This window comes from Haliotis cracherodii, unplaced genomic scaffold (genome assembly GCF_022045235.1).
Source record: "Haliotis cracherodii isolate W230 unplaced genomic scaffold, xgHalCrac1.p SCAF_3, whole genome shotgun sequence".
Taxonomy (NCBI): Eukaryota; Metazoa; Mollusca; class Gastropoda; order Lepetellida; family Haliotidae; genus Haliotis; species Haliotis cracherodii.
In genome coordinates this window covers 39,045,934-39,190,112 of record NW_027266286.1, presented here as the reverse complement: position 1 = coordinate 39,190,112, position 144,179 = coordinate 39,045,934, and the positions used below count along the sequence as shown (strand labels likewise).

Sequence of the window (144,179 nt, the reverse complement as noted above, 5' to 3'; positions counted from 1 at the left end):
GTCATGGAGACCCGGGTAAGATGACAATGTCCTGGGGTCTTATGGACCCAGACTGTGTAGCTGTGAGAGGGATATGCCGGTCCTGGGGTCCGATGACCCGGACGATCCCTAGAGGTAAGCTAGTACTGGTCGTGCTGACCGGGCGGTGCCGAAATAGCGTACGTTCTTTGGGGGCCACAAGCCTTCCATGCCCTGAGTATGGAGTGGCTTATGACGCCCAAACGAGGTTAGCAACCGAGAGCCCCCAAAGAATTAAGAATATAGGTAAATAACATGAATATGGTACTTAGTGATGTTGACACATAGCCTTGTGGGCTTGCCCTAAGGTGGAATCGGACGTTCTGATATACTTGGCGTAACAGTCCGACGTCCACCTGCCCATAGTCTTAATGAGGTGATCCTCGATGTGAACGGTGGCCGCCGTGGTAGCTGCTCCTATCCGGAATGAGTGCCCGGAGTAGTCGGCGGAGTTGTAGCCAGTCAACGTGAGGACCCTATCTAACCATGACAAAAACACAGTCCTGGATATTGGTAGATAGTCCCGATTGACGAACAGCGGATCCTGGTATGCAGCCCTGCACTGCGTTCAGATGGAAAACAGTTTGGACAAGGCTGAGTAGGGACATGTCATAGTGTGAGTAGCGAATAAGGCAATGCTAACGCCTAGTCGGAAGGGATCAGTCTTAGACACTTTTAAGGTTATAACACATGATCTTTTATGATGTACGAAACTAATGTCGCTCATAGTTATGTTCCTACTGGGATCAAAGTTGGCTGAACATGTGAGTTCACCGCATCTCCAGAATCCGAAGAACGCTGTAAGACACATACATTCCATTACCAAATCGTTGAAAGGACCGAAAACGCCATCCCTGAGCCGCTTGATGATGTTACGTAGCACATGGTAAGTGATGGGGAGTCTCTTCCTCCACTCTGGTGTATGGGCCCGTTTGTATCCTCTGAGTAGAGTTTGAATCCGATTTAGGGCACCGGTTGAGACATCGTCAAACAGTGTCCTGATGCCCGCTTGTAGGTACGTAAATCTGATTCCCGCCAGATAAGTCTTCATGGTGTCATGTGAGAGTTTGAGTAAGCCGAAGCAATGTGCAAGAAAGTACTGAAGGTAGGCGTCGTTAACTGGTGGCAGGCCGCTGCTGGCACCCAGTGTGTTGAACAAGCTGAACTTTAACATGAACTTTAGGTAGCACTGAAATCCTGTAGAATATGCTGTTCTTGTTTGTCGACTGATCGCAGCTGACCACAGGGTGTCCAGGTGACGGTTCAGGTCCACGTCACTTGTGAGCTGGGTGGGCAAGGCGTTGGATGGAGGTCTGCGTGGGGCGCCAGTGCTCGGAATTTCCATAACTGCAAACGGGAAAGTGCATCTGCAATGTTATTTTGTACACCTGGAACATGTTCAGCTAACACAATAAAGTTATTTATAGCTGCTTGCCATGTAAGGGTCCGCATCAGAGCCATAATGTCCACACATTTTGATCTGCCCTTTTTGATAATACCCACAGTAGCTATATTGTCACAATGAAACAGTACTCTCTTCCGTGTCCAATGTCGTCCCCAGAGAATGGCCAACACCACAATAGGATAAAGTTCCAACCAAGCAATTGATTGTGCTGAGTCTCGACTGTTTATAACGTCCTGAGGCCACGCCTGGGCGAACCATGCCCCATCAAAATATCCCCCGTGTCCTACACTTCCAGCTGCATCCGTATGCAGATTGAGATCCGGAGCTGATGTGATATGGTCGTAATGGAAAAACGAGATGCCATTCCACTGGTTCAGAAATTTGTTCCACATGTGCATCTCTATCCGACATTGCTTAGATAGTCTGATATGGTGGTGCAACTTGACCACAGTGGCCGACAGTCGCATCAGATAAGATAGGAAGGATCTGCCTGGTACTACCACTCGACAAGCATAGTTTAAATGCCCTAACAAAGACAGCAACTCTCTTTTCGTACACTTAGTCCGAGTAGAAAATGATGTTAACATATCTGCTATCCTTTTCAACTTGTTCTTTGGTAAGCTCGCCGTCATCGAGACTGAGTCCAAGATGATGCCAAGGTATTCTAAACAAGTTACAGGTCCATCAGTCTTGTGAACAGCGAGTGTAATTTGTAGTTTGTCGAACAAGGTTAAGATAGCATCCATCGTTGTGCTAGCTTCATAACCGGGAGGATCAATAGTCAGGAAATCATCTAACAGATGCAGAATGTTTTTAACGCCGTAGTTGTATTGCAATATCCAGTACACGGCTTGTGATAGGGTATCGAAAATCTTTGGACTGGATCTGCACCCGAACGCCAATCTAGTGTAGAAGTAGTACCTATCGACCCATCGGAAACCAAAGAACGGCCAGTACCTGGGGTGCAGCGGAATCTGTTTGAATGCGTTGGTAATGTCCACCTTACACATTTGTGCACCATGTCCCAGCTGCTTAATAACTGCAATAGCATAGTCTATGGTCACATAAGAGAGTGAAGCAGATTCTTTACTAATGAGATCATTGATACTTGCGGTATGTTCCGAGTTATGTGGGGCTGACAGATCAAGGATTAGCCTCTTCTTGGCCTAGTAACTCCTAAGGGGTTAATTCTGTAAACAGGGCATGGAGCCCCCTGGAAAGGTCCGATAACGTACCCTTTATGGACTTCTTTTTGCACTGCCTTAGTCACAACTATTGGATCCAATGTAGAACTACGATTGTTTTTACATTCCGTTGTGGACTGTGGAACATCCGACATTAAGGGGTCGAAGCCATGTTGCAAGCCGTTGACGAGATATGTAGCAAATGGAGGATGGGGATGAGAGGCGAGTTCTGCCTGTATAGCCTGAACATTGATGGGAGTGAGTTGGACTGTTAAGGTGCCTACGTCCTCTTCTCTGGTTATATCCGGGAAAGTTAGTCAAGCTTGGTTGTCCCGTCTCGATTTGGGAGCCTTTGCACAAGTCGCCTGTCCGTGGTTTGGGGCATGACAATAGAGACATACATGAAGGTATGCACAGTTCACTCTCACACAGCCCTGGAAATTATTGCAGACCTCCCTTCCGTTTGACCTAACTCTAGGTCGTCCCCTGGTGTCGTTTTATTCCATCGCCCCCATCCTGTCGGAGCTGACACTTCGGTGCGCAGAGCCCCCATACAACGTAGCCAGTTCAATGACAGTTTGCTCGTGTCCGTCCAATTGTTTCCGTTTGGCGTTATTGATGTCACAAAGAATGTCCTTGTAAATGCCAAAGGCCTGTATGAATTCTGCTAGTGTAAGAGTGCGATTTAGCCTAGCATCCTCCTTTAAATGATATACATTGCCATCATATTCGGCCATTTTAGCGTCTAGAGTGTCTTGATTAGGTATCAATAACAAGGCCAGGTTACAGTACTTGCCGTCTTTAATCTTCTTCTTGAGCGCTGGCACGACTGTGTGGATGTGGGGCAACGAATCCGACGGCACATCATGGCTGAGGTGGTCCGGTAGGCCTGTAGCTGCCTACTCGGTGGGCCTTGCGTTATGGCTGGTCATGTTCGCTATCATGTGTTTTAGCTCTGCAAGTTCGCGTTGTAGACTGGCCACACTAACAGGTGACACGGAATTGGTACCATCGTCTCTGAAGTCCGATACGACACTGTAGCGTAGCGTGGTCCCACTAACGAGGGCATCTGGGTTCCTGTGATGTATGCTGGCTTCGACCACCCCCGGAAGTGTCGCCGCCGGAGACGAAATGGCACTCGGGTCGTAACTGTCAGACGAGGTCACCGTCGCTGCTACTGGCTGTTGTTGTTGGTTTTCTTGGAACAACTGCAGCAAGCTTTTCCTAGGCCAATTATTTGGAACCCTCACGCCCTGTTCTGCCAGTTGTTTGCGTAGCTGGGCCACAGTCAGATACGGTTGACTGCTGATTTTCCCTGTAGTACGACTGGCACTGGCAGCAGTGGCGCGGGGTTCGAGGCTATCCGGGTTTTCTTCAGGCTGTGCGGAGTCGAGAACATTAACCCGATTGCGCTGACTTCTGGCTCGTCTATGTCTCCTCTCCGCCATTATTAGTCTTGGTTAGCTGAGTATCGCGAAACCCGAGATCGGATGGCTTGACTTGATTCGTGATTTAGCACCGAAGCATATGAGAGTAACGCAGTTGAGTGGCTTGCGACAATGTAGAAAGTAGCCTCGTGCGGGCTGCAGGGTTAATAAAGGTAAACACTGTGACGTCATGTCCGTCTTACTGGGCATGCGCAGACTGTTTAGAAGTGCATTGTGGGATGTAATTACTGTAACATGATCCAGACGGCATGAAAGGCACCTTCGGGTGACAGAGTTAAGAAATCGTGTTGAATATAAACGTAATGAGGTGATTGACCTGTAATAGGTATATTAAATATGAACGCGTAAGTACTGTTGTTGTTGCACAAACTAAAATATCCAATTACCATGAAGACTACATTATCATCATCATAACACAAGTTTCTATAGTTCGTTTTAGACTGAGAATAAATGTGAACTTTTTGTTTTGGTTCGAATTTCTCTCCTGTACACTTGTCGATAGGACACCTTGTGACTGAAATACTTCAAACCACAGGTAGGTCAATAGTTGAGTACAGGACCAGGGGGAGATAACTCTGGCAGTACAATGACGTCACTTCTGGTTCCGGTGGTGCGCGCGCCTCCAAGATGGCGGCACGTCCGGTTCCGGGAGGCAAGCGCACCTCCAAGATGGCGGCATGTCCGGTTCCGCTGGCGTGCGCCTCCAAGATGGCGGCACGTCAGGTTCCGGGAGGCAAGCGCACCTCCAAGAGAGCGGCGCATCCAGTTCCAGGGAGGAGGCCATAAGAAACGCACGTAAAATCCTCCTCTTTAATTTTTTTCTATTTATTAAGAAAAAGTGGTGGTGGTGGTGGTGGTGGAGGGAGGTGGAGGTGGTGGTGGTGGTGGTGGAGGGAGGAGGAGGAGGAGGAGGGAGGGAGGGAGGGAGGGAGGGAGGAGGAGGAGGTGGGTTCTTTGTTTGGGTTTGAGGGTAGTCAAAGCAATGGATGAAAGCGTTCTTTCGGGAGAGATGGGTTGCCCTGAAAAGGGCCGTTGGAAAACAAACTGGAAACTGGAAACGGCAGGAAACTGTAGGAAAACAGGAACACTGGAACACTGGAAACTGGAAACGATTGGAAACTTGAAAAACAGTGGAGCAGCATGTGCCATGCGTTAGTCACTTTGCTCAGATAATCTATCTTCTTTTTCTTCTTCCTCCTCTTCCTCGGACTGATGACGTCGCCACCGCTTTGAAGAGTGCTTTCTTGAGGGGCTTCTGTCCCGTTTTCTTTTGCCTAGACGTGGTGTGACGTCTGCATGGAGTTGTGCGATGCATTCTTTTAGGGCACGGACCTCGTAATGCATGGCTTCTATGAGATGAAGCACTTGTGTCACTTGTGTCACAGGTGTCGACATGGACGGCGCTGCTGAAGTCTACTTTCGACTTCGTTCTGGACAATCTGCAGCGAAATGACCCACGACTTGACACTTGTAAAATGGGCCCTGGGGAGTCTTCTGCTTATCTTCACTGCTTATCTTTGGACAGACATAGTGGCGGTGACCTTGAGTCTCTCTGGGGTGAGCATGGAAATTCCCATCCTAAAAAAAAGACAACACAACACTTCTTTTTTTTCAACTTTTTAATCCCCCGTTCACATGAACCAACACAACAAAACAAAAAGTCACAGGATTAGGGGCGTCCCTGTGATTGTTGTGAACACTAGGGTGACCACTAGGGTGTGAACGTCTGTACATTCCTAAAAACGTAGTGAACAGGAAACTTTGTCACTAGGAGTGAACAAGACACTCGACTCTTCTCTTCCGTGCCTATTCGGACACAGCACGTCTGTATTTTTCGTTCACTTCTCCATCAGGACAAAACACACATAAGTATTCGCAGGAGACTTTGGCGTGCTTCAGATGTTCTTTCCAGGGTTTGTCTGTGGCTTCCCATTGGCAGAGTGTCACACCGCAGCAATAACAGATAACACGGTCACCTCGTCCTTGATAGAAATAACCAGCCATGACCATGTCATAAGGGGTCAGGGACATCTGTTTAGGCCACGTTTGAAAAGACCTCAGACGTTCTTGAAATGAATCAATCATAGTTAGGATGAGTAGGATGACACAAAGTGTAAGAAGGAGAAGGTCCCTCCAGAATGTCACTGAGTCGCCATGTGTCATCCATAAAGTGTGTGTGTTTTCTCGCTTGTTCTCTCGCCTTTTCAGACGACCACTCGGTATTGGGGACATCTCGGGATGATGACATGACATTCATAGACCGTCTTTGCCCCATGATGACTGTGATTCCACTGAAGGAAGGTCAGCGGGTTTGCCTGCTTTTATGAAAGTCTCCTCTCCTCAAACGGGAGGTCATGACCTCTTCATCATCATCATCATCATCATCATCACCACGTGACGCCATCCTGTGTTTGGGCTGACTGACACACGGCAACAGTGGTGGTGGTGGTGTGAACTGGGTGACTGACACCAGGCAGCTGATCTTTCAAGCATGGCCTTTTTCTTTTATCTTTTATCTTTTGTTTTCCTTACTTTTTTTCTTAACTTTTACAACGAGCATGTGCACTGACATGACAGACAGACAGACAACTTAGACGACATCTCAACTCAGCCTCTACCCTCGGTTCGGCACCCTATTGGAGTTGAGATCAATCAAGACACAAAGAGTCAGTTCAATCAATCACTGTTTAATAATGAACAACAACAACAACAACCAGATACATAGGAAATACGAAAAGACAACTGAGGAGGGAGTGCTTTGCATGTCCCTTCAACAACGCGAAAACCTTTCATCTTCAATCTTCCATCTTCAAGCTCTTTCATCTTCAAGCTCTTCGAGTGAAGATGGGGTCACCATAAGATGTGGTCCTCCATCATACCGTCCCAAACAAAACCCAACCATGTTAGGGACCCATCAGTAAAACAGGTACAGTCTATGGCCTCCATGAAACAGACGTGACACATCACTTGACCACTGTTGCAGATTATGTATCTTAACATGTTGTTGTGTCGGCAGACACTACATTCACGTTGTAGGAGAGTGAGTTGAGCTTTTCCATAAGGATCTACTTCTTCACGGCTTCATGGAGTTCTACGGTGGCCCACCCAAGACCTCTCTTCGTCCGTGTGCTTGCAGGGTGAGTCTGATCGGATATCAGGACATGTGCTGCACAAAGGACAGAGCAGTTCACCACCCGATGTGTAGGGTAGTAGCAGATGGTAGAGTCGTTTCGGGGGTAGGAAACGACATTTGATAAGTCCTTTCAGCTCAAACAACGTGTCCACAGGTGGTTGATGGAGAAGGGTCGGGTGTCCTGTGGGAAATGCTCCGGTCTTACAAATGTAAGGATAAAGTGAACAGATACTGATATATTTGATGGTTTCACCTGCAAGAAAGCACGCGAAGCAGAGTCCTCCTATTGCATTTTTTTAAACTCGTGCTCCCACAGGGTGACGACCCTTTTCACCTCAGGTTGTTGGTTCAAGAGACTCAGGCGGTAACGTGTGTCGTTATAACGTGCTCCCATTGACGTGCCCAGGATGGGATGAGGTTCTCCATGTTCGGTCTTGTGACATTTCTGACACCCATGCCAGAAACAACCCAGGAATTCGTAGATGGTGCCTGTGGCTAAGATCGGTTGATAGAAGTCATCGATCACTACGTTTTGCATGAAGACACGTGTGACACTACGTTTGCATAGAGACACAACGTACATCACGTAGGCATTCCCACATCATGTTCATGTCTGTCCATGTCTGCCCATGATGGTCCACCTTTAGAATTCAGATGACCGTCTACCTAAAACCCTAACTACACAAAAGAACAGGATCGAAATCTGACCAATCAGAGGCTTGAGTTGTGGACCAATCAGAGGCTGCGCTCGGCCTGGGCTGGGCTCTGATTGGTCGAACCGAGGTTGTGTTTTCTCTCCCATGGTAAAATCCATTTACTATGGAAAAGAAATACAAGGGTCGGTCCGTTTTGGAAAACTGAGACTCAGGCCAGGCACCGGAACGAACCAATCGGTGGGCTGCACGGCGAACCAACCAAGAAGCAGGGTGTCAGTGCCACTCATATCAAACAAGAGCGAACCCATTAACACACTGCATTCCATGAGATCATCATCATCATGCAAACTAATGCAGAAAATTGGGACTTGGAGCTGGTTTCAGTTGCGTACCCTTTGCCACTGTGCAAAAACTGCCGCTGGGACTTCGAACACATTCCTCCATGGCAATGCAACAAGTGCAAAGGGTGCGCATGGCAAGGGCGATTATGCCACACCAGTAAGTGTCCTGTCGGGAGACAGTTGGCAGGCCATCTGTGCCTTTGCACCAAAGCACCTATGTGGGAGAAGTAATCATCTTCTTCTCCAAAACGGCCCTTTTCAGGGCCACCCATCTCTCCCGAAAGAACGCTTTCATCCATTGCTTCGACTTCCCTCAAACCAAAACAAAGAACCCACCTCCTCCTCCCTCCCTCCCTCCTCCCTCCTCCCTTTACCACCACCACCACCAACACATCCACCTCCCTCCACCACCACCACCACCACCAGTAACCAGTATATATACTGACAGGCATGAAAAACGCACACCCATTATCATGCTAAAAGTGGGCGTTATCTGTGTCTGTGTGTCTAACAACTGACACGAAGTAAAGGGGTATACAGAACAATGTCGAACATCAAATGTTTGGGTTTGAATCCCAACTGCCATGAAGGCAGTGGCATGACGACTAAAACGCAACCATGAAGGTGAAATGTGGGAAATCAGGAAGATTAGAAAAAAGTCAGGATGCATGTGCAAAGTGGGGACTTGGGCCCTATAAAAAAACACAGTGCGGGCAGGGTATCATGCATATTCATGATGCCCTGGTTAAGCAACGCACAGAGGAGCCAAGCCATAGGGATGTCTGGAGCTGGTCAGACGCCGAGAGACGTTGCTGCGCACTTCAATGTCCATCGATTAACTGTTGTCCCACGGCAGCATCGTCACAGGACAACTGGGAGTGTTGCCGACCGTCCTCGACCAGGAACGCCGCCTATGACGTCACGAAGGCAGGGCCAACTCTTTATTGTGAGTCACCTTAGGGGTCGCTTCAGAACAGCGCGACAGACTGCCATTGGCATGGGAACAAGGAGACGACCAATCAGTGATCGCACAGTCCGACGTCGCCTTGCTGCACGAAACATCCGGTGCCGTCGACCCTATCGTGGCCAGATCTTGACTCATGCACACCGTCTTGCACGTCAACATTGGGCAGCTGCAGGTGGTCATCTTGCTCCTAGGCAATGGAGAGATGTCATACATGTATCTACAGACGGAACTATGAACGTTTTGCTCGAAACTGCGTTATTGAACATGATCGGTTTGGAGGTGGAGGTGTCATGGTGTGGGTTGCAATTAATGCCAACTTTCGCTCTGACTTGGTTGTGATTCGTGAAAATCTCAACGCCCAGCGTTACATTGACACAGTGTTGCTACCAGCCCTCTTACCGTTGCTGAGAGGACGTCGACGTGGCGTTAACTAACTGATGTTTCAACATGAAAATGCCCGACCTCATACAGCTCGCGTGACCCTGAATTTCTTGCAACAAAACAATGGTCGGGTGTTAAATTGACCCTCTCGATCGCCGGATTTGAATTCAATTGAACATTTGTGGGACGAGCTTGGCCGTAGGGCTCGAAGTCAGTTGCAGCCACCACAGACTGTCGCTGAGTTAACACAGGCTCTGCATGTGCAATGGAGGGCCATTCCACAGACGTTTATTCGAAGACTGTGCTTATCAATGCCTAACAGACTTTAGACATGCATTGTCGCCCAAGGTGGGCATAAACGTTATTGAACTTTGAACTTTGATTTCATACCTCCTCTATTTGAGATGCTCTCCAGTCGTTGGTTTGCATTAAAATCTGAGAAAAACAACGTCATTTTGTCAAGATTGATCTCCATTTCACGTTTTTATGATCTTTTTATGTTATATCCTGTGTGATATTATCACTGTCACATGATTTTGACTGGTGTGCGTTTTAATGCCTCTCCAGCTTTATGACGGCGGTCTGTAAATAATCTGAACCAGAAAGTCCAGTGATTGACATCATGAGCATCGATTCACGCAATTGGGATACGATGAGATGCATCAATTATATCAGCGAGTCTGACCACCCGATCCACAAGCATGAGTTGCTGAAGACCTATAGCATGTATTGGGTAGTTCTTTTCTAATCTGGTTGATAGGAAATATATCATATTGTGAATATATTTATAGTTGTAGATGAACTCAGCTCAGTGAGTTATTGATTCTCTTGACAATTCAGTTTATCAACTAAATATTTTGTTATAACCTATGTGTACGGCAGTGGCAAGTAAATGTGAATGTATGTCCGTATGTTTGATATCGGTGATTGATGTATCTGGATAGTGCAGGTGTACCAGTGTTGTATGTTTGATATGAGTTTATCACTTTACACTTATATATAGTTTTCTGCATTGTTAGTTTCAGTTATGGCAGTTTCTGTTGAGATTCACTAGAAATTAATTGCATTGTACTTGGACAGTGATTAGTTGTCAGGAATGTATAACTATGAGGAAGTTATCATATTTAGATGCTCGACTCATCTGTAAACTTCCGGAATAGCATGGATGGATGTAAATCAATATAGAAACATGGGGGGACATTTATGTGATGTTCAAGTGACACTGGACTGGTCTGGCACTGTGTAGAAAGTGCAGAAGCTGGTTAACCTATATGTGTGGAGTCCCGGTCTCATCTTACATTTCATCTGACATTACATCAATACCCACTTTTCACTCTTGTCTTCAGACTAGGCCTACCTCGGAAGCTGGACCACTGTTGTGGCAAGATGATTATTATTCTTGTCATTTCAAATACTCTCACATTTTATCCTGCCATTGTAATGGCTGTGCAGTAATTGCAATAGTTTATAGGTAGCTATTATATCATATTTTACATTTGTTTATTATTATTATTTCAGGCTGACAGACATAAAATACCAATATTCTGAATGAACATTGACCCGCTTGTGGTTATTTTGAGAGCCACCCCACGTTCACAGATACTCCTAACCTAGTGCTGTTACACATGAGCATTAACAACGAATTCAGTGATCTGAATTGAACATATACTAAACCGCAAAAGAAACGTCACCATGGATAGATATATGAGAAAAAGAAGGTTGAAATTGAAGTGTCAAATGGTCTTAAAGTGAAACACAACACTAGTCTCTGAGCAAATGGCATCACAAGTCAGTATCTCGTCTGTCCGCCATGTGCATTGATGACTGCCCTGCAACGTGGATACATGGAATGGATGAGGCGGTTGATGAAGACCATAGGCACCTGCGCCCACACTCTGAGGAACGCCTGACGCAGTTCAGATGCAGTTGTCGGCTTTGGTCGGACGTCATTCAGTCGTCTTTGAATCTCGTCCCACAGGTGCTCAATGGGATTTAAATCGGGACTGAGGGCAGGCCACTGCATGGTTCTGATGCCATTCTGCTGGGGGACGTCTGTTGTTGCTCTCGCAGTGTGGGCACGGGCGTTATCATGCTGAAACTCGTGGTTGCAGTGACATGCCAAATGAGGTATGGCATGTGGTCTCAAGACTTGATCAATGTACCGAGCTGCTGCGAAACCATTGCCTCTCCCTGGACCGATGTTCTGGAAGACCACAGGGCCGACCCTCTATGCAAGACCAATTCCACCCCACACCATGATTCTCGGACCATCCCACGAGTCTCTCTCAGCAACACAAGCGTCCGAATAACGTTCCCCACGGCATCGCCAGACTCTGCCATCTTCTGTTGAGATACAGTAACGGCTCTCGTCTGAGAAGAGGGCTCTTCTCAACTGCTGGTGGCGCCAATGCCGGTGCTGTGTTGCCTTACTGAAGACGGTCCCTGCGATGACGTGGTGTCAGAATGAGTCTGCGGTGTGGCCCGTGACAGTGGAGGTGTCTGCTCGTCAATCGTCGACGCACGGTGTCCGCACTAATGTGTCGCTGGTGTGTCCCCATGGTCTGTCGAGCAGTTTCCGCGGCAGTAACAAAGCGATCTTGAAGATGCTGTCGCACAATCGGACGATCATGACGTCGGGTGGTGACCCTTGGTCTTGCACTACGTGGTCGGTCATCTGTAGTGTTGGTGGTCTGGTACCGTTGCTGGAGCCTGTAAATGGTCCTTACATGTGCTGGCGGTTTGTCCAGCTTACATTCCTCCAAGGACTTAGCTTCGCTGATTTCTTGTCAGTCCTGGCATGTGGTAGCAATTCAATAACGAATGAATGTTATCCGATCTGGGTGGATTTTTATAGGGCACGAAAATGGGGGAACGCATGTGTATTACTATTTGCATCGATCTCACGTGCAACGAGTTACCATGGCCGTGATGCGTTTGAGCGATCGGTTTTATAGTCATCTGCTTTGTTTTTTTATCATCAAATTTCATTTGTCCGGACAAGGTAATGTTAGATTTAAGGAACTTTGACAAAAATTACCCAGATATTTATATGACAACTTTTCATGCAATGCTACTTGGGGTGACGTTTCTTTTGCGGTTCAGTATATAAGTTAGGCCCCACTGCTGACATCACATTTACCAAATTCCAATACAATCTGATAAAAAAAATAGCAATCAACGGCCATTAATAAATGCACTGTTTCATTTCAGTATTTCTGTCGGTGCTGGGGGCACAGGTGGCCCAGTCGTCTAAGGCGCCGCAATTCGCTGTGCAGAGTTGCGTCCCTTGGGCACGCCAGAAACCTATGATTGTGGGTTCGAATCCCGGTTCGCCCCGATTATGTTTCTAGGTTTGTCAGCATCATACCAGTGCTCGTGGGTTTCACCTTAGTGGTAAACGTCTGCATCACTTTGGGCTTTCCTCCCACTTTAAGCTGACATCAAGAAATACTGTCGGGAACATAATATTGTGAATATGAATAAAATTGCCTATCCACTGATACCGTTTCAATTATCTCACCTGTTAAAAATTCAAAAAGTATCCCAACATCTCTATCAGATATTGATAATAAACCATAAGGATGGAAATCAACATTTCGCGAAATGCGAACACATATTTGGTCATGACATAGATGAAAGACAACGTGCAAAATGCAAAAAAAAAAAAAAAAAATTAAAAAAAAAAGAAAAAAAGCTGACACGCCGTGATATAACTGGAATACTGTTAAAAGCGGCGTAAAACCCAACTCACTCAATCACTGTCGGTGCTAGACATTTTAATATTTAATTTTGTATTATCTCTTTGAAGCACAGAAAAAAGACTTGCAATACTGATTTTCGTTTTGTTTCTGATTTTATCTAATATTCTGGAATAGAATGTATAAATTTAAAATGGAGAAGATGTTCTAGTTAGGTTAAACCTCAATTTAGATTACTGCAATTCCCTACTCACTGGTCTCCCGAATCATCATTTGTATAAACTACGGAACGTCCAGAATGCAGCTGCAAGATCGACCACCAGAACCATAAAGATTGAACACATCACACCTGTCATGAAAACTCTTCATTGGCTTCTCATCACGTTCAGAATCCAGTGTAAAACCCTTCTTGTTTTCAAGAGTGTGAAAGGACACGCCCCAGAATAGCTTACTCAACTTCTAGATACGTGGGCTGGCCTTAGTGGTTGGTGGCAGCGCTCTGGTACCACTCCTGGCTTCTGATTAGTCGGAATTGTCACGAAACCTCTGATGACGTCATCGGGTCACGTGACCTGCGCAGGACATTGTGGGTCATGCGTGCGCACCTCCTTGATGGCGGCACATCCGGTTCCGAGGGGTCATTTCCCCATCCAAGATAGTGGCATGGCGCCTCCAAGATGGTTTGAAGGCGAGAAGGCGAGGAGGAGGGGGGAGGAGGAAATGGAAAAGGTTTTTTTTTTTGTTTTGGTGGGTGGGTGGTGAGAGCGTAGCCAAAGCAAAGGATGAAAAGCATTCTTTCGGGAGAGATGGGTGACCCTGAAAAGGGCCGTTTGATCGTGAGAGACTAACTCCTCACCCACATAGGTGCTGTGCTGCAAAGGCACGGATGGCCTGCCACCTGTCTCCTGACAGGAGCTTACTGGTGTGGCGATTGCATGTGGAGATGTTAGATCACTGAGACGAGCTTTTATACACAGTCGATGACCAAGCAACTTTGTTGCTAGGTTGACGTCACATCGGCGAAGGATCTTGCAACAAAATTCCACAAATGACATCATTGGGTATTAAGATGTGGTATTGTAAACTTTGAGGTGCAAGGTCTCGTTCGACAAGGCGATCGTGTTGTAGCGCAATGACAGTCGTTCGTCTAAGTTACAGTATGTGAGTGGCGATCACCTTAATGCTACGAACATGTTGTGTAACGGACGTCTGAATTCTAAAGGTGAATCGACATGCAAACGTGGTGCCACGCGTGACTACAAATAGACGTTTATATTTTTTGTTGTTATTGTTTAACGCCGCACTCAGCAATATTCCAGGTATGTGACGGCGGTCTGTAAATAATCGAGTCTGGACCAGACAATCCAGTGATTGACATCATGAGCATCGATCCGCGCAATTGGGATAGATGACATGTATCAACCAAGTCAGCGAGCCTGACCACCCGATCCCGTTAGTCGCCTTTTACGACAAGCATAGTCGCCTTTTACGGCAAGCATGGGTTGCTGAAGACCTATTCTACCCCGGAATCTTCACGGGTCTAATAGACGTTTATAAATATTATTATGACGTTGTCACTCGTTCATCCACTATGAGGAGTTGGCACACGTGTATGCCTACATGCGTGCTACCATTCGTGTCATGGGTGTCTCCATGCAAAACGTGGTGTCACGCGTGACTACAAATAGACGTTACCTGAAGTATAGATCAATAGACATTCGTGACGTTGTCACTCACTCGTTCATCCACGTCGAGGAGTTGGAACACGCATGTCTCCATGCAAACGTGATGCCACTAGTGTCTCCATGCAAACGTGGTGTCATACGTGTTTCAAACAGACGTTTATAAATATTATTATTTATCATATTTATATGGATAAGGATAGATAGAGATCGATAGACATACGTGATGGCACTCGTGTAGACATACATACATAGAGGTGTGGTGTCACTCGTAGGCGTGTGCCTCCAAGAGGACTGGGGAGGGTGTGGATTGTTGTTTGTGTTTGGCAAAGCAAGTAGGGTGTGTGTCGATTAGTCTGAAAACCATGTGGACTCCATGACGTATTGCATGTCACTGACGATGTGATAAGACTCTATCCTGTGTACTGGGATGACTGACACCAGGCATGTGCACAGACATGACAGACAGACAGACAACGTAGACGACATCTCAACTCAACCTCTACCCTCGGTTTGGCACCCTTTCGGAGTTGAGATCAATCAAGACACAAAGAGTCAGTTCAATTTATGCCTGTTTAATGATGAACCCTAACAAACTTCAACTTAGATACAGGGCAAACAATGTTAAACAATGTGAAACAATGCGAAACAATGCGAACAATGCAAAAAAGTGAATGACAACCTTCATCATCATCATCACACAGGTAGCCTGCTCAATGTTGCGACGAGTGCTGCTGTTGCTGCTGCTTCTGTTGCTGAGGGTGTTGCTGCTGCTGCTACTGCCGCTCTGTATAGTGCCGAGATGAGTTCTGGTGCTGTTGCTGCTGGTGAGGTTGTTGTTGCTGCTGCGTCTGTTTCTGCTGCTACGTGGAGTGCGTCGAAGGTCTTTCATCTGAGCATCGTGATGAGCCATGGGTGTCTCCAAGACGCGGACAAGCTGAAAACAGGTCGGGCACCGAGTTCGCAGTAATGATTAGACGCATAAAAAGCTGGCATGGAAGTGATCACATCGTAGTGGTGATCATGATAAAATAAATGCAGCATGGTGGCGTTGGGTGGAGCCTCATCACGCTTGTACATCAGTCTCTGGTCCACCTCTTGAAGGTAGACTTTCAGTTGATAGTTGATTTGGGCCAAGGCGCGTCCCATGTGTGCTAGGTCGTCCAGGCCCGCCGAAACAAGTCCCGTGCTCATATGACTTGAATGTCGACTCGATCCGTTCTCATCAGTCTCACTCGCTGGTTGGTCCATTCTTGGGTCAGAGGGTTGGGCATCTGGGCATAATACTGTGCCACCACAAGGGCCCTTGCCAAACAGGATTGATCTTCATTCTTGATCCGTACAATACCCTTTTCGTTCTAAAAATGCTTCAAGTCCAACCACGTTAATCAGATGGTGCCTGATCCTAGCCTGTCGGGATCTGCTACATATACTAAGGTCACAACCATGGTGGCATCGACGTTCAGGGCTTTGTTGGACTGTTGGACTGTTGGACTTTTCGATCACCCTGTCAAATAAAGACGGTAGTTCTATGGGAACGCGGTCCGGTGGTACGGTTTCCAAGTAGTCTGGGTTGAATGTCAAATGATACTTATGGTTAGCAGTTCTTAAACAGTCTGGATTGAGTCGTGTCTTTCCTCTCCAATCGGTACGGTGTACTCTGTTTGCCTGTCATGATGGCGATGAGTGCCTGATGAACGTCTGTCCTCCTTTATATAGACAAACAAGAAGGTCTATTTATAGAAGGTCTCTGATTGGTCGAAACATCTGACGAATCAAAAGCTTGGGTTTTCGACCAATCAGAAGACAGCACCCGAGCAAGTTGTGCTTTCTCTCCCATGGAAAATGCATTTTTTTCCTATAAAAAAAAACAAACACAAGGGTCAGGTCGGTTTAAAAAACCGAGGCTCAGTCCAGGCTCCGAAACAGATCAATCGGCGTGTCGCGTTTTGGACCTATCAAAACAGGGGCCCTTTCGATCCACTCTAAAAGTTGAAAAAAAATGAATTGTGTTGTCTTTAGGATGTGGATTGACCAAGATCACCCAAGTATGCACACCCAAGAAAAACAAGATCAAAAAGGCTTCCCATCAGAAGCTTGGGTTGTCTTCCAATCAGGAAGGAGGGTTTCAGTGCCTTAAAACCATTAGACGCTCTCTTGTCATCGCTTTTCCTATGGAAAAGAAACAAGGGTCGGGCCGATTTGGAAAACCAGGGCACAGGCCAGGCGGCGGAACGGACCAATCAGCTTGCAGCGTTTTGGACCAATCAAAACAGGAAACATTTCGATCCGCTCCCTGCATTCCTACACCACGTTCATGGCTGTCCATGTCGATTCACCTTTAAAATTCAGACGTCCGTTCCAATGATCGCCACTCACATACTGTAACTTAGACGAACGACTGTCATTGCGCTACAACACGATCGCCTTGTCGAACGAGACCTTGCACCTCAAAGTTTACAATACCCAATGATGTCATTTGTGGAATTTTGTTGCAAGATCCTTCGCCGATGTGACGTCAACCTAGCAACAAAGTTGCTTGGTCATCGACTGTGTATAAAAGCTCGTCTCAGTGATCTAACATCTCCACATGCAATCGCCACACCAGTAAGCGTCCTGTCAGGAGACAGGTGGCAGGCCATCTGTGCCTTTGTAGCACAGCACCTATGTCACATCATAATACCCAATGATGTCATTTGTGGAATTTTGTTGCAAGATCCGTCGCCGATGTGACGTCAACCTTGCAACAAAGTTGCTCGTCTCAGTGATCTAACATCTCCACATGCAATCGCCCCACCAGTAAGTGTCCTGTCAGGAATAAAGGTAGCAGGCCATCCGTGCCTTTGCAGCACAGCACCTATGTGGGTGAGGAGTTAGTCTCTCACGATCCAACGGCCCTTTTCTGGGCCACCCATCTCTCCCGAAAGAATGCTTTTCATCCTTTGCTTTGACTACCCTCTCACCACCCACCCACCAAAACAAAAAAAACAACCTTCCTCCTCCTCCTCCAATCAGAAGCCAGGAGCGGTACCAGAGCTGCCACAAACTACTCCCCTTCCAGGTTTACACACTTTTGCCAGCGATGCTGCAAGGCCTCATTCACAGCGGAAATGACGTAATCATTACTAGGAAAATGGCGACCGGCTAGTTCCTTTTTCATTTTGGGAAACAGGTGGAAGTCTGACGGGGCCAAATCGGGTGAATAAGGGGGATGGTCAATGAGTTAGAAGCCACAATAATGGATTGCTGACATGGCAACCACCAATTTGTGAACAGGAGCATTGTCTTGGTGGAACAGGACTCCTTTAGTGAGCATTCTCCGTCGCTTCGCTTTGATAGCTTCACACAACTGTCTCAGCAGGTCAGCATTATATCTTCCATTGATAGTCTGACCCTTTTCAAGATAGTCAATCAGCAGAATACCCTTGGAATCCCAAAAGACAAGCCATCACCTTTCCAGCAGAAGGAACCAACTTGGCTTTTGGGGGGGGGGCTGGATGCTTCCATTGTTTAGACTGAATTTTGGTTTCTGGTTGAAAGTGATGACTCCAGGTCTCATCCATGGTTACAAATCGGGCCAAAAAATCCTCGGGATCTGCTTCAAAATGGCATAAATGGAATCTGACACGTTTCTGATCCGCTGTCAAGAGCTTTGGCACCCATCTTGCAGAATCTTTTGTCATTCCCAACTAATTGGTGATAATGTGCTCAACCGTCTCATGAGAGATGCCCACAACACTGGCAATATGTCGAGTGGTCAATCGTCGATCAGCCATCACCATGTCATGCACCTGGGTAATGTTTTCCGGAATGGTTGCTGTTGAAGGCCTTCCTGGACGCGTGTCATCGTCAAGGCTCTTTCTGCCACGCTTGAATTCTGCAGCCCTTTTCTTTACAGTGGAAAAGGAAGGGGCATCATCCCCTAAAGTGGAGACCATGTCAGCATGTATCTGTGTTGGAGTTAGCCCTTTCAGTTGCAGGTACTTGATGACTGCCCTATAGCCAGTTTTGTCCATTTCTGGTGATTTCAATGGGTAGGTTCACAAGATGGTCTGGTACAAAGACAAAATTAACACTGCAGTTGCAGTTCTTATGTCTATGATTCATTAAATGATTGTACTTGTTGGTGGCAAAAGTTTGTTTCAATCCGATTGAGATATCTCACTTAGGCTTAGAACTTTTCTCCGTTCCAGTGACCAGTCTCTTCTACAGGTTCCTCAGACTAGAACAAAATCATTTGGTGACAAATCTTTCTCTGAAATATGGACATTTCCTTTGGAGCAAACTACCACATAGCCTTCGATCTGAAGAACTCTCAGCCTTTACTAGTCAACTCTAAACTCACATTTTCACCTTAGCTTATACACGTACGTGAGAACTCTTCTGCATTTGGAACCTCATTCCTTCTTACTACATGTAACCTAGCAGCAAATCTTTCCAAAAGGATTTTCATAATTCTTTTCGTACATCGTGTAGAGTGTTTCTGTGGAAATTAAGATAGGTCCATTTTACTGTAAGGATGTATTGATTACTTGGTTGTCATAAGCCTTTTGATGACATTAACCTTTTAATCCATTTTATGTTCAGTTGTCTTTCATGGAATGCCTATGTTGGGTTGGGAAACGTAGTAAAAAGGCGAATAAAAAGAGGCATTATTTCCTTGCAGTGTAAGTGATCTGTGAATTTTTCATGATGTTGTCCCTTGTGTATTAAAGTTCATATGTAGTTCATTAAAATTTGTGGAAAATAATATTACAAATATTTTTCAATGATTTTTTGAACCAAGGAAGAGGTATGTGGGGACAGAGTTGTTGACTGGAATGTTATTTGTAACATACCAATGTAGCCATAGTTTTATCACAATTAATTTTCAGCACCGAGATAATTGCAAACTCCTTAGCGTATGAATCAATTTGAAAAGAACTTAACATAGTTGAATGCTTTTGTTTCTTCATTGAAGTAGAAAGTAACTCTGTACGTTGGATGAAAAGATATGGCGTTAAAGAAAGAAATTTGAAAAATATATACTGGATATATAAGTGCACTATAAATTTGCGTTTGGAAAAGTTGTATCCAGTATTTAAAAATTTGGACTGAAATTAAATGCCTCCAATTGTCATTCTTTTGAAGTAAACGTATTTCAAAATCTAGAGTTACTAATAGGCCAGGTATTTAATAAATTTTATGGCAATAGTAGTATAGGTAATGGGGGTTCTGCCGCAACTCCACTGGAGCCAGATTTATATACCTATACCACCACTACAGGGGGGATTTTTTATGTGTAAACGACAATGCGATTCAACAATAGTCATGAGTCATATTAAAAGAAACATCAATGTTAATTAATAATGAATAAAATTTACTATAGCCCACAAGGATATTGGAAAGGTATAGGAGCAATAAAAAAATTAGCCACCGCGGCTAAGATATCTAAAGATGTGGCCAAGGATTGGCTAAAGAAAACAAGCGATGTGGCAAATATATTTACAGGCACCGCGTTATATACCGAGGAAGAAGTTTGATATTTTTACAACGAATGAAGTTCATCAGGCTGACCTCTTGTTTCTTCCCCACGATAAGGTAAGACGCAAAACGTATAAATATGCTTTAACCGTAGTGGATGTGGCTAGTCGATACAAAGAGGCTGAGCCATTAACCTCGAAAGATTCAACAGAAGTAGCTAATGCACTGAGTGGCATATATAAACGTGGACCACTAAAATGGCCTATGTTATTTCAAGTAGATCCTGGTCGGGAATTTATGGGATCGGTAACTAAACTGTTAACCAAGCACAATGTCGAAATCAGGCATGGTGAAAAAGAGGCCCACCGTAGTCAAGCCATCGTCAAAAGATTTAAGCGGACATTAGCGTTTGTTTGGCTATCAGTATGGGATCGAAATGAAATCGGAACGATTGAGATCAACCGAATGGGTGACACGATTATCAGCTGTTGTATCAGCGCTGAATAATGAAGTAATGAGATTAATCGGGAAGAAACCATCCGATGCGATTAAAATGAAATCTGTGACCTCTGAATCTTCAGCATGGAGGAGAGGCAAAGAACAAAAACTTACGGATAGAGTAAGCGTAAGATATTTATACCAGCCCGGTGAACTCGAAGGAGGCCTACGTCGCGCAACCGATCCGATTTGGTCCCTTAAGACATATAACATTAGTCGATTGGTTATGAAAGAAGGAGAGCCTATTCTTTATTATCTTCAAGATGGACCGGGCAGGGCATTTGTACGAGAAGAGTTGCTCATAGTTCCCAACGATACAGTATTACCACCATAACCATAAGCATAGGTAGTTACACCATCCTTATCAATCCATCTCTTTGTATCTAAGGGGGATAATGATGTCTTGTTCATTCTTAATCCATACATCCTATGATTGTAACTTCTTAAAGAGTTCATCTCGTGTTTGAATGTTCTACCATTAAATAATGCTTCTTTATATTGTTCGTGTTTGATATGCATTTTTACCACATACTTCTTAACGCCTTTAGCTTTTCTTTTCTCCCCATTATCGGACTTCTTTATAGAATACATCTTAGGTCTTAATCCGACATTCACCCTTCATCTTACCTAACACCATTTTATTTACTACGCTGTGCAGTGGATTATCTTTTGGGTAATCGCTCGTGTCGTACATATCTATTTTTTCTACATATATCTTTATACACATCCTCGGTTTGTATTTCCATCAACAAAGAATCTGTGTCGGTATATAACACCTCACATCTATCGCCGTATTGCTTCTTAAGTTCGTTGTAATAAAAGTCATACATTAAGTGTTTTGACCAGTCAAGAATACTCATACCGACATACACCTGTCTGTTGAATTTTATATTACTCTTCTGCATATGCAACGCGGCTAAGTCGTTATCGAATATCTTGCTTCTGTTAAAAGCCGGACTGGCCATAAATTTCCTGAGTCTTTCTTCCTCATTAAATCTGACCAATTTAACATCAACACGCTTCCTTAGATTCTCCCTAGTTTTACCAAATACTGAGTTATTCATTAGCTTATATAGATTCTTTTCAAAATCGCTGGTAGCTATCTTTCTTAAATCTGTGTTCAGCCTTATATAGGGCTCCATCCAAGGGCTTTGATCAAACTTTAGAACTCTCTGTATTTTCTTTAGTTTCATACCTAATGATAGATATAACTGGAGATTACTGTAGTGAACTATATATTTTGTCTTATCCATCAAATTTGGTACGAGTTTTTCTATGTTAGCTAACCTAGTATTACCCATCAAGGAGTGTTGATATTCCCACATCCAATCTTTATTCACCATTAATCTTTTGGGAGCTAGCGGATAACTGTTATGGTCTTTATGTAACGAATTTGGATATTCCAAGTCAACTTCTAGTATGTACCCTTTATTCACATCATTCGCATTGATATCATTCACTTCGATATCATCGACCCACTCAAAACCACCCGTGGGTAAAGGTTGACTCATAGCCCATCCGTACAAATTGTTGGCGTCGAGATATAATATATGCGTGTCGTGTTTACTCGGATCATATCCTTCCACTAATTTATTATTAGCCTTAGAATACCTTTCAGCCGCCATTGATATACCACCTCTTAATCCTTTCTCAATTAACAAGTGCATATTGTAATCGGTGAGTAGTTTTAGTTCTACACCGGTCTTCTTCAACAATGCATCCCACGATAGTCCGGGACTGGAATAGTACCATGCCGGATCCAAAGCGTATTGTTTAAAACATGTCTTTCTAAATATCTCGAATATATCGGCGAGAACAGTACATCAGTTTTTAAGTACAGATCGTGATAATCGCCTAAATTCTTACAACCTAATTTATCCCAGACCGTCAGAGCGTTGTTCATAATCGGCATTGGTTATTTTAGATTCTGTTAAGTTACTATAGAATGATTCAAGAGGTTGTAATTTAGTTTCGTTGAATCTGGACCAATCATCCATATAATCGTAAGGATATACACCTTTTCTCAGCAACAAATGACGAGTTAACCTATCAGTATATTTATTTGTTATCGCAAAGTCATCGGGATTGTTCGCATTAGCTAAATTATCCAGGGAAGATAACAGAAACTGTACAGAGTCTATGAATCTAAGTCCATTACTTTGCTTTATTCTGGCTTTCCCATCCTTGTCCCCTTGTATAGTTTTAGTCCATGAGAATGATATGTATTTCTCCATATTATTAGGAATACACGTTAAGCCGCCGTCGGTCTTTGAGATAGCTTGCATAATGAGATGTGAATCATATCCTCTAAGGTTATGAATCACAACGGGGATGGGTATTGTTTGAGAATTCATTTTTATACCCCCGACAAAATGTCGGGGGTATATACATGTAGTTATACCAAGATTCCGTCCGTCCGAAAACTTTGTCTGTGCGACTTCTCTTAAACTATTCAGGGGATTCATCTCAAACTTAGTACATATAATCTGTGTCATATGGAGGGGTGCACTCAAAAGAAAACAATTGTTTTGATTAATTTTCCATTTTTTTAATGAATTTTTCAAACCCTAACGTCTGTCTGAAAACTTTGTCCGCGTGATTTCTCTTAAACTATTCAGGGGATTCATCTCAAACTTAGTACATATAATCTGTGTCATATGAAGGTCCAGTCAAAAGAAAAAATTTGTTTTTATTAATTTTCCATTTTTTTTATGAATTTTTCAAACCCTAAAGGCTAACCCTATCCTAGCTATTCTATTTGTAACTACTGACACTAGGCGGGTCGGGGGTATTAGTGAGCCGTGCTCACTTTTGCACTTGTTAGTTTCAAGTTACACTCGTTATGTGCGGCTCCCCGATAATTACCCGTATATATCCAAACCCACAAAGAATATGTTCTTGAGTTTTGTACGTAAAACTATCTTGATTATCTTGATTGCTTCGGTTGGTATTTTCTATAGGTTTGATAAGCGCTTCGAAGTCGGCGTAAATTACGTACGGTACTGGCATTTGATTACAATAATGTTCAAATTTTAATATAATTTTACATTTTTACTCAATGACATTTTAACCGTCAGCTGGTATTTGATACTATGTAAATCATCTAACTCCTCGTTAATTTTGCTAGATATGATAGGCTTAACATCATTAACATCCATGTTGGAATTAATATCCATCTTCCAACCTCTTAAATATTTACCAACGATGGCGGATGTGGGTACAAATTTTAACTCATTTTTTTTTTCAACATCGTCAACTGATTTACAGTATTATCTAATAAAACGATCAAGTCAGCTTTTCTCACTCGAGAATAACCTCTCAGCCCACTGTTTTATGCTTGAGCTTTGAGGTTACACACAACCAAATGTTTTCCCATAGACTTCTATAGTAACGTTATGATTTTTTTTTAAATAACTAAGCATTCAACAGCTATTACCTGTATGTGTGTGCCCAGTTTGGCCTTAGAGCAGCAATAAAAAAATTAAAAATGACTAGCTTAGTCAGCTCCTTTTCCGAGTACCGGAAGCTAAACACACCACCCCCAGTTTCGCACCAAATGTCACCTACTTGAAAATAGCTGTGGTCACATTCAGCATAAGTCATCATGTTGAAAAAGACTGTACTAAATATAGAAAAACATGGTCAGTTTTAATAACTGGATGGATGTACATTTGAAATACATAAAAATCTTACAGAATATCCTCCAATCACAGCCTGCAGATATCTCTCGATCTACACTGAAGGCTCCCTATGAAAACCGCACTGTCCAAACTGGTTCTGATTTGGTGTAGTAGAACCTTGAGTTCTCTAACAGTCTGGGGTTTGTTGGATTCCAAACCGAGTAAATCGATCAATTCAGCTTTTCTCATTCGAGAATATCCACGTGGACAACGTTGCTTTGCAAAAGCTTTCAACTCTCTTTTCTCTGACAACTTAAGTCATTGTGATATATAAATACATGTGAACTAATGTCTTATTGGTTTGAATTCTACCCAATCTATTTATCTCATTTATCTCATTTCGGTAAGCCTTTTTCCTCTCATAAATAATTTGAAACCGTTACTTGTTAGCACCGTAACCTTGACCACAATCCCACATACAGAACACAAATAATTAATGTGCCCTTTTCTAATTGCAATGGAGTGGATTCCACAAAAATCCGACATACAGCTCTTTCCACAAATTTGTGATCGACCCAAGCGTATGAATTTATATCTTGATTGGCCTCTCGCCATTGTGATAAATATACACTTCTAGTGTCATTTGTCTAAATGCATGCCCAGCCTAACATCTCCACTGGTGAGTCATAGCTGTCAGCACTATTTATAGATTAGCAGTCAGGATGACATGGCTGATAAGACTCGCCCTAACTAGGTCATGGTTTATGCGTAGTTATTGTATAACCTAAAATAGCCACACCAGTCAATCCCAACATTATGAATGCTATCTCGCGTTTTTTTTGTTCCTCTGATGGTGTATAAAACTGACTTATTATTGTTCTCGGCATTGGGTCAAGTTGTTTTCCATAAACAAGGTAGTATTCATGCATGGCAGATTCAACATCCTTAAACGTTTGAATTGAATGACCCTGCTTACGCAGTTCTTCATGAATAAAATCTAATCTTAATATCCTATTCCTGGTCAAATTGTGACTGGGCTGCTTCGAGTTGTTCTAATGCTTTATTATGTCTTTCCTGCTCCGAACCTCTCATACTAGAAAAATAAAAAATTACTCCCCGAAAAAGCTAGAGCATTAACAATAACTCCAACCATCATTGCAAATGATGCTATGTTTATATGAATATAACATATTCAAATGTTTAATTACTTCATTATGTCTTCTGGGATAAGCCCTTGTTTGATGAGCATATCTTTTGTTGCCATAGCCAATCCAATATCGAGAATCATCATACCTATATCATAACCATTAAAATCTAGCTTTGGTGGTGTGGCTTTAGTAATCATTTTAGCTATAGGAGCAAAGCCAATCGCCAAGCCGCTGACCATCGCTGAATGATTTGTTGCGTTTACCAACATTTTACCGTCTGTAACTGGAGTAGTCATGCTTTTTATAGCATTATATGGGGGCTAATCTCTAATTGAACTTGTTGTGACATTGGGGGGCGACGTTTTCTCTTCTCCAGTCTTATAAAACAACCATACCACCGCTTTAGCAACAACTCCTACTAGTGCCCAAGTTTTAATCGGACGACTTTGTTCAATATTTGAATTATGAATTAGTTTCGCTTTCCTCGTCAGCCCGCCCTTCCTACCGGCTGCGATCTTTTGGGGGTTCTTCTTCATCACTCTGGTTTGTGATATTTCCTCACTCACAATCTGTTGTGCATCCTCGTTCACTTGTTGTGATTGTGGTTCCACAATCTGTGGTGGTGTCACTTGAGTCTCCATTATTATTAAGTGGGGACATATGTTTAAATTGACAATACCTAGCTGTTACTAAAGCTGTGGTGAGTGGAGCTAAGAACATTCCATATCTATGATAAACCTCACAGCTCACTGCGCTTATAGCGTGTTCGATGAATGGGTCTTTCTCGAGAGATTCGCATAAATACATGCGATGTTCAGCTGGGATAGGGAGAAACGTACTAGCTACGACTGTGTATAGTTGTAACATAGCCGAACCTATCGTTTTAGTCATGGTAGCTCCCAGACTAGACTCGTAACGCGCATACAGTTTTTTAATTTCTTCGTTGGTCATGTTATCAATTTTTAGATGGTATAATTTTCCACCAAATATTGGGAACATTTTCCACCGGCTGCCAAAGCAGCGAGTCTTTCTCTATGTTTATCTAAAGATTTATCTACATCTTGATCTGGCTCATCTTTGAGCATTTGTTCGATGAGTTCGTCGCATTCCATAATGTAATACCTAAGGAGATATTTAAGTCTAACATAATATAACATGGCATATCCAATACAGCCCGTAATAATAAACTGTTGCGAAAGAATGAGGATTTCAAGCCACATTATTACATAATAACCGCTAATGTTCAATTTATAGTATTTTTGCTATTTTGCTATCTTTTTGCTATATTTGCTATATTTTTGCCAAGCTGTTGCTAACATTTGCTAAGCAGTTGCTATAATTTTGCTATTTTTGCTACATATTGCTAAGCAATTGCATAACAGTTTTGAAGCTAACAGTTTTCTGACTTTATCTCGTTCGAGCTTGGTATAAATAACATCTTTTTCGCGTAGACATTCCTCGAAAGAATCTCGGTCTTTGCAATGAAACAGTGCTACCCATTTGGTCTGCTCTCTAAGATCTTTCAGGACAGAGTTGTATTTTTGAGTAAGTACCCAAACACTATTCTGAGTATGCCGTCCGGAGAATGCTAAATATGAAAGCATATCTTTCTTATTGGTGAGTTCTTTACTCGCGCTACTCAAGTTGATCCTGGCGATCGTTTACAAGACTGTTTACGAGTATGTCATGAAAAATACAAAGGAAAATCACCCCTTTTCAACCCATAAACGATTGCAGCGTGAGTAAAGAACTCACCAATAAGAAAGATATGCTTTCATATTTAGTATTCTCCGGACGGCATACTCAGCATATCTTTCTTTTGTAATCTTGGGATTGTAGAACTTCTCGGTATTTCTTTTAAATGCATCGGAGGGGTCCTCAAACAACATTAAAATACCCTTCAACAATCTCGTGGGAACGTTTAGATTGATATTCCAAGTCGTATCTTTTTTGTTCCATGTGATCTTTCGATGTCGAAGCACGCGATCGTACAAAATAGCCGGTATACTGGTTACGAATTTGTCTGGCTAATTCAGGATCTGTTATCATATATCATACTCCAGCGAGATATTGTCAATGGAATAGCTAGCATCTTCAGCAGCTCTGTTTACTCTGCCATAGTCATTAAAAGTTAGTTCGTATTCTAACCTATCGCCTAGGGATGCTTGATTAACCCTTTCGCCCCGACTGCCCGATTTATCGGGCAGCATAAACCGTGTCCCAGTACCCGGCTGCCCGAAAAATCAGGCGAGAACTGTCCAAGCCCCACACGGCTGCCCGATAAATCGGGCGGCGCGAGCGTGTTTACAAAATCGCTCTTTCTACTTCCTTTCTCGTGTGTAATCTCGTTCTAAATATGGAAACGAGATCTACATGTGATTGACACGTCATTCTATGGAATTTCCCCGTCTTTTTGGCGCGAAAATCGCGGATGTCACCTGTTTTCGCGACAGGTATTTTTCTCGCTTGAATCGTAAATCAAGCGTAATGGCGGCCAACTACGATTCGGATAGCGATCAGATGATTAACAACGACTCTATCGGGAATAATAATGTGTTTGAATTGAATAATTTAAGCGAAGGGGAGAGGGAATTTCACGAATATTTTGGTGAAGATTTTGACGGTTTCGACGAGGTGTCCCCCCCGCCAACTTTCAAGAATGGGAGTGGCAGAGGGACCACAACAGTGGAGACATGAGGGATTTTGAAGAGGCGACCAGACTCAAGAATATATATATTGACACGGTGAGTGAAGAGTCATGCTATTGATTTTTTCCAACTGTTTTACAATGATTCTGTGTTTGAACAGATTATCAGTGCGACGAATGAGAATGCAGCCTACATGTGAACGAGCGATCACAACAACAACAAAGGTGAGTGGCATGACGTATTTGTTTCTTTTTTTTTTAATTTATTTTTCTGATCGCAATCCGAAATGTAGTTTGCCGGTTTGTCGTATGTCCTTATATTTCGCTCAATTTGAATAAAATTTATTTCTATAATCATGTTTGTTCTCTTGTTTTTTACATCTTAATTTAAATTTTAGTAACTATATAAATTATTTATTTATTAATTGATTTAATAAAGTACTGATTTAATTTATTATGCAGTTGTAAATAGCAGTGTATTGTAAATATGTTATCACAACTTTTATATTTGCAGAACTTGAATTTACGATCTTTCTGTCCTTTTACAATCTTTCCCTCTTCAGATCAATCTGTGATATCTTCCCTGTGATGTCATTCTTATAGTAGCTGTGGTTCAATGTTCAGGTAATGTGATAAATTACTTTTTAAAAATTTAAATACTTAATTTTTGTTTCAAATCCTGAAAAAGAACAAAATAAATCAAATATTTGTTTTTACCTGTGTTAACGAGTTTACCTGCGTTAACAAGTTTACCTGTGTTAACGAGTTTACCTAAGAGGCTGTAGGTGTATCATAAGTAATATGTGACATCAGTATAGAAAACAAAGTCAGTACCAAGAGTTGTAAACTTGTTTATTTGTTTACAGATGTGCATGAAGAGAATTTACCTGTAACACCTGCGATTACCTGTGCCGTCCAAGATGACAAGACCACTGTGTTATGTTTACCTTGTATCTGTGATTTATTTTTGTGATTTTTAATACAATTTGAGCCAAAATTCATTGTCTGTTTTCATTTTTTCAGTGTTTTCAAGTTTTATTTCATTTGTAAACACCTGTAATTAGATAATGACAAAGGTTAGAGACAATAACAACAAAGAATATTAAAGTATACTTAATCCTCTTTACAATGGTATATGATAAATGTATATTAAAAGCAAGTTTCTGGTAGAAAAAGTGCATGAAAAATGATGGTGTGATTTTCCAATAATACTGCCAGGGAGGCCAGTGTACAGGCCTTGTCAGTGTCAGGGACTGCAGGGTTTCAAGGGACATAACTCTGGGGCAGCCAGTGATGAAAGAGTTAAAGCAGCGAGATCTTTTACGACGGTATTATCACCATTCTCAGCACCCACATGAAGTCTCAATGTGTTCCGATTACAAATACCTTGGTACTGTAAGTTTTCACGCTCTTTATCCGTTCTCCAGAGATCCATGTAACAATAGTATACATCGCTATCATCAATTCTCAAAACCTCATTACCACTAATTTTAATCGCGCTTTTCTTAACGATAGCACGACCCATATTCTGAACAGGCTCCCTGTTAACGTCGGCAGAAGTCAAACTAATTGTAAATGCTAGTCGAACAGTTCCCGGAACTAAAACATCGTGTGTGCCGAGATTAGGAAAGCGAACCAGAAGCGTTTGATTCTGATCAATGGTCCTCGGGTTATTAGTTATAGTTACAGACTGGCGAATAGCTTTGACCCCTAATGGATCCCGAAGTCTACGTTGTGGGTTTAACTTGTGTCCGTATTGCGAAGACATTGTTTTATTGAAATTAAGTAACCTTATGTTTAATATAAAAATGGATGATTTAAATCTAGATGATTTTGATAACCCTAGTACAATCAAAGAGGGTACCGATGAAACCAGCTTTACGAATCTTTACGATGAACTTTTACAATCAACCGTTGATGATTATTACAATACCTTTAAAGATGTTAGCCCAATTGGTCGTGACTATTCAAAGTTTACGATAGATAGTAAAGGAATATTGCGTTCGAGTGGCTCTCCAGATAATGATCTTATGAATTCTCGTACTCGTAAGCCCCTAGCCTTGTCTACGATAGCCAGTAAACACGGCATCAACATTATTCGTAATGAATTAGGTTTTGTAGACTACTCACGAGAAAAACTTTCCGCGAAGACAACTAAGGTTCTTCAGACTGTGTGTACTGAACTCAGTAACATAGATAATTTGGAAGAAAGCTCGAAGGTAGCCTTGGACGGACTCGGAGAAATCTTGGATACCTACTACGATAATTCCGCGGTCAGTGTACCATCCTCGGAGTTCAGTATTAGGGTATTACGAGGTCTTGACAAGGCAATGCAAACAATGCGGGGAGAACTCATTAAAAATATATAGCCAAGCTATCCGAACTCGACAAGCATATAGCTTATGAGAAAACAAAACTTGAACAGGCGGGTGATGAATTCAGTAGACGTCGCGTTGCAGAAAGATTGCGTAACTTAGAAGACGAAAGATCGGCCCACCTCAAGGCTGCTTCCAGTAATTGAAAGGCACTTTGTTCACAAATCAGTCGAATTCGAGAAACTATCGATCAAGTCCTCAACAATGATACTACACTGGCTGATAAAATTAAAACATTGTTCAGAGAACAGGGAATAACCATAGCCAGTATTTTAACCGCATTGGGATTTATTATATCGACTTTGACTCTCGCGTTAACTGGTGGCAGCGGACCACCCACACCCCCTAGTGATAGGGATGGTATAAAAGAGTGGATAAAAAAGCATTTAAAAGCATTAGGTTCAGCACTGGGAAAGCTCGCTGGGAAAGCCGAGTCTGCACTTCCCGGTATAATAGGGAGTATTGTTTCCTGGCTCTTGAATTTATTAGCTAAGACCACCACTTGGCTTAGTCAAAACTTGTGGGCACTGATCTTAGCAATTGCAGGGCTGTTGTACGTATCCGCTAAAGACTATTTAACCAAATCATGAGTAAACCAGCGGCGACTCCACCTACTATAAGCACTGTTTTTTCATTGATATGTTGTTGATTTTTAACTACAATATGCGGTGGCACTTGTGGTTGTGTGTTGGTAGATGGGTGGTTTGGTGTCTGTGGCTTGACTATTCCCGTTTCGCCTGTGTTTGTTTGCGTTATTAATTCACCCAAACACTATTCTGAGTATGCCGTCCGGAGAATGCTAAATATGAAAGCATATCTTTCTTATTGGTGAGTTCTTTACTCGCGCTACTCAAGTTGATCCTGGCGATCGTTTACAAGACTGTTTACGAGTATGTCATGAAAAATACAAAGGAAAATCACCCCTTTTCAACCCATAAACGATTGCAGCGTGAGTAAAGAACTCACCAATAAGAAAGATATGCTTTCATATTTAGTATTCTCCGGACGGCATACTCAGCATATCTTTCTTTTGTAATCTTGGGATTGTAGAACTTCTCGGTATTTCTTTTAAATGCATCGGAGGGGTCCTCAAACAACATTAAAATACCCTTCAACAATCTCGTGGGAACGTTTAGATTGATATTCCAAGTCGTATCTTTTTTGTTCCATGTGATCTTTCGATGTCGAAGCACGCGATCGTACAAAATAGCCGGTATACTGGTTACGAATTTGTCTGGCTAATTCAGGATCTGTTATCATATATCATACTCCAGCGAGATATTGTCAATGGAATAGCTAGCATCTTCAGCAGCTCTGTTTACTCTGCCATAGTCATTAAAAGTTAGTTCGTATTCTAACCTATCGCCTAGGGATGCTTGATTAACCCTTTCGCCCCGACTGCCCGATTTATCGGGCAGCATAAACCGTGTCCCAGTACCCGGCTGCCCGAAAAATCAGGCGAGAACTGTCCAAGCCCCACACGGCTGCCCGATAAATCGGGCGGCGCGAGCGTGTTTACAAAATCGCTCTTTCTACTTCCTTTCTCGTGTGTAATCTCGTTCTAAATATGGAAACGAGATCTACATGTGATTGACACGTCATTCTATGGAATTTCCCCGTCTTTTTGGCGCGAAAATCGCGGATGTCACCTGTTTTCGCGACAGGTATTTTTCTCGCTTGAATCGTAAATCAAGCGTAATGGCGGCCAACTACGATTCGGATAGCGATCAGATGATTAACAACGACTCTATCGGGAATAATAATGTGTTTGAATTGAATAATTTAAGCGAAGGGGAGAGGGAATTTCACGAATATTTTGGTGAAGATTTTGACGGTTTCGACGAGGTGTCCCCCCCGCCAACTTTCAAGAATGGGAGTGGCAGAGGGACCACAACAGTGGAGACATGAGGGATTTTGAAGAGGCGACCAGACTCAAGAATATATATATTGACACGGTGAGTGAAGAGTCATGCTATTGATTTTTTCCAACTGTTTTACAATGATTCTGTGTTTGAACAGATTATCAGTGCGACGAATGAGAATGCAGCCTACATGTGAACGAGCGATCACAACAACAACAAAGGTGAGTGGCATGACGTATTTGTTTCTTTTTTTTTTAATTTATTTTTCTGATCGCAATCCGAAATGTAGTTTGCCGGTTTGTCGTATGTCCTTATATTTCGCTCAATTTGAATAAAATTTATTTCTATAATCATGTTTGTTCTCTTGTTTTTTACATCTTAATTTAAATTTTAGTAACTATATAAATTATTTATTTATTAATTGATTTAATAAAGTACTGATTTAATTTATTATGCAGTTGTAAATAGCAGTGTATTGTAAATATGTTATCACAACTTTTATATTTGCAGAACTTGAATTTACGATCTTTCTGTCCTTTTACAATCTTTCCCTCTTCAGATCAATCTGTGATATCTTCCCTGTGATGTCATTCTTATAGTAGCTGTGGTTCAATGTTCAGGTAATGTGATAAATTACTTTTTAAAAATTTAAATACTTAATTTTTGTTTCAAATCCTGAAAAAGAACAAAATAAATCAAATATTTGTTTTTACCTGTGTTAACGAGTTTACCTGCGTTAACAAGTTTACCTGTGTTAACGAGTTTACCTAAGAGGCTGTAGGTGTATCATAAGTAATATGTGACATCAGTATAGAAAACAAAGTCAGTACCAAGAGTTGTAAACTTGTTTATTTGTTTACAGATGTGCATGAAGAGAATTTACCTGTAACACCTGCGATTACCTGTGCCGTCCAAGATGACAAGACCACTGTGTTATGTTTACCTTGTATCTGTGATTTATTTTTGTGATTTTTAATACAATTTGAGCCAAAATTCATTGTCTGTTTTCATTTTTTCAGTGTTTTCAAGTTTTATTTCATTTGTAAACACCTGTAATTAGATAATGACAAAGGTTAGAGACAATAACAACAAAGAATATTAAAGTATACTTAATCCTCTTTACAATGGTATATGATAAATGTATATTAAAAGCAAGTTTCTGGTAGAAAAAGTGCATGAAAAATGATGGTGTGATTTTCCAATAATACTGCCAGGGAGGCCAGTGTACAGGCCTTGTCAGTGTCAGGGACTGCAGGGTTTCAAGGGACATAACTCTGGGGCAGCCAGTGATGAAAGAGTTAAAGCAGCGAGATCTTTTACGACGGTATTATCACCATTCTCAGCACCCACATGAAGTCTCAATGTGTTCCGATTACAAATACCTTGGTACTGTAAGTTTTCACGCTCTTTATCCGTTCTCCAGAGATCCATGTAACAATAGTATACATCGCTATCATCAATTCTCAAAACCTCATTACCACTAATTTTAATCGCGCTTTTCTTAACGATAGCACGACCCATATTCTGAACAGGCTCCCTGTTAACGTCGGCAGAAGTCAAACTAATTGTAAATGCTAGTCGAACAGTTCCCGGAACTAAAACATCGTGTGTGCCGAGATTAGGAAAGCGAACCAGAAGCGTTTGATTCTGATCAATGGTCCTCGGGTTATTAGTTATAGTTACAGACTGGCGAATAGCTTTGACCCCTAATGGATCCCGAAGTCTACGTTGTGGGTTTAACTTGTGTCCGTATTGCGAAGACATTGTTTTATTGAAATTAAGTAACCTTATGTTTAATATAAAAATGGATGATTTAAATCTAGATGATTTTGATAACCCTAGTACAATCAAAGAGGGTACCGATGAAACCAGCTTTACGAATCTTTACGATGAACTTTTACAATCAACCGTTGATGATTATTACAATACCTTTAAAGATGTTAGCCCAATTGGTCGTGACTATTCAAAGTTTACGATAGATAGTAAAGGAATATTGCGTTCGAGTGGCTCTCCAGATAATGATCTTATGAATTCTCGTACTCGTAAGCCCCTAGCCTTGTCTACGATAGCCAGTAAACACGGCATCAACATTATTCGTAATGAATTAGGTTTTGTAGACTACTCACGAGAAAAACTTTCCGCGAAGACAACTAAGGTTCTTCAGACTGTGTGTACTGAACTCAGTAACATAGATAATTTGGAAGAAAGCTCGAAGGTAGCCTTGGACGGACTCGGAGAAATCTTGGATACCTACTACGATAATTCCGCGGTCAGTGTACCATCCTCGGAGTTCAGTATTAGGGTATTACGAGGTCTTGACAAGGCAATGCAAACAATGCGGGGAGAACTCATTAAAAATATATAGCCAAGCTATCCGAACTCGACAAGCATATAGCTTATGAGAAAACAAAACTTGAACAGGCGGGTGATGAATTCAGTAGACGTCGCGTTGCAGAAAGATTGCGTAACTTAGAAGACGAAAGATCGGCCCACCTCAAGGCTGCTTCCAGTAATTGAAAGGCACTTTGTTCACAAATCAGTCGAATTCGAGAAACTATCGATCAAGTCCTCAACAATGATACTACACTGGCTGATAAAATTAAAACATTGTTCAGAGAACAGGGAATAACCATAGCCAGTATTTTAACCGCATTGGGATTTATTATATCGACTTTGACTCTCGCGTTAACTGGTGGCAGCGGACCACCCACACCCCCTAGTGATAGGGATGGTATAAAAGAGTGGATAAAAAAGCATTTAAAAGCATTAGGTTCAGCACTGGGAAAGCTCGCTGGGAAAGCCGTGTCTGCACTTCCCGGTATAATAGGGAGTATTGTTTCCTGGCTCTTGAATTTATTAGCTAAGACCACCACTTGGCTTAGTCAAAACTTGTGGGCACTGATCTTAGCAATTGCAGGGCTGTTGTACGTATCCGCTAAAGACTATTTAACCAAATCATGAGTAAACCAGCGGCGACTCCACCTACTATAAGCACTGTTTTTTCATTGATATGTTGTTGATTTTTAACTACAATATGCGGTGGCACTTGTGGTTGTGTGTTGGTAGATGGGTGGTTTGGTGTCTGTGGCTTGACTATTCCCGTTTCGCCTGTGTTTGTTTGCGTTATTAATTCGGTGTTAATATCTGAATTAATACCTTTTTTTTGTTGATCGGTAGCAATAACAATTTTATTATTATAACCGATCACTTGACCGATCTTAAGTTCCATATTACTCGGAGACATGTATAGTCCCGGCGCATAAACGTAGTCTACTTTGGATTGAGCATACTGTAATACATCCTGATAAGGCTTTATAGAAGATGGTATGTCAACTGGTGAATTAAAAGCATCCTCCACGTTTGCGACAAACTGTTTTTGTGCATCGAGCGCGGTCCCAGAACCAATAATGGACGTTCGTGTTTGCAATTGTGCATCAAGAATTGCCCATACATAAGTTCTTATTGATTCATTAACTCTTACAACTCCTGGGTTAGTAAAATTATTTTCTGTTTTATCATTAAGAATTCATTCCAAGCGTTTGCGGTATCGTTCAGTTGTACAAATTTTGTAACAATATAAGCCAAACCACCCTTAAAACTCATAAGATCTCCTCTCCAATCGTTACTCGAAAGTTCCCAGCAATGATTAAAATTATGTAATCTTACAAAAAGATTGTGTTTCTGTAACAACTTAAATGGATTGAATGGTTGATTAGTTTTTTTAACTAAATCATCGCTTTCTTCTTTAACTGTTTTTTGTCCGCTGTACGGAACACCTAGACCATGGTTAAGTCCTTTAATACGCCAATCTTTACTCGTAGAAATATTAAATTCCTGACAAATACGTTCATACGCGAACCTATTGTATGGATTATTTGATGCATTCCATGCTCGATCCTGCGGTAATGAGGCACTAATTTCTTTAAGTATACGTCTTATCTGATAGTACACGTGAAATGATAAAAGAGACTTATTTAGTTCAAATCCTGGGGCATAAAGAGATACAACACATCCTGTTGTGGCACACCATATGGCAAAGTTTAACTGATTCTGCCAAAATTGCATTGGATTGTGGAACCAATCGTGCACCATTTTATCGCTAGTTGCCGTGAACCTGTATTTTTCAAAGATATCAGGGAATTCAACAACAAAATTAGCACCAGAGGCACTTACTAAAATCGACTGATTAGTAGTTGATTTCATATTAAAGTTATGATATAGTATCATTGTATATTTAATATGTATGTTACACTCCCGGGAGTAACAAATGGTCAGTCTATTGAACTGCTTCATACTATCGATAACTCGGATGGTCAACTTGAAGTCGCTCTATGCGATGTAACGTATTACCCACGGTGGACCAATATAAGTGCTGCAAAAGGTAATAATGAGATATGGATAAAAGGAGAAGTGCACATTATACCTGATGGGTATTACAGCGTATGCTCACTCAATGATGAAATTTTTAAGCCTAATGGAATTATATTCACACAAAATGAGTTGAATGGGATGCTGAAATTAAGCGTTGGAGAAGAAAAAGTAATTCTTGCCCTGAGCATAGCAGACACACTTGGATTTGATTGGCAAAAATCAATAATACCACCCACTGAAACATTGCAAGGAGTTAAATTACCCGATTTAGTTCCCTATAAAGAGTTGTGCATCCAACTTGATCAAATAAGCACGACGGATAATATGCAACTAGAAAGTCCTTCAACTCTACTCAGAGCTGTTCCAGTCAAAGATGAAAAATACAATAGCGGTAGAACGGAATCTTTCTCATCATTACAATATAAAAAATTAAAGCGTGGTATTATTTCAGACCTCAAAATTTCTGTATTAGATGTAAAACATCAACCTGTACATATAGGATACTTGACACTCCATATTATAAATACTGGTTGATTCATCAGGCCGTGGAACACTCAGACAATGTAATACAATTGCACTTTCCGATCTCGGAGACACAGAAGGATTCGGTAAACCTGGTACCGATGGTAAGTTATACGCTTTACACTTACAAGATAATGTATACAAGCGGAAGGAAGTTACATTCACAGGTAATCTAGGAGATTTAACCGATGTTGACGTAAGTAGACTCTATAAAAACACTTCGTATAATCGTACTCGCAACGATGATAATAAATGGACTATGATCGAAGCAAACATCGAGTGGCTACTGAATATCGTCATTACCCCACCGTATGTGATGATGGGTAAGGGACATCAATTAACTAAGATAATGAATAGTGGGATCGTACTCGGGGCTTATATCCCATCAAACCGAAAAAGTGTGTCAGTCTCTCCCCTGCCAGAAAACCCAGGTCATATGTTACACAGCCGTCCGGCAGTAAAAAATGTTAGTTTAAATTTGGTTACTGAATTCAATGATATAAAAGATAACTTGAGTGCAATACCTAATCTTTCTACGCTTATTATTGAAGTCTTGTTCGGAGATGCACCGGAAGATGCCTTCGAAATATTACCAGGTCTATCGATTAAATGGCTCAAGAAACACCAACGTCCAAGTTGCAGTATTATTCATATTGGAGCATCACCCGTTGCAACCCTTGAGGGGGTCCAAATTATTAAAAGTGACAGCATTTCTCTTACTAAGATATTCATGCCGTATAATATACATTTGATAAGGTTGATGTATACTCTCAAAACATTTAAGCAAGACCAATTGAAGACTATTATATGATATAATAATATACACTATGGGTTTATATCCGGCGCTCGATGAGGCATCTGAAAAGATGGATACTGTTGATGGATTTCAATTACATCAAATAAGTGACATAAAACATCGAATATAGAAGGAGCCGGAGTTTAGACTTGGATTGTATAAAAAGTATCGCAGAGCCGTGAATGCTCTCGACGGAGTTGACACCGCGCTTGTAACAGCTGGCATGGGACTTGGTGTAGCCGGTGTCAGTTTATTATCAACTATAATCGTGGCGCCTATTGTACTTGGCATGGAAATAGCGGCTGGAGTCTCAGGACTGGCAGGAATAACGATAAAATTCATCTCTCGTAAGTTGCAAAAGAAAGCATTAAAACATGATAATATTCGGATACTCGCCTAAGCAAAGTTGAACAGCATTGAGGATCATATTTCAACAGCAATGGCTGATTGTAAGATATCCGAGGAGGAGTTTCGTTTAGTGCTGTCGGAACTCACCAAATACGACGTAATGAAGCAGGAGATTCGGTCCAATTCTCGTAAGACCAGTGGTATTAATGAGGACGAGAAAAAAAAAGTTCATAGAACAGGGGAGACAACAAGCGCATAAATTATTCTGTGCCAAAACCAAAGAACTTGATGGAGATTAAAAATAGATTGCTTCCTTTCATTAGATCGCACCACATAAAAAATCTTACATTCATTTAAACGAATGCTTACATAAGTATATAATAATGGAGAATTACAAACCAACAAAGGAAGAACTCGAAAAAGCTACTGAAGCATTTATGCTCAGGGACAAAATTATCAAATGGAGAGAATTACCACAAGGTATATATTATATCAGTGATGTCAAACCAACCAAATACGGTTATAAATTGTTTCTTTCCAACTACCAAGAAGAGTATATAGTCTGGTCTCCTAGTAAAATGAACGAAGAACTTCGTAAAAATGTTGAATATCACTTTGTTAAAAAAAATGGTATACGTATTAGTAAAAATAATAGAGAATACAATTTAGTCTCATCTGTACTAATGACATCATTGATTGACTCCAGGTGGTGGTGAGCTAGAGTCAATTTAGCTTAATCTGATGATGATCGTTGAATCGCATAGTCATTTACACATAAAAAATGCCACCTGTAGAAGCAGTATAGGTATATAAATCTGGCTCCAGTGGAGTTGCGACAGAACCCCCATTACCTATACTACTGCAATTCATATCACATAATAGTCAGGTATTTTCACCCATGAAAGTTTCACTTATAATGTCTGCTAATACATGTTTGATACTATGTGCAATTGCCCCAGAATCTAATTTATAATCGATCCCCAAGCAAAGTAATTGGGTGCCAGTTTTGCAAATACTGATGTCCATGCCTTTTCTTTCCGGATACATGTAACTTGTCTCTGGAAGTTAGAAAGATTACCGGTTTCATATGAGCAAGTAAATATATATCGATGTCCTTCCAATTATTTTTATAAAATTCAACTGAAAAGCCATAGAAGCCTGGACGTTTCCATTTGTTGTAAAGACTCCGCACATTCCTCAAATGATAATGGCACTTCACTGTTCTTATCTATCAATGTTTAGGTATTTTTCTGAATATGTGGGAAGGAATTTAGTTTTCCAATCCTTGTCATGATCACAGGTACATGAAGATTTGAAAAAATCCTTTAAAATATCTGAGGTAATTGTTAAAATCTCATTACATTTGTTTATAATTTCTCGCATATTTTTACTGATAGATTTTTTTCTCAAGTTTTCAGGGGGGGGGGGGGGGGGGGGGTTCTTCTTCAAACCATTGTTTACTCCTTAATATGATACCTTTGATTTTTTCAGTTCTTTACATTTTTGGTTCCTACTTTTTAGCATTCAAATTTGCTTTTTCTTCATTATCTAAATTTTAGTAGACCGATACCATTTTTCTATTCGCATTCTGTCTTTCTTTTTCTTTACTAGAAAAAGTTATACTTCTACTCATAATTCTCATCTTCAAAAATTCAAACAAAAACGGATGATTTACCTTGAAATCTGGGCAATTAATATCTTATAAATAAATAGTGTTTTTAGCCAAATTTGTGTACGCAAGTCACGTAGTAAATCCTGGACCTCATACTATTGTGTGCAATGGTAGTTCTAAAGATATTAATGGTCAGATTAATAATTAATCCCTATGATGGTAGTTTTGATAAGAGATAGATGTTCTTTGGAAACAAGAACGGTATCCCGTCTACTTTCTTCAATAGGACTGTTTTGTCTCCAAATATACTTTTTTTTCCCACAGGATTTAATACTCGGCAAGTCCTATTTTTTCCTTTATATATTAATTGGGGAAATATTTCTATGCTCATAATTTTAGGTACAATGGATAAAATTTTGAACACCATTCCAGTCTCCTCCCCCAATAATAAAACAAGGAAACTGGTCTTGTTCAGATTCCAGATTTTAAAAGAATGAAGGATAATCGATAGGCACCATATATACTTATAATTGAAAAGCTATATTCTGAAATTGTGTGGCCTTACTGAATTATAAGCTTTTATCGAGGTCAGACAAAAGTTGATGAGATCGAGACCCCACCTTGGAGAACATTTATAATACATTTAATCAATTTCCCTTTTCAGTCAAGCTATCATGCACACAAGTGTCTTATGCCTAGTTCATACTGTGTAACCTTGACCCTTAAGTTCATACAATCATTTAAGATTTTTTCCAGAGGTTTATTGGACGTGTATATAGTCTCTAACATGTTACAAGTGTATGGTTGAAAAAAACAACAACTTAAGAAGCCTACCCTTACATGGGGCTGCTAAATTACTCCTGAACATCATAAAGCACGAGGTCATGAAGATCTATTAAAAGGTAAATGAGTTATGCTCTTGAAATGAACCACACCCTGTGACGATCCAGGTTAGAATTGGTCTTCAGCAAGCCATGCCTGTGGTATGAGGCAACTAGAGGGATTGGGTGACCTTGCTCTACTAGGTCACATACAGATATAGAAATGGGCCATAGCTGGCTAAAACAAATACTGCTATGGCAAGAAACATACAAATGTTACCATGGTGATTCCACATATAACATAATATTGCAAATGACATTTTCATCGTACATGCAAAACTGGGGAATTGATGTGCGGGTAGAAGAAATTATGAATACCTCATTCATGTCTAGAATGTGATCTGAATTGTCTGAGCATCTTTTAAGCCTCATTAACAGTCCCAGTGAGATATTAAGTGTGGCTTGAGTCAAGCATGTGACAGCTGATCGAGGAATTTCATCTGCCAGTGCAGCCACTCCTTGAATCCCTGCTAAAATTTCTTCACACATAATACATTACCTGCCACTAACCAAGCGTACGTCTTGCTGTTGTCCACAACTACAAATCACCTGGAATCTTGGGACAAATGGTTCAAGTTCCTGAAGGCCATGTGAGAACTTTGGTACAAATGTTACTTCATTGTTTCTCAAACAGCTGTGATTGAACCATTTCATTCCCTACAACCTCAGACATGGTGTGATAGTCAAAGGCAGACATTCCAGCTGGCTTCTGATGACTCTCCTCCCTGGCTTTAGTAGTGGATCACAATGCAAGTCCCACTGGTCCAAGTTCTGCACTTCCTTTGATAACCAGCAGTTGTGAAACAGCAAATTGACAACAGACAAATGATTTGGGAAACATTCATAAATATAGTTTTATTTTTGGGGGAAGATTCCATCATAATTTTGAGCACGTGTCTTGTGTGCATTATATATTACCAACAGACTTGTCAACAAGGCAGTATTTGTCAGAAATGCGCAGAGATATACAAGCTGGTGTGGATCAACTCCAGACAGAGGTTTGCATAAGTAGGGAGTATGCAGAACAAATAAATAGTAAACAGATGCTCTATTAACTGCAGAATTGATTTGGCACCATATTCCAAGATAAAGTAACACTCACAGGTTTTGACAAAAAAGAAATTTCCTTGACTGAAGTTTCCACACCTGGCAATGAATCTGATGAGTTTCTAGAGTTTCTACTTTGATTGATACTGGAGTGTATCCTTTGTGTAGACCCACAGCAACAAACACTCAGGGGATGAGACCAACTACCATGACAGGACTACATGAACAATCTACAGTGAGATGAGCCCAGGCTAGGCTTTAAACAAGGGATACACTTGAGTAAGTAAATGCTTTTCAAGACTGAGCCAAAGCCACATCTTGCTACAATGACTTGTGACATTCTGTCAAATGTACTTATTTCACTCTTGACACATGACGCTGCATACACCTGTGTTAGTAGTTTTCAGTTTGCAAGTAGAGTCCTCTGTTGACTGAAGCAATACATCCATTATTGAGGAAACTAGGGAGTCAAAATAATAGAAAATAGGAGTCTGCTTGTAATGTAAATATATTCTGTCTTAAAAATTGTTTATATATCCTAGCTTCCACTTGTGTAACTGCTGCGAGTGAAGAGCAGAGTGTTGACTGCTCAACGTGAGTAGCCGAACTCCTTGGCATCATCCTGGGTGAAGTCCCCATAGCGCCACAGATTCAACTGCAACACAACAGGAAACAAGTGGGTATAGTACTTGCAAACACTGCAGCAGCCCCTTCACTGCCATTTCCTCCAAGCCCCATACCATGCCAACACTCATTTCTAGTAAGAAAACATTATTTCCAGTTTGGGGAAACATGCCTTTTGCCATGCATGCATTCAGGTGGCCTGACATGAAATACACATGTGACAGTACATATGGCTGTATAACTGGAATCTAAGACTTAGATCAGAAAGTTCCATGCCTCAACCAAGCTCTATAAGAATGTTTTGTGCACTTTGGTCGGATGCCAATTCATGTTGTGGGAAAATTAATAACATCAGGACTCCAAAGCAGGACATCAATGTCTGTTTCAATCATATAACCCCCCCCCTCTCTCTCCCCCACCATTTCATTTATCATTCATACTTTTAAAGAAAGTAACCACAAAAGTGAGTCTCATGACCTTATTTATTCCACATGGTGCTTGCTTTGAGAATCATTAATCATTTTAGAATATCCTGTGATGTCAATTATCTTTGTACGATATTCAAGAGACAAAATCACCCCTAGTGACGGTCAAATTCAGACAATAAATTCCAATACTAAAGTGACCACAACTAACTGCTGAAAGGAAACAATGTTGCGAAGACCATCTACTCATCATTTACAATCCAACACAAAGGATAAAGGATTCAGGATAAAGTCACATCTACCATGTCTCATAGGAAGGACACAAATTTCTTACAAAGCAGACGCATACTGCCAACTCCCTACATCATCAAATGAAACTCTTGAGTGACATGGGGTTTAAACACTTGATCCTTGTAACTTCTCAAACTCTGTTCACAGATTATCTTTTGCTGATCATGAACGTGTTGTCTTGAATATTCTTACCCTCTGTGATTTAGCCTTTTCCTGTGCCTTAGTGTAGTCAGACACAATCTTGGCCAGCCGACGTTCCCGACGAGGCTCTACCAGGAGGAACCCTTTCGAAATGAGACCAAGGGCAATGTCTTCTTTTGCCTCTGTGACAAGTGTCACATAATCTGGTGGTCCTTTGTATTCTGTGTTGAGCATGAGCTGCTTGTTGATGATGTCAGAGTACAGCGCATCCAAGGCTTCATTCTTAGCATCCTCCTGAAGCAGACATTTGGGGGAGTCACATGACGGGTTGAACATCACCAGAGGTGTTTAACAATGATATCAAGATGTCTCCCCTAAAAGTGAGATATAAGCTGAAACTCAGTAAAGTTGGAAGTCTTGGAAGTCTTGGAAGTCATGCTTGTGGGTATAACAAAGATGGTATGATGTTCAAACCCATCATCAGACAAGGGACAAACCCACTGATATATACCTAACAACTGATTCCATGACAGGAGGGATCCATTTTGCTTTTAACATGGGACAAAAATAGAACATTATGTCGAGAGAAGAACATTTTCTTGAGTATAGTGTGAAATAGTGTATGACGTGATCGGCAGATCGCACAACTCACCATTATAAACAGCAACCAAGGTCAGATTAACGCTATTGATGCCTTGACAGAGAATGGATACATATATCATAAATGCCATACTTTGACTAGTTCAAAGTAATATTTGTTGTACGTTGACTATCATATGTCAACATGGAGCTTTCACGAGCGCAGGAGCCTCAACGGTGACTCATCAAATTGTTCCATACGTTAACAAGAGTGTTCTGAGAGCACAACATCCCCCGCATGAATTTTTTTAACGAGTTTATATTTTCTTTGTATTTTATGAAATAATAACAGTAGATGGCACTGCATTTGAAACAAATTGTGCAGAATGTTTTGTTGGGAGAAATCCAGTCTGAATGCTAATGCCACAAGGATGTAGCTCACCCACTAAAGCCTTATACAAGGAAACTAACTATAGTTATAGTTATAGTTAGATATTGTGATATACTCTGAAAACTGGAGGAGGGGTAGATTTCATGAAGGTCCGTAAAACAGGGGCAGTAACTCTGTCAGAATTTGTCGAAATGAAACAGGACTGCGATATGTGTATCATCAACATGATGACATCTTGTGTGTAGAGTGTCAGGGATATTCTCTAAAAGCTGGAGGAGGAGTTGATTTCACAACCTTAGTACCCTCTGTGGGACGGACGGACAGACAGACAGATGGACCGACTGCGCCATGACATAATCCCCCTTCGGCCATTCTGGCCCGGCGGGGGATAAAAATATCCACCAATATCGATAAGCTGTACCAATGTGCTGTGCTTATGGTTATTATTATAATTTTAAATATATATAGTAACGCTACAACTAAAATAACATAATATTGAAATATATTATTTCTGATAAAATAATAGTTTCTGATACATTTCTTTTGATCATTGCAATTACTTAAGTTATATTATTGGTAAATTTTTAACCGAATCACCAGTAGATTCGGAGAAAATGTGTGTACAGCTGATTGCTGTTTCGGGCTTAGTTTATGAGAAAACACACAAGGTAATTTTAATCCCTGCATATAAAACAATGTGTAGCAGAACAGAAAATAAAATTTAAACAGTAAATCAACATATCTAGTGTCAAGTTTGTTATCACCTGTTCGTTAACCTGAATTCGCTGAAGGGATATGATGTAATTATTTTTCTGCGCATAATACTCAAATATTTTATTTTCAGAAATACGTAAAACCCAATAGGGAGTACGAATTATACTTGGGTGTGAACTATACTCAAGAAATTACAGAATAGACAACTTGACAACTATCGATTTGAGTGCAGCGAGGGTCACTTACATCATCTGGCAAGGCAACACAGGCCAAGATGTACTCTGTGGCTTGTGGGGGGATTGACTGGTAACTTCCAGGCAGGGCTGCCATCTCTGTCGACGATGTCACCTCCCTCTGTGGGTGGACACAACAAATATCCATATCAAATACTGTTAGGGAAGACAGGGATCAGGGATAGAACCAGCATCCACACGAATAGTCAATCAACTTACATTCCCATAATCGATGTACAAGACTGTCACTCTGTCATTTGATTCCACTTTTTCTACTTTAGCCCGATACCTGAAAGGAAACAACCCTTGTTAATAAAGAACACAAACGAGACATACATTGTATGGACATTGGATGGACCCTGGCTGGACAGTGCATCAGTGGTTTATGTGGGGAGGAAACAGACTGGACAGTGCATCAGTGGTTTATGTGGGGAGCAAACAGACTTGGCAGTGCATCAGTGGTTTATTCGGGGAGCAAACAGACTTGGCAGTGCATCAGTGGTTTATTCGGGGAGCAAACAGACTGGACAGTGATGTCAGTGGTTTATGTGGGGAGGAAACAGACTGGACAGTGATGTCAGTGGTTTATGTGGGGAACAAACAGACTGGACAGTGCATCGGTGGTTTATGTGGGGAGCAAACAGACTGGACAGTGATGTCAGTGGTTTATGTGGGGAGGAAACAGACTGGACAGTGATGTCAGGGGTTTATGTGGGGAGGAAACAGACTGGACAGTGCATCAGTGGTTTATGACGGGAGCAAACAGACTGGACAGTGCATCAGTGGTTTATGCGGGGAACAAACAGACTGGGCAGTGCATCAGTGGTTTATGTGGGGAACAAACAGACTGGACAGTGATGTCAGTGGTTTATGTGGGGAACAAACAGACTGGACAGTGCATCAGTGGTTTATGCGGGGAACAAACAGACTGGACAGTGCATCAGTGGTTTATGTGGGGAGCAAACAGACTGGGCAGTGCATCAGTGGTTTATGTGGGGAACAAACAGACTGGACAGTGATGTCAGTGGTTTATGTGGGGAACAAACAGACTGGACAGTGATGTCAGTGGTTTATGTGGGGAACAAACAGACTGGACAGTGATGTCAGTGGTTTATGTGGGGAACAAACAGACTGGACAGTGCATCAGTGGTTTATGCGGGGAACAAACAGACTGGACAGTGCATCAGTGGTTTATGTGGGGAGCAAACAGACTGGGCAGTGCATCAGTGGTTTATGTGGGGAACAAACAGACTGGACAGTGATGTCAGTGGTTTATGTGGGGAACAAACAGACTGGACAGTGATGTCAGTGGTTTATGTGGGGAACAAACAGACTGGACAGTGCATCAGTGGTTTATGCGGGGAACAAACAGACTGGACAGTGCATCAGTGGTTTATGTGGGGAACAAACAGACTGGACAGTGATGTCAGTGGTTTATGTGGGGAACAAAAAGACTGGACAGTGCATCAGTGGTTTATGTGGGGAACAAACAGACTGGACAGTGATGTCAGTGGTTTATGTGGGGAGCAAACAGACTGGACAGTGCATCGGTGGTTTATGTGGGGAACAAACAGACTGGACAGTGCATCAGTGGTTTATGTGGGGAGCAAACAGACTGGACAGTGACGTCAGTGGTTTATGCGGGGAACAAAAAGACTGGACAGTGCATCAGTGGTTTAAGTGGGGAGCAAACAGACTGGACAGTGATGTCAGTGGTTTATGTGGGGAACAAAAGACTGGACAGTGCATCAGTGGTTTATGTGGGGAGGAAACAGACTGGACAGTGATGTCAGTGGTTTATGTGGGGAGGAAACAGACTGGACAGTGATGTCAGTGGTTTATGTGGGGAGCAAACAGACTGGACAGTGATGTCAGTGGTTTATGTGGGGAGGAAACAGACTGGACAGTGATGTCAGTGGTTTATGTGGGGAGCAAACAGACTGGACAGTGCATCGGTGGTTTATGTGGGGAACAAACAGACTGGGCAGTGCATCAGTGGTTTAAGTGGGGAGCAAACAGACTGGACAGTGCATCAGTGGTTTATGCGGGGAGCAAACAGACTGGGCAGTGCATCAGTGGTTTATGCGGGGAGCAAACAGACTGGACAGTGCATCGGTGGTTTATGTGGGGAACAAACAGACTGGGCAGTGCATCAGTGGTTTATGCGGGGAGCAAACAGACTGGACAGTGACGTCAGTGGTTTATGCGGGGAACAAACAGACTGGGCAGTGCATCAGTGGTTTATGTGGGGAGCAAACAGACTGGACAGTGCATCAGTGGTTTATGTGGGGAGCAAACAGACTGGACAGTGATGTCAGTGGTTTATGTGGGGAACAAACAGACTGGGCAGTGATGTCAGTGGTTTATGTGGGGAACAAACAGACTGGACAGTGATGTCAGTGGTTTATGCGGGGAACAAACAGACTGGACAGTGCATCAGTGGTTTATGCGGGGAACAAACAGACTGGGCAGTGCATCAGTGGTTTATGTGGGGAACAAACAGACTGGACAGTGATGTCAGTGGTTTATGTGGGGAACAAACAGACTGGACAGTGACGTCAGTGGTTTATGTGGGGAACAAACAGACTGGGCAGTGCATCAGTGGTTTATGTGGGGAGCAAACAGACTGGACAGTGCATCAGTGGTTTATGTGGGGAGCAAACAGACTGGACAGTGCATCAGTGGTTTATGTGGGGAGCAAACAGACTGGGCAGTGCATCAGTGGTTTATGCGGGGAACAAAAAGACTGGACAGTGACGTCAGTGGTTTATGCGGGGAACAAACAGACTGGGCAGTGCATCAGTGGTTTATGTGGGGAGCAAACAGACTGGACAGTGCATCAGTGGTTTATGTGGGAGGAAACAGACTGGACAGTGATGTCAGTGGTTTATGGGGGGAGGAAACAGACTGGACAGTGATGTCAGTGGTTTATGGGGGAGGAAACAGACTGGACAGTGATGTCAGACAGGGTAACAACAAGTACCATAATTTAACGTCTTTTGGTACGATGTGACCGGTGATCGAACCCCGGACCTTCCACTCTCCGGGCAGACTCTCTACCACTAGACCATGAAGGCGGTCCAGCTGGACAGTGATGTCAGTGGTTCGTGTGTTGAGGACACAGCGTGCAATGTTATGTCTGTGGTTTAAACGGGGAGGACATAGTGTGTACACTAATGTTGGTGGTCAATACAAAATGAAGAGGAGCAATTCATAAGACTCACCACTGGTCATCTTGTGAGAACTTGGCTGCACACTTGTCTCCCTTTTTAGGTGTGTACGCTCCTTTGAGAGGCGGGTTGTTCTCCAAGTCACTACGCAGCTCCTCCATCATCTTTTCCAGCTCGGGCCCTGAACAACACATCACCCACATTTACACAGTGTTCTTTACAACTAACACCAATCACACACTGCCCTGAACAACACATCACACACATGTACACAGTGTTCTTTACAACTAACACCAATCACACACTGCCCTGAACAACACATCACACACATGTACACAGTGTTCTTTACAACTAACACCAATCACACACTGCCCTGAACAACACATCACACACATGTACACAGTGTTCTTTACAACTAACACCAATCACACACTGCCCTGAACAACACATCACACACATGTACACAGTGTTCTTTACAACTAACACCAATCACACACTGCCCTGAACAACACATCACACACATGTACACAGTGTTCTTTACAACTAACACCAATCACACACTGCCCTTAACAACACATCACACACATGTACACAGTGTTCTTTACAACTAACACCAATCACACACTGCCCTGAACAACACATCACACACATGTACACAGTGTTCTTTACAACTAACACCAATCACACACTGCCCTAAACAACACACATACATTTACACAGTGTTCTTTACAACTAACACCAATCACACACTGCCCTGAACAACACATCACACACATTTACACAGTGTTCTTTACAACTAACACCAATCACACACTGCCCTGAACAACACATCACACACATGTACACAGTGTTCTTTACAACTAACACCAATCACACACTGCCCTTAACAACACATCACACACATGTACACAGTGTTCTTTACAACTAACACCAATCACACACTGCCCTAAATAACACACATACATTTACACACTGCTCTGAACAACACATCACACACATGTACACAGTGTTCTTTACAACTAACACCAATCACACACTGCCCTAAACAACACATCACACACATTTACACAGTGTTCTTTACAACTAACACCAATCACACACTGCCCTGAACAACACATCACACACATGTACACAGTGTTCTTTACAACTAACACCAATCACACACTGCCCTGAACAACACATCACACACATGTACACAGTGTTCTTTACAACTAACACCAATCACACACTGCCCTGAACAACACATCACACACATGTACACAGTGTTCTTTACAACTAACACCAATCACACACTGCCCTGAACAACACATCACACACATGTACACAGTGTTCTTTACAACTAACACCAATCACACACTGCCCTTAACAACACATCACACACATGTACACAGTGTTCTTTACAACTAACACCAATCACACACTGCCCTGAACAACACACATACATTTACACAGTGTTCTTTACAACTAACACCAATCACACACTGCCCTGAACAACACATCACACACATTTACACAGTGTTCTTTACAACTAACACCAATCACACACTGCCCTGAACAACACATCACACACATGTACACAGTGTTCTTTACAACTAACACCAATCACACACTGCCCTAAACAACACATCACACACATGTACACAGTGTTCTTTACAACACCAATCACACACTGCCCTGAACAACACATCACACACATGTACACAGTGTTCTTTACAACTAACACCAATCACACACTGCCCTGAACAACACATCACACACATTTACAGTGTTCTTTACAACTAACACCAATCACACACTGCCCTGAACAACACATCACACACATGTACACAGTGTTCTTTACAACTAACACCAATCACACACTGCCCTGAACAACACATCACACACATGTACACAGTGTTCTTTACAACTAACACCAATCACACACTGCCCTGAACAACACATCACACACATTTACACAGTGTTCTTTACAACTAACACCAATCACACACTGCCCTGAACAACACATCACACACATGTACACAGTGTTCTTTACAACTAACACCAATCACACACTGCCCTAAATAACACACATACATTTACACACTGCCCTAAATAACACACATACATTTACACACTGCCCTAAACAACACATCACACACATTTACACAGTGTTCTTTACAACTAACACCAATCACACACTGTCCTAAACAACACACATACATTTACACACTGCCCTGAACAACACATCACACACATTTACACAGTGTTCTTTACAACTAACACCAATCACACACTGCCCTAAACAACACACATACATTAACACACTGCCCTAAATAACACACATACATTTACACACTGCCCTAAACAACACATCACACACATTTACATAGTGTTCTTTACAACTAACACCAATCACACACTGCCCTGAACAACACACATACATTTACACACTGCCCTAAACAACACACATACATTAACACACTGCCCTAAATAACACACATACATTTACACACTGCCCTAAACAACACACATACATTAACACACTGCCCTAAACAACACACATACATTCACACACTGCCCTAAACAACACACATACATTCACACACTGCCCTAAACAACACACATACATTAACACACTGCCCTAAACAACACACATACATTCACACACTGCCCTAAACAACACGCATACATTTACACACTGCCCTAAACAACACACATACATTTACACACTGCCCTAAACAACACGCATACATTTACACACTGCCCTAAACAACACACATACATTAACACACTGCCCTAAACAACACGCATACATTCACACAATGCCCTAAACAACACACATACATTCACACACTGCCCTAAACAACACACATACATTCACACACTGCCCTAAACAACACACATACATTTACACACTGCCCTAAACAACACACATACATTCACACACTGCCCTAAACAACACACATACATTCACACACTGCCCTAAACAACACACATACATTTACACACTGCCCTAAACAACACACATACATTAACACACTGCCCTAAACAACACACATACATTCACACACTGCCCTAAACAACACACATACATTAACACACTGCCCTAAACAACACACATACATTCACACACTGCCCTAAACAACACGCATACATTAACACACTGCCCTAAACAACACACATACATTCACACACTGCCCTAAACAACACACATACATTAACACACTGCCCTAAACAACACACATACATTAACACACTGCCCTAAACAACACACATACATTAACACACTGCCCTAAACAACACACATACATTCACACACTGCCCTAAACAACACACATACATTTACACACTGCCCTAAACAACACACATACATTCACACACTGCCCTAAACAACACACATACATTAACACACTGCCCTAAACAACACACATACATTTACACACTGCCCTAAACAACACACATACATTTACACACTGCCCTAAACAACACACATACATTCACACACTGCCCTAAACAACACGCATACATTCACACAATGCCCTAAACAACACACATACATTCACACACTGCCCCAAACAAACACACACATTTACATTCTGCCCTGAACAACACATCATACACATTTACACAGTGTCCTTTACAACTAACACCATTTACACACTGCCCTAAACAACACACATACATTAACACACTGCCCTGAACAAACACACACTGCCCTTAACAACACACATACATTCACACACTGCCCTGAACAAACACACACATTCACACTGTCCTGAACACATCACACACATTTACATTCTGCCCTGAACAACACACACATTCATTGTCCTGACCCCCCCCCCCCCCCCCCCCCCTCTCACACACACACACTGCCCTGAACAACACATCACACACTGCCCTAAATAACACACACACGTTACCCTGAACAACACATCTCACATTCAAACACTGCGCTGAACAACACTTCACACACTGCCCTAGACAACGCACATTCACAATGTCCGGAACAAACACATACATTCACACTGTCATAAACAACACACAAACACACATTTACACACTGTCCTAAACACACACACATTTACACTCTGTCCTAAACACACACACACACACATTTACACACAGTCCTAAACACACACATTTACACTGTCCTAAACACACACACATTTACACACTGTCCTAAAGACACACACACATTTACACACTGTCCTAAACACACACATTTACACTGCCCAAAACACACACACATTTACACACTGCCCCAAACAACACACACACATTTACACTGTCCTAAACAACACACACACACACACATGTACACTGTCCTAAACAACACACACACACATTTACACTGTCCTAAACAACACACACATTTACACTGTCCTAAACAACACACACATATTTACAGTATTGTGCATGTATATGAGGAATTGGATTTTACACAAAGTTACCCACAGAAAGGATGGTTCAGTAGTGAATGACACGCCACAGTACTAAAGCGATATCACAGTGTGTCAGCTTGTGTGGGAGGAAAGCCCAAAGTGAGGTTGTAGACGATGACAACTTTGGTGAAACCCACGAGCACAGGTATTGTGCTGACAAACCAAGAAACATAATCAGGGTGAACCAGGTTTTGAACCCAGGATCATTGGACTGTTTAGAACATAACATATACATTTACTTCATACTAACCCTTTTCCACTGTTTGAGCAAAGAATGAGAGTGAATCGTTGACCTCTGTTATGATGATGTTCTTGTACGTAACCTTCCTGTCTGCAGGCTCTTCCACTACTTCCTGTTTAGTAGGCTCAACAAAATTGGCCCACATCTGCAACAAAAATCAGTCTCAAACTATCTAATGTTGTAACTCACTCTGTCTTTCAATTTATCGTTTATCAGTATCTTACATCCATAATGCAGAAATACTTCAACTGTAGAGTGAGTGAGTATGGTTTTACGCCGCTTTTAGCAATATTATGCCATATCACGGCGGGGGACACTTCAACTGTAGGACAAAGACATGATAACATATATAGATGCTGTGTGACTTACTTTGAGCTTATCTGTCTTGGCCTTCTCCTCAGCCACCTGTAGAGTTTTGTAGAAGTTGCTGCGCTCGGCGGTGAAGTGCACAGATGCTAGGCCACCTTCAACTAGAGCTACAGACAAGTTGATGCCATCCACAAACAGCCAGCCAATGAAGTTGCCTCCCTTGTCAATAGCCTCGACTTCCACTTCCACCTGATGTCACAAACACTTTGTCACAAATGTCCTGGTCCTTTGACTTATCAGATTCAAACTTCTCGGACAAATTTAGGTGTGATCATTGGCAGGTACAAGCATGTGATGTTTCATCTTCACAGGTCAACAGTTTTCTGAGCAGATGATGTTTACAGAGCCATTTCAAAGAGCAAAGATTAACTTAAGGTCACACTTTACAATATCACAATAAAGGAACATATGTGTTGAGTTCCACTACAAAGTACAAACATACTAATTTCATTTTTTTTGAATAAAATAAAGGTTTTTCACCAATATGGCTGCCATGGTGACATACAGTAAACTACTCTTATAATGAACATGCCTATAACAAATTGGCGGATATAACAAACTGCTCCGGTCCCGTCCATTTGCTGTATATATGCTGTGTATATATTTATAACGAACTAAAATCAGTAGTTCCTTTCAGTTCGTTATAACCGTAGTTTACTGTATTGAAAATCTGATCGGACCCTCTTAAAAGTCATTAACACATTATTGTAAGCATTATTTGATGGAATGCATAGTAGAGTCCATACCCACTGTTGAACATCACATATATAGAAAATACATTAAAATATTGTCACTCTATTGTAAAAATCCTAATCCTAAAAATAACATCCTGACAATTAACATATGGAGCAATGTTAACAAAGATAGACAACCTATTTTCAAAGTTCAATCTACCCTAGCTAATCTTTAAAGCCAAGAATTTCACAACACTGCCCTACTTGAGTTCCATACCTCTCTTTGTAGACACAACTCCTTCGTGAAGCTGTGGGCATCTTCTCCATATGGCTCGGCAGGCGCCATCTGTCCTCCTGGCAGGGGTCGAGATCCACGAGGACAGGAGATACCTGCAATATCAATACTGGCATAAGGCATTTGAACACCCCTTACTGAAGGGAGATAACTCTTATTCCCACAACATCATCAAAATGGGTGACCAGTGACCAGGGAATTCATATATAACCTGGACTGGATTGTACTGGTCTAAAAGTGTCTGGACTTGAATAAACATGTACACATACATTGTACGCAATGGATTTTACATACTGGAGGTGGCTGAAAAGTTCTGAGCATAACTATGATGGACTGTGTTGATGGAGATGGTTGCTAATTAGTTTTCAACATAATCCCAGACAAGGTCCACTCTCTTCTTCAAATGATGCTGGAGTGCCTGGATCCCACTGGTGTAGAAGGCTTCCTCCTGGTGATCTAAAAAGTCATCCACAGCAGAAATGATGGCACTGTCACTTAAGTAATGCTTGCCATAGTGTTCTTTCTTCAGGTTTGGGAAGAGATGGAAACCTGGTGGAAAATCTGGTGGATACGGAGGATGTTCAATGAGTTAAAGCCATGGCGACGACAGACTTGTGCACGGTTGCATTGTCCTTGTTGGACAACACACTTTGTTTGGCTTGGATATTCTAAATTAGTTGCCTTAGCAGGTTGGCACAATATTGGGCGTTAATAGTATGACCTTGCGAGAGCCATCACTGAAGTCATCACCTTGCCAGCCGATGGAACAGATTTTGCCTTCTTCTTCGGAGGAGACGTTAGACGTTTCCACTTTGAATGTAATTAGTCTCTGGCTGATAGTAGTGAGCCCATGACACCCATGGTTACAAATCACAAAATAAAATCAGCTGGGTCTGCTTCACGATGACAAATTCTCACAAGAGAAGATGAAACTTGAACGTTTCTGATCAGTAATCAAAATCTATGGAACCCAGCATGCTGAAACCTTTGTTATGCCCAGTACATTCCTCAGAATGTTCTCCACTCTCCCATGAGAGATGCCTACTGTATTGGATATGTGATGTGTGGTGAATCATAGATCATCCATAATTACATACTAGTAATATCCTAGATATTTTTATATTTGTATACTTATCCTGCATTACTCCTTCATGCATATTACTGCTTGTTCTTGACAGAGAAAAGAGCTGTGTGAAGGTCTTTCCTTGAAGAAGTTGCTCCAACTAGCTGAGATGCCAGCCCATCATGCAGCTCTCACGTGTCCAAAGGAAGTGACGTCACGGATCATCACATTACTCTGTAGTCCGGAACATCGGAAGATACCGTGGGGAGGTAGATCTGCAATGGGCGGGTCCATTTAGACGCAGTAATGCAGGATAAGTATACAAATATAAAAAATATCTAGGATTTTACTAGATTTTTTACTTATCCTACATTATTACTTAATGCTTCTTTATCAGACAGAAACGGAGGTGGGCATACCTTCAGATGTGGACTTTCATCTGTTATTTCCAGACTCTGTTCCCTAGCCAATCCTAGGCTGTGTGGTCGGCATCGGGTGACCACTCCATGTATAGAAAACTCAGTTTCCGTCAGCCCGTCTTTGGCTGTGGTCGGCCTGGGTGACCATGACATGGATGGGAAGTCAGGTATGTGTTGTGTCCTAGTACTGCGCAGCCTGACAATAGCGCTCGGTTAGGTCGAGGCTGGAGCACCGAGCCGTATGCAAATGAGGCATGAACCTTCTAGTCCAGGGCTACGCCAGGGGAGGTCGAAAGGCGGGCTCTGGACTTGGAGGCGTGGTCAATGGCGTGTAGTAAAGGTGACCTACTGGGCCACTACTAATGGGCCAAAGCCTTGCACGTCCTCCAAAGCGATGTCTCGCAGGTAGTGACTGGCGAAGACTGTGTTGGAACGCCAGAAACATCCCTCATAGGCCTGGAGGATGATCGTGTTATGGCTGACCTCCGCTCGCGAGGTCGCAGATACCTGTACAAAGAGGCGTCGTTGTCTACGGCGTTCCTCGGATTGTCGGATGTAGCAATGAAGCTCTCTATCCGGACATAGACAGAGCTCTCGTTCGTCTTCCACGCCCACAATCGATGACACGGGGGGTGGGTGGGGGATGGGGGGGGTGGAGAGAGAGAAGAGGGAGGAACGATCTGTCGGGTTGGCCTGGGAGCTGATTCTTTGCAATGAAGTCCCAGCACATGCCAAGATGCACAGCTCTGTGTGCTCCCTGCTCAAAACGGACCCGTGTGACGTCTAGGGCATGTAGCTCGCTGACCCGGGCTGCTGTAGCGAGCGCCAGTAGGAAGACTGTCTTTTTTGTAAGGTTGTAGAATGATGACGTTTCGAGTGGCTCGAAAGCAAGGTGAGAATGACGTTCAAGTCCCAGGCCGGGGGACGGAACCTTGCCTTTTGGTCTTCCAGTCTGAAGGAGTGGAGCAGTGCCTGGAGTTCCAGGATTTTCGTCATGCGTCCATCTTTTGGGACTGCCAGGACAGAGTTGAGCGCCACAAGGTAGGTCATGATGGTACTGCCCTTGAGCTTACGCTTGTGTCGCAGATGGAGCATAAACTGAGGAATTGAGGCAGATGTGGGGTCTTGGTGCTTACTCCTGCAAAAGCTCTCAAAGGATTGCCATTTGTGGTCATAAAGGCTCCTGGTTGTTGGGCAATGTGCCATCGTGATGGCCTTAGCCGCTCTGGCCGAGTAGCCATGGCGCTCAAAGCTCTCTGTAAATGGACCAGACGTGAAGACGTAACCTGTCTGGTCCTGGGTGTGGCAGGGAGTTGCCGTCGGATAGCTCTCTGAGGTCAACGAACCAAGCCCTCGCTGGCCACCAGGGCGCGACCAAAGTCAGATCGAGGTTCCATGTCGAAGTTTGCGTGGTAGGAGGAGACTAGAATCAGGTGCACCTGCATGCGCTCCCACCGGTCTCTGGGTACAGAGATGAGGTCAAGGTCAGTCTGGAAGAGGCCCCCTATGAACTGGTGGGTGTCAACTCTGACTTCCTGAAGTTGATCTTCCATCCCAACTGGTATAGGAGTCGCAGGGTGAAGTCCCTGTGGTGGAGTAGGGTGACCGGGTCCAGATGGTCCAGTAGGCAGTCGTCTATGTACGCCTCGAAAGGATGTCCCGGCGATGGAGGTACGAGGCTATCGGCTTGGTAAGCCATGTGAATAGCCACGGGGCCAAAGAAATTCCAACCGGGAGGACAGCCCATTGGTGATGGACTCCCATGAAGATAAAGCGGAGGAATTTCCGGTCGTCCGGATGTATAGGGACGTGTAGGTAGGCATCCTCGAAGTCTAGGCTGATGAGCGCCTCCTGCGCCTCGATCTGGGATCGCAGAAGCCTTTGTGTGGTCATCCTGGAAGTACGGTGGACGCGCCAGGTAGCGTTTGTTGAAGGCGGTGAGGTTGTGTATCATCCTGTGCTTGTCTGAGTCCTTCTTGGGGACTAGGAAGCCAGGTGAATGGAAGCCAGGTGTTATGGCTGGGGCGTGTACAACCTCTATGGCTTTCTTGTATAGCAGCGCCGTGATATTCCAGCTCAGAAGCTGCTGTTGTGTTGGGGGGTATGTGTCCAGTATGGGTGATAACGTCAGTGGCGGGTCGTCTACAAGCGTCAGCTTGTACCCGTGTTGGTGACATATGGGTCCCCCAGGATCTCCCAATTCTGCCAGTCTCCCATCTACTGGGGTGTCAACAACTTGGACGGCTGGGGGTGGGAGGTCCAAGTCGTGTCTGTCCGGCGGTTCAATGGGGGTCCCTGCGGCTGGCGTTACCCCTCTTGGGGTAGCCGCAACGGGGCTGATATGACCCTGAAGACTTTCCTTTCCCCTTGCCTCTGCCTCGAAAGGTTGAGGTGGCACCCAGCCCCCGGGACCGGAGGGAATTGCGACGTGGTTGGTAGGAGCCAGTCTGGGACACCCTAGCAGAGTCTGGCCGAGAAACCCTTGCCAGGGCCTTGAGAGCCGTCTCATCACGGGCGAAGGCTGAGACCCGGGCGTGTGTCTGGGATATTTGTCCATTAAAGAGGTCAGAGCCGGACCAGGGTTGGCGCAAGAGTGTTCTCTGGGTCCCAGTTGGACAAGGCAAGGTACCCAAGGCGTCTGGTGGTAGTGAGCTCGATTAGAGTGGCGCGCATTTTGGAGCGCATCTGTTCCACCTGTTGTTGGAGATCAGATACGACGGTAGTTAGATGGTCAATCCTATGGGGGTTGTCCTCCGCTAAGTCCTGCAGTATGGCCCTGGAGGACAACGCCATCAGAGAGAGGGATTTGGGTGTGTGGCGAATCTAGGTCTCTACGTAGGCGAGTTTGTTGTCAGAGACTCGGACTGAGGTCGAGCGGACGATCCCTTCATGCGGTTCCATTCCTCATCCAAGGAGTGAGCGTGGTTCACAACTTGAAGAGAGTGAACTGGGAAGTCATCTCATCTGTACCGTGGGGCCCTGAAGGACCCTGAGACCATGTCTCTGATCAGTGGGTCCGGAGGGATCGAAGTGGGGTCCGCACGTAGAGCCGTCTTGCTATCGACCTCTAGGCCAGGCGAGGGAGCCAATCTGTCAGGCAACCAGTCAGCGACCTGGTCAAAACCCAGGTGGGATCCACCGTCCATAGGGGTGTCATCATATCAAGGGATGAAGGCGCCCTCAGAGTCGGATCGATAGCCACTGGAGCGCCTGCTAATCGGGGAGCGGCTCCTTGATGTCTGACCCTGCCTAGAGGAACTGCTGTCACTCTGCCGTGAGGACGTACTAGGCAAGGGCGCGGGTGTCCGTAAGGACGTCGTGCAGATAGGTGCCATCTGAAAGATTGCTAGAGTAGGCGTCTGCGGAGACGCTATGAGAGGCGCTTGTAGAGGCGTCTGGTGTCGCCAGCTGTCTCACCTGTAAGTACTGCTGGTACTGGAGGAGGGAGGCGTCTATAATAGGCGTCTGTGCCGTAGGCGGGGGCGTCTGTGGAAGACCGAGCGTCTGTACCGTAGGCGGGGGCGCCTGTAGTAGACCGAGCGTCTGTGCCGAAGATGGGGGCGCCTGTAGGAGACCGATCGTCTGTGCCATAGGCGGGGGCGCCTGTGGTAGACCAAGCGTCTGTGCCGAAGGTGGGGGCGCCTATAGGAGACCGAGCGTCTGTGCCATAGGCTGGGGCACCTGTGGTAGACCGAGCGTCTGTGCCGAAGGCAGGGCGCCTGTAGGAGACCGAGCGTCTGTGCCATAGGCGGGGGCACCTGTGGTAAACCGAGCGTCTGTGCCATAGGCGGGGGCGCCTGTGGTAGACCAAGTGTCTGAGCCTTAGGCGGGGGCGCCTGTGGGAGACCGGGCGTCTGTCCGAGGAAGGTATAGGCGCCGTCTGGTACGTGAGCGCCACAGAGGTCAACGACGTAAAGATAGACGCTGTTGTGGATGTCCGAGTGCTCTGGGTAGAGACCCTGGGTCAACCCTGGGGACCGACATCAAGGGAGCAGGGGGTCATCTGAGATGGCCGATCTGGAAGGCGAAACCTCGGAGAGGTCTGACATCCTGTGCCGGTGTTTCCTGGCCTGCTGTGTTCTGCTTTAGTGCACACAGGTAGATACTGTCTGAAAGCTGTGGGTGAAAGCAGTAAACAGTCTTTACATCTGTGATCTTGGTGGCATTTAGATGTACAATAAAGGCACAGGGGGTGGGGATCCCACGCCGACATATTGCGCCGGCACTTTAAGCAGGAGGGCATGATATCTGCAACAAGGCAGTGTAAAATCACAATGCGTCCCTGCCCGATTATGTATGCTATAAATTGTCTATCCCACTGTGTGGGTTTATGAAACAAATATTACGACAAACGTAAGACAACATACAATCAAACAAAACAATACATGAGATGATACACCAATCGTGGGGTACCAAGCAAAGAATATAAAACGCAAACCAGTCCACAAACGGCTGGCTACGCAAAATATTCAAGATGGCTACTTGGAGCAACAAGACACCTGGCCTTATGTTTCCTTTTGAGAAAACGCCAGTAAGTGTCTAATAAAGTTATGCACATGTTTATCAAACATAGAATGTACAAAATACAAACCGTATGCACAACACAAAGACAAAACAACATTAACTCAGATAGCAAACATGTGAGGGTTTGAACCAGTTTTATGTTACAAGAAGAAAAAACAGGTCTTCTCTCATCAAGGGACAAGAGTAATGTGAGGATCCGTGACGTCACTTCCTTTGTACATGTGAGAGCTGCGTGATGGGTTGGCCTCTCAGCTAGTTGGAGCAGCTTCTTCCAGCAATGACCTTCACACAGCTCTTTTCTCTGTCAAGAACAAGCAGTAATATGCATTAAGGAGTAATGCAGGATAAGTAAAAAATATGTGTTTTATCAACATTCTCGTTCAGTTGGAGACACTTAATGACAGCATGGTAGCCAATGTTGTCCATTCACAAGAACAAATAATACCTAAAATTACATGAACAAATCTGTATTTTCAATGGTTGCGTAATTAAGCCAATGGACTCTCTTTGAGAAACTGATATCAAGATCAGTGTCTTTGGTCTATAAAACATGATATTGTCCTCATGAATGGTTGATAATTGACACCACTGTGATACCTACAGAAATGTGCAGTCTGGTTGTGTATTTGTTTCAAATGCAGCCTGTAAGTTTTTGAAGTATTGTACATAATCATGATAATACATGCAAACTGTTAAGGGTGTACTATACATCCTTCATAAAAAGGCTCAACTCTTTTCAGCCACCTGTCCCAGAATCAACCTATTTCCACATGTTACCTGAAATGAGGAATGTAACAAGACATGTCTCGCGGGGGATGTACAGGCGGAGACGGGACCCACTAGCCACAAACTCTACTACTGCTTCAGATCGCCCAGCACGCTGGAGGAAAGGCAGGAACTGCTTGGCCTTCGTTACGTCCTGAAAACACAACACATACTCAGTTGGGGTATAATTCTGTCACAGAAACTCACAAAAGGAGTGAGTGAGTGAGTTGTGTTTAACGCCGCTTTTAACATTATTCCAGTTATATCACGGCGTGCCAGCTTAATGTGGGAGGAAAGCCTGAAGTGATGCAGGTCTCAGACGTTTACCACTTTGGTGAAACCCACGAGCACGGGTATGGTGCTGACAAACCTAGAAACATAATTGGGGCAAACTGGGATTCGAACCCAAAATCATAGGTTTCTGGTGTGCCCAAGGGACGCAACCATGCACAGTGAATCTTGGCGCCTTAAACGACTGGGCCACCCGTGGCCCCCTCACAAAAGGAAAACATTGGTACTGCTGACTACAACCTTCACTACTCACCCCTGATATATCTGCCACTCTGTGAACTGGCTTCTCCTTCTTGGAGTGCAGCCCAACTCCTTTCTTCTCTGCACGGGCCTCTGCTGCAAGCAGGACATCGTAGTGGGAAGAGCGCTGGTCATCATCCTGCCGGTACCGTAACACTGTAGCGAAGCCTTTGCTCACCAGTGCTTCTGCCACATTGCTGCCAACAAAACACCAACTATTAGTATTATCTGACACATGATGACCAGCAGTATTTCAGCATTGTTTCTGAACTTGAAAATTATATTACTGATGTTACAATTGAAAGCAGAACAGATGACAACTGAAAGAGAAAACCAACTGCAATTCCGTGTCCATGAGAAAAAATTATTTCTGAGACTTCAGGATTCACTTAGTTATTGCAGATAAATCAAAAGCTACATCTATCTATATCTGTGAAAGAAGTAGCCTCACATTCCTCCAATGGTAATAGTACAGCAGGTCTTCTCGGGGTATCCCTGGTTGGGTGGTTGGATGTAATCTATTTCCACATTCACCTGGCACAAAGGAATAGGTTATAATCTATTTCCACATTCACCTTGCCACAAAGTAATAGGTTATAATCTATTACCACATTCACCTTGCCACAAAGGAATAGGTTATAATCTATTTCCACATTCACCTGGCACAAAGGATTAGGTTATAATCTATTACCACATTCACCTTGCCACAAAGGAATAGGTTATAATCTATTTCAACATTCACCTCGCCACAAAGGAATAGATTATAATCTATTTCAACATTCACCTTGCCACAAAGGAACAGGTTATAATCTATTTCCACATTCACCTTGCCACAAAGGAATAGGTCATAATCTATTTCCACATTCACCTTGCCACAAAGGAATAGGTTATAATCTATTTCCACATTCACCTTGCCACAAAGGAATAGATTATAATCTATTTCCATATTCACCTTGCCACAAAGGAATAGGTCATTATCTGTTTCCAGACTTGCCTGATCAGACAAAGGAATAGGTTATAATCTATTTTCACATTCACCTGCCACAAAGGAATAGGTTATAATCTATTTCCACATTCACCTTGTCACAAAGGAATAGGTTATAATCTGTTTTGAGACACAACTGATCAGTATATCGCTGTGTATAAGTTTTTTGTACCTAGAATTAGGGGTCTTTCAATGGGGTCTTATCCACAGGGTTGAAGAGTTTTGATGGGTTTTTCCCCCCAACACAAAGACATTACTGTGAGCATGTAACACATGTCAACAAATCAATACTGAAGTACGCAAATTAATCATGTAATTGCACTGTCTGGTTACAAAAAGTGTTCATTGTATATCTGGACTTACGTTTGTTATCTTTTTATTAATTCCATTCAAAATTGTTTACATTCATTTTGTCAAAACCGTGTGTGAAGTGATCGGTAGATCGCACAACTCAACGTTATTTATAGAAACTATGGTCAGATTACCGCTATTGACGCCTTGAAATGAACTTTAGTGGATAGAGAATGGAGATATATATCATAAATGCCATAAATTGACTCGTTGAAAGACATATTTGTTGCAGTCTGACTATTATATGTCAACATAAAGTTTTTGCTATCTCAAGTGCAGGAGCATTGATGATTGATTGGTCAAATTGTTGCTTTATAGACGTCGATGTACGGTAATCGATTTCCAGACTTCCCTGATCAGACGAAGGAATAGGTAATAACTTATTTCCACATTCACCAGCTACAACCATACGTTCAGGTTAGTCTCTTGCCAACACAATAACATTGGTATTTTTTTCTGGTTGTTAACAATACTTCAAATACAGTTGTGTATTCTGAAACTATTTGTGCAAACACACCTTCTTGCCAATGAGTTTCTTCCTGAGGAACTCCCTGGCCTCAAACATGTACGGGATGTCATACAGCGGCCTGACTCTGCGGTTGCTGGTGTCCTTGGCTGGGGCGCCCTCTCCAGCTGGCTCCTGGCTCTGCCTGGAAATACAGGACGTAACATCAACCACCCACTTTGTGAAGTGAACAGGAGTGAGTGCTGATTGGATGTGATTGAATGTCGGAAATCTTTCTGACATTTCAATGCGTATGAATATTTGTGTGATGAGTATCTTGTTTTGATACATTACAGTGTTACTAGTTTCTGGATAAGTGTGGTACATAAATGTACAATATAATATAGTTAAGGCATCACATAATGTTACCTCCCCAGTGATAGACTGTAATGCAGATGTGTTCTGTGTTCTACAACTGGCACATGACCACAAACACACTTCAGAAAGGAGACATCTCTAATGAGTACCTTGGAGGGCGTATACTAGACAGGAACACCTTCTTCATGGTCGAGTCACCTATCTTCACCACAAGAGCATCTCCATTCACAACTTCAACCACCTGTAATACAATGAAATAGGAGTACAAGTACCGGAAATAAAATTACACATGTGAAATTTCAACCAAATATGATAACCCTAAGTGGTTCAGGGGAAATCTTTAATGAACACCCCTCGTACAACTGTTGGGGATTTTGTCCGAAACAGTACGCCCCACAACCATCCTCCCGAAGATGAGGCCAACACCAGATTCCTTAGCAATCTCTGAGGACAAGTCCAGGAAGAGACAATGCCTGTTCAGGCCATCTACAATGAGGAGCTGCAAACCCTGAACAGAGAAAAAGCTGCTACCATTCAGTCCTACAACACGTTGAAGAGTGGATTGTACTGTTGACAAAGAAAGACAAGACCTGCCCTACCAAGGTCCTTGACTCAGGTTGACCTGCCCGACACATGGAAGACAACAACAGATGCTCAGCGCTTCCTCTGCATTGTTGTCTGAACTTGACCAGAGACTGCAGAGACTGAAATATCAGCTATCAAATGGACAGAAAAGCCCCCTTGAATTCCTAGATGCTGCTGGTCACATCATTAAGCTTGATTGAGTGAAAGACAGGATCAATGGAGAGTGACAAGTTTTTATTGTGCTATTGTAATGAGTGAGACATTTAATCAATATTTATTATTTTCTGACGCAGTGATGTGCTATTTTAATGAGTGAGTTAATCTTGTTGCAAAGAAAAGTATAAATAAATTTTTTATCACTTATCAATGTTTTTTTCTCAGTCTCTCATAGTGGGAGAGTGCATTCATACTGAAGGTAATGGGAGCTCATTAGTGACAGCCACTGGTGCATAACATTGTTTTGATAAGACTGTAGGCAAAGTGCACTGTAGGCAATAGTAGACCCAACCTAATCATGGTAATAGTCTTGGTCACGGTTGATTGACGACAGGAGTCTTTTGCTGTTGATGGCTTCTTGTAGTTTCCTGATCTTGAAGTCTTTGAGGTTGGTGGCGAGAGTTGTGACTCTCTCCCACTGAATGCTGTGGCTTGGGTTGTCACAGATGTGGTCTGATAGAGCTGATTTAGAGTCATCTTTGGAGACTGAGCTTTGATGTTCTTTTATTCGGGTTTTGAGGGGTCTAGATGTTTCTCCAATGTAAGATTGCACGGAATGTGGTACACTGCTCCTGATGGTTCTGGCTTGTGGCTGGATGGTGGTTTCCCTGTGGCTTTTATTGTGTTCTGAATGGTATGACTTCTCTTGAAAACTCCACCAATGTCGGCCTGTTTCTTAAGAGTCTCTGGATTTTGTGGCTAACTGTTCCAAAGTAGGGGAGGCTGATCGCAAAGGGTGCAGACTGTTGACAGGGGGCTTTCTGAGATTTCTTGGGGATGAAATCTGTTGTACTATCGTCTGTTGTACTAGTTGCTCCGGGTACAGGTTATACGGTGTAAATACTTTATTGAGGTGGCATGGTTCAGTAGGTAGATGTTGCCTCATGGAACAGATGTTGTGAGCTTGTCTTGCTAGGGTGGAAACAATTCCTTTCTTTACTTGAGGTCGATGGTTGGAGGCATAGTGTACATGTATTGATCTCTGTGGGTGTGCAGGAGACAAATGGTGCATCTCCAATCATGGATCTATGACGTCACATGTGATGCGTTCATGAGCGTCAGTTTACACAACATAACAGTATGTTCATTTGTGAGTCTAACCAATCTAATAACTCTTGAATATGAGTAAGTCTTCATATTTTAACTAACATGTATGGTATACTTTCTTTTGTTGGTGAGTATATATGTACAAGCACTAGATACACAATGAAATGTATGTACAAGCACCCTGTGTGTAATGAAATGTACATACTAACAGCGAAAATAGAGTACAGTCTACACTGCAAATGTTTCATTGTGTGAGCTAACCTTGCCACTAAAAGTCTTGTCCTTGACGTCAATGCTTTGCCCTGATGGCTTGTAGTCCTTCCAGATCCTAGAGCGCTTGTCTTTGGCTACCCTGCATATAAAGGCAAAACTCATTTCTTGCTACAATGTACTCCCACATATAAAACTAGAAAGTGTTTTTACTCGTAAAAACATATGTCTCCCCCCACTCCCCTAACCCCCATTCATTCGTTTACTTCACGTTAAACCCCATCTCTTCATTCCCACCCTCCATTACTAAATAACAGAGACAAAAATAGAACTCCTAGAAATTTCAAACAACTAATGGGCACCACTTCAGGACTTGGTTAATATGTTACAACTTCATGAAATAATATTGAACAGTTTTTGAGTTATGGTCCGGAAACAAAGCTTACCCCCATTCAGAGTCTATGTTCAAGTTATCTCCATGGAAACGAGAAAAAATAAAAATGTCAAAAATCTCTAAATAGCAAAAGGCACCACTTCAGTGCTGGGTTAATGTGTATACAAAGTTTCGCGAAAAAATATTAAACGGTTTCTGAGTTATGGTCAGGAAACAAAGCTTACCCCCATTCAGAGCCTATGTTCAACTTATCTCCATGGAAACGAGAAAAAATAAAAATGTCAAAAATCTCTAAATAGCAAAAGGCACCACTTCAGTGCTGGGTTAATGTGTATACAAAGTTTCGCGAAAAAATATTACACGGTTTCTGAGTTATGGTCCGGAAACGGTGGGAACGCCGACGCCGACGCCGACGCCGACGGGAACCGTGCCAAAAACAATATGTCTCCCTCCATTCTGGGGGAGACATAATACAGCTGTATATAACTTGGTAAGTCACACAATATACAGCTGTCACTAGGTAGGTCACATAATATATAGCTGTAACTAGGTAAGTCACACAATATACAGATGTATACAACTAGGTAACACAATATACAGCTGTAACTAGGTAAGTCACACAATATACAGCTGTAACTAGGTAAGTCACACAATATACAGCTGTAACTAGGTAAGTCATACAATATACAGCTGTAACAAGGTAAGTCATACAATGTACAGCTGTAACTAGGTAAGTCACACAATATACAGCTGTAACTAGGTAAGTCACACGATGTACAGCTGTAACTAGGTAAGTCACACAATATACAGCAGTAACAAGTAAGTCACACAATATACAGCTGTAACTAGGTAAGTCGCACAATATACAGCTGTAACTAGGTAAGTCATACAATATACAGCTGTAACTAGGTAAGTCATACAATCTGCTGTACACATTTCCACTCTATTGACAACTCTTCCACTCGGTTTGAGGTGAAATGTCGCGTCCAAGATTATTGCACTTATATAGCCATATGTGCGTTCGTGCCTGCCTGCCTGCGTGCTTGCATGCGTGCAAGAGGATTGAACTCTCTGCTCTCCGGGCGGACACTCTACCACGAGACCACAGAGGTGGTCATATCTGGTTTGAGAAACACGTACTCAAGGTAGAGTACTCATTACTCATAATGTACTCATTATAGATTTGTGATGAAGCTACACTTACTTTTCGGCACTTCGGAGCTTGTCTGCCCCTTGTGACACTACTCCCATGCTCCAGTCGACACAGCGAGCAAAACCCTCCTTCAGCAACAGCTCAGCAATGTTGCCATTCTGTGGACAAACAAATGTGTCATCAGGGCTCGATTTAATGAACTTCATTTAACTTGCACCGAAGTTGCGTCAGACAAAATAATGTTGCACTCTTGTCCCATATATTTATCAAAGAAGAAATATAGATGCATAAACTGAAAAAGTACATCTCTGATTTCTGATGATTGTCATGATTTTACATAAATATTGCTGTGCACATATAGGATGTGCACATAATCTTGAAATGCCCAGTTTGATGACGTCAAGCCCAACAAATAACATATACCACAGGAATTATGGTGTAGTATGGTACATAAAGCTTGGAGGTATTCCCCGTGTTCAAACATCGTTGTGTGGAAAAGAAAGGGTTAGTCGCCACAAGTTTGATTTCTTTAAACATGCACTTGGTGCATGTAGAAACAAGAAAACAGTGTTATCACTATTCTCTGCCATGGGGCACATTAGAATTTTGTTTGTTCATATAGTAGTGAATATAAACAATAACAAGAAAAAAAGTGAGCGTGGCTCACTAATACCCCTGACCCGCCTAGTGTGTCAGTAGTTTCAAATTAAATAGCGAGGATAGGGTTAAGGTTTAAAAAATTCATAAAAAAATGGAAAATTAATAAAAACAATTTTTTTTTCTTTTGACTGCACCCCTCCATATGACACAGATTATATGTACTAAGTTTGAGATGAATCCACTGAATAGTTTAAGAGAAATCGTGTGGACAAAGTTTTCGGACGGACGTTAGGGTTTGAAAAATTCATTAAAAAATGGAAATTTAATAAAAACAATTTTTTTCTTTTGACTGCACCCCTCCATATTACACAGATTTAATGTACTTAGTTTGAGATGAATCCACTGAATAGTTAAAGAGAAATCGTGCGGACAAAGTTTTCGGACGGACGTTAGGGTTTGAAAAATTCATTAAAAAAATGGTAAATTAATAAAAACAATTTTTTTCTTTTGACTGCATCCCTCCATATGATACAGATTATATGTACTAAGTTTGAGATGAATCCAAATGAATAGTTTAAGTGAAATCACGTGGACAAAGTTTTCGGAGGACGTTAGGGTTAGGGTTAGGGTTAGGTTAGGTTAGGGTTAGGGTTAGGGTTAGGGTTAGGAATCAGAGGCCTGAAACTCTGTAAAATAGAGAAAGTTTGGTTGAACATACTGGATGAATAACAGTGCCGAGCAGGTTCATATTGGACACTCCCTCAAGAATAATATGCACATCTCGCTGGAGCAGACGGCACTCTGTGAAAAATTTGGCCTCCTCTGCATACACTTCTGCCACCTGCTTCCCATCCTCCTGTCTGAACATGGGGCACTGAAACAGTCATCAGGTACATGCAAAACCTTTTCAACAAATGAACCAAACAGAATTTTCATTCTATTTAACCAGTTATTTATGACTAACTATCTTTTATATTTGATGTATTGAATGGTTCTGAGATTGTGCCTTATGTAAAGAGCTCACCTTGATGCCAGACAGCATGACACTGCAGATCTAATGACTAGGGCTCACCTTGATGCCAGACAGGATGACACTGCAGTTCTAATGACTAGGGCTCACCTTCATGCCAGACAGCATCACACTGCAGATCTAATGACTAGGGCTCACCTTGATGCCAGACAGCATGACACTGCAGATCTAATGACTGAGGCTCACCTTCATGCCAGACAGCATGACACTGCAGTTCTAATGACTAGGGCTCACCTTGATGGCAGAGAGCATGACACTGCAGATCTAATGACTAGGGCTCACCTTCATGCCAGACAGCATGACACTGCAGATCTAATGACTAGGGCTCACCTTGATGCCAGACAGCATGACACTGCAGTTCTAATGACTAGGGCTCACCTTGATGCCAGACAGCATGCCACTGCAGATCTAATGACTAGGGCTCACCTTCATGCCAGACAGCATCACACTGCAGATCTAATGACTAGGGCTCACCTTGATGCCAGACAGCATGACACTGCAGATCTAATGACGAGGGCTCACGTTCATGCCAGACAGCATGACACTGCAGTTCTAATGACTAGGGCTCACCTTGATGCCAGACAGCATGACACTGCAGATCTAATGACTAGGGCTCACCTTGATGCCAGACAGCATGACACTGCAGATCTAATGACTAGGGCTCACCTTCATGCCAGACAGCATGACACTGCAGATCTAATGACTAGGGCTCACCTTGATGCCAGACAGCATGCCACTGCAGATCTAATGACTAGGGCTCACCTTGATGCCAGACAGCATGCCACTGCAGATCTAATGACTAGGGCTCACCTTGATGCCAGACAGCATGACACTGCAGATCTAATGACTAGGGCTCACCTTCATGCCAGACAGCATGCCACTGCAGATCTAATGACTAGGGCTCACCTTGATGCCAGACAGCATGACACTGCAGATCTAATGACTAGGGCTCACCTTGATGCCAGACAGCATGACAGTGACATAGTGGAAGCTTGGAAGGAGGAAGGCTCTGACCGTGCAACCATCTCGTACATGCTCAATGACAGCTGCAATAAGAACAAATCTCACTTGCATGCAGATGCAATATGTATCAATCAGCAGTGATCAGTTTGAATTTGAGATTAAGTAAATGTTTAACCCTTAGACTGGCGACAATAGTTGTGCTGGCCTACTGAGTTACAACAATTCCTGCACAGGAAACTGGGAAATCGCAAGCCCATATTCAGCAGAGTCGATTTACCATTGTTTTAGAAGTAAGAACTAAGGACATATTCTGATTAACTGAATCACATGCTTTACACTGATACCAAATTATCTAAATTTGATCGCAGATTAAAAACTACCATACAAAAGTATGGCTCATTGAAAATGCCAGCAGGTGTTTGCACAGGTCATATTCAAAGCATAATGCAGAGATGCCAACCCTTATTGAAGCTCTGGAGTATTCAGTGGTGTAATGAAGCGTAATTTCATTTACCACAATGCAGGTTTTCACTTCAACCTGTTTGCTAGGCCTAGACATAAGACTTACTTACAAAAGCATGTGTTGCAAGCTAAGGGGCAAGCCACAGCAAACCCTGTTATTTTAGCAATGCAAAAAAAACAGGGCGTCGGGAAAACTTCCATTCACCCGGTAAACTGCATTCTTGCCGAAACATGTGGTCCAAGCTCCACACATTCATGAAATTCATCATGTGACACTACATTATTAACTTTTATTGCGGAAAGACAATGTGGTGTTTCGAGTTCCAAAGAAATATCGGTGTACATACAATTAGTATCGGGGCATTAACAATTTGATCTATGTGATATTTTGTGGACGTAAATATATCGTGACAAATATGTCAAAAATTGTAATTTGGGGTGGACAAGCGTAATAAATAATCATAATGCCAAAAATGTAATGGTTAGCATCTCTGCATAATGGTGGTGATGTGTCCGTATATAAAAATACAGAAAATATGATCAACCACAACAATATACTGAACTATGCATATATCATGTCAAAACCTGGATTTGGAGAGAAGTTGTCATTAATATTTAACCATATATTTATCGTTGGAATTCTCATTCAAATAATTGCTTATGCCCCACCTGGAAAATGACTCATACTTCCATCAGGAACAAATTTAGTAAAATCTAAATATTTTTTACATTTGTATACTTATCCTGCATTACTCCGTATTACTCCGTATTGCATTTACTGCTGTCTTTGACAGAGTGACGAACTGTGTGAGATCCAGCTGCTGAAGAAAGTTGTCCCAACCAGCTCAGGAGGCAGCGCCCTCTCACAGTCGGCACGTGACCCGGAAGTCATGACGTCACACAAAAACACATAACTGCTTTAAACATAACATCTGAAACTTCGTGGGGAGGTAGCGTAGCGAAAGGGAGGGCACTTAGACTTCGTAATGCAGGATAAGTATACAAATGTAAAAAATATTTAGATTTTACTAAATTTTTTAACTTATCCTGCATTACTCCGTATTGCATCTTTATCAGACGGCATGGCCGGTGGGCATACCTGCAGATGTGAACCATATTAAACCCTTGTCTAGGTCCGATGAATCCGCACCGCATACAAGTGATGACCGGAACATCTACGACCATTCCTGTCTTCAGGAAACAAGAGTCGATGCAAAAACGAAACGCCCGAATAGGTAACCGAAATACAATGAGGCGTGTTGCCAAAATATATAACTTACCGAAGAGCGAAAGCGAAACGCAGTAGAGCCCTCTAATCTGAGGCGATAAACACCAGAGAGTTCGACGGGCCCCGCTCGGGGAATCGAAGAATCAGCGGCGTCGGCGGCAAAATTTACGACCAATCCCAAGAGCGAATGCGAAACGCAGGAGAGCCCTCTAGGCTGGAGGCAAGGAACACCGGTGAGGTCGACGGGCACCGCTCAGGTATCAGAGAAGCGTTGGCGTCGGCGCCGGTGTCCACATCTACTACCATTCCTGTCGTCAGGAAACGAGAGTTGATGCAAAAAGTAAAACCCGGATAGGTGACAGCAATAGAATGAGTCGGGTAACCCAAAACTAAAACTGACCTAAGAGCGAATGCGGAACGCAAGAGATCCGTCTCGTCTGGGGTGATAAACACCAGAGAGGTCGACGGGCCCCGCTCAGGGTATCGGAGAATCAGTGGCGTCGGAGATAGATGACCTGTTGGGCTACAACCAGGGACCAAAACTGTGAACGCCGGCGACAACTTTCAAGGCTACATCACGGAAGTAGTGGTTGGTGAAGGCGGTGTCCGATCGCCACGAACAGGCTTCCCTGAACGACTGGATGGAACAGTATACCGTGAAGAACCAGTGTAAATACGATCGCCCTGATCTCATTTTATTTCAGGTGATAGCCTTTGGGGGGAGGGTCCAATCCGGCGGCTCATAAGCTTTAAGGATGACCGTCCGGAGCCACAGGGAAAAGTATTCCGGCTGACCAATGACTGCGACGAAGGGGAGACCGGCAGAAAAAGGTGTTTCCTAGACTTGCGGCAGTCTTTAGATCGTAGAATAACCTTCAGTGCCCTTACTGGGCATAATGACGCTCATCCTCATCCTCGGCACCCACACTGGACGAGGGGGGAGGGGACAAGGAATGATCTATCAGGCTGTCCTGGGAGTTGAGTCTTTACGCTGACGTCCCAGTACGGTCCATGATGAACGGCGCCCTGGGTACCGCATTCGAACCGGGCACGGGAGACGTCGAGGGCGTGCTGTACATGGACTCGAGCGGCAGTAGTCAAAACCAGTAGAAATACCCGTCTTCTACTTAAGGTCGTAGAAGGAAGACGAGGGGAGTGGTTCGAAGGGCGTTGAAGACCACATTCAGATCCAACGCAGGCGGTCCGAACTTGGCCTTCAGGTCTTCAAGACTGAACGAGCGCAGCCAGGCCCGTAGGTCGGGAATTTTCGTCTTTCTCCGATCGTCCGAGATGGCCAGAACGGAGTAGATGGCGACCAGGTGTGTGGGGGTGGTAAGCCCTTCAACCGACGGGTGCTACGCAAGTACAGAAGGAACTGATCCAGGATCTGCGGTGACGCTGTCATCGGATCCTGGTGTTTGTCAGAACAAAATGCCTGGAACAAGCATCATTTATCAGCATACAGTCCCCCTGTAGATGGACGGTGGGCTGAAGCAATAGCCTTGGTCGCTATAGCCGAATAGCCCTTGGCTTTCTGCAGGTGTGTCAGGCGTGCAGACGATAACATGCGGGTATGAGGGTGTGGCAACAGACCGTGTGGATGGAGCAGAAGGTTGGACCACACCGGAAGTTCCAGGGGTTGTCTCTGGGTATGTTTCGGAGGTCGATAACCCAACTTCTGGCTGACCAATAAGGCGAGACCAAAGTCAATGGCAGGGGTCGAGTGGCCTGGATCTCTGAAGAACCATGGGAGGGAGGACCGGAGTCGGAAAAGCGTACACGCGTAATCCTTCTCAGGAACGATGGAAGGCTTCGACTGCCACAGCGGTCGTATCCGGCACAGGTGGAATGGAAGACGACAGCTGGCCACATTCAGATATGAGGCAAACAGATCTAGGGTTGGGGTGTCGACCGTTTGACATATTCTGGCCCGAGGCGCCGGAGAGCGTGAGGCGTCGGAGAGCTTGAGGCGCCTGGAACGCCGAAGATGGTGATTCTCGGGGGCGCCGGTCGAGTTTGTAGCGCCGGGAGAGGGGCGAGTACTCTGGGTCCGCAAACACCACACTACGGTGACGTCGTCAGTGGACACGATCAACAGGGCGTGACCGAGAGAGCACTGTCAGCAAGCGACGTCCTGGATAAGCCTTTATCTCGAGGCTGTTGCTGTGCCAATGGTGTTGATCTCTGGATCACAGGTGGTCACAATGTGGGCTGGTGTGGGCCACTAGCCACTGACAAGGTGGCAGGGGAGGTAGTCAGCAACAGGGGTCTGCGATTGCGTACCGTCGGTACGATTCGGAAAAAGGTGTGATAGCCTGCGAGCCAACCTCAAGTAGACGAAGTAAACCAGCTTCACAATCGACCGCCGGGGCATCGACGTAACCGGGTAGTAGGAAGTCGAGGCAATATGGCCATTGCACGAAGTAATGAGATCGTTTTCATCCCTGAAGCGGCGTATAAGTACTCCTGTTCTTATATCGAGGTGACGATGGAGGACGACAACACGATACGAGGCAGGTATGCAACAGGGGTCAGTGGGACGGCCGAGGGACTTTAAGTATCAAATCGACACTGTGTCCGGTAGTCAAGGCGGAAGATAGGAAGGTGTCGTAGTCGAAAAGATCAAACCGGACGAAGGAAGGCGATCTTTTCCATCCCTTGAACGCCTATAGGCGCTATCGTTCTTACAGCGAAGGGTTGATGAAACAAGGTTCCTCGTGACAGCCGTGTTGGTAGAGGAGGTCTATTGTTTCCAACATCCGTACATGGATGGACTGCGACAGGCGCCTGGTTGAGTGGTAGCACCAAGCCTACAGTTAGACATGGAAACCAATCTGTAGAAATACATGGCACCCCTTGCCATGGTAAGTTGACCTAATTCCGGTCGGAGTTGTTGACAGTCCGAGTACTTGACACGTGACATGTAAATCACACTGCGCAGTAGCCGAGAAAACCGCCTTGGAGTCGGAACTGAGGTGCAAACTCCACACACAGACAATCCTCAATGAACTGCGTGAGAGGCGATCAAGTGGTGTACCCGAGTTTTGCGATAAAACACGGAACCCCATGGGCGTCGTGGAAAACCCGGTGAGCGCCGAGGAAGAGTCTCTTTCAGGAGCGCTGGCGCTAGGGTAGGGTAGAACAGCGTTGGTGTCGGCGATGTCGACGAAGTAAACTCTTTGTAAGTGGATGTCGTCGTCGAATCTGATACAGACGCTGTTCACATGACGCTCTGTTTCGATGGAAACCCGCAGGTCATCTCTCCGGAATCATAGCGCTTTAAACGACGGGATTATGGATAACGTCTCAGTGGGCAAGTTGAATCAGACCAACTGTCTATTGGTTGAAAAGATTCCACCCAGGAAGTAGAACGATAGTCACGATCCCGAAGACCGACGGGAGAGTAGCGACAGGAGCGGCGACAGTTGTTTCACCATGCTTCTCCGTGTGACGAGTTATGAGACGGCAGCAAGAGAAGAGGGCAGCAAGAGAAGAGGGCAGTGGCGTCGGGGAGGCGATTGCCGATGGTGCCCCTTAAGCCGCAGTAGAAGATCGGATAGTCGGCTCGTTGATCTGAGCTTGATAAAGCTTGTTGATCTGGGCGCCGGAGGTCATCTTAGGCGCCGGATACATCATAGGCGCTTCTTCCGTAACTCTTGAGGCGCCGGAGTAGTCAGAGGCGCCAGAGACATTAGAGGCGTCGAAGATCATGAGATCAAAGACCTTAGAGACGCCGGGAGCGCCGAAGACATCAGAGGATGCGGAGGCGCCGGAGCGCGGAGACATCAGAGGCGCCGGGAATTCACGAGGCGCCGAGACATCAGAGGCGCCGGGAGCGCACGAGGCGCCGGGAGCGCACGAGGCGCCGAGACATCAGAGGCGCCGGGAGCGCACGAGGCGCCGGGACATCAGAGGCGCCGGAGGCGCCGAGACATCGGAGGCGCCGGGAGCGCACGAGGCGCCGAGACATCAGAGGCGCTGGGAGCGCCGGGAGCGCACGAGGCGCCGAGACATCTGAGGCGCCGGAGGCGCCGGGAGCGCCGGGACATCAGAGGCGCTGGAGGCGCCGAGACATCGGAGGCGCCGGGAGCGCACGAGACGCCGAGACATCAGAGGCGCCGGGAGCGCCGAGACATCGGAGGCGCCGGGAGCGCACGAGGCGCCGAGACATCAGAGGCGCCGGAGGCGCCGGGAGCGCCGGGAGCGCACGAGGCGCCGGGAGCGCCGGGACATCAGAGGCGCCGGGGGCGCCGGAGACATCAGCGTTGATGTGGTGGTGTTGGAGACCGTGAACGGTCGTATGTCGTGCCAGGGGAGGCAGACTCTACGTTGGGAGCGCTGGAGCCGCCGGTGGAGTAGGAGACCGTGAACGGTCGTATGTCGTGCCATGGGAGGCAGACTCTACGTTGGGAGCCGCCGTTGGTGCTGGGAGCACTGCGAAGCTCCGCTGAGCGCTGCTGCCGTCAACGTAGGTGGGGGTCGACGAGCACGTTGAGCGAGGTGTGTCCTGGATACTCGCATGAGCTGAAGGATCACAGCGACGAATGACTGCAACATCGGCACTGCCTTGTGAAAGTACAGGGCGTCGTACAATCACAGCAGAAAGGGGCGGCCCCGACCAGATTTGTTCCCGCGGCAACAAGTGCAGCGAGGCAGAAAATCTGGAATTTAAGCAAAACATAACTATGTGGCAAAGCCACAAAGTGCGGGAAGCATAATGTGATTCAGAAACTTTGTATTTCAATGAAGTTTATGAGATCAAACAATGACGCTAAAAGGTAGCGAAAAAGCATAGCTTTAAGCAAACACATAACCATGTGGCCAATCACAAAGTATGGGAAGCATAATGTGATTCAGAAACTTTGTATTTCAATGAAGTTTATGAGATCAAACAATGACGCTAAAAGGTAGCGAAAAAGCATAGCTTTAAGCAAACACATAACCATGTGCAAACACGTAACCATGTGGCAAAACCACAGAGTACGGGAGACATAATGTAACTCAAAAACTTCGTATTATATTGAAGTTTATGAGAAGAAACAATTACGCTGAGAGGTAGCGAAAAGGCAAGGCTTTAAGCACACCAAAACAACATACATAAATGTAATGTATTACCCAAGCCAAAGAGAGAATTCAAAACGCAGAACACGACATTACGTGGCCACGTGGTGAATGGCCAAAATGGCGGGAAAGAAAACAAAATGGCGGGAACAACATTGCGCCCGTAAATTACTGTGACGTGAGCCACAGACGAGCGATAAACGTTACAATTTACGAATGGGAAGACCCTAAGGTCACGGCCCATAACAGGTAACAATGTAGCAGCATATAATGAATGTAGAAACACGCAAAATATAAAAAACAAATAATAAGCTTTAATTTCCACAAGGGATACACAGTACGTCCGTCCGTGGAGGTGACAAAGCAGTTATGTGTTTTTGTGTGACGTCATGACTTCCGGGTCACGTGCCGACTGTGAGAGGGCGCTGCCTCCTGAGCTGGTTGGGACAACTTTCTTCAGCAGCTGGATCTCACACAGTTCGTCACTCTGTCAAAGACAGCAGTAAATGCAATACGGAGTAATACGGAGTAATGCAGGATAAGTTAAAAAATTAAGTACATTGGTTCCTCCAGAATCGATCTATGAATCTGCATTTAAATTTTAAAAGATTTTATTAATTATAACAGCATACTCCTGGAATAACTACGAGGACAACCTGACGATTATTTCACAAATTCCAAAAACTCTTTCACCAGTGCTGCCTTATTGAAAGGAGAATATCTTAGTAAAACCTAAATATGTTTTACATTTGTATACTTATCCTGCATTACTCCTTAATGCATTCACTGCTTAGCTTACGACAAAAGAGACAGCGCCTAGCAATAGTTCTGGGTGAAAAAATAAAAAGCTGCTTCCATCTCAAGTCTGCTTTTTGTAGGACCATCGCCGCTGTCATGTGACTGGAAGTGACGTCACATCAAATAATATTCCTGCTGGTCGCCCGAACTTATCACAAGGGTTTCTGAAGCTGTTAGTGGAGAGGCAGGTCTGCCAAGGATGGACCCTTAGACGAAGAAATGCTACATAAGTATACAAATGTGAAAAAATATTAAGATTTTACTAACTGTTTTACTTATCTTGCATTACTCCTTAATGCATCTGTATCAGACGTTACGGCACTGGGCATGCCCACCCTGGTAAGTAGAACAGGAGGCCGAAAAGCATACGCTTTTAGCCCCTAGCTTCAGATGTGAAAAACCTCAATAAACAAAACCCTTTGAGGTGAGGTGAAATGGGGTTTAACGTCGCGTCCAAGATTATTGCACTTATATAGCGACGTGCATGCACATGTATGTGTGTGTGTGTAGCTGCTTGTACTAGTCCAGACTGATGCCGATTTATAGTGCTAGCTCACTGAGATACCATGCCGCAGTTTAACATGAATACCCCACTCAGACACAGTATACTGACTCCGAGCCAACCAGTCCTTGTTTTAGCCCCTTAATGCTGAGCGCCAGACAGGGTAACAACAAGTACCACCTTTTAACGTCTTTTGGTATGACGCGGGCGGGGATCGAACCCTGGACCTTCCGCTGTACGGGCGGACGCTCTACTATTAGACCACTGAGGCGGTCCAAAACCCTTTGAAAGACAAAAACCTGTCAAATGACTCTAAGGCGGACAAAAGCATAAAAACGGTTGGGTTGGTTCAATCATATTCACAGACAGAACATAAGAATTGAGGATAAATCTGTGTACACAACTTGAAAAATTCCTCTCACCAGGCGTGTTGTAGACAGTACTGCATGGGGGAGGGAAAACTGGCTCTGGACAGGATGAGTTCATTATTTGCGTCAGGGTTTGGTTACCTGCTGGCTATTACCAGAGGGCCAAAATTGTGAATGCCTTCGACGTCTTCGAATGCCACATGGTGAAGACAGCAGCTGGGGCGAAATGTGTGTTGACCATCCTTCCTTGCAGTGTAGAGCCATGGTAGACGCTACCGCTCTCATCTCGTAAGGGTTGTTTGGTCTTGGTGGATCAAGGTTACCGGCCTCAAAAGCCTGTAGGATGATCGCACATAACCATAGCGATATCCACTAGTTGTCTTTTGATTGCACAGGCACCACACCACAGTGCTGGTGTCGGTGGATATTGTGAGTTGCACGGCAATCAACCTGGTACAATGACCCTGCACTGCTCCTCTTAGGTTAGCTGACCTAATTCTGGTGTTTACAGTGAGGGCTCTTGACCCGTGATATTTAAATCACCCTGTGCAATAACCTAGAAACCTGCAATGTGCCAGAGTGAGCGAGTCAGTATGATTTTACACCGCTTTTAGTAATATTCTAGCGATATCACGGTGGGGGACACCAGATATCGGCTTCACACATTGTACCCATGTCAGATATTAAACCCCGGGTCTTCAGTATAACGAGCTAATGCTTTAACCCCAAGGCTGCCGCCCGCAATATGCTGGAAGCGAGGTATGAGCTCCACACAAATCACTGTCCATAACAAGCTCCTTTGTTACACTCTCGATAACATTGCTGCCTCCATTGTGGGCGCAGCCATTTCAAGTCTTGAAAATTTCTAATGTAATGTTTATACTTTTGCTTATGTCTTTGGGAATGCCATCATAGTTAATTTTGAAAAGGTTTACAACTGACCACATTTCCCAGACGAATTTACCTTTTTGTTTGTTTGATCAGATTGGTTTGAGATTGCAGACTAATGGAAAAATCAACCGAATTCTCACTTACATTCCTACTATTCCAATTACATGATAGTTGTAATAAAACAGAAATTCAAACTGACTAACAAAGAAAATATTTTGGAGCATTCAGCGTCACGGCAGGCATCATTTGTTCGTGAACATAACGGTCAGTCGGCAAGTTCAACTCCAAGCATTGTTTTAGCCACCTATCACAGTGGGGAGGTTTCACTGGTGGCAGCAATAGTAAAGAGAGCTCAGTGAACGGGATGTTGCTGTGGGGAGCTTGAATCCATAATGAACTGTGTGTTAAACAGCCAAGTGGTGTATGCGAGTTCTATGTAGGACATGTGACTTGGCCGAAGCTGACGCAAATTGATCTCCCTGAAATTTGTGACTCTTGTCGCTGGCCTATGTGCGATGATCCCAACAGATGGATACCCTGTAGCATATGACAATTCAAATGTACAACCGATCTTGGAGGTGTGAATCTCTTCATTTTGGCACAGCTGCCTACCAGACGCTACATGACACAATTTAAAGAGAGTACCAACACCTCCATGGCATCGTTTAGCCAATGTTGAGCGTAAACCACTAAGCGGAAGATTTGTTGGGAAATTTTCCAGATCCCTCAGCTGCCGACAGTCCATAAGTGGTTTAGTCGAATGTCTTTGGTCTCAATCAGGTCTTCTTGTTAGGCCCCAAATAAGAAAAACCAAAGCAAAAGTGCATGCCTGACTTCGGGCTCAATAAGACAAACCTAACATATGTGATGTTAAGTATGGTCTGTATAGTTGTCGTCAGAGGGAACCTATACCCAGAAACACGTCTGAATAGCCACTTAACTTCTAAGGCACGAGAGGGAAAATTGTCTTCCAAACACTTGGGCGTCTTAGATGCTGATGAAAGTGACAAATTGGGTAATTTGTTCATGTAATGCCTAACCCATATTCCCAAGTGCTGGATCCGGTGGTCAGTATTCTCTATCGCAGATCAAACTCAAATCTGGTCTGATGCACCCTCAGAAGTCTTGAAACTGATGGGTGGCTTCTGGTTTGGTGCGAAGGCCTCACTCTCGATGAGTGTTTGGCTGTAAAGATGAAATGAGATGATGTCGTTTCTGTTGACGTGGAGGGTGTAAATGGGCTCACAAGCATCAGACCTGCTATAAAAATGTTTGTGAGTGACCGGTCTATAAATGGAGAAACTCAAAGCAGAGAGAGTGCAGTCCAAGAAACGCGGATAAGAAGATTTTTTTATCATGACAATTTGTACACCGCATGTGTTATGCAAAATTAGAAAATTAGAAGTTGTAGTTGAGATGGACTTGAGCTTGCCAATGAAAACACACATGGTATGATCGACAAAAAGTTCTAAAACAAGTTCTAAAAGCGTAAAATATTGAAATAGAAATCTACATGAAAACTCTATGTAACGCCAAGGGCTAGAGGTATCTAACTATACATAAGCATGTTAATACCTAGCCAAGAATTGCAAACAAATTTGACCACGTTGATAAGAGGTAAACAAATGAAATGCAAATTCAAAATGGCAGCCATATGATTTGATGTGACATCACTTCCGGGCACATGACAGCCGCGATGGTCCTACAAACAGCCGACTTGAGATGGAAGCAGCTTTTTATTTTTTTACCCAGAACCATGGCGAGGCGCTTTCTCTCTTGTCGTAAGGTAAGCAGTGAATGCATTAAGGATTAATGCAGGATAAGTACAAAATATCTAAATTATGATTGTTTTTGTGATCCGAAAATTGTATAATATTAAGGAGGAAGGGTTGTAGGTAAATCCATCTAGATTGTTGTCCCTTTGTTATTTGATTTGCTGGACATTTTTGGTGTTTTGATCTTCAAGCCCCGTCCTGTGAATTTCATGGGTCAAAATCTGTCAGTTTGAAACTTTACCTGTGACTGTTTTTTTCTTGACTTCTGCTAGTAAGTGAGAGACCAAAAGATAAAGTTTGAGTAACTTTGGTGTTGTAGATAACTGTTTTAAAGGGAATTTGATTTTATCATGGAATACATATTTTCATTTATGCAGACACTATATACCGAAATAGGTAAAGGGTCTCTGATTTATGGAATAACTTTATAAATGTTATGTCAAATTGTTCTAAAATCAAGCTATAAAATCTTTAAATGTATTATAAAGCAAAAATTCTTAAAATATCCCAAATTTAATGTGAAACTATTACTGAAAATAGCATGAATGTTAATTCAAAGCACATTTGTCACACCCACTTTTTTGTCACACACACCTGTGGAGAGTGATCATGCCAATCGACATTATCTACAGACGTATTGCGTGGTACACAATTATTGTAGTGACAACAAAATCATCAACATGTACATCACAGTTACATTAATCATATCCCTTTAAATTCATCTTCACATCAAATGGTAATCCTTATTGTAACGGGTTGGAGGTGGGGGATGAGGTCGTCAGGATGTTTTATGTCCCATCGCAACAGTCAGTTTCAAAGAGATATTGTTAAAACTGATTAAAAAGAAAACTATAACAAATAATAAAAAGTCAATTTAAATCTGTACTTGTTATTATTTATGGCAGTTACAATTTCAATACATACATGAACTAACTGCAAGTCATACTCTATTTTAACACTTGTCTGTTTTGACAGTAAGATAATTAATTTCTACAAAATCTAGCTTTTGTTTGCTTCATCTACTTGAATAAAATAATTACTACGCCCAAAGGCAGAGCCAATAATGCTGCACTGTAATTATTATAGAAACTGTCTGTGGAATCATTATAAATTTTCTAAAAACTTGCTGGGCCAAAAACTATAACTTTGTTGAGTCTGTTATTTCTGCAACTCATTTGGAATGAGATTATAATCATGGTGACATCACTTCCGGAAATACGGGTACATGTAGCAGAAGACGCCAAAAGTTAGAGCGAGAAGAATGCGATTAAATACCAAATATAAAATGTGACAGTAATTAGGATGGATGTAATCTACCCAATAACATGTCCAGGAAGGTATGAAAGTATTTTGGAATAAATATTTTTACTTTAGTGGATTTAAAAGCATGAAACAATCTCAGAATGAACTACCCACATTTTGATGACTCAAACGCCAGTAGATCGCAGGACTATTTGATCACTGGAGCTAACTATAACTGTTAAATTTTACGTTGAAACATTTAATTGATCTTATACCTACAATATACATAGTTTTTACACACAAGATGTGTATGAAATAAAAAATAATCATATCTAATCTTGAACAGCTATAAAAACTTCAAAACAATTTTGGGAACGTGGACATTTACGACTGAGCCGGACTATTACCGGTACACTTATATATCAACAACAGTTCAAATAAAAAGATACTCAGAAACTTGTGTGATGCATGTTTATACATGTATTCCCGTTTCCAGGTCAAGCTGATTTAATAATATGCCAATTATATTGTTAAAGTCACAATGCTATTTCATATTAGAGGTGATAACTGATATGTAGTGATTTAATCTGATCTCGCAATCGTTAGTTTCGTTTTTATCTCATCAAACTAAACTGAAAACCACCTTTGTAACACTCGTCGAATTAGAAGATCATGAACTTTCACCAATGTGTTTATATGAAACAATGTAAACTTGCTGATATTAAAACAGCAATACTTCATGCTGTGCTCGTGCCATGTTTTATTTTCGATAGGTCTGCTAGCATTACAACATGGCATTTGTATGTTTGACTATAAAAAATATTTAAACAAAACATTGGAAATAAGGATTTTATAAGTAGGTTATTGTTTCCTGCAGGTTTTACAACATTACTTGTAATAAGCCTAATATTCTGCTTTCAGCAAATGACATGATGACCTAAATATTTGTTTTTATTTTATCTAACGTATGCATAATAAATTTACTGAAATGGTTCATAATTTACCATCGCACTGTTGTTTGCCTGGATAGCACAAGCCGTAAATGCATTAAGGAGTAATGCAGGATAAGTGAAAAATCATATGACTGATGAAATCAGTCAGCAAAAATTTAATGATTTAAGAGGTTCCTAATTACGAAATGCATTCAACATTCAATCATGTAATTCGGATAAGAAAATTTACAAATTATATTCTTGCTTTGGTCTTAACCTCTGTATGTTTGAAAATGTCAGGATATTTTTTATATAATAATGTGTATTTTTCAGTCAGTAATAAATGTGCGAAATATATGTTCATTCATCCCAGGTTTAATAAAGACTGTTTGAAATCACCCACCCTCTTTACAGCATCATATGCTAAAATTAATCCAGCAGGCAGGGCTAAGAAGTGTGAGAACAATTCAGCAGGATAAAGATTCAGCAACAATCAACACTGGAAATCAATGTATTTCCATAACTGACCTTCAATTGGTTTGTTGTGATGCGAGTCTACAAAGTTACGTGGACTCTCCACCGTCCATTTAACATCTCTGATATTTTCACCAGCACCATCTGCCCATTTGCCCTTCCCAGCAGCCTTTGCAGCTTCTTCCAGTTGAATGAGACGCTGTTGAGCTGGGCTGGAAACCATTGAAACATGAATTATGGGTGAATTTTAGTAAAATCTAAATATTTTTTACATTGGGATACTTATCCTGCATTAATACCATAATGCTTCAACTGCTGTTCTTTTGACTAGGAAGACAGAGCTGTGAGAGGTCCTGGCTACAGAAATTGTTGTACCAAAGAGTTGTGTGGCTTACTTCCTCCCACAGCTACCACGTGACTGGAAGTGGCGATGTCACAACGAGATAGTGTTTCGACTAACTTCCGTCTGGGATGTAGGCGAGACCAGAATGAATAATCATTTCCTACCGATCACCACTACCGATGATAAGGGAGAATGGTGGTTAAGGATCTGTCTAGCTGTCCTGGGAATTGATTCTCAGCAATGAAATCCAAGATGGACAGCACTGTACGCTCTGTGCTCGAACCGTACTCAGGAGACGTCAAGGGTGTGTAACTCGTTGACTTGAGCCGCTGTAGCTATCGCCAAGAGAAAAAACGTCTTTTTGGTGAGAGTGAAGAAAGACACAGAGTGGAGTGGTTCAAAGGGAGCAGTACAGAGCGACTTCAATACCATGTTCAAATCCCGAGCTGGGGGATGAAACTTGGCACGTTGATCCTCCAGACGAAACAACCGCAATAATTACTGCAGTTCCGGGGTCTTTGTCATTCTGCGATCCGTAGGAACTGCTAGCACCGACTTTAGGGCAACCTGATATGTCAGCATCAGGAGTACGTACTCCTCATTATTTAATATAGGAGTACTGGCAAAACTAAAGAGTACACTTAGAGAACAGAATGGAATTTAATGGATTAATCTTGGATGTCATCTTAGATATGCACCACAGCATTGCTACTCTTGTGTAAACTGGACAATAAACAATAAATAGTACTTATTTTTGTTGTACATGTATGTCTATTGTTATAATGTGCACTTCCCTCCAGGGTATTCAGTATTTTTTTGGGGAAAAATTGGAGTATTATGAGCAGAATGTTTTACTTTTACAATGTATCCCTTCAGCAAATTCAGGTAAACGAACAGGTGATAACAAACTTGGTTAATACAAATTTGAACTTTCAGATAAAACATCACAAGACATGATGATTTACCATTTAAATTGTATTTCCAGTTCAAATAGGCATTGTTTTATTTGCAGTAATTAAGATTACTGTGTGTATTTTCGCGTAAACAAAGCCGGAAACACAATCAGCTGTATACACGTTTTTTTTCAATCTACTGGTGATCTGGTTAAAAATTACCCAATAATATAACTTAAAGAATTTTTATGCAATGATCAGAAGAATTGTACCTGAAACTATTATTTATCAGAACAATATATTCCCATATTGTGTTATTTTAGTTGCAGCTTTACTATATATTTAAAGTAAGAACCATAAGCATAGCACTGACTTTGGCACAATTGATCGCTATTGCCAGATACGTTTTACATATGGAACAATATAACCAGTCACCGTCGAGGCTCCTGCGCTCACGAAATCTCTATGTTGACATATAAGAGTCAAAAGTACAACATGTACAACAAATATGACTTTTAACGAGTCAGAGTATGGCATTTATGATTTGTGTATGCAAACAGGTTGCTTCAAGGTGTCGTTAACAGTTATCTGTCAGTGGTTGTTGTAAATCACTGAGTTGTGAGATCTACCGATCCATTCACACATTCTGAAACTAATATCATTGAATTAAATTTTCTATAAAACTATCAAATAGGTTACAAATGTAAGTCCAGATATACAATGAACACTTTTTGCAATTACATGATTAATTTGCGTGCTTCAGTACGGAATTGTCGACACGGTATTTCCAGTGTTATGTGCTAACGGTAATATCTTTGCGTTGGGGTAAAAACATCAAAACTCATTATGGCGTGTATAATGTGTACCCCTTTACACAGCTGTATCTTGGGAAAATGGGCGCACTATACTCAAGAAAATACACTGCTTGAAATCAGAATGTTTTTGGGGAAATAAGTATATTTATGAATATTTGTCCCTACATATATGGTGTGATGTGAATCTGATACGTTTTCTAAATTATCCCCCATCGGATTGTGCATATTTTTATCCGTACATACACCGATATGGCCTTTATCTGGAGCCCAGGGTAACATTTCTCACCACAGGTGCATGGCAGGAGTTACATTTGATAAATGTGTGGAAAACTGAATACTTGTAGAACTGGCTGCAAATGTCTTACAATCCAGGAAACAAAAGTTCATGAAAATAGTGAAATACACAGGTCTGAATGCAGTGAACTTGCACAACTAATTCTTCACAATTACCACTAGAACTACCACTGAGGTTACAATCACAACAGAGACTTTAAAACTTCTTTTTAAGGTTGTTGACTGTATATCAAGCTGTGATAAGCCATATACAGATTTCCTCAAAATAAAATACTGGAGCACATTTCAAATTTTATTTTCTTTGAATTTATTTAATATTCAAACTAAATGAAAAAAGTGTGTTTCAATTTATGATAAAATGATGCATCCAATATTTTGGTGGTGCAACCTGACTAATTTACTTTGTTGCACGTGGTGCAGGTGATAAACCAGAATAAAATCATACCGTGTGTAAGCCTGAACGGACCACCCTAGTACACCTGACTATAATATATACAATTGAGAACGTATTGGTTCAAAGGTTGAGCAAAGGTTTCTTTCTTCTCAAACGTCTGTACAGTCCTATGACTAGCAGTGATGTGGTTATACATGACATCGCCACTTCCAGACACGTGGTAGCTGTGGGAGGAAGTAAGCCACACAACTAGTCGTTACAACACCTTCTGTAGCCAGACCTCTTTCAGCTCCGTCTTTGTAGTCAAAAGAACAGCAGCAGAAGCATTACGGTAAAAATGCAGGATAAGATAAAAAATAATACATGTTACACAATACAAATGACCACATGTCAGTTGACAGTATGCAACTTACTCATCTGCCTTTAGGCCTAATCTTCTCACATCCACAAATCCTTCTGCAATCATGGCCTCTGTCATGTTCTCCCCAGACTGATCTGAAAGTCACATAGGAGATTTGAAGCAGCTGGCCTAGCATCTAACAAACAAATGACTCGATTACAATAAAGTAATGCACAATTCATAATTCATAATTCAAGATTGATTAACTTGTTTCTTCAAAGACAGTGCTGCATTACAACTGACTTCTAAACTAGACCCACAAGGCTCTGTATCATTACAGATTATCTACCAAGAGAAATATTCATACATGGTGAAACATCCATAGAATACAAGTGTGGTGAAACATCCATAGAATTCAGGTGTGGTGAAACATCCATAGAATTCATTGTGGTGAAACATCCATAGAATTCAAGTATGGTGAAACATCCATAGAATTCATTGTGGTGAAACATCCATAGAATTCAAGTATGGTGAAACATCCATAGAATTCATTGTGGTGAAACATCCATAGAATTCAAGTGTGGTGAAACATCCATAGAATTTATTGTGGTCAAACATCCATAAAATACAAGTGTGGTGAAACATCCATAGAATTCAAGTGTGGTGAAACATCCATAGAATTCATTGTGGTGAAACATTCATAGAATTCAAGTGTGGTGAAACATCCATAGAATTCATTGTGGTGAAACATTCATAGAATTCAAGTATGGTGAAACATCCATAGAATTCATTGTGGTGAAACATCCATAGAATACAAGTGTGGTCAAACATCCATAGAATTCATTGTGGTGAAACATCCATAGAATACAAGTGTGGTGAAACATCCATAGAATACAAGTGTGGTCAAACATCCATAGAATTCAAGTGTGGTGAATCATCCATAGAATTCATTGTGGTGAAACATCCATAGAATTCAAGTGTGGTCAAACATCCATAGAGTTCATTGTGGTGAAACATCCATAGAATTCATTGTGGTGAAACATTTGAATACAAGTATGGTGAAACATCCGTAGATTTCATGTATGGTGAAACATCTGTAGATTTCAAGTATGGTGAAACATCCATAGAATTCATTGTGGTGAAACAGCCATAGAATTCAAGTGTGGTGAAACATCCATAGAATTCATTGTGTTAAAACATCCATAGATTTCAAGTATGGTGAAACATCCATAGAATTCATGTATGGTGTAAACATCCATAGAATTCATGTACGGTGAAACATTCATAGAATTCATGTACGGTGAAACATTCATAGAACTCATGTAAGGTGAAACATCCATAGAATTCAAGTGTGGTGAAACATCCATAGAATTCAAGTGTGGTAAAACATCCATAGAATTCATGTACGGTGAAACATTCATAGAATTCATGTACGGTGAAACATCCATAGAATTCACGTATGGTGTAAACACCCATGGAATTCACGTATGGTGTAAACACCCATGGAATTCACGTATGGTGTAAACACCCATGGAATTCACGTATGGTGTAAACACCCATGGAATTCACGTATGGTGTAAACACCCATGGAATTAACGTATGGTGTAAACATCCATACAATTCACGTATGGTGTAAACATCCATAGAATTGATTGGTTGGTTGGTTGGTTGGTTGTTTTACACGACCTCAGAAATATTCCAGCTATATGACGGCCGTCTGTAAATAATCGAGTCTTGACCAGACAATCCAGTGATTAATATCATGAGCATCCATAAATAGGATTGACGTATGGTGAAACATCCATAGAATTCATACAATCAGATTATGTCACACACTCCCAATGTCAATAGATAAAATGGAAGAGTGAGCATGGTTTTACACCGTTTTTAGCAATATTCCAGCAATATCATGGCGGGGTACACCAGAAATGGGCTTCACACATTGTACCCATGTCGGTAATCGAACCCGGATGTTTGGCGTGACGAGTGAACGCTTTAACCACTAGGTTACCTAACCGCCCCGATAGATAAAATGATGTGTCATAATGGACAAATTAAGATAATGCACTGCTATGAAAGAGACCTGTGATTGACTGGATAATACACTGAGAAAATTGTGGATGATATGTTTAAAGGGCTTACATAAGTATACTGGTATGTACAGGTAATACAAAATTTGTAGCAAGCGTGATAGTACTTTTACATTTTACATTCTTGTAAAATGTTCATTTATGGAACTGACAGTGTTGTCTTCATTACAAAAGGAGATTAATTTATTTAAACAAAGATGTTAGTAAAATCTAAATATTTTTTACATTTTATGAGAAAAACAGTGCCTTGCAATGGTCCTAAGCTGAAGAAAAAGTTGTTTCCAAACTAGTCTGAGGACCAACTCGCACAGCTGTCCATGATCAACAGAAGTGACGTCACATCTCACCACATTACTTCTTGTCGGACATAATTATTTGCTGAAGCTAAAGTGGGGAGGCAGGTCTGCCATGGGTGGGCCCTTGGACGAAGTAATACAACATAAGTATACAAATGTAAAAAATATTAAGGTTTTACTAACTGTTTTACTTATCCTGCATTACTCCTTACTGCATCTGTATCAGACGGTACGGCACTGGGCATGCCCACCCTGGTAAGTAGAACAGGAGGCTGAAAAGCATACAGTTTTAGCCCTTCCCAAGGGATGTGTCTCCCACCCAAGCCTTAGGACCTGGGATCGTTAAGACATACGTCATTAACTGGTAGTTCTGATGCGTGGCGAAGAGGTCGATGTTGGTTTGGCCAAACCGCTGATGCACCAGTTGAAACGCCTCTTGGTGGAGTTTCCACTCTGTGAGACCTGTCTCGTCTGGATAATATGTGTGCCATAATCTGGTTGTATGAATTCTGTGGATGTTTCACTATACATGAATTTTATAGATGTTTAAGGGCCCATCCGTCACAGACCTGCCTCCCCACTTAGCTTCAGCAAGTAATTACGCAGAAATGTGACGTGACTTCCGTCGATCACATGACAGCTGTGCGAGTTGGTCCTCAGACAGAAGTAGACTTGTTGGAAACAACTTTTGCTTCAGCTTAGGACCATGGCACACTTTCAAATCTTTATATGGCCACTTGATTGTTTTCAAAAGCTGGCTTATTGGGATTCCTACCTCTTCCTAAATAAACACATCCATATTCGCGCCCAGTTCCTGGCGCCTTGTACTCAACAGTGAACACGACCTCACGTCCAATCAGCTTCTTTCTCAGATATTCCCTTGCCTGCCATGCAAATGGCTGAAACAAAGGTCAAACATCCTTAGTGAGGGCATAGAGGAACATGCAAAACAACTTCCAAGGAATCATTCTAAATGGGACCCAGTGATGATTCCTGTGCAGAAAAATCTCCTGTTCCTAATGTTTGCTCAATTCCATTCTCCAATAAGCCATGACGAATTTGCCAAAAAGAGAAAGAATGGGAATCTTAATCATGGTCAGATGGTTATGTAGATCTTGAGGACATCTTTAATTTCATAAGAAGCTTGGGAAACAAATCTGCTTTCACCACATCTTATATACAACAAGATAATCCTTTCCTGTTTCACATTTGATGACCTGATTGAGAATAACCTCAATATGCTTGATCAACAAGTTTCCCATCTTAAACATGTTAAACACATTGCCCTTTCATCATGTTAAAACTTCTTACTCCCTGTTATTAATTAAAGTTCAAATCTTTCTGTACCTCATCTTTGGTTTCTGTGGCCCCTTCAACTGTTGGGTTTGCCCGTCGAGCTACCTTGGGTGCTTGTATGTTGGAGAAGCAGAGGGTCCGTTCTGGGGGTGGACCACCCTTTGGTTGACCTCTGATAACAATGGCATCGCCAGAGAGAATCTAGGAAAACAAGCGTATAGTTGACAAAGTCATCTATATCCCCCGCCCATTTTAACACGTTATGGTCCCAAACCAGGTAACTGACCCAACATTTCTCTTAGCCCATGTCAAAATAGCTGCAATGGAAATTCTAAAATAAACATTTCTAAAACTCCTTAATATCAAATGGCACTAGTTCAGTATGCGCTTTATATATAGACATGCAATGTTTGGCAAGGAAATATTTAACAGTTTATTTGTTTTACTACTTAAGTAAACCAATCCAATATTAAAACTTAAATCCAACTTGTTGTCATGGGAACATAAACAATAATAATTTCTAAAAGTGCTATATATCAAAAGGCACCAGTTCAGTATGTGCCTGGTAGACATGCAAAGTATTTAACGGTTTTTGAGTTACACTCTGGAAACGAACACCACCCCTGTAGAACCTAAGTCCAACTTATTGCCATGGAAACGTGAAAAATAAAAATTTCTAAAATTCCTAAATAGCAAGAGGCACCAGTCCAGTATGTGTCTGGTAAACATGCACAGTTTTTGTTGGAAAGTATTGAATGGGTTTTGAGTTATGCTCCGGAAACAAACTCTACCCTATAGAACCTAAGTCCAACTTGTTGCAATGGAAACACAAAAAAATGAAAATTTATAAAATTCCTAAATAGCAAAAGGCACCAGTTCAGTATGTGCCTAGTAAACATGCACAGTTTTTGTTGGAAAGTATTTAACGGTTTTTGAGTTACATTCCGGAAACGAACAGCACTCTTATAGAACCTAAGTCAAACTTCTTGCCATGGAAACGTAAAAAATAAAAATTTATAAAATTCCTAAATAGCAAAAGGCACCTGTTCAGCATGAGTCTGATGACATGCACAGTTTCGTAGAGAAATATTTAACGGTTTCTGAGTTATGCTCCTTAAACAATTTCGGCACGCACGCACGCACGCACGCACGCACGCACGCACGCACGCACACGGACGGAACCCATTTCTATATCCCCCGGAGGGGGATAATAATTAGTAACCATAGTAAAAGGCAAGCATAGAAAGGCAAATTCACTGATGAATAAGTGCATAATAATAATTATAATTTCCATGATGTTACGCATGCAAAAGAAGTATTCCAGTGATATGCCGGCAGCCTGTAAATAATCTGGATAAACCAGACACTGATAGTGTGTGCATCATCTCTTAAGATTGGTGGAGGCGCTTATGGGGCTTACTAGTACTACACATGCAATACCATGCAAAAACGGGGTTCAGACTATTAGCTCTAGATCAGTCTGATAAAGATCAGTCTGTTATTCAGTCTCATCATGTATTGGTGTGGTCACGAAGTTACTTATAATTTAGTGTATGGGGTATTAGCGATATTCCGGCAACAGCCTTTCAGGGAACACCAGAAATAGACTTTACACACCATATTTGGGCAAGGGGGGTATTTCACCACTGAGATGAGACAATGCATAACCTTAAATGTATAACCTTAAAGTTAAATGCATAACCATTAGGCTTCTGCCCTACTGCCTATCACAAAATAGATTGCATTCTTGCTCTTTCACTCTGGCATAGTGTACAACAGATGTGTATCCTTATGTGGTTATTAGTTAACAGCATCATGACACATGCTGAAGCGTGACTTCAGAGTCCCTCGGTTGTAGTAAAACAAACAGTATATCTAAAAACTAAAACATGAAATGCAAGTGTCAAATACTTCCTCACTTCAAAATAGATACCTTTTGGCTTACAGTACATAATCCTGATAATTGGAATCTTACCATATGCTATGTACTACAAGTGGCTCTGGAATGGTGGACATTGTGTCAGGTGATTACTCAATTGTACATGTTGTAGTTACTCTATTGCTTTTTGGTCATTTTTCCTAAGTATAGTATCTTGTCCATCAAACTTCTTTCCTTAGTACAGAAGAAATACTACATTTAACATGTTTAGCAATTTCAGTCAGCAGCATAATCATGATAATTAATATAGAAATCTAGCATTTCAATATCCATCTAATTATCAATCTTCTTTTGTGTTCATTCCCATAGAGGAATTCAAATAAAGTCTTTACAATATTTCAGCTGTATGACGGCGGTCTGAAAATATTTGAGTCTGGACCTGACATTCCAGTGATTGACATAATGAGCATCGATCTATACAATTGGGATCTGATGACATGTATCAACCCAGTCAGTGAGCCTGACCACCCGATTTTGTTGTCGCCTCTAACGACCAGCATGGACACCGCACTCAGCAATATTCCAGCCATATGACGGCAGTCTGTAAATACTCGAGTCTGGACCAGACAATCCAGTGATTGACGTCGATGAGCATTGATCGACGCAATCAAGTGACACAGGTGACTAAAAATAATTTTAGTAAAATCTAAATATTTTTTACTGCTTACCTCACGACAAAAGACGGGACAGCGTAACGGCGATGGGCCTGGGTGAAGAAATAAAAAACTGTTGTTCGTAGTCCCACTTTTCATGACCTTCGTTGCTGTCCTGTGACCTTGATGACCTGAGGTCACCTCTTCACTTCACTGTCTGTCGCGCGAGCTTTCAGAAAAACATACTTTTGAGGTTTCTGATGCCAAAGTGGGGAGGCAAGTCTGTGACGAGTGGGCCTTAAGCGTAGTAATGCAGGATAAGTATACAAATGTAAAAAATATTTAGATTTATCTACATGTTTTACTTATCCTGCATTACTCCTTAATGCATCTGTATCGGACGGTTTGGAGGTGGGAACCCTCAAAATACAGAAACCTCAACAATTCACAACCTGAAGAAACGACATCAGTAGACAATAAACCGTGAAGCGGAAACAGTCAGAGAAACGCCATTACGGTCAGGTTATTTGAATATGAAAACAATTGAGCATATGAATTAAAGAGTAGCTCCCTATACATCCTTGTAATAAAGATCAAATTAGCTTACCAGCTAAGTCTTACTTACTACGAGCCCTTGTAGACAACCAATTATCTAATATTGTTCCACTGGCGAAATCTGAGCGACTGCACTGGATATAGAATGGCTCTGTATAGGGCGAGTTCATTATTTGCGTCAGCGGTTGGTAACCTGCTTGGCTACAAACAACGGCCCAAAACTTTGTACACCTTCGACGTCCTCGAGAGTCACATCGCGAAGATAATGACTGGCGAAAACTGTGTCGGACCTCCAAAAACATCCTTCCATGATTGCTTTCATTAAACAATTGCTGTGTGAAGCCATGGTAGAGGCTAGCGCCCTGATCTTGTGAGGTTTATTCGCTCTCGGTGGATCCAGATTGGTGATCTCGTAAGCCTGAAGGATGACTGCGCATAACCATAGAGTAGTCTTCTGGTGAAATCCTGGTGGCGTACGTCTGCGTGTGTTGATGACACAGGAGACAGTTGTCTATGCATGACTCGAACCAAATGTTCCTCAGTTGTAGAAACGCAGTTATGGGCTTCATTACTCTTGTAAATAGCCATGGGGCCACTGAAATGGCAAATAGGAGCACTGCCCACTGGTAGTGAACCCCTTTGAACTGGAATCTGAGGAACCTGCAGTCGGAGGGATGGAGAGGTATATGCAGGCATGCATCCCGCTTATTGAGACTGATCAAGGAATCAAACGCCTTTATGCTGGTTAAGAGTAGTCTCAATGTGGTCAGCCGGAAGTAGGGTGCACGCTTCAGATAATGTTCGTTGAATACAGAGAGATTGTGTATCATTCTCATCTTGTCCAAGTCCTTCTTGGGTGCCAGGAAGATGTAAGAATAAAAGCCCGGTGTTAAAGCTGGAGTGTGTACAATCTCTACAGCTCTCTTTACCAACAGAATATCTATGTTTGCCTTTAATAGCAGATGTTGCTTTCTTGGATAATTCCAAGGGGGAGGAGCCGTGGTCAACGGTGGAAGTACCTCTACGCCTAGTTGGTAACTGTGACATAGTACGTTGAGAAAGTAATCGTCCATATGGATGCTTTAGTTCTTCCAAAATTGGATAGGAAATTCATCCTTCCTAAACTTGGGTGGCTTAAACGATGGCGTAAGGGTCAGCCTGGAGAAGTCCTCATCCAAAGATCTAATCATATCTGTCATCATCGGGTCGATCGGAATTGACGAGGATGTGTCCATATTGTGTCTTTTTTATCCACCCCGTTACCCGGTGAAGGCACTAAAATGAGGCGATCCACTACCTGATCAGTTACTTGTGCCAGACCGAGATGACTATTCCATTCTGTCTCTCTCTCTTCACCATTAGAATAGTCTGGCAAATCAGAATGACGTGACTGGCTAGATGGTGAACAACTTCTCCTCTGATGTGTAGTGCTACTGCTGACCAAGGGCTTAGACGATCCGCCTGGCGAATAGGAGTCATGAGTCTATCTCCGCACAGGCGTAATGGCACTATTCAATGATGAATGCGCTGTATTATGACGAACAATAGGTGCATTATATATGTTAGGCGACGCAGGCTTCTGATATATAGGCGTAGACGTGGGAGCAGGATACAATTGTACGCTGATAGCCCTAGGGCTGATTACATTGTAGATGCGCTTGGGTAGTAGGCAGGGGCCGAGCTTGGCGCAGGTAAGCGAGACGCAATGCTCAATGGTGTTCGCTGGAACGTGGCTTGCGTTTGTGCTAACCCCATCAAAGTGTCTTGAGACACTGGTGCGACAGGCAGTGATGTGAAGAGGTGACCTCATGTCATCAAGGTCACAGGTCCGCCGTGGTGGTCACGAAAAGAGGGACTACAAACAACAGTTTTACTTCACCCAGGACCATCACTGTTACGCTGTCCTGTCTTTTGTCATAAGTGAATGCTTTAAGAGTAATGCAGAATAAGTAAAAAATTGTATAAAGAAAGTGCACTTGGTTTTAGATGGCTGGATTTTTCGCAAGTTTGGGGTGGTGACTACTAATTAACTTGCATACTCAACTTTGTCAGTTAGCATCAATAGTATGTTTACATGAGTGCAACATCGGTTACTTTTGCTCCTTTTTTCATTAAAAGAGAGAAACATTTCTATAAAATTATCAGCAAAATTGATTAGGCAATACTAAATAAACACCAGATAAGCACCTTAATATAAACTTAAATACACTCTAGTGACTAATTCACACTAGAATAAAAATCAAATAAAAGGATGACAAACATTTAGTTAAGTCTTTTCTTATAATCCGTGTTGTTTCGTCACAAAAATATGATCTTACAAACTAATTTAGAACTTTTTTTAAATAATGCATAACCTGAATAAATATCGTGAAATCTATAATATATAGTATCAAGGATAAGAATGTGAAGATTGATTTTGAGGAATATTGGTTTACGTCCATTGGCAAACGATAAATTGATAAAAGCATTTGTAAAGGTGTGTGTGATCACATGCTGTTTAGACGATGGTGATAACTTGTACACATGGTACAGTTAGTTCACTTGGAAGCACCTGTTTCCACGGCTTTTATTTCTTCTCATTGCGACAATGCAGCAATTGACAAACTTTTTAAACGAACAGAAATAAGCGCATTTGCTCATTTTTACAAAAATCAAATTAGGAATATTTCAGAAATAACACTGAAAAAATGGCAATAACTTGTCAATGGCCAGTAGAGAAATGTTCAATTTGGTAATGGCATCATAAATTGCATATGGTTCTGTATCTGCAGCACAAGATTCTCTGGAGTGGAATTAGTTTAATACGATTATTCAGGTAACCAGCTAATAAACAGTTACATCGTAAATTGATTGAACACCAATTTCATTCAGTCTAAAATTTATTACTTTTGAACATGTGCATGTTTACTACATGTAGGCCATGCTCCCATATTGTGTGTGTTTTGTAGTTCGTTGACGCTTAGATACACACTTATTGTACTAAAAGTATTCTCTTTCATTCAACACGGCAATAGTCAACACATTTCAACTGTTTGAATATACCTGCTTGACGATTCCTCTATGTAAAGCTGGCTGCTGTCCACTCATGGCTCCTGACTCTCAAGTCGTGACGGCCGAAAAGGAAGTGCGTGAACTTTAATGTCACGTGATTCGATGTTGTTGGTTTCGGTTAAAAATGTCTTGTAATGGAACTTAATGTAGACACCTGAATAGTTATTTGAAAACACAGTGATCCTGACAAAAAACAGGTGCACAAGAAGTAAACGATCACCTACTGTGATCTCTATTTATTGGCAAATGCGATTGTCACGTTGATGATGTGGCGTCGGCCATGTACTAGTACCGCGGTGAAAATGAACAACTGTCTCATCAATTTGACAAAGGATTAAATCATCTGATATTAATATTTGATATAATATCATACAAATAATGGAAAGTCTCATTAAAAAATGTTAATGATATGTGACTGAAACAATCCCGCAGATAATGTAGCTTCCCAAAAATGGCGTCAGCTCAAAGCCAACAACAACAGAGGGGTAAATATCTTGCAAATTAAGGATGCTGATCCATTACTTTAGATCGCCACTTAATCATTTCCATAAAACATAAGCACTTTTTGCATACTGTTTGGTTTCCATATAATGTACCATTCATATCAGACACCTGCGCGTTAACACAGTTTGGTTGCTAATGTAAATCATGCGTGGACATGCTGCATGGCGTGTTTTAACCCTCACGGTGCCTGGACGTCAGTCAGCCTGCAAACCGCTCAGTGCCGCACTGTGCTGACGTCGCGGTTACAAAAACGTATACATTGTATCAAAAGTGTTGCAACGTCTTTATTTCTTCACACAGTGTAACCAAATTGTATAACATGCAACTCGAGTTGATTGTCTTTCCAACAGTATCTAAAGTCACGAAATCCAAAAGATCTAGGCACTGCCCAGCCATCGATAAAAGTGCTGGTATTATAAGTTTCCTACTTTTCCACATTAATCGTAATATAGACGCACCCGAATATGGCAAGCAAAGTCAAGTAAGCGCCCTTGTTTGAAATCTAAATGACCAATAATTCATATCATTGGCAAGTACATGTCCTAACAGTGATAGACATATGATATTTATGTTGAAGTACACGTTCACTGCAAATTTTCTGTGAGTTATATTTACCGATAAAAAATCCCGATGAAATTGTGCATGTTTTTGACGTCAAAACAAAATGGACGGAAGTGGTCGTGATTTATTCATACGCAGGCTGTTTCAAAGATTATGTCACAAAACGAATGACAGTTTGGAATGTATATCTTGAAGAAATTCCGGTTACGTCCATGTATGTTTCAGTGACCGTGCTCTTTTATTAGTTATAAAAACAACTTCGGGGTAATTGACATCGTACATTTTCAAAGGACAAAATGTGAAAGATCGCTAAACAGCCCTTACAATACTCAAATTGACATCGCTCAATATCCGGCATCATTATTATTTCTTAATAATTAACAAGATTATACTAACGTAACACCACCCAAGAGTAAGTACATGTAGATTCAATCAAAATTGTTGAAACGTTTTCATGGGCAGCAAATCTATTCAACAAACCTATTTTCGATCACTCGCAACTCGGGCGCCATATGTCATTGTTTCACTATGACCACCAGAAAACATACATCCTTGTATCAGCTGGTATTTCGCACTTGGCTCCCTGACTTAGACCTTTGCTCAAAATATACTTGTATGGCCAGTCCATGAAATACCACTTTTTCTTTCATTTATTTATTTGATCTATAAATACGACTTTAGAAGTGTATTTTACACCTAGCCAGGTATGTACATGTACATTTAAGGACATACGTGATAGTTTATTTCCACTAGTTTCCCATTCCATCCCATTCTACTGAAGGAAAAGATTGAAATAGATAATGATCGTAGGTCAATGAAAGTAATGGAATTATTTGTCATAAAAGGAAAAATATATTCTTGGTATTGAACTTCGAAAATTTAACCAGTAAAATCTTTAATAAAAATGGTTTATTATGTCTTTCCTTTTTTTCTTAATTTTGGCCTAGCTAAACTACAGCTTGGAGGGAAGATATACAAATTAAAATGGTGAAAAAAAAACCCACAAGAATGCATTGATTTTGCTCTTAGACAAACATTTATTTAAAAAAAATATCTATTTCATACTTAGGATACAAAACAAAGTAGAATCTAATTACTACTATGTCACTGGTCGTAGTATTTGGTAATTTAGATAATGCAAAGTGAAAAAAAGACATAAATATAACTATATAAAACATCAAAACGAAATCACATTTACACTGAAAACTTTTTGTCTTTCAGAAATTGATTGTCTATATATTGTGAGTAGATCTAATTACTTTTACTGTTTATGTTATAAATTGAACCATTCGAGATTCCAATAGATGAAGCTAAAATATTAAAAATCTAGGTTGTTTGATATTGGATCCATTTTGACAGCTTTCTCACTGTACTCAACCAAATGCACATTATATTTTTGGAATATCAAGCATTCAAACAGATATGAAAAGCACATGTCAACATTCCAAAATTAGAAAACTGCGCCAAATATTCTAACACTGTTCGTCAAATGGTATGCGGTCTCATTCACTCGTCGGTCGCCGTAGACATTTTCCAATCGTGATGTACTAGATATGCTTTCTAGTTCAGTCAAAGAGAATATTGTTATTTGGAAAAGGAAACCACGTGTATCCATTATACTACCACAACATTAGATCAGCTGTTTCATGTGACGTCATCCACGTCACAACACGCGAGGTCAAATCACGCGCACCTGTCCAGACGACAAATTCACAGCGGCGGGAAATCATCGACCGTCTATTAGCCTATTTGAATAAAATTGCAGATTGTAACGAAATAAAATTAATTTTACTCATTGCTGACATTTCCGATGACATATCAAATAAGAGTTGAAGACTTGCAATAGATTATCATACGTTAATCGAGAGTGCAGTGTACATAAATAATTTTTAAATCTAATATCAATTTTTGATCTAATATCCATGGCAGAATGTTTGAAAACGAGCTATAATATATTCCATTTTCTGAAGAGATGAGTAATATGTATTTGATGATATATATGCATACACAATTGGTTATCAATTATCTTCTACAATCACAGCATGTACCATGTACATTAGACTCATGGAAAATACTATCTCAGCAAACCAATCATAGTGCCATTATCACAGTTTCAATGAAAGGAAAAACAAATCGCAATCGAACTTTACAACACATCGTATCCATAAGCGGTTAATCCAAATGCAAAAAGGTATTGCTGGCATCATTGTAGAAGTTATGTTGATGTTTTCAGTAGTTCCATTATGTTTGTTTCGCTTGTACCACCGACAGAAACGGGGCCCGAGCTACCACATGTGGAACTGACCTTGACACAATTTGTTTACAATATGGCGTCGACTCACGTTAGATGTCGTGGCCACACTTTTAAAATCTCCATTTGCGACAAAATGTGAAACAGTTAGGGCAAGTCACTCACACGGTCAGCTAGTTTGAGCAATCACACATGACTCTTAGTCATTTCATATGAAAAAAGTAGCAGTTATTTGTCTGAACGGGCGAGTATGTAGGGCAACCGGTAGACAAAAAAATCACGGCACTGCTATGATGCGAACGTGCCCTGTCGATCACTTCGGGCTTGGCCATTCAATGTTTAGGTTTTGATCATGAACCTCCTGCCCGTAAATATACACTATACCAACTTAATATTAACGATTATAGCTATCTTTCTGTATCTTTGATTTGAATATTTTCTGTAAATCAGCATCATAAACAAAAAGACAATCTACACTGTCTGTTTGTATGTAGCGCCGTGCTAAATCGCCATGACACACAGTCGATAAACATATGCAATACTTGAACAAAAAACTTCCCTGGCCGACTAAACGTTAGTACTCTTACGCCAATAACTAAACAGTGGGGACTAGTGAATCTTTCTGACCAGTCCGATCAGATTTCTTTTTCAAATTGGCTGTCTGATATAATAATAGTTACGTGTATGTGACAACGGTGCATAATAAAAAATTGCCTTCATTCGCATGAAGTTCAAGATGGCAGAAAAAGATCGAGAAGCGCGGTAACCACATTACTAATCTCGCCATATTTCGCAATCCGTAGCACTGCATAAAATATGAGTTACACGATATTAATGTTGAGATGATTAGGGTGATGATGGTTATAAATTCATTCAATGAACGGCATAAATGTAATGGAAATATACACTGTTGTTTTCTCATGCGTACCGACCATTTCGCCATTACCGATAGTCGATAAAAATATACAAAACGTGTAAATAAACGTGTTCATAAAGGAGTGAACAGAATTGTATTTACGTGAATAAGTATACAGTTGGGAAAAATATGTCTTTCCGACCACTCAGGTCATATTTTTTCTTATGAACAAGGATTTTGTCTGAAAATATTTACGTGTATGTGACACTGGTGCATAATCAAAATTCGCCGTCATTCGCTTGGTGTTCAAACATGGCAGAAAAAGGCTGAGAAGAGCGGTAGCCACTTTATTAATCTCGCCATATTTCGCAATCCGTAGCATTGTATAAAGTATGAGTTACACGATATTAAAGCTAAGATGATTGGGGTGATGATGGTTATAGTTTTGACTTTGCGCACTCAGTGTTAAATATCAAAATTCACAGTTTAAAAAGGGCATTTTCTCGGGACCATATATGGTCCCCTGGCACTATGCGGGTGTGAAAAGTGAGGGACCATATATGGTCCCGTGGCACCAAGAGGGTTAATGGTTGCGGCATACAAGGACAGACGGCAGGCCGTACATTTGCCATAAACTAACATGAGTTCCGTAACTGCAAACAAATGGAAAAGTTCAATGGTTTTACTGTGAAGTCGAAAACCACAGAAGCTATTCGATCCCTTTCAGACTCCAGTTACCTACTCAGACTCCGGTTGCATATTCAGATTCAGGTTGTTGGTTATTTAGTCTCTAAATGTGCAGAATGTAATACTTATCCCCAGAACAGGTTGAGATCTAACTTCCATGTAATAGGAAGTCCCAACAGATGTACAGAGACAGCTGGGTGTGATGGAACTGTCCTCTAATGGGACTCCGCTTGCTGGGGAAGTAACAATCTCATTAAAGTCAGATCTTAGTTCTCACTACGACAAAACAAAGATCTGAGGACATCCCTGGCACTGGTTTCAAAATGGCAACTTCCATACCGGACTCGATGCCTCAGACGACTGAAGCTTATGATGTTAACTGACACACATGTTCATCAGTCTGAAAGAAATGTTTTCCACTCAAGTCGAATGAGAAGAGACTTACCGTACAGAAATCTTCCCATGAAGCAATGTGTTTTATTTAATCTGTACACAAAGTTTTGACTTGTTGAAACCTAAAGAAAACACTGTCCTCCCAGATCTGAATTTTTGCATAAATGTTGATATTCATGTATACTGAATAGCAACTTCAGAAGCCTTTAGGGCATACTCAATCACAAATGCTTGGCCAAACTTATGTTGACTTTACTTGCCCTTTATGAATGTAAAGCAGATCATCGTTACAGGCTGCCACTCAGAGTTTGCCAGATACTGTCCTTGTGGCACAATAAATATTCTGAGTGACTGCTTGAATCTTGCTGTTCTTCGATTCAATCTGAATTTCTGATCCTCCATGCATCATGGACTAGACACTGCTGAGCGTTGGCCAGACATCTCTCATGTGTCACTTATTGTCACAATAGATATTCTGAAGGATTGTTGGGACCTGTTGCTATCCATCACAATCTGAATTTCGTCTCCTGAGAGTCACCACAAGTCACTGCTCAGTGCTTGCCAGATATTAATTACCCTTGTGGTCTGTCACACAATGTCCCAACAAATATTTGTATGAGGTATTGTTGGACTTTTGTTGCTATATGCTACTACTGTGAAGTTCCAGTCCTCCTGACTTCAGATGTCGGGAAGCTGCACAGGTACTTGACCATAAATAGCTTTGGTGAGTAGGAATGTGACAGGTGATACAGACATAACCCGGCACTGGTTACCAATACCACAAGCTGCAGAGCCTGCCTCCATCTGTGGGATAAGCATTGCAATGTGTTGTGTCAGGATAAGAAATAGAGTAGTATAGGTAATGATGGTTCTGGACCACTTCCACTGGAACTGGATTTATATACCTATAGTGCTACTACAGATGGAATTTTTTATGCCAAAATGATTATGCGATAGTCATGAGATTAAGTTAAATTGGCTCTAGCTCACCAATACCTGGGGCCAATCATTGCTTTAGATGAGCCTAAATGGTAATAAAAATATTCTTTATTATTTTTATCAATAAAGCGATATTCAACATTTTTATTAAGTTCTTCGTTCATTTTACTAGGAGACCAGACTATATAACTACACTCTTCTTGTAAATTGATAAGAAACAATTGATAACCGTTGTTTGGTTGGTTTGACATCACTGATATAATAAAAACCTTGTGGTAATTCTCTCCATTTAATAGCTTTTTCGATCTCCATTATTATATATATTTATGTAAGCATTTGTCTAAATGTGATGAAATGATAGTAAGCAATCTATTTTTAATCTCCAACCAGTTCTTTGGTTTTGGCATGGAATAATTGACACGCTTGTTGCCTCCCCTGTTCTATGAACTTTTTTTTCTCGTCTTCGCTAATGCCACTGGTCTTACAAGATTTTGATCGAATCTCCTGCTTCATTTCATTGTATTTGGTGAGTTCCGACAGCACTAAACGAAACTCGGATATCTTACAATCGACCATTGCTGTCGAAATATGATCCTCAATGCTGTTCAACTTTGCTTCAGCGAGTATCCGAATACTATCATGTTTTAAGGCCAGACACTGCACCTTACAATTGACAAAATGCTTCACAAGTATTTGTTAGTTTTAATTGGTTACAACTTTGAGGTATACATATTAACAATTGAAATAGAGTCTTTTCCAGGTGATGTTGCCACCGGTTGCCATGGAAACATCCAAGATGGCCGCCGCAAGCCTGAAAAAGATGGAAATTAGTTTCAGTTTTTCTCTAAGACCAATAAAGATATTTATATAATTTCAAATGTATAACAAAGCTTGTATGGTGTTGGGTGCAATGACAGAAAGAAAAATTAAAAAAAGACTGGCATATATTTTTAAAATAATTTTTCAAAATTTCCCATTTTTTAGGTTGATTTTTACCCATAATTTATTTTTTAAAATCAAAATGGCCAACAAATTTCAAAAAGTCTCTCTGTTATTGCGTAAAGTAATCCTCTGCCTATATGTACACCAAATTTCATCCAAATCGGGCCAATGACGTTTGAGATCTATGTTCACTAAGATCCAAAATGACGTTAATGGAGAAAATGAGGAAGTAAGTTTGTGTATGGTTTTCTTCCTTCAGCACCTATTAAACACTTACAAAATCTTAGTTTACTGATGGGATGTATTCAAGATACTTAAAACAATGCATGTACAAAGAAATAACAGGACTTAAAACTCCCCAGCACCATACAACAAGCCTTCAGCTGCCTCAACATGAACTCGGTCCCTTTTTTTAGCCTCCCACTTTGCACTTCGTTCTACCTTAGATGTCTCCTGGCTTTGCTTCCTTGCTTTGAGGGTTCTCACATTATCAAGTCTTTCAATAGAAGCTGCTGTTATTTCATTAGCTTCTATTGCAAGCTTGTTCATTACCTGAGTAATGTGACATGTACCCTCATTGAACGAAGCTATTGCAGACGCCACTGCCCGATGCAACCGCCTTGCACCCACAAAGACGGTCTTCGGACAACGGGACCAGATCACGGAATGCAAGCATTCATTTGCATTCTGTGTCTTGCCTTTCACCATCCTCTTAAGGAGGTTTTCATCAGACATTCTTTGATACACAGGTACCATCTTTTCTGCAATTTCTGCATCGAGAAAATGTCTGATGTTGTCTGCGTGAGCAGGAGGCTCAAGATCATTAGCCAGTGCTCTATTATAAAAACACCAACTTGAGGGACCAGTGGGACATCTAGTGTGATGGGGAGAATCATCTGTTGACATGCAATGAAACAAACTTGCCCAGATTGCATTCCTTGTACCATCGATGTTACCAACATTGTTGGTGATGGCAAAGCGGTAATAATACTGAAATTTTAGAGCTTTGTCTTTAGTCAGCTTTCCTTTGCCCCTACCACCCAATCTCAACTCTTTTGACAAATTAAGAAGAGCAGTGCCCATCCTTTTATGAGCATGGTTAATACAGTCTTCCTTGTCAATACTGATGTCTGGTCCATAGGGTTGAAGGTCGTTGATTGCCTTGTGGGTTTTGCTGTCACCATCTGAAAGTATACATGTGTAACGTATATTATACTTTTCCAAAGAACGGGACCATAGCCTCTTAGCAGCTTCAACTTCCATGGCATTGGAACTACCTTCATAATTTTGGCAACACCTACCAGCATGTCCTTCATACCACTGTCTGAACTCTGTGGTGTCCTGTCCTAGACTGTTGATATGAAGGGTACATGCATGGCAGTATTTTGACAGGACTTCATAGTCAATCACTAGACCTGTCAAAACATCTATAACCGCCCCAACACCATAATTTGAAGTGTGGCCTCTCTTCTGCCATGATCCGTCATAACTGACAGTTATGTCTATAGGTACATCATTTGAAACTGTCTGTTGCTCACCATATGCATGTTTCATAATTTCAACACTCTGAATCAAAACTTCCTCAGTATTTTCAACAACAACCTGTGAAAGAATGTTTTGTTTGTGTTGAAATGTCTTTGGATGGAGACCTTCCATTCCAAAAACCAGACAAAACTTTTTCATAGCGGCATGTCCAAGTCCTACCTCTGACAGAAAGAGCATAAAAATGTCATTGACCTGAAAGGGATTGGTACCAGATTGATTACCTGACCTTTGTGAAGTGTAATTTTTGGCAATACACATCTGACAGGTTTGACATGTCAACATAATATTTACAGCAAATCCAAATCTATCAAAATTGTCACTCTTTTCAAACAACAAAGACCCCTGTTCGTGACATGATGGGCATTCAATCTCCTGAAAAAATTAATTCATTTGTCTCATGTCAATTAACATCCACTGAGGTTTGGGTTCACTGTCAAGCATGGGAGATTTTATATTTTCAGCAGCTTTAAATTGTGATAGTTTTAAGTCGCTGCGTGAAGTTGCATTCAATGAAAAAGAATTCTCACCTTCGTTGTCACCAACGGGGATTTTTTCCTCAACGGCGTGGTCCCCGGATGATTCCGATGCATCCAAAACGTCAAAGCTGTCAGAATCTGACACAGGGTCGATCGCGCTGTCAACACGGGTCGTAACTCTAACACCGCATTTCGAACGTGCCTCCTTCAACTGACTAGCCCTTCGCCTCTTATTCTTACCATAGGCGTGTTGTGACCTGTGTTTTCCCCTCATTTTCAAAAAATACAACAATTTTCAGTCAAGAAAATATCAAAAACGATGTTTACCTGTCAAACTTTTCGCTGAGCAGCCGCCATTTTGTATACCTACCGGAAAAGGCCGAAGTTTTGTTGCTAAGCCGAATGGTGCATTGTGGGATACGTTTTACTTTATTTGGATCGAACGAATATTCCCGAATGTTGCATTATGGGATATTTCTCCTTAAATGGTAGTTTACGTACAAAATCACTCGCGGGAAAAGTGACGATAGCCTCACGTGGAATATCTATTTTTAGAATGTTTTTGCACAGAAAGATGGCGGAAACGATCAGCTTTCTATCGATGTATAACATGAAGGGGTTCGTTACAGCTGCGGGGGCGTTGTCATGAGTGAAAGTTGAGGTTTTTCCACGTTGATTACGATCATATTTAAAAACAATATCACACATTATGATTTTAATAACGTTTTTTATTCAGTAAATGTACACAATATCGTAAAAAACATGTTGCATCACAAAGTACATGTATTATATGTGCGAAAAAAATCAAAATCTCGATTTTGACATAGTGAAGCAATTATGTCAATTTTTGTAACCTACGAGAAATGAATTTTATCGCTATTCCTGCCAGTCCCGAGGCTCCATGCCGAGCACGATAGGCGCGGCGATTATAGTTGATAGTAAACCGACACAAGCTACACCGAGTCCCATGCCAGCTGCTACAAGCGCGGTGTCAACTCTGTCCAGAGCATTCACGACTCTGCGATACTTTTTATACAATCCAAGTCTCAACTCCCTATCCTTCTCTATTCGATGTTTTATGTCGCTTATTTGATGTAATCGAAATCCATCCACAGTTTCCATCTTTTCAATTGCTTCAACGAGCGCTGGATATAAACTCATTGTGTATATTACGAATATATAATAGTCTTTTATTGGTCTTGCTTAAATGTTTTGAGAGTATACATCAACCTTATCAAATGTATATTATACGGCAAGAATATCTTAGTAAGAGAAATACTACCACTTTTAATAATTTGGACCCCCTCGAGCGTTGCAACGGGCGATGCTCCAATATGAATAATACTGCAACGTCGATGCTCATGTTTCTTGAGCCATTTAATCGATAGACCTGGTAATATTTAGAAGGCATCTACCGGTACATCTCCGAACAAGACTTCAATAATAAGCGTAGAAATATTAGGTATTGCACTCAAGTTAACTTTAATATCATCGAATTCAGTAACCAAATTTAAACTAACATTTTGTAAGGCCGGACGACTATATAACATTTGACCTGGGTTTTCTGGCAGGGGAGTGACTAACACACTTTTTCGTTTTGACGGGATATAGGCCGCGAGTACGATACCACTATTTATTATCTTAGTTAAATTATGTCCCTTACCCATCATCACATACGGTGGGGTAATGGCGATATTCAATAGCCACTCCATATTTGCTTTGACCATAGTCCATTTATTCTCACCTTTGCGAGTAATATTGTACGAAGTGTTTTTAAGGAGTCTACTAACATCGACATCGCTTAAATCTTCTAGATTACCTGTGAATGTAACTTCTTTCCGCTTCTATACATTATCGTGTAAGTGTAAAGCGTATAACTTACCATCGGTACCGGGTTTATCGAATCCTTCTGTGTCTCCGAGATCGGAAAGCGCAATTGTATTACATTTTCTGAGCGTTCCAGGGCCTGATGAATCAACCATTATTTATAATATGGAGTGTTACACTGAAGTATCCTATATGTACAGGTTGGTGTTTTACATCTAATACAGAAATTTTGAGGTCTGAAATAATACCCCGCTTTAATTTTTTATATTGTAATGTTGAGAAAGATTCCGTTCTACCACTATTATATTTTTCATTTTACACTGGAATAGATCTGAGCAGAGTTGAAGGACTTTCTAGTTGAATATTATCCGTCGTGCTGATTTGATCAAGATGGATACACAACTCTTTATAGGGAACTAAATCGGGTAATGCAAATACATTCACTGTGGTGGTGGTTGGATATAATACTGACTTTCCAATTCTATATGTAACAATTCCAAGTGTAATTGCTTTTTTTTTCGTCAATAGCTATACCTTTTTCTCCAGTGTATATTTTCACTTTCCCATTCGACTCATTTTGTGTGATACTAAGTCCATTAGGCTTTCATCATTGAGTGAGCATAAGCTGTAATACCCATCAGGTATAATGAGTTCTTTATCAATACCACTGTTTTCACCTACTATAAACATCACATTATTACCTCTCGCAGCACTTATATTGGTCCACAGCGGGTAATACGTTACATCGCATATGGCGACTTCGAGCTGACTATCCGAGTTATCGATAGTATGAAGCAGTTGAATAGACTGACCATTTGTTATTCCCGGGAGTGTGACATACATATTAAATATACAATGATACTATATCATAACTTAAATATGAAAACAACTCACATTACTAATCAATTGATTATAGTAAGTGCCTCTGGTGCTGAATTTTTCGTTAAATTCCCTGATATCTTTTGATAAGTACAGAGTCACGGCAACTAGCGATATAATCATACACAACTGGTATCACCATCCGATGCAATTTTGGCAGAATCAGTTAAACTTTGCCGTATGTTGTGCCACAACGGGATGTGGCGTATCTGTTAGTGCCCCAGGATTTATGCTAAATAAGTCTGTTTTATCATTTCACGTGTACTATCAGATTAGACGTATACTTAAATAAATTAGTGCTCCATTACCGCTGGATCCAGCGTAGAATTCCACAAATAATCTGTACAATAGGTCCGCGTATGAGCGTATTTGTAATGAATTTAATGTTTCTACGAGTAAAGATTGGCGCATTAAAGGAGCAAACCATGGTCTAGGTGTTCCGTACAACGGACAAAGAACTGTTAAAGAAGTCAGCCATGATTTAATGAAATGACATCGGCTTCTTCCGAACTTTGCTCTCTCGAGTAACGAGTGGAGAGATGATCGTATGAACTTTAAGGGTGGTGTTGCTTTCACCGTCCAAAAGGTTGAGCAACCACCTGGAGACGCTTGGAATGAATTTCTTAAAGATAAAACGGAAAATAATTTTACTAACCCAGGATTTGTAAGAGTTAATGAATCGATAAGAACTTATGCATGGGCAATTCTCGGTGCACAATCGCAAACACGTACGTCCATTATCGGTTCTGGGACGGCGCTCGATGTGCAAAAACAGTTTCTCCAAAATGTTAATTCACCAGTTGACATACCATCGTCTATAAAGCGTTTTCAAGATGTATTACAGTACGCTCAATCCAAAGTGGACTACTTGTGCCGGGACTATACATGTCTCCGAGTAATATGGAACTTAAGATCAGCCAAGTGATAGGCTATAATAATAAAATTGTTATTGCTACCGATCAACAAAAACCAGTTATAAATTCAGATATTAACGTCGAATTAATAACTCAAACAATCACAGGTGAAAAGGGAATAGTCAAGCCACAAACACCAACTATCGTTCAACCATCTACTGATGCACAACCACAAGTACCACCACATATTGCGGTTAAAAATCAACAACATATCGATGAAAAAACAGCGCTTGTATTAGGTGGAGTCGCGGTTGGTTTACTCATGATTTGGTTAGCGAACTGATTTGGTTAAATAGTTCTTAGCGGATACGTATAACAGCCCTGCGATTGCTACGATCAGTGCCCACAAGTTTTGACTAAGCCAAGTGGTGGTCTTAGCTAATAAATTCAAGAGCCAGGAAACAACACTCCCTATTATACCAGGAAGTGCGGCCGCGGCTTTCTCAGCGAGCTTTCCCAGTGCTGAACCTAATGCTTTTAAATGCTTTTTTATCCACTCTTTTATACCATCCGACGTAGGCGGTGATCCGCTACCACCTGTACCACCTGTGCCACCGGTTAACCTGAGAGTCAAAGTCGATATAATAAATCCCAACGCGGTTAAAATACTGGCAAGGGTTATTCCCTGTTCTCTGAACAATGTTTTAATTTTATCGGCCAGTGTAGTGTCATCGTTGAGGACTTGATCAATAGTTTCTCGAATTCGACTGATTTGCGAACGAAGTGCCTTTCTATTACTGGAAGCTGCTTCGAGGCGGGCCGATCTTTTGTCTTCTAAGTTACGCAATCTTTCCGCTACGCTGCGTCTACTGAACTCATCGCCCGCCTGTTCAAGTTTTATTTTCTCGTAAGCTATATGCTTGTCGATTTCGGATATCTTGGCTGTATTATTCATGAGTTCTCCCCGCATTGTTTGCATTGCCTTGTCAAGACCTCGTAATTCCATAATACTAAACTCCGATGATGGTACCTGTAACGTGGAATTATCGTAATAGGTATCTAATATTTCTCCGAGTCCACCTGAGGCCACCATCGAGGAAGCTTCCAAATTATATGTGTTGTTAACGAGTTTATCATGCACAGTCCGAAGAGCCTTAGTAGTCTTCGCAGAAAGCTGCGAGTAGTCCACAAAACCTAATTTATAACGAACAGTGCTGATACCGTGTTTACCGGCTATCGTAGACAAGGCTAGGGGCTTACAAGTACGAGAATGCATAAGATCAATATTCGGAGAGCCATGCAGTCGCAATATTCCTTTACTATCTATTTCAAACTTTGAATAGTCACGACCAATAGGACTATCATCTTTAAAGGTATCGTAATAATCATCAACGGCTGGTTTCAAAAGTTCATCATTTACGGTTGGGTTCAAAAGTTCATCTTTAAGATTCATAAAGCTGGTTTCATCAGTATCTTCAATTGGATTCGGGTTATCAAAGTCATCAAAGCTATCTAGATCAAAATCATCCATTTTTATATTAAACATAGGGTACATGTTTTCAATATAACAATGTCTTCGCTATACGGACGCAAGTTAAACCCACAACGTAGACTTCGAGATCCATTAGGGGTCAACGCAATTCGTCAGTCTGTAACTATAACTAATAACCCTAGTACCATCGATCAGAATCAAACGCTTCTGGTTCGCTTTCCTAATCTCGGCGCACACGATGTGTTAGTTCCGGGAACTGTCCGACTAGCATTGACAATTAGTTTTACTACTACCGACGTTAACAGGGAGCCCGTTCAGAACATAGGTCGTGCTGTCCTTAAGAAAATCGCCATTAAAATTAGCCGGAATGAAGTTTTGAGTATCGATGATAGCGATGTATACTATTGTTACATGGATCTCTGGAGAACGGATAAAGAACTTACAGTACCAAGGTATTTGGAATCGGAACACATTGAGACTGCTCGTAGGTGCTGAAAATGGTGAAGATACCGTCGTAAAAGATAAGGCCATTGCCGACGCATTAGGTAACCGATTCTATATTCCCCTAGACTTTGAATTACTAGATTCCCACATGCCCTTTTATCAAGCATCCCTAGGCGATAGGTTAGAATACGAACTCACATTTAATGACTACGGTAGAGTAATCAGAACCGCTGGGGATGAAACGGCTAGCTATTCCATTGACAATATCTTGCTGGAGTACAATATGATAACGGATCCCGAATTAGCCAGACAAATTCGTAACCATTATACAGGAAGTTTAGCCATTTTGTACGATCGCGTGCTGCGAGACCGAAAGATCACGAGGGACAAAAAAGATTTGATGTGGAATATCAATCTAAACATTCCCACGAGGTCGTTGAAGGGTATTTTAATGTTGTTTGAGGACCCCTCCGATGCATTTAAAAGAAATACCGAGAAGTTCTACAATCCCAAGATAACGAAGCTCTGGGAAACGGCTGGTAAATTAAAAATATATTTGTACGTGATTATGGATGCGCAACTTAATATACAGAATGGGAGATTCGTGCAAGCAATCTAATAATAATCTTTTACCTAAAGATCCGCACTGCGCTATCATATGCGGGCAAACGCGCTGTGGAAAAACAGCTTTTATTCTAGATATTTTACAAAGTCATTATCAGGACGTTTTCGATCATATTATTATTCTGTGCCCGACTATAAGCGTTAATAAAACATACCTATTGAGAGATTGGGTAATGAATGACGACGGGGTACACAGAGTCGATCCGGGCGATCGTTTACAAGACTGTTTACGAGTATGTCATGAAAAATACAAAGGAGAATCAACCCTTTTCGTAATAGACGACTGCAGCGCGCGTAAAGAATTAACAAAAAAGAAAGATATGCTTTCGTATTTAGCATTCTCCGGACGGCATACTCAACATAGCGTTTGGGTACTTAATCAAAAATACAACTCTGTCCTGAAAGATCTCAGAGAGCAGACCAAATTGGTAGCACTGTTTCATTGCAAAGATCGAGATTCATTCGAGGAATGTTTACGCGAAAATGATGTTATTTATACCAAGCTCGAACGAGATAAAGTCAGAAAACTGTTATCGGCAACGAAGCACTGTAAACTCGTATTAAAAACCGATCAACCAGCTGCTTATGCAATTGCTTAGCAAATGTAGCAAAATTATAGCAAAATTATAGCAAAATGAACATTAGCGGTTAATATGACATAATGTGGTTCGAAATCATCATTCTTTCACAACAGTTCATTATTTCGGGATGTATTGGATATGCCATATTATATTATGTTAGACTTAAATATCTCCTTAGGTATTACATTATTGAATGCGACGAACTCATCGAACAAATGCTCAAAGAATCTAATGCATATGCTGAAGTAGTTACAGATAAATCTTTAGATAAACATAGAGAAAGACTTGCGGCTTTGGTAGCCGGTGGAAAATGTTTCCAATATTTGGGAGAAAATTATACCATCGAAAAAATTGATAACATGACAGACGAAGAAATTTAAAAAGCTGTACGCGCGTTACGAGTCTAAACTGGGAGCTACCATGACTAAAACGATAGGGTCGGCTATGTTACAACTATACACAGTCGTAGCTAGTATGTTTCTCCCTATCCCGGCAGAACATTGCATGTATTTATGCGAATCTCTCGAGAAAGACCCATTCATCGAACACGCTATAAGCTCAATGAGCTGTGAGTTTTATCATAGATACGGAATGTTCTTAGCTCCACTCACCACAGCTTTAATAACGGCTAGGTATTGTCAATTTAAACATACGTGCCCACTTAATAATAATGGAGACTCAACAGGTGACACAGATTGTGAACGAGGATGCACAACAGATTGCGGAACAATGAGTGAATGAGGAACCACCACCACATGTGAATGAGAAAATACTAAAAGTCAGAGTTACTGAGAACCCCCCAAAAATAGCTGCAGGAAGAAAGGGAGGACTCGCGAGGAAAGCGAAATTAATAAATAATTCAAATATTAATCCGATTAAAACATGGGCACTAGTAGGACTTGCTGGTATAGCGGCTGTATGGTTCTTTTATAAGACCGGAGAAGAGAAAACGTCACCCCCAATGCAACAACAAGTTTAATTAGAGGTTAGCCCCCATATAATGCTATAAGAAGCATGACTACTCCAGTTACAGACGGTAAAATGTTGGTAAACGCAACATATCATTCAGCGGTGGTCACCGGCTTGGCCATTGGCTATGCCCGTATGGCTAAAATGATTACTAAAGCCACACCTCCCAAGCTAGATTTTAATGGATTTGATATAGGTATGATGGTTCTGGATATTGGATTGGCTATGGCAACGAAGGATATGCTCATCAAACAAGGGCTTATCCCGGAAGACATAATGAAGTAATTAATTAAACATTTGAATATTTTATATTATTGAACATGGCAACAATTGCGATGATGGTCGGTGGAGTTATTGTTAAATGCTCTAGCTTTTTCAGGGAGTAATTATTTATTTTCTACTTTGAGGGAATCAAACGCTAAAGAAGTTGAAGAGGAACGTAAACGACATAACAATGCTTTAAAACAACTCGAAGCAGCTCAGTCACAATATACACGGCAGAGAATGAAGAGATTAGATTTTATTCATGAAGAAATGCGTAAGGAAGGACATTCAATTCAAACGTTTAAGGATGTCGAATCTGCCATGCACGAATACTTCCTTGTTTATGGGAAAAAACTTGACCTAATACTGAGACCAACAATGAGTCAGTTTTATACACGGTCAGATGCTCAGAAAGACCGCGAGGTCGCATTTGTGGTAATGGGATTGACTGCTGTATTGATTTTCAACTATACCATGACTACGCATAAACCATGACCTAGTTAGAGTGACAGCTAATCTATAAATAGCGTTGGCTGACTGCCTCATCAATATCTCACCAGTGTAGATGTGATTTGCATTTAGACAAATGATATGATAGATGTATAAACCATGAATCATTGCAGATTTACGCTCATGGGTAAAAAAACTCTAGGTAACCGACGCTGTGTTGAAATTTACTGCAGCACACACAATTATTACATCAGGCGCGGAAACATAAACTATACGTGTTCTGTATGCGGGATAGGGGTCAAAGGTCGTTATTGTTTATGGAAGGAACACGGTGCTGATAGGGTCAGGAACCAGATTTTTTATGCTAGGAAGAGGGATTACATCAATGAGAGGAATAGGTTGGGGAGAATATGTATTTAGATATATGAAAAACAACCAATTAGACATTTGTCTCATTTTGCATATACCATGGTCACAATGTTTTTAGTCAGAGAGTTTAAGGCTATGGCAAAGCAACGTGGTCTACGTGGATATTCTCAAATGAGAAAAGCTGAATTGAATACCTTACTCCGTTTGGAATACAACAAACCCCAGACTGTTAGAGATTCAAAGCTCAAGCGAGAAACAGTGGGCTGAGAGGTTATTCTCGAATGAGAAGAGCTGAATTGATCGCTTTACTAGATGTTCAACATAATGATGTTGATGATATTCAACATAATGATAATAATCAACAACAACAAGAATTAATATTTGTACCCACATCCGCCGGCATTGGTAAATATCTAAGAGGTCGGAAGATGGATATTAATTCCAACATGGATGTTAACGATATTAAGCCAATCATATCGAGTAAAATTAACGAGGAGTTAGATGATTTACATAGTATAAAATACCAGCTGACGATTAAAATGTTATTGAGTAAAAGTAACACAGACGATACCACCGAATATACCGAACCATATTTCCGTAGCAATCAAGAAGTTATAACCGAATCCAATACTATAAACGCATCATTAGATACATCAATTCAGAGGATACAGGAAACTTTAGAACGTTGGACTAATAGAGGTTCGAGTTGGGGTGTGGATAAAATCGATAGTTTATATTTAGATATAGCAAATTATATGCCCTTCAAAGGTGGATCTTATATAGATTTACCCACGTATTATAAGAAGAAAAGAGCCATAAGCTCCGCTCCGGAACATATTCCCAGAATCAATTCATTTCTGATCGAAAAAGATGGAAAATATCATTATATGTGGATAAAGAGTTTAAACAGGCTATTATACGATCAAACAAAACATGCTAGAAAGAAATATTTCTGCGAAAGATGCCTACATGGGTACAGCAGACAAGATCTATTTGAAGCGCATAAAGAAGACTGCAGAGGTGTTGGACAGACCGCTATCAGGATCGATATGCCTAAAGAGGGAAAAAATATATTAAAATTTGAACATTATTGTAATCAAATGCCAGTACCGTACGTAATTTACGCCGACTTCGAAGCGCTTTTCAAACCCATAGAAAATAATCAAGATAAAAATCAAGATAGTAGTTTTACATACAAAACTCAAGAACATATTCCTTGTGGGTTTGGATATAATAGTTGTAAGGTATGATGGGAAAACAAACACTCCCGTGATTTACAGAGGTCCCGATGCAGCGGGAAAGTTCCTAGAATATCTACAAAATGAAGAGAGAATAATCAGGGAAAGATTATCGTGTAAGAAACCCATGTGTATGACGAGGAATGATTGGAGGGCCCATAAGAAGTCAACGAGTTGTCATGTTTGTAATAAACCCCTGGATGGGGATTCCGTAAGAGATCATTGTTACGTCACGGGTAATTATCGGGGAGCCGCGCATAACGAGTGTAACTTGAAACTAAAAATGAATTCTCAAACAATACCCATCCCCGTTGTGTTTCACAACCTTAGGGGATACGATTCACATCTCATCATGCAAGCTATCTCAAAGACCGACGGCAGTTTAACGTGCATTCCTAATAATATGGAAAAATACATATCGTTCTCGTTGACTAAACCTATACATTATAGGGACAAGGATGGGAAATCTAGAATAAAGCAAAGTAATGGGCTTAGATTCATAGACTTTGTACAGTTTCTGTTATCTTCCCTGGACAATTTAGCTAATGCGAACAATCCTGATGACTTTGCGATATCAAATCAATATACCGATAAGATAACTCGTCATTTGTTGCTGAGAAAAGGTGTATATCCTTACGAATATATGGATGATTGGTCTAGATTCGAAGAAACTGAATTACCACCCCTGAAATCATTCTATAGTAACTTAACAGAATCTAAAATAACAGATGCCGATTATGAACACGCTCTGACGGTCTGGGATAAATTAGGTTGTAAGAATCTAGGTGATTATCACGATCTGTACTTAAAAACCGATGTACTGTTACTCGCCGATATATTCTAGATATTTAGAAAGACGTGTTTAAAACAATACGGCTTGGACCCGGCATTGTACTATTCCAGTCCCGGACTATCGTGGGATGCATTGTTGAAGAAGACTGGCGTAGAACTAAAACTACTCACAGATTACGATATGCACTTGTTTATTGAGAAAGGATTAAGAGGTGGTATATCGATGGCAGCGAAAAGGTATTCTAAGGCTAATAATAAATTAGTGGAAGGATACGATCCGAGTAAACCCGACACGCATATATTATATCTCGACGCTAACAATTTGTATGGATGGGCTAAGAGTCAACCTTTACCCACGGGTGGTTTTGAGTGGGTCGATGATGTCAATGTGAATGATGCGAATAAAGGGTACATACTTGAAGTTGACTTGGAATATCCAAGTTCCGTACATAAAGACCATAACAGTTATCCGCTAGCTCCCGAAAGATTAATGGTTAATAAAGATTGGATGTCGGAATATCAACACTCCTTGATGGGTAATAGTAGGTTAGCTAACGTAGAAAAACTCGTACCAAATTTGATGGATAAGACAAAATATATAGTTCACTACAGAAATCTCCAGTTGTATCTATCGTTAGGTATGAAACTTAAGAAAATACAGAGAGTTCTAAAGTTTGATCAAAGCCCTTGGTCCATATGGAGCCCTATATAAGGTTGAACACAAGAAAGATAGCTACCAGCGATTCCGAAAAGAATCTGTATAAGCTCATGAATAACTCAGTATTTGGTAAAACTATGGAGAATCTAAGGAAGCGTGTTGATGTTAAATTGGTCAGATCTAATGAGGAAGAAAGACTCAGGAAACTTATAGCCAGTCCGGCTTTTAACAGAAGCAAGATATTCGATAACGACTTAGCCGCGTTGCATATGCAGAAGATTAATATTAAATTCAACAGACCGGTGTACGTCGGTATCAGTATTCTTGACTTGTCAAAACACTTATTGTATGACTTTTATTACAACGAACTTAAGAAGCAATACGGTGATAGATGCGAGGTGTTATATACTGACACAGATTCTTTGTTGATGGAAATACAAACCGAGGATGTGTATAAAGATATGGCAGAAAAAATAGATATGTACGACACGAGCAATTACCCAAAAGATAATCCACTGCACAGCGTAGTAAATAAAAAGGTGTTAGGTAAGATGAAGGATGAATGTGCTGGGACCCCTATAGCGGAGTATGTCGGATTAAGACCTAAGATGTATTCTATAAAAAAGTCTTATAATAGAGAGATAAGAAAAGCTAAGGGCGTTAAGAAGTATGTAGTAAAAAGCATATCAAACACCAACAGTATAAAGAACCATTATTCAACGGTAGAATGTTCAAACACGAGATGAACTCTTTAAGAAGTTACAATCATAGGATATATGGATTAAGAATGAACAAGACATCATTATCCCCCTTAGATACAAAGAGATGGATTGATAAGGATGGTGTAACTACCTATGCTTATGGTTATGGTGGTAATACCGTACCGTTGGGAACTATGAACAACTCTTCTCGTACAAATGCCCTACCCGGTCCATCTTGAAGATGATAAAGAATAGGCTCTCCTTCTTTCATAACCAATCGACTAATGTTATATGTCTTAAGGGACGTAGGCCTCCTTCGAGTTCACCGGGCTGGTATAAATATCTTACCCTTACTCTATCCGGAAGTTTTTGTTCTTTGCCTTTCCTCGGTGTTGAAGATTCAGAAGTCACGGATTTCATTTTAATCGCATCGGATGGTTTCTTCCCGATTAATCTCGTTACTTCATTATTCAGCGCTGATACAACGGCTGATAATCATGTCACCCATTCGGTTGATCTCAGTCGCTCGGATTTCATTTCGATCCCATACTGATAGCCAAACAAATGTTCCGCTAATGTCCTGTTAAATCTTTCGACAATAGCTTGACTGCGGTGGGCCTCTCTTTCACCACGCCTGATTTCGACATCGTGCTTTGTTAACAGTTTAGTTACCGATCCCATAGACTCGCGACCGGGATCTACTTGAAATAGCTTAGGCCATTTTAGTGGTCCGCGTTTATATATGCGACTCAGTGCATTAGCTACTTCTGTTGAATCTTTCGAGGTTAATGGCTCTGCCTCTTTGTATCGACTAGCCACATCCACTATGGTTAAAGCGTATTTATACGTTTTGCGTTTTACCTTATCGTGGGGAAGAAACAAGAGGTCAGCCTTATGAACTTCATTCGTTGTAAAAAATCAAACTTCTTACTCGGTATATAACGCGGTGCCGGTAAGTATATTTGCCACATGGCTTGTTTCTTTAACCAATCCTTGGCCACATCTTTAGATACCTTAGCCGCGGTGGCTAATTTTTTTATTGCTCCTATACCTTTCCAATATCCTCGTGGGCTATAGTAAATTTTATTCATTATTAATTAATATTGATGTTTCGTTTAATACAACTCATGACTATCGTTGAATCGCATAATCATTTTGGCATAAAAAATGCCACCTGTAGTGGCAGTATTGGTATATAAATCCTGCTTCAGTGGAAGTGGTCCAGAACCATCATTACCTATACTACTAATAGTTTACATGAATTTGGATATCCATGATATTGATACTAATCCTTAGATGACTCGGCCCACCCATCCATCATCCCAGGTCTGGATATCAAGCTGAGTACTGATGTGGAAGTAGTGAACATGGTGAAGGGTTCTTTGTTATATATGATCAAAGTTAAGAAGGAAAATCGATTTTGACAATGCTCTGTGTCAGGATAAGTATACTAACACCACAAATATCCAAATTCATGTAAAGTTTGAATAAAACACTGTTTATACATGAACTGTCATTTGCAGTTAAACAATTTACATGCTTTAAATGTTTTAATGATATGAATTGTGGTCAAATGAATTCTTTTCAAAATAAATATATAAGATAGCTACAAAACATGTTAGTGTGAACTATGGTTAAGGGTACATTGATATTTTAGAAATTCAACCTTTTGTCTATCAATCTTTTTTTAGAATTTAAGCAGCTGGAAGATTTACTTCAACCCCAAACACTGAAACAGTACCAACAAACACAAACACAAACAAAGTACAGCAGGGTAACATTTTCATATATCGCAAGTCCACAATAGATTGTTGACTAGATTTGATGCCATGATATGACTTTGTAGTGTGTTCATTTGCCTACTTTGTTCTGTCTTTTTGCAGGTCGAGTCCAGGTGGTTGTATCCTTATCTCAAAGGGAAGAAGAATTGTAGATATTACATGGTTTATGCAAATATGAAGCTTACAGCTAATTATATTATCCACATGATCTAAATTTGTATTAAAAATACTGGTCCAAGACATCATCTCTAAACATGTCAATAACCGTAAGCATGATAGGGGATTTTCATTAGAATTAGCTCACATTTCTTAAATGTCAAGTGAGCTTATGTCATAACCTGCTTGTCTGGCATCTGTTGTCATCGGCGTCTGTGTCTGTAATCATCTGCTCCTCAGAAACCACCATGCCAATGAAGCTGAAACTTCACATACTTGTTCCCGCTCATGAGGAAAACTAAATTTGTTTTCAAGGTACAAATCTGATGTTCAATATGGCCGCCATGGCAGCCATAATGAAAGCTATTTTTAGCTATGAAATAGTTTTGTTCAAAATTTGTGTAGTTTTATTAATATAGATGTGGGAATCAACAAACATGTTCTCTTTTTTTCAAGATATTTAAAATCATTACCTGCTTTTGACCATTACAATTTGGACTGTTCTTCTAAATTCTCTTAAAATGCATCATCTCATGAGAAACCACAAGACCAGTGAAGCTGAAACTTCACCTGGTTGTATCGACGAATGTACACATCTGAAATTGTGAAACTGTTAATGGCATCAGATTTTCAATATGCTGCCTTGACAGCTGTATTAAAAAAAACTGTTAATGGCAACTGTTGAACCATTTCTGTTCATTATAGGAATGGCTAGCGATACAGGCATTTGCATTGTTGGTCACAATATTGATCACTGGATTGTCTGGTCCAGACATTATTTACAGCGCACCGTCATAAAGCTGGAATACAGCTGAGTTTGACATCACACAACAAACAAATACACACACACTGTAACATCTCTGAAAGTGGCAGATGAAACTGACCTTTGGCATGTATGTCTCTTCTTGTGATCACATATTTTGTTCAAATCATTTGGATTTTACTGTGTTTTTTGTGAAACAGTTAAGGAAATTGACTGGCATTAAAAAGTGCCTTCTCTACACATAAGACTCCTACTCACTTGCTCTCTATCTCTTGTGGACTGAATTTTTGGGCTAAACATGGTAAATGACGTTTCTTTACACCTTTTACTGAACCTTGTCAGTTTGAAAAAAAGTAAGATGATGTATTAGAAGTGGATTTAGCCTTAACGGGACTCAGAGATCATCCCTGCCATACCAAATACTTCTCTACCTCAATGGATGGTATTTTGCATTTTTCTTCATTGCAGAAATTCTAATCTATGTATTTAAAGGTAAGTTAGTTGAAGTCTTCATTTTATATGATGTGCATTGATACTTTTATTGAAACATATCATAGATATTTTATAAATTCCTGTATAGGGGTAAATTCTTGGTGTATGATGGGATTGAATGTTTAATGCTGATGGGTATTTAATAAAAGTACCATGTCATTTTTGTTTCATTGTTACTGGCGGAAACCACTAGGCAAAACAACTGAGATTTGTATGGTAGAAGAGTATCTTGCTACTGGAAAGGTGTGGTCAGTCTAACATTGAAACAATGTTGTAAAGTTTGAAATGTATATGCAACAACATTTATGTGTGACGTTTTTGCAGGTGAGACATTGCAGTATGCCACCAATACACTGGCGGCAGAGGTGATTCTGGTCTTCCTACTGGCTGGAGTCGAGGCACTTCGACTGTTCTTCGGTACGTACCAGTACCACAATATTACACAAACAGATGAAGGTTGTGATATGTCATTCATTTTGTGCTTGAATATTCTGAAACAAAATTGGTCCAAATTTATTTCAAGTTCACAGAATAATTGTTTTCAAATTGCATTCAGTTCGTGTTTATCTTTATTTGTCTTATTATTTCTTGGCACTTATATCATCAATTGAACTAATATGAAATGTATGAGTAAGTTTTTATTTTATTTTTATGACTTCAAACTTTCACAGTAACTTACTGTTAACATGAACAGTACTAAAGGCCAATTGTCAGCATTGTTACAGTTTCACTTTCCATCTTTTGCTGTGGTTATTTTTAACCAATTAGTAAATGACAATTATGGAGTACTATAGGCTCATTTTCTTTAGTCCAGGCTTCTGCCAAGAAACTGAAAAAGTGGGGACAGGGACCCCTTCAGCATACATGCATGGGGTCATTTTTAAAACTTATGGGATCACACTCTGAGAGATCATATAAAACTGAAAGCCCTATGGTATGCAGGTTAATGATCGCCCTCTACAAGTAACGTTAGCAATACACATATCTTTTTCAGATATTATGTATTGCAACAACAACAACAATGTCCGATTTCATATATAATTAGCCTCAACAGTTTGTGATCACTCTTCAAGGCATATTTGTACTTGTTATAAATTATAATATAGTTTGTCATTGAATTAGATTTCACATGATTTATACAAAGCTGGCATGTCATAGTATTCCTTTCTGAGTTATGCTGCAACCACTTGTGGTCACAAACCAGGTTTGCTGAAAATGTCAATCTCATAAAAATCAGATCTGAGTTCTCGCTGCTGCTAAACAAAGATCTGAGTACATCAGATTACGGGTCACGTCAGAACGATCTTTCGCTAACTTTGACCGACCACTGAAATGACCAACAAGAAGTCGACATCAGCCAATTAGAAAGCAGCTTTCTCGAGCTTTGTGGCACTCGTTTCAACCTGGTGACTTCCATTTCAGACTACGCTTGAAAAATATGTTGACACAGTTCTCGATTAAAATTTTGAAAACTGAACAAACGAACATTCCAGAATGTCTAATATATGGTTGAGATTGTATAGCAATGCTTCCCACATACTGTTCAACGCGTCCTCTGTTCAACTGTTTATCACACTGAAGTGAGAGATAGACGATAAGTTTGACGGAATCAGTCGTACGGGTTGTAACTGTCGTTCGGAATACCCTGTGTTGACGTTTTAGAGGTTGCATGATTAGAAAACACCTTCCGATTGTCACTTTCATGATCTGGTAAGTGACGCTGATTGGTCGGATGAAAGGTCGTCCTGACGTGACCCGTAATGGGATGTCCTCAGATCTTTGTTTAGCGATAGCGATTTTAATGAGATTGCTGAAAATGTCTACCTCTCTCTGTTGTTCTACCTTCCCTCCGTCTGTCACCATGGTGAGCCATGCGACACATTCTGTGTATCCCTAACATAATTTGTGGTCGGTGATTCTGCGATACCGAGGTGATTTGAATCAGAAACATCTTTGGCACTATCAGAACTATGACTACTATATTTCCAAAAATGTGTGAACTTGATTTAGATTGGCCAATTTGTGACTCTGAGCCAATGAAAGATGCTTATAGTAAATTGAGACCCATAAGGCAACGAAAATCAGAACATTTACATTCAATGATAGAAGCAGCAGTCCTGTGATGTACACTGTTTTTGAGTAAGATAAACCCATGTACATGAACATGATGAATGCACCCCTTGTTCCACTGAAAGTAAATATCATGCACAGAATTCTTCTACCATGTCTACAACTCTTTGGGTTATATATTTTTCTTCTTGGTTTGGGCAAATTGACAGTGTAAACTAGAGTTCTTCTACATCAGTAACTTGATAAGGGGAGGCCACACTCGAACCATACCTGTTACATGTGTCTCGAAACACTGCACACTTGGTTTATGGCAAGTTATTGATGTGTTGAACAGACATTCCGGTTCTTACATCTGATAGATTGGCTGGACCTACGTGTTCTGGTCCAGCACATGCCTGGATGTCGGAATGTTCTGGCAGACGTTTCAGGCCAGACAGGGTAGCTCCCTCGGAATGGAAGCTTAGACTTGGGGTTTTTCATCTTTTGTGTCCACTCTTCCAGCTAGTTGATCAACTGGCGCTCCATCTTCCTGAGACAAGGGTGTTGACCATGTAAGTCCAGTTTCCACTAGGTCTGGTTATCGATATGGATTACTCAGATCGATTATCGGTAGTCACATAACGATCAATAATCGATAAATATGGAAGAATTCTATTTTGGTAAAATGACATTACAGAAAAATGGCAATTCACTTCTCCGGAGACTCAGTGTTTCAACAATACACACGTTACATCGCATTTTTAGCGATGAACAATCGGAGTTTAAGATTCATGTCGTCAAAGACAATTATTATTTGTATAAAGTGAGAATAATTGAGAAATTAGATGTAATTTCACCTGATATAGTCGTTTGTCATTTATGTAGAGTATTCACGAAACTATTCAGATAAAAAATCATCAAATATTCCGCCATTGTGAATGTCAGGTCTGTACAGGTGTGTGCTACGTAGTAGGTTGTACTAGGTTCACAGGTGTGATACGTAATAGGTCAGGTGAGTGCTACGTCATTGTTTTCGTGGTGGGGCACAGATTGGGTTACAGACTGATATTAAACAAACATCGTGCGATTATAACGATGTAAGTTTGTATACCCTTGTACTAATGTAGTAACGATGTGTTACGAAACTTTCTCATGATTACTATTTATTGATTAGTCTAATAGTCTTAAGTCATGAAATAAAAAACCCCGAAGAATGCACTTTTAAAATAACTTTATAAACGTTCAGTTGGAATATCTCCAATCGGCAATCGGTGTCAGTCACCAACTTTGAGAAACAATCAAACTATGAACTTTAAAATGCGTAATATCAGTTCATTTTGTAAATGTATAAAATATAAAGAACTAGTATTAAATTTAACATCAATTCATTTTGTAAATGCAAAAAAATAAAATACCTAACAGCAATTCATTTTTCATGTTTTTGACTTTAGTGAATGTACCGCTAAATATCAAAACGCTAACACTTGAAAACTTATTTGTATCTGACAAGGTCACTTGCCTCAAATACGACAAATAGTAATGAGTTCATTTGGTATTGAACATGAAAATCATCACTGATCAAAGACCTTTTTAAGGTTTTTGTTCAAGAATATCAGCTTATCGACATTGTCTGTTTTCAAGCTGCTTCGCGTCACACAGAAGGGTTGTAGCTTGCTTTAATGGCTGCAAGACACGGATAAGATGTTCTGCTTGGTCCTGTTCGGAGGGATCTAAAACCAGACCACGTGCGTCTTTCTTAAGACTTTGATCAGTGAACGCAGCATGGATTGCTGCAGTTTGCTCCAGCAAACACGTTAGCATATCGTATGTACTGTTCCAACGCGTTTTGACGTCTTGAATAACATTGTGAAGTGGTAGTTGCAATAACTCCTGTATGTGTATTGTGTTTTCAAACATGCCAATGGCTTTAACAACGTTTGCTGCATTGTCTGAGATCGAATCCCCAATCTGCAACGGATGTTTTCAAAGCCTCATGCAAGTTGTCAGCTGTGTGACTACCGGGTAACTCGCGTGTCTGGAGTACGTAGTTGACAATTTTCCAATCATGTATGAAGTGTGCAGTTATTGTCATGTAAGATTCCGTCGCTGATGATGTCCAGCAGTCAGTTATTGTAGACACATCAAACGCCACCCTCAACTGTATCTCAACCATTTTTCTGGTATCATGGTACATTTTGGGTATACAGTCGTGCCTCGTTTATACGGACACTTGCAACATTCCACAATTCGTCCGTATAAACGAATTTCCGTATAACTGAAACCAGCTTCTTACTGGAAGAGTTACTTCCCTTCAATTATGCAACTCATGACAGATGACAGAACAAACAGATACATCCACTCAATCTTTATTCATACACGTTTCAAAAAGTCTGTCATGGAACTTTACCACATTTTGAGGTTTGAATTTTAAACAAAATGTGTCACTTGGTTAATTGACTTCTCACGAATCAAAGGATTACCACCAGCGGAAGGATTACCACCAGCGGAAGTGTATTGTCCGGATAAGTGAGACAATTTTGTGTGCATTTCAGTGTTTTGTGTATGAAAATGACCGTCTGAATTTCCGTATATACGGGTAAATTTATATAGTAATTATTTCGTTTTGAATGAAAATCGTCCGGGAACCGAGGTTTCCGGATATCTGAAGTCCGTATAAGCGGGGCACGACTGTAATCTTGTCCTTGAAGTAACTACGAGAAGGCATTTCATATCTCGAATCTTACGGAACGACTGGGACTCCACAATGGAGACTGGCCTCATGTCGAGCACGATATGTTCAGCTATTGCATTTGTAATGGATTCAGCTTTGGGGCTGTGCATAGGCAATTTTACTGCACTAGCATTTGGGGAAATACACTGTTGTATAGTTGGTTGACATTTCTGACCATGATACTTGTCGATATGGACTTGCAAATTAGTAGTATTGCCGGTATACTTTACTTTAGTAAAGCACTGCCTGCACACGGCATGTGCTTTATCAAGTTCTTTATCAGTTTCGTTTCGATGGAAACCAAAAATGTTCCACACAACACTTTTTGCCTTTCTGGGGAAATTATGGATTTTTGCTGCCATATCGTAAAAATGTCAAACCCAACATGGACCTCACGTGGGCTGTGAGTTGAGAACACCGGGAAAAACCAAAACTATGATCATTGAAAAACCCCGAAACAGACTGGAATACGTAGTTACCAAATAGACATAAAATTTGAAGTTTAATTAAATAGAATGGGAAGAATTCTTTTTTAAGAAATAAAATATTATGCAACCTATTTTAATCACGATACTTCATACTATTTCGAAAATATACATATTTTCTAAAATCCTGACTCTGCATTTAGATGCCAGTGTCTAAATTTGTAATTACCCACTAACAACACGTAATAGCGTCGTCGTTCGATTCAAAGCATAACTTTTTACTTTTTGAAACATTTGATTATTATTTGCGACTAAACATAAAGCAAAGGTGAGAAAACTGTATGTTAGGGTGAATCTGTTTATATCTAGCGATAATTACAAGGACAGCAAAACAAATAGGCCTAAGTCAAATGTGTTGCAGTAAAAACTTTTATTTGTCGATAAAATACATGTCATTATCGATAGCATTATATTCATATTGATAATTGTCACAACCCTCTTCCATCGATGATAATTACAATTATCGATCTATATCACCAGCCCTAGTTTCCACCCTTGCCGAACTAGGCTGGTATTCACATTTGGAGTATTCTGGAGTTACATTTTGGCTCGACTAATGAGTCTTATGCAAAGTCCAATCAAAATCGCTTAACAAACTAGACATCTGGTTCGTAAGCAGCATGGAATTCAGCGTCATCTGATATTTTGCAAATTTGCTCCTGCTTTCAATCAAGGTGCTTAAGTGAGTTAATGCACTTGGAGGGGTAAAGCACGTTTTATAACAATATTTGTCTTGATTGTCGATCAGATCGTCTTGACTGGGTGCCTCCATTTTGTTTGAAGCAAGTGGAAGTGATATGAGAAACAGAATCTTATTGGTCAGTAGGAGGGACATAGAAGGGACATAACTCATTATAGCCACTGGTGGTGCTACATTCGAGCCTGGAAATTCCAGCTTAGTTCGGCAAGGGTGGAAACTGGACTTTTATAGTCAGTAAACACTCACACGCCAGGAAGATGCAAGTTGGCTGTAAACACTGGGAAGCTTTGGGAAGATGCTGGAGCTCCAGTTCCATGTCCAACACATTCCAGGTTGCCGCAACATCCTTGCGGGCGCCCTCTCCAGACACCCTCTCAAGACCAGACAAGATAGCCCCCACAGAGTGGAAACTCCATGTGGACGCCTCCCGTCTTGTCTGTCAACACCTCGGCTACCCCAACATTGACCTGTTTGCCACCAGCCAGAACTTTCAGATCTGGACCTTCATGTCCAGTGTTTCCGTTCTCCTGTAATTGCCGGCTTTTTACCGATAAAAATATCAACAAGCCGATAAACATGAACACTGTCGGCTATCATGTCCGATAAAACATTGTTTGTTTGTAGATATGATTATGTAAACAGTTACTTGCCTAACAAATTTGTCATATAAATTGATAGGCTTTATTCATCAAACACAGAAACGCAAGCGTCTGTCTTGCATTCCAGGGAAACCCCCATCTATTAATAGCATGACTATCCCACACCAATTAACGTGCTTCGCTCTGATTGGATAATATTGTCTTGATAGATGATGTTGGTAATCACGTGATCTATGACGCCTCGTGGCACGAGATGAAAAATGTTGAAGGCGAAGCAGACGAATCTTTCCACTTTCTTTTGAGGGGAGTCGTCTAATGCTAATCTGAAACGGAAACATGCGGCTGACGCGAGCGAATGTATTGAATTAAACATGCCAACTCCCTCGACCTCGAAATCTTCGGACACAATGCCTAGCGAACCACACTCGAAAAAGAAAAAGAAATCTGTATTGCGAAAGTTTAATGCGGAGTGGTCGAATGAATTCAAGTGGCTACGTTTTGAGGAGGAGGGCGACAAAACCATAATGTTTTGCAGAATCTGCGAGGCAGCAAATAAATCTAACGGTTTCACTAAAGGTTGTATAAATCTCAAGAAATCTGCTTTGAAAGATCATAGAGACAGCGCCTCTCATCATCAGGCCGTTACAACCATGTATAAAAAAATGCAATGGCAGCGCATATGGAGGTGGCAGCAGACAAAACTGACGAGAAATAAACAGCAATGTTATACACAGTTTTATTCATGTCTCAAGAAAATATTGCTACCTCCAAGTTTTCTAAACTAATCGAACTGCAGCAGCGGAACGGATGTGAACATTTACAGGGAGAAACGTACACTCGTTCAGACTCGATAGACGCGATGGAGAATGCACTAGTTGTGAGTACTAAAGAAAATTTAAAACCTAAACTTGAAAAAAGCAAGTTTATTGGACTCGATGAGACTGTTAATATCACAGTTGAAAAAAACCTTATATTGTTTGTGAAAATCGTTAACAACGGAAAGGCAGTAGCAGTGTTTTAGGAATTTTTTCAGTTCATAGTGGAACAGCCGAATGTATCATGGAAAAAATTGTAGAAATTTTGCCTCAATGGAACATTCCTCTGGAAAAAGTGGTCGGTCTAGGATCGGATGGTGAGTCTGTTATGACCGGGAAACTCTCAGGAGTTGGGAAGAGGTTGCAGGATCATAATTCATATCTTGTGCACGTTCATTGCATAGCCCATCGTGTCGCACTTGCTTCAGCCGATGCAGCGAAAATTTCAAAGGTCGTAGCGGAATATAGAAGGACATTGAATATCCAGCGACGCGATACAACAGATTGCGAGAACTTTCAGAGGTCCTTGAAGATTCGGACTTTTCAAGTTTAAAACAACCGTGCAGTGTTCGTTGGCTTTCCGTGGGACGGGCGGTCAAAACAGTGAAATCTAACTGGCCAGCTCTTGTTCTCGAAATTGAAGAGGAATCTGCCGAGCGAAACAACGCTGTTGCCACGAATATTCACAAGAATATTCGCACGTACTCCTTTATCCGACTTACTTACATGATGACTGACGTGACGTGAATTCTACGATTGACTCCCTTACCAGTCTAGAAAACACCGCTGGTGAAAATGAACAGCATTTCTTGGATAATCTGAACAACGGGGAATTTCGTGGAATTCAGGTCACATGGGGACCCGCAATCTATTGGTGCGTTTGTGAAAACCCGTTGTGGGTTTATCGAGGAACTCTGTAACTCTCTGAGAAAAAGATATCCAGATGACTCGCTTGATATCGTTACTTGTCTCGACAAAGTGCTCAACCCAAATCCATTTCCCCAAATGCAAGAGGAACTGACAGCTCACGGATGGGAATCCCTCGAGAAATTACTGGACAAATTCTGCCTCCTGATTGGTCCAGCTGAAAATGACGTCATCAATCGCATCCGGGCGCAGCAGGACTTCACACCTTTCAAGATGGCGGTCAACAATATAGGAGCCGACTCGTTCAAACAAAGTTGCAAGACAGTGATTTCTGAACTTTCAGATATTTATCCCGACTTTTCTACTCTGTGCTCCATAGCACTTGCTATCCCATTTAGCAACGTTGATGCTGAACGTGGATTCAGTTTGCAAAACAGGATACACTCTGCCAGTCGCAATCGTCTTTCCCAACAACGGATAAACAACCTGATGCTGTTGAATCTACACGCAGACGTCAACAATACTGTTAAACAAGCTACGAAGATCTTTCGTAGAAAGAAACGCAAACTTTAATAAACAAGTCAGTATGTTTTGTGTTGTATTTTATTGAATTTATTAAGGACTGACAAAAATTACGGCTCACCTGTCCGGCAGATGAAAATATGACCGGAAACACTGATGTCTCCGGTGCCTGATCCACAAGCCTGTGCAGTCGATCCATAGTCCCCTGGGAAGACTCTACCATCCAATACTCCAAGGGTCCTTCAAAAGATCAGGTCAACCGAGAGCCTCGCTTCATAACGACCTACCTTGTGGCCCTGAACTTCATCTTGAACATGAATAGATTGCTGCTTTGCATCTTTACCTTCTTCTGCAAGATTATGCATGGGGGAACCACATTTTTGCAATATGTATTGTCTTCCTAATCTGGTAATCAGTTTTATGGAGGCCTACAGGGGCACTATGAAATGGGAATGAAGTTGCACAAGTCAGATTGATGTTGTCAACTAAATCAACACTAATGTAAGGTACATGTTGTAGTGGCTTAAGGATTAGTCTTTATTAGCTTAGATTCAAGTACTAGTTGGAGCATGAATTACTGGTAAATAGTTAGACCTAGCCATAGTATTCATCTATTAAAGTGATGCGAAAGGATCTTTGTGAATTTTATTTTTGGCAAAATCATGTTGGAACTGATTTGCCAATTACACTGACTCACTGTTATTTACAGCAACAATGACCAGTCTAATGTTAAAGGTGCCTTGAAACAAACCTTAGTTGTCATAGAATTAAGTCATGTCATAAAAGCTATGGCTGTTGTTATTTGGCTATTGTAAGCCAGTCTGTTGCTTATGGGTGTGTTCGTTATACCATGTTCTAAACTTGGACTGTAGTTCTGTGTTTGATAAGGTCAGTGAGTTTTATTTCTGGAACAATAATGGATGCAGATTAATTTCTTTCAATCTTGGCAATTATGAATATTTGAAGTTATGATGTAGGGCATGACTCATCAGGAGTGCAGGGTAGCAGAACTAAAACATGGCAATGTCATTGCTTATCATGTTTATGTTTCTGGATTGTCTTACAAGAAAGCCACACATGACAAAATTGATGACAGCATGTTGAAAATAAGAGTTATCAATCACGTTGTCTATTAGCGCACAGGTTTTGTTCCATCAACGTTTGAACAAAGTTTATCCTCTCCTGCTCAATCACTGACATCAAATGTTATGTTGGTGTTACTCATTGTGTAAGTTTTCTTGTGCAACCCGATTGTTAATTTCTTATGGACCCAGTGTGCTTATATGAGCAAATACGTTATGTTAGATTTCAAACCTATTAATGGTTGTTAATTAGGCATACTTTTTCAAAATTTACTGAAATTTGGCATTGATGTAAATAGTGGTACCTGACATAATGTTTCATTTTTTGCGATCTGAAGTTTGACCTTACTCCTGACAAATACAAGCAGCCATTCACATACACGCATGCATTCATGTCATTATCTAAGGGCCGTAATCTTGAATGTGATCCATTTCAACTTATCTAATTTTCTTAGGTTTCTTTGCACCAATTTCAACTCATTAAAACTGTTTGTACCAATATAAGTGTAAATGATTCTAATTATGTCTTCATAAGTCAGGTGAGCTACAGAGCATTGTGACTTTATTTTTAGAAATGTTTTTTTGAAAGTCAAGTGATCTGAAATTCTTACCTTGTTTTCGTCATCCTCTTGCATTCTCTCAAGAGGCATAGTTAGTTGAGGGAGCTGAACTTGGCATATATAGTTCTCCCAAGGTTGAGATTATATTTTGTTCAAATCATTAGATTTTAATGTTTGTTTTCAGTCCTCACTATTTATGCAGAAGGTTTTTGACTTGATGCTGATAGCAATATTCTTTAAGCGTCAGTCTTTGTTGACATTTTAAACATTTGGATACATATCCAGATGATCTACAGTGTATTGGCATTTTTTCTTTGATGTTGACTCAGATAAAAACTTTGACCTTTACATTCCCCTGTTTTTCTAGTTTAACTTTATTATCAACATCTCCTCTTAAACCTCTTGGTTTCTTGAGAAAGGCATTGCTGAAGTTACTTTCCAATGAAGTTAGTGTGAAAAAATGAATACAGAACTGAGAGCCTGACATTCGGAAAACTGTTGACTGAGTTCATGTTTCGGGTCACAAGGACATGTCAGCATTGCTGTAGCAAGGTTATTTGATTTTTGTGCAGGTCAAAAGGGCAACCTAACAGAACAGACTGTTGGTGTCATCGTGTGTGTTCTGCTGAGTATCCCTGCTCTGTTTGGGGCTCTGTTCATCATACTGTGGCAGACATATGTGCTCCGGGTGGAGGTGATACTGGCAGCCATACAACTAGCTCTCATAGGATTGGAGCTTATCTTCAGCATAATCTCCATCATCACATTTGCCAGATCCTGAGGTAAGAGATAATGAATGAGACATTTGCTACAGGCCTAAACGTAGACACTGCTGACACTGCTAAATTTTTAACTAGGAATTCAGTAATCTGTATAAAGAGTTGCTTTTGGTCTAAATCTGATGATTTGAATTTGAAGATAAAGTACACAAAACCAAATTTATTTCAGGTGTCTTCCAATTGTGAGCCAGACTGATGTGCATGTTCAGGTGGATGGCAGGGGAAGGACATTCCATTATATCCGTCCAGTATACAATGTATGGTGTACCTGATGTTGCTGCTACAGGGACAGGTTGTGGACAGTTTATGGTCATCATTCCATTGAGATAACATCAAGGCCTCAGAGATCACTGTCATTCATTCTCAATAATCTGAGGAAGTCAATATTTGAAAAGTCACTACTTTGTACTCATTATTTGTCACCGTGGGCAACATGATTTCTAAGGCCACATTGCGTATATTTTATGATTTTGCAGATTAACTTGCGAAGTTTAATATAAAAATTGAAATCAGTTTGTGAATATGTATATCAGAAGTTCTTGTTTTGTTCTTTGTATTAGATTTTTCAAATCACCAGTGAGTATGTTGTTCCTTTTATACTTTTACTGCTGATTATATTGTCAATTGAAGACATATACAAAAATTCAAGTATTTTGCTTGGTGACCTTTTGTTGTGGTCAGTTGAACTATAAACATCAAGTGTACTTTAAATCGTGTTTTCTTAATCCTACCTACATTTGTACATACTTCATCAGACATCCCTCCAGCTATACTTGTAGCTCTGTTTCAAGAAGTGTCATAATCTCAGAGGTGTGCCAACCCAGAAAGCAGGCGAGAAACAGTGACGGTTGCATATTCTACGCAACTGACTACAACATTCTTTTCTGACTATCTGTTAGCATGGTTAGTGTACAATTAAAATAATGTACCTGTTTAATAAACTACTTTTATATGTTCATTATGTCTGTTTTCATATCAACATATCATATGACCAGTAATGTCCAGTTTGCTGTTTCACAGCAAGGCTTCATTTTCCACCAGACAAACAATGTTTTGTGGGGGATACAGAAATGGGCATCATCAATCCATCCATCATGTTTCATTTCCAGAACATCACTCGTAAAACTCATCAGGCATGCACTGAACTGATGCCTGTTGCTATTCAGCAAAGTTTATGTTTGATATTTTTATACTTTTATACATCGCATTTTTTGTGATTATAGGGCAATTAGTTGAACTTGGGTTCAAATGATGATAGGGTTTGTTTCCAGAGCATAACTCATGAAATGTTCAGTATTTCTTCAGGGTAACAATTTGGACTTCAGATAAGGGTAGGGTTTGTTTCCAGAGCATAACTCATAAAACGTTCATTATTTCTTCAGGGTAACAATTTGGACTTCAGATAAGGGTAGGGTTTGTTTCCAGAGCATATAACTCATGAAACGTTCATTATTTCTTCAGGGTAACAATTTGGACTTCAGATAAGGGTAGGGTTTGTTTCCAGAGCCAAACTCATGCTATCTAACTGATCCTAAGCAACCCATGCTTGTTTTTAGGAGGTGAATTAATGCATTGCATGGCCAGACTTGGTGAATTTATTGATTGTGTGACATCATACTCTGACAGAGTTGGACATTGCTGGTAATGCAGTGCATGTATATTCAAAAGGCTCTGTCTATAGAAAAAGTTTTAGTCACAAGTTTTTGCAGTAACCATTTTTGGTATAATGAGATATATGTCATAGCTTTTTTTATTTGATGCACATTTAAAAGGGCAGGTAACATTGATGACTTCGTCTTGTTGTTTGTAGATAAGGGAATGAACTTGGTGTCATCCAAATCTCAGTCTTAGGGGCCAGTGGACCAGAGTGACTCTACCGTTAGAATGAAGCATCTACCCTGTAGGGTGGGATGCTTAATGGGTTTGATGGCATTGGACAATTGGTTTCAACAACAGATGTCTGAGACAATATTCCAGATGAGTGAGTGAGTGAGTGAGTATGGTTTTATGCCGCTTTTAGCAATATTCCAGCAATATCACGGCGGGGAACACCAGAAATGGGCTTCACACATTGTACCCATATTCCAGATGAAGGTCATAGGAAGAGAAAATTTTGGATTACCTCCTTATAAAGTAAAGATCACCAATGTCATGGTATGAAACTTGGCCAAAACCTTAGAAATATTTGATGTTTATTTATGATAAAATGAGACATTTTTCAATACGTAAGTTATCTTTAATCAACATGTCATATGTCATAGTCGTGTCAATTGTCATGGTCAAGGTAAAAATCAATCACTTATGAAATGACAGGTTAACTGTTTCATTCAGAACATATGGCATGGGACTTCATGTTTGTGCTCAACCTAGTTCTGGCATGTTACCACGCAGTTTGGTGAAGAAGGCCGAGGTCATACCTTTTGAAATCAGCATTCCAAACTACTGAGACATGCTTGAGTCATTTATTAGGAATTTGAGGCTGTATGTATGGCTGAGTCATCACAATACAATGTGCAGACTTACGTCCCTCAGTCATACCAGAAACCTGTGATCATGGGTTCAAATCCAGGTTCCCCATGATGTTGAAAGTGGAGTGTGAGATCACCTTGTAACGTATCATCTTTCAATGATTGATAATGCATTAATGCTGTCATCAAGCTGATATCACTTTGTAAAACTTGCAGCTAAACTCAGGTATACTTCTGGTGGAGACCCGGAGTAGAATTTGTCCCCAGCACCCCACTGCTGGTCGTTAGAGGCAACCAGATTGGGCAAACTGTTTGCTGTGGGTTGCGTCCATGTGTAGGTGGAGGAAGGGAGTCTGGTGCTTGAGGATGGCGGGGCCGTAATACTGTCCAACACACCACTTCGACCCTAACTTTGCCTAGATGGGTGGTAAAAATGGGCCCCATTCTGTCAATCCACTGGTCATGTTATGTCTTGTGCATACAGTAATTTGCACAAGCATTTGGCATTTTGAAAATATGTTCATTCTAAATTATATATTTGGAGGTGGTCTGGTAGCCTAGTGGTTTAAGCATTCACTCATCACGCCGAAGACCCGGGATCAATTCCCGACATGGGTACAGTGTGTGAAGCCCATTTCTGGTGTCCCCCGCCGTGATATTGCAGAACTATTGCTAAAAGTGCCGTAAAACCATGCTCGCTCACTCACTCACTCACTCACTCTCTCACTCTCTCTCTCTCTCTCTCTCTCTCTCTCTCTCTCTCTATCTATCTATCTATCTATCTATCAACTTGCTTAGAGCCCTGTGCCTGGAAGGTGGTGGCTCATGGGCCAATCTGGTGATGCTGACCTCTGAATGCTGTTCGTCTCCAATTCATGATCATGGGCTGAACCAGCTTTTTATTCGGTAGACAGCTATAGCTTTTCATGTCAAATTTGCTGGAGTATATCATCCCTTTATCCTTTGTCTTTGTAGCTTGGAGATCCCCTGCATCATAAGACCGTCCTTGTTGACACTCGATGGTGGGTAGAGAAAAGGGGTGCTGAATCATTTTCCTTAAGACATGGGTTCCCAACTTCCCTGGTTCAAAATGAAGACAAATAGAATTTCACAATTTTCAAGAATTCACCAAATTGGTCTGATTATTGGCCACACCTTTTGATTATCTAAGCTTGTGACAAGGAACCGTCCAACTGAATCTGTTTGCAATCACCAAAGTTATCGCTGGTATCTGCAGAGAGGCTACAGATATCACCAAGCTTCGATCCGGTTCTCTCCTTGTAAGGTTGATGTCCCTGAGCACCAGACACTGAACTCATGTATGGGAATTGTCCATGACAGCATGCTGCCTGTTTGGCATGACCAAAGAAGAAATACAGTGTTCCCTCGTTATTGCACCCTTCAATATAGCGCTAACTCAGTTATAGCGCGTGGTAAAGCATGGCTCCCAAAATTTACTAACATTTTCAATAAACTCAAGTTTTCCAATGACACAATGTTTTCCCCCCTCTCAGAAAACATTATCAGCTGATCCAAGAACTTGTCAAACAGTCTGTCACAGCTGTGAAGCAGTTTACTGTCAAGAAGGATGGTGTGGTTGAACCGACCAACAGTTATCTCTTCACTTTTCCCTGTTCGAATATTCCACAATCGATTAAAGCTTGTTATTGTAGCATTGGAGTGGAGGTTTATATCCCCAATCCACTCCGGTGCTACAACTGTCAAGTGTTTCGAGCCATGACTCTGCTGTTTCTTACTTACTGCAGGAAGGATGTGAAGTGTTCAATCTGCGATGGGAACCATATGGCATCTTCTAAATCTTGCCCTGTGTCGCAACATGAATTACAAATACTGAAAATCAAACATGAAGGAAACATCTTTCAAGAATCTAAGAGGGTTGCAGGTCTTACTGCAACCACTTCTACTATTGCTTGCTCTGCTGCAGTCTCCCGCCCTGCTGTTACTACTGCTTCTGTTGACTGCCAGACTAATCTGACATGGGTCAAGCCTGGTTAACCCCTTCCTACTGCTTCACTATAAAAACCAGCTGTGACACCTTCATCAGTGACACCTCCCAAACCAAAAAACTAAAAAAACAGTAGTCTCAGACTCCAGAACCAGTACCTGAACCAGTATCAGAAATTGTTCCTTTAACAAAGAAGGAAATTTAAGACAAAAAGCTGCAAAAAGAGCAGCTGCAAACGCCACCACCAAATGCCACCTCTTCTTTAGAGATTCCCATAGAGGTACATAACTACTTTGGTCTCCTGGACATGGAGGGGACCTCTCCATATGACACAAATTTAACAGGAGTAATACAAAGTCATCCTCACGTATGTATCATGTGGAAGCACCACCATGAATCCACAAAACATACAAGAAGAATTTAGATGCATGACAAACATTAATTCAATACTTTAATTCGTCGACTTTTTGTCTCCAAGAAACTTACCTAAAAAACAAAGATCAATTTTACATCCGTCGGTACAGCGCTTACCAGTCATCCTGCCCTGTTTCACTGACTTAACACTAATCTTCAGACTGTGGCTGTCCGTGTAACTCTGACAGTGTTTACATTATGTTTCCTGTATCTTCCACCTTCGTCAACTATCCTCCAGTCACATCTTCAGACTTTGTATGATAAGCTCCCGTAGCCCTGTATAATCATGGGCGATTGAGACGGTCATAATGTAGTATTGTGGTGTACTGATACAAATAAAAAAGGAAATGTAATTGAATATTTTATCTGAAACAATTACTTATTCATCTTTATTGTTGAATCTAATATTAAACTATTATACTGTTATAACTAAATCTAAGATTGCCAACAAACTTGACAAGAATTCAGCAAACTAAAGAATATGTCTTCAGCAACCCATACTTACCGTAAAAGGCGACTATGCTTGTCTTAAGAGGCGACTAACGGGATCGGGTGGTCAGGCTCGCTGATTTGATTGATGCATGTCATCGTTCCCAATTGCGTGGATCGGTGTTCATGATATTAATCACTGGATTGTCTGGTCCAGACTCGATTATTTACAGACCGCCGTCATATAGCTGGAATATTGCTGCGTGCGTCGTTAAAACCAAACCAACCAACCAACAAGGGCCCAGTTCAACAAACGTTTGTAATGCTAAGATGATCGTAACACCCATACTTTAACATAAGCTTACGATAGTTCTAGTGCTACGACCGCTTTGTGGAACAGGGCCTAGGGCTGATATGATTAATATATAAACAGTCACCACAGGTTCATCCACACTGAACAGGTGATGTCTGAATTTACTTAGATGTGTTTTGTGGCAGTTGCCTCTCCATATGCTCCCTCAACAACTATAGCGACTTACTCATAATAATTTGGCGTCTCTTACAACTTCCACACCTAGGATATCTGCACAACATTCCAGAGGCACCAATGTGCTCTCCGGAGGTGTCCCTTGCGAATTACGTGGAGAGAGGAGAGACAAGAAAACATGGTTCAACAACTAGGCAATGACGTTCTTAAAAATTAGTGACTTGTTGTTTGTACTGGACAATTCTGGTCTGCCAATTGTCACAGAAATAGTATATCTAGTCGGTGGCAGGCTAAAGACTAGGTCAACGACTTCCACTGACTGTACGTCTTTAGGTGCCTAACAATGCTGTAAGATCCTTTCGCTCCTGAACTGAGGAGATTTGACTTGAAGGCCACCCTGTAGAACTTATGCTGATTTATAAGTTATTTATACGATGTTGTTCTTTCAATGCAATCGTCAATGCATGAGGTGACAGCATACCAACAGTTTAGAGCAGTAGTTGGTTATTTTAGTGACGATTCACATCGTGATTATAAATGTACAATTCGCCAACCGAAGCATGGTTGTCATTGTGCGAGGGATGCAAAATTATCGTACTGGAATGGCTTCTAGTGTTCGTGCATGCGAAAATGATGAGAACGATATGGTCCCATTTCAGTCACTTCAGTTCCTAGGAGGCCCAATGAGCTAGCAAGGGGTTCCCGGTGGTTCCAGTGTTCAGATAACTAAGCTACTATACCATTGATTCATGTCTAAGGGGATTCTTTCACAGCCTACTGTAAGGCAAGAGGACGGAACACATGTAGGCAATGCCTCAGTTCATCACGTACCACTTGCTATTTCTTCGAACAGCCAGGTAGTTATGGGGTGGCTCCATAGGGACTTAAGCTGCAGCTGTCGCCTCTCCTAGCAGCTGACTGCCGGAGGTAACAGGCATGCCGTGAAGCTTCAGACCGAAGAAGCGTTACAGACCTCTGTCCAGTAGTCTTACAGCATCTGGTAACACAACCAAACGAACTGATAGGGCAAACAGAGTTTATCTTTTGACCCATTACGAAATATGGACTCTGCGTGTAATGAAGCTGGACATGTGAACAGTATCCTCATGCTCCAGTACGGATGACATGCAGGGGTCATATCATGAAACCTTAATGTACCTCACCTTGTTGTTAATGTTGGACGACCAAATCCCACACAAGGCACACATAAACTGATTGACTGACGGATTGTTCTGGAGTTCTGGATGCTATAAGATACGACTGCCACAACACACGTCAATGCTTCATTAAAAACCTTCCTGTGCATTTTACAGATATATCCCACAGTGCCACATTAAATATTCTGGGGGATTGTTGGGCTCTGGCTGCTAGTCTCTACATCTTGAAGTTCCAAACCTCCGTGCGTCATGTATCTCGAGCTGCTGAGGTATTCAGTCTTAGAATGCATGTCTTTGGGTGAGTAAGGATGCCACAACAATAATCCAGTCATATTAACAAGCTCTTGATGATATACAATATAACTTGAGGCTGCAACCAAATCACTGGGAAATGTTTTGCGTTTATCATTCCGACCGTCTTTACAAGGTATGCCGAGACTTTGCCAGATATATTTCCCTTGTGTCACAAAATGTCACACTATAAGTTCTTCGGTATTGCTGGGATCTTGTCATTCGCTACAACCTTATTTTCCTCCGTGCCTCACGAACACCCACCGCTGAGCTCAAACCAGGTACCCATAGTGTCACAAAAGTGCCACAATACATATTCTGAGGGTTTCCTGGTTTCTTGTTGTTATTCGCTACAAATGTCAGGTCCCCCGGGTATGAGGCATATAGCTTTGCATGTTAGAGGAAGGATGTGACAGATGATACGGGATAAGTGAAGAGGGCGCCCGCTGAACATACACGTCTAATCCAGGCGTCACCAACTGTGGAATAAGCATTGCAATGTGTTGTGTTAGAATAACATATAATTTAAATGAGTTTGAATATTCATGATTTTGGTATATTTAGCCCAACATGACACAACAAGACTCAGGCCCAAAGTCCAAATTCCAAAACTCCAAAATCATGTAACAACCGTCAGTGATTGATGTGCATGAGCACCTTCAATCTTGCACTATCAGTGGAGTAGCTAGGGAAATTAAAATGGAAGCAAGCTAACATGTTGCCGTACATATTGTTCTTTAACATTTATAACACATACTCAACACAGACGAAACACAAGCAAGCCCCTACACCAAAGCTAACACAAAGATACGCCTCCCACGTTTTGGACGTAACGCATTTTAAGTGTGGAACAGTTTGATCATTGTGGCCATTTGGATCAGTCTCCGATATCTACAAAAACTAATGTAACAAGCAAACACAACAACGCTACCTAAACCACCCCATTTCACCTTGCCCCACATAGTGAAAGACTGATCAATGGTATGATTCAGATTGGATTTACAGTATGCTATAGAGAATGAAAATGGTTCTGTAGGTTAACTGCTTTGGGCATGACTGTGTTTTCCCAGACCGGAAGTAATGTTATCACACTGGAATGGCATTTTATGCCTGGGACAGTGCAATGACCAGACCTGCTTCATTAATAAACATGAATTATTGACAGGATTATTGGTTAGTTGTGGCAACGTAATCGAATCGGGTCACATAATAATGTGATAAACCCACCTTCCTTTTACTGTTTAAGGTCGTCACGATATGGATGAAATATTGCCGATGTGACGTAAAGTAAACTCACTCACTAATTAAGGAGGTTTAAATTTGGGGGTCTTTTCTCATGAGACCTAAGTAATGGTGAGGTTCTTTAGTCGATCAGAACTTGATAGCACAAACCTTTCATATATATCAAGGAACTAAGTGATTCCTTTTTGCTGATAGGTTTGGAATTTGACTTTTGTTTTTGGCAACAGATTTTACAAAGATTCAGTTAAAGATTGACTTACTCAAACTTTTGCAGTCCAACTGTCATGTTACCTCATAATTTGAAATTCTTTTAAAATTGTGGAAAGCCTGCAATCAGACGTGAACTTATTCTATGTGCTGACTGTTGTGAGTGATGCACCCAGCATGCTGAGTGACTTGGTTTATTGACTGCATGAAATATGGCTCAGTACACCCGTCTTTGGTCCAGATGCTATTACAGTAATTACAGGCTGCCGTCTTATGACTGGAATATTTCTGAGTGCGGCGTTAGACGACAAACAAACCTAAAATGAGGGATGTGTATATGCTGCATGGCCCACCAGACCCGCACCTGGGCATCAAGCGAGTTACATGTGTGTATCGATTTACATAATGAGTATTCTGGGCGTTAATGTGTATTAGTAGTCGCCATTTCCTATTACCTGCGGGCTGGCCTTCTATTTCCATCTGTCTTGTAAGGGCTACCAGGCAATAAATATACTACACAGGGAATCATAACGACGCAGGTTGCAATAACCCCTGGTTGTTGAAGCAAATAATGCAACTAATAACGAGCTCCTTTTCATATCACTGACTAACGACTGGTCCATAACGTCCAGAAGAAACGTGGAGATAGCAAGGAAACATACCAAGCCACACATTCACAACTTCAGTCCAACATTCATAACTTCCCAGAAACGTCCCTGATAGGCTGTGATGGAGTATCAGTTTAAGGTGGGGCGTTTCTGGGAAGTTATGGATGTTGGACTTTCCAGAAATGCCCAAACGTACACCGATACTCTATCACAGCCTCAGTCCAACATTCATAACTTCCCAGAAACGCCCCACCGTACACCGATACTCTATCACAACCTCAGTCCAACATTCATAACTTCCCAGAAACGCCCCACCGTACACTGATACTCTATCACAGCCTCAGTCTAATATTCATAACCTCCCAGAAACGCCCCACCGTACACTGATACTCTATCACAGCCTCAGTCCAACATTCATAACTTCACAGTCCAACATTCATAGTTTCCCAGAAACGCCCCATCTTACACTGATACTCTATCACAGCCTCAGTCCAACATTCATAACTTCACAGAAACGCCCCACCATACACCGATACTCTATCACAGCATCTGTCCAACATTCATAGCTTCCAAGAAACGCCCCACCATACACTGATACTCTATCACAGCCTCAGTCCAACATTCATAACTTCACAGTCCAACATTCATAGTTTCCCAGAAACGCCCCATCTTACACTGATACTCTATCACAGCCTCAGTCCAACATTCATAACTTCCTGGAAACGTCCCGCCGTACACAGATACTCTATCACAGCCTCAGTCCAACATTCATAACTTCCTGGAAACGTCCCACCGTACACCGATACTCTATCACAGCCTCTGTCCAACATTCATAACTTCCTGGAAACGCCCCATCGTACACCGATACTCTATCACAGCCTCTGTCCAACATTCATAACTTCCTGGAAACGCCCCATCGTACACAGATACTCTATCACAGCCTCTGTCCAACATTCATAACTTCCTGGAAACGCCCCATCGTACACCGATACTCTATCACAGCCTCTGTCCAACATTCATAACTTCCTGGAAACGCCCCATCGTACACAGATACACTATCACAGCCTCAGTCCAACATTCATAACTTCCCAGAAACGCCCCACCCAACACAGATACTCTATCACAGCCTCAGTCCAACATTCATAACTTCCTGGAAACGTCCCACCGTACACAGATACTCTATCACAGCCTCAGTCCAACATTCATAACTTCCCAGAAACGCCCCACCGTACACAGATACTCTATCACAGCCTCAGTCCAACATTCATAACTTCCTGGAAACGCCCCACCGAACACTGATATTCTATCACAGCCTCAGTCCAACATTCATAACTTCCTGGAAACGTCCCACAGAACACCGATACTCTATCACAGCCTCAGTCCAACATTCATAACTTCCCAGAAACGCCCCACCTTACACTGATACTCTATCACAGACTCAGTCCAACATTCATAACTTCCAAGAAACGCCCCACCTTACACTGATATTCTATCACAGCCTCAGTCCAACATTCATAACTTCCTGGAAACGTCCCACAGAACACCGATACTCTATCACAGCCTCAGTCCAACATTCATAACTTCCTGGAAACGTCCCACTGTACACCGATACTCTATCACAGTCTCAGTCCAACATTCATAACTTCCTGGAAACGCCCCACCTTACACCGATACTCTATCACAGCCTCAGTCCAACATTCATAACTTCCCAGAAACGCACCACCGAATACCGATACTCTATCACAGACTCAGTCCAACATTCATAACTTCCCAGAAACGCCCCACCTTACACTGATACTCTATCACAGACTCAGTCCAACATTCCTTGCCTCCCGGAAATGCCCCACCGTACACCGATACTCTATCACAGCCTCAGTCCAACATTCATAACTTCCTGGAAACGTCCCACCGTACACCGATACTCTATCACAGTCTCAGTCCAACATTCATAACTTCCTGGAAACGTCCCATCGTACACCGATACTCTATCACTGCCTCAGTCCAACATTCATAACTTCCTGGAAACGTCCCACCGTACACTGATACTCTATCACAGACTCAGTCCAACATTCATAACTTCCCAGAAACGCCCCACCCAACACAGATACTCTATCACAGCCTCAGTCCAACATTCATAACTTCCTGGAAACGTCCCACCGTACACAGATACTCTATCACAGCCTCAGTCCAACATTCATAACTTCCCAGAAACGCCCCACCGTACACAGATATTCTATCACAGCCTCAGTCCAACATTCATAACTTCCT

The 144,179-nt window shown here is 41.4% G+C and overlaps 4 protein-coding genes across 4 annotated transcripts in view; 1 reads left to right on the top strand and 3 right to left on the bottom strand.

Annotated features, from left to right (window-relative positions):
- Nucleotides 1-1,815, bottom strand: part of LOC139475418 (uncharacterized) — a 4,006-nt gene extending 2,191 nt beyond the window's left edge. Inside the window, exons 1-3 of the mRNA XM_071258632.1 lie at nucleotides 1,688-1,815; nucleotides 760-1,367; nucleotides 321-498 (exon numbers count right to left, since the gene is read on the bottom strand). Of these exons, the coding sequence (XP_071114733.1) occupies nucleotides 321-498; nucleotides 760-1,367; nucleotides 1,688-1,815 (914 nt within the window). The remainder of the gene's footprint in view (nucleotides 1-320; nucleotides 499-759; nucleotides 1,368-1,687) is intronic.
- Nucleotides 1,816-41,885: 40,070 nt separating this feature from the next.
- On the bottom strand, nucleotides 41,886-97,237 carry LOC139476036 (staphylococcal nuclease domain-containing protein 1-like). Its single transcript, XM_071259277.1, has 22 exons — nucleotides 96,957-97,237; nucleotides 90,879-91,028; nucleotides 90,307-90,430; nucleotides 87,219-87,300; nucleotides 84,121-84,278; nucleotides 70,325-70,416; nucleotides 69,059-69,214; nucleotides 67,792-67,898; nucleotides 66,245-66,335; nucleotides 64,285-64,376; nucleotides 63,830-63,962; nucleotides 62,428-62,510; nucleotides 61,990-62,173; nucleotides 61,458-61,599; nucleotides 54,657-54,769; nucleotides 53,706-53,894; nucleotides 53,346-53,481; nucleotides 48,726-48,852; nucleotides 45,721-45,790; nucleotides 45,515-45,622; nucleotides 43,636-43,878; nucleotides 41,886-42,758 (listed from the first exon to the last, which is right to left on the bottom strand). Exons 1-22 carry the CDS (start codon nucleotides 96,999-97,001, stop codon nucleotides 42,693-42,695), a joined length of 2,691 nt encoding a protein of 896 aa, XP_071115378.1. The 5' UTR covers nucleotides 97,002-97,237; the 3' UTR covers nucleotides 41,886-42,692.
- A 171-nt stretch (nucleotides 97,238-97,408) lies between these two features.
- On the top strand, nucleotides 97,409-133,595 carry LOC139474706 (transmembrane protein 216-like). Its single transcript, XM_071257804.1, has 6 exons — nucleotides 97,409-97,450; nucleotides 120,145-120,161; nucleotides 121,360-121,453; nucleotides 121,778-121,870; nucleotides 132,436-132,645; nucleotides 132,812-133,595. Exons 1-5 carry the CDS (start codon nucleotides 97,417-97,419, stop codon nucleotides 132,642-132,644), a joined length of 447 nt encoding a protein of 148 aa, XP_071113905.1. The 5' UTR covers nucleotides 97,409-97,416; the 3' UTR covers nucleotide 132,645; nucleotides 132,812-133,595.
- On the bottom strand, nucleotides 104,432-106,393 carry LOC139475878 (uncharacterized). Its single transcript, XM_071259089.1, has 2 exons — nucleotides 106,171-106,393; nucleotides 104,432-105,282 (listed from the first exon to the last, which is right to left on the bottom strand). Exons 1-2 carry the CDS (start codon nucleotides 106,391-106,393, stop codon nucleotides 104,447-104,449), a joined length of 1,059 nt encoding a protein of 352 aa, XP_071115190.1. The 3' UTR covers nucleotides 104,432-104,446.
- Nucleotides 133,596-144,179: the final 10,584 nt, after the last annotated feature.

Excerpts from the sequence above, each read along its gene's own strand:
- LOC139476036 (XM_071259277.1), bottom strand. The coding sequence starts at position 97,001 with ATGAGTGGACAGCAGCCAGCTTTACATAGAGGAATCGTCAAGCAG. Across the intron at positions 67,899-69,058 it reads TCGGCACTGTTATTCATCCA|AATGGCAACATTGCTGAGCT; the intron begins GTATGTTCAACC and ends GTTTGTCCACAG. Across the intron at positions 66,336-67,791 it reads AAGCTCCGAAGTGCCGAAAA|GGTAGCCAAAGACAAGCGCT; the intron begins GTAAGTGTAGCT and ends CTTTATATGCAG.
- LOC139475878 (XM_071259089.1), bottom strand. The coding sequence starts at position 106,393 with ATGAGGGGAAAACACAGGTCACAACACGCCTATGGTAAGAATAAGAGG. Across the intron at positions 105,283-106,170 it reads CCCCGTTGGTGACAACGAAG|ATGGTGACAGCAAAACCCAC; the intron begins GTGAGAATTCTT and ends GTATACTTTCAG.
- LOC139474706 (XM_071257804.1), top strand. The coding sequence starts at position 97,417 with ATGGCGTCAGCTCAAAGCCAACAACAACAGAGGG. Across the intron at positions 121,454-121,777 it reads TCTAATCTATGTATTTAAAG|GTGAGACATTGCAGTATGCC; the intron begins GTAAGTTAGTTG and ends ACGTTTTTGCAG. Across the intron at positions 121,871-132,435 it reads GGCACTTCGACTGTTCTTCG|GTCAAAAGGGCAACCTAACA; the intron begins GTACGTACCAGT and ends ATTTTTGTGCAG.